Source organism: Podarcis muralis, chromosome 1 (genome assembly GCF_964188315.1).
Source record: "Podarcis muralis chromosome 1, rPodMur119.hap1.1, whole genome shotgun sequence".
Classification (NCBI taxonomy): Eukaryota; Metazoa; Chordata; class Lepidosauria; order Squamata; family Lacertidae; genus Podarcis; species Podarcis muralis.
Window position 1 is genome coordinate 69,577,060 of NC_135655.1, and position 144,179 is coordinate 69,721,238.

Below are 144,179 nucleotides of genomic sequence, written 5' to 3' on the forward strand. Positions count from 1 at the left end.
AACAATTCACTACTGTTACCACTACATGCTAAATTATGTGTCATTTGTTGCTTTCATAGGGCTATTTCCTTCACGGCTTTTTCGGGGGTTTTTTGTAACAGAAAGCATAGAGATTTTTCACAGTTGTCTGCTCTGATAAACAACTATTTTGAAATCCTCCCTTAGACCCTAAAGAAAAACAAATATTACTTGCAAACGCTTTCCAACCCAACCATGTCACCGAAGTTCATTGCAATTCAACTCTGACTCTGTACTTCGAGAAAGTTAAGCAAGGCAGGGTGGAGGGAGATGTGGGGAATAATCGGATGCAATAGGTAGGCAGAAAATAGCGCTTATTTATACTGGAGCACGTGTGTCAGCACTCTGCCCCCCCCCCCGTTCCCCCCTCTCTCTCACACACGCACGTATATGCACGCACGCACACACACACACCCACTTTAACTGTGCTTTTGTGTTTTGTCAGAATTAATGAGAAAAGTTCCCTTGCCCTAGGGGTAATTAGTGTCCTTGGAGTTAAATAAGCTAATACTTAGACACCTCTGGCACAGGCAATTATGTTTGTGTATTGAATAATTGATTCAAAGAGGGGGGGAAGGGGGGTTGCTAATCAGATCTGAGCATAATGAATTGATTTAATTAACAGGGGAATCTGAGGGTCCCTGGGAAATGTGTGCATTTATTCAGCAGCAGGAGAGAGTGCAGGCACATAAATTGAGAGAAAGGGCAGCAAGCAAGCGCATTTGCTTCAGCGATAGGCTCGCATCTTTCCAGCCTCTCCTCCGCCTCCCCCCCCCCCGGCCGCCGCTCCTCTTTTGAATATAATTTTAGATTTAGAGTGAAATCAAGAGAAAAGCACTTTAGAAGCTTGTCCGGCTCTGCAGTAGCAACAGCCAAAGAGGGTTTAGCGGAGGATCCCATGCGCTTGCATTAGGATCATTAGGGGGCTCTGGTTGTTATTATTGTTATTATTTCGACTGCGTGGAGGTTACGGGGAAAGGGACGAGCAGGAGAGAGAGAGAGAGAGAGAGAGAGAGAGAGAGAGAGAGAGAGCCCTCGATTCGTCTCCCTCCTTTTCTCGATGCGTGCCATTTCCAAACTGGCATTCGAGTTGCAGCCCCAGAAGGAGGGTGGGTGTCTCTGAGGTTGCTGCTGCCGCCGCCGCCGCCGCCTTGGGGAAAAGAGAGAGAAAGCTAGAGAGAGAGGGAAAGCGATCGAGCAAGAGCGAGCTGGCTCTTCGGGGGTTCGCCTCCTGTAATTCTAGCTGAGCGCGATCTGGGTTAAAAGTCGTGCAACTGTAGCCGGCTTGGCCGGGGTGTGCATGTGCAAAAGGGGGGTGGGGTGGGCGGCAGGGGGAGAGCGGAGGAAAGAAAAGGCGAGAGTGTGGGGCGGGGTGGGGGGGAGAGGGGGGAAAGAAGAAGAAGAAGAAGAAGAAGGGAGGACGCCGAGCCGGGCGCATTCCCCCTCCCGGGCGGCCCGCTTTGCAAACACTCCTCTCTCTCCCCCGCGTGCTCCTCTTCTGCCGGCGCCGCCTGCCCTTTTTCCAACGGAGCGGAGGAACAGCGAACCGGCGGCTTGGAGGGCGAGCCGGCCACGGAGACGGAGCGGCGGAGGCAGCCGATCCCCGCCACAATGGTGCTGGACAAGGAGGACGGTAGGTGGCGGGTGCGGCGGGGTGGGCGAGAAGAAGCAGCAGCAGCAGAAGCGGTGGCGAGCGGGGGGGGGGGAGCTGTGGCGAGGAGCGAGCGTGGCTCCCGCTTGCCCTTTCCACCCTCCGTGCCTTCCTCGCTGCTGCTGCTGTGCAGCTGGCAATAAGGCACCAGAGCCGTCCGAGCGGAGAGAGAGGCTGCCTCCGGGCGACGTGCGCGCGCGGGGCTGGCTGAGGGACATTTCTGCAAAGTGCACGGCCCGTCCCCTCGGCGCCTGTGCAAAGAAGCAGCCCGCGGCTTCTCTCTCTCTCTCTCGCTTTGCCCTCCCGCCTTCCGAGGATTTGCCCGGGTGCTGCTATCTTGTCTCTCTCCCCCCTCACAGGACCCCGAAATTGTCATGTTGCGAAGGGAAGCCAGTCCCGTCCTTCCCTCCCGCCTGCTGCGTCTGCTTCTGCCACTTTCTTCTCCCGTCCCCGGATTAGCTCGCCTGTCCTTTAAAAACCCATTAGTTCCTCTCGCGAAATAATGTCGCCACCTTGCCTCGCTCTCTCTCCCCCGCCTCCTCTTATTGAGGAGAGCCGGCTTGGCTAAACGGCCTCGCCAAAAGGCTCCCGGGTGTTTTCAACGGGGAAACGGGGCTACTTTTAAATGTTCGAGAGAGCGCTTCGGAGGCCGAGCTGAGGGGACAAGGTGTGCGTGGAGAGGCGAGGGAGGGAGGGGGGAGAGTGGTAACTGCGTGCAAGTTTCGAAGAAGCGTGTGGTTATTGTTAAGACTTGCCGGGAATTCAGGCAGGGCTCACTTGGGGGTAGCGAGGGAAGGCCGGAGTTTGAGGCGAGAGTTAAAAAGTCTATATAAGCTAATGAAAAGGGCAATTGCTGAGGAGGAGGAGGAGGAAGGGACGTCGCCTCTGAAGAGACGGAGGGAGCTCTCCCAAGGGGTAAATAGGCTCCTGGAAGTTGGCGTGTGTTGAGACTCAAGCGAGGATAAGTTCAGAACAGTGGCGTCTACTTAAGCAGTAATTTTAGCTGTCAGACCCGGCTGTCGCACTTTTTTGAGTTAACCATCTGAGGCGGCCTTTGTCCCAGCTGCACTTTAAAAACAACAACACAATAACGTCATGGAGCAAAGCTTGAGCTTTCGTTTCCCCCCTCTCCCGCAAGAATATGTTGCTTTTTCGTTTTACAACAAAACTATTTGTCAGCACAAACCTAATAAAGCTTCTCTTGCTCATTGCGCAAGGATTACTGTTGGGTTTGGTTGTTGTTGTTTGTGAGACAAATCTCTCTTCTTTTGCAGCTGGGAAAAAAGATTGCTGGTACTGTATAGTTCTCAAAATGCAGCATGCTTGGACATCACTGCATCTCGACATGTGTTGAGTTGCTGTTTTTTTGGGTTTTTTTAGGTGTGCACCTAAGGTTTCAAGGTGTACACCTAAAACATGTACAAGTGTAAACAAACAAACAGGTGTCCAAAAACCCATGTAGAGCACAGACACATGTGCCAGAGAACCAGATTGGATGTGGCTCCTGCCTGAGGGTGAAATTTAAGAAGAGTGCTGAATCAGGCCATTGGCCCACCTGGTCCAGCATCCTGTTCTCACAGTGGCCAAGCAGGAGAGTCCTCTCCCCTCCCATGGTTTCCTAGCCTAATATGTGAAACTGTTCTTTTAGTATGTCTGGCGCTGTACCATTTTTGCATGGCGCGTTCATGAGCAACCTTTTCGTCTTTGAGTTTTTATTCGAAGCATCAGGGCATAAATATTCCCTCACAGAGCTTAGCTAGGGAGCACTGATGCTTTCCCTTTGCAGCACCAGTGTTTCAACACAGAGTTGCGCTCTCTCATAATTTCTCCTTAGTTACTCAGTTATAGGGCTGGAAAGGCTTTTTTCGTTGGAGCTTACTTCCAGGTAAGAGGACATTGCATTGCATCCTTAAGCATCAAAAGATGCTCAGCGCCATGAAAGAGAAATGCTGTCCTTAGATGTAAAATGATGTTTTGGCCTTGATAAAGTTATGGGAGGACATGAAGTTTGGGACATGAAGTTGTCATCCCGCCCCCCCCCCGCCCCAATGAAAGTTCTGTTAAAGTAGCATCCCTTTGTGTTCTGCAAGAACATAATGGTAAGAGAAAAGTTTCATCCTCCTGCTTTGCACACACTTTCCATTTCCAAGGATGTATCTTCTGAATAAAGCTTAATAAAATGGAAGTGCTGCCTTCTCTAACTGATGTACCCAGTTATGAAAGCTGAGAACCAACAATATAAACTGGGGTGGGGGGGGGGAGCGGGAGCACAATCCTGCGCCTGTTTCATGACTCTGCCTTAATACCAGAGGGCAGAACTTTGCGCACTTACAGAGATTAACCCATCTATGGCTGTGCACTAATCAGGAGAGGAATCTGACTGTCATACATTGAAAAATGCATGATAGTTAAAATTTATATGCTATTTGTAAGGCCATAGAGCAAGGCTGTGGGGCAAAGTCAATCAATCAATCAATCAATCAATCAAGCCCTAGCTCCTGGTTGCTAAAAGCTCTTAAAAATTGTTATTAACAGGTAGGAATTAAATATCTTTTCATCTCTATGAGAGAAATGTGGCATATGTTTCTGTCCCCAGTACTGAGATCTCAAATATTTTCAGGGTAGTTATGCCTAGTTGTCTATATGCCCAAACTGGAACTTTTGTTGCTATCATGCCCCCCCCCCCACCCAGCAGATATCTGAAACTTAAACACTGTTGTCTCAATCTTGTTTTCTAGCAATTGAGGTTTTCCCTCCCAGTCATCAAAACTTAGGCCTCCGTCATAACAAATAATGGCCATATCTATGAACAAGTTCATTTAGGACTTGGGTCGAATCCCCATAGTAACTACATATGAATTTTAAAAAGCCTCCGCCTTGTCTATTCCCCTAAAGACAAAGATGTAAGAGGTTAACTAATGTCAGTATAATTAAGCAAGGTTAATTCATTGCTGTTTCGTTCCTGTGGGATTTTACTTGCATTTCCATCTGCTCTGGTTTTGATGGTGTGAACTGCACCAAATCATCCGAGTGATGTTGAAATGTTACAAATTTTGTTTTACTAGACAAAAAAAATGGGTCTTTTTTCCCCCTTGATCCTTTTAAATAATAAGCAGGGTGACATTCTGTCCTCCCTTAACTTTTTTTTCTTTTTTTTGCCAAAGGGAGCCTTCCAGCCTATATCTGTTTAAATCTGATTGACGGGTCAAACAGCATGATGCTGCCTCCACAGAGGTAGTAAGGGAAGCAGGTGAGCTACTAGGAAAGACTGAGATCTAAGGAGAGTTTCCTAATGGGGGTATTTGGGTTCTTTCAAGTATTGCAGACATACTCATTAAACATAAGGAGCTCAGGGGCTGGAATGATGGTGGTGTAAGGAAGTGAAACTAGAAACATTGATTATCCAGACAGTTCTCAACAGCCCTCCTTCCAGGAGCTCTCACAAATGGCTGTATAAAAGGAAATAATGGGGATGGTAGTGAAGGTAAAGAGGAAATTAGAATGGGATGCACTTAAAGAGAAGAAATGTTAAGGAACAAACCCCTGATGAGAGGGATGTGGAGATCAGAGTAACAAACTGAAGCGGCGCCTGGGAAATTTTTCAGAATTGTTTGCAAGGAAGTTATTCCAGCAGAGAAATTTACGTCTGTTGAAATGTGTCTCAGAAATTAAGGGCAGAAGCTGGGAAAAGAAACTTGAAGGTTTGCCCCCCCTCCCTTGGGGGTTTGCGTGCTGTTCTACACTAATATTTCTCTTTCTTCTTGATTGGGCTCCAGTTGTTGCTAATCTGCAAACATTAAAGGGAATGTCCTATTGCTACATTAAAAGTGAGAGAAGTGGAAGTTTTTATTGGCCTTTGGTATTCCTCTGTAAACTAAGGTGGAGAGATCGTGTTAATGATACTTTCAGGAAGTCTTGTTTATGGGCAGAAGGTCAAATTGTCACTTTACCTCTAACAGTCTTATCATTTCATCTCATAAAGTATCAGCAATTAAAAAAACCTAATACAGTCAAATTCTGAAATAAGAGTTGTTCTCTTCAAAGTGGGTGTTGGAGTGGCCATTAATATTATGGGCTGTCCTTTGACAAACTTTGGTTTTTGATATCTTCTAGGAAACTAGCAACGCTAATGGTTTAAAAGCTGTTCTCTAGCTAGGAGAAGACTGCAGTGCACTGATTTTTTCTGTATTACTAAGATCTCTGCAGATCTAGTTCTGGAGCACGAGAGGAGAACTGGCTTCATATTTATTTTATTTTTAAATTTTTGTCCCACCTTTGGAAGCATAGAGTTCACACAGTTGCTGTTCTTTCAAATCTGATATTTTTTGTCAGTGTTTTTGGCAAATGCTAATTTTTTGTATAAGTAACTTGTTAATTAACATTCAGGCAAAAGTCTATTTCTGTGGGATAGGACTCAGTAATATTCCAAATACGTGAAAGGACAAGAAGACAAAACTGTCATAGTCTTGATTTGATGTCTCCTGGCACCATGTCAAGTTGTGTCAGTGAGGTACCATCACGTCCTATAAGTCCAGAGTGATCTGATGTGATTAGATTGATGCAATAGAATGTGATATTGAGGTAGTGATGGGGAATCTTATTTTAGGACAGAAGCAAAGGTCAAAAATTAGGGCTGAAGGAGCAGGTTCTATGACCTGGAATGTATAGAACTCAAGTTATACTCATGTGGACTAGGTTACAACTGAATTTCATTTTCTTCATCTTTATTCCTTCTTGGGTGACTATGCCTGTTCAAACCAACTCAGTGCCAGGTGTAGATCCAAAGTTGGATCAATATGGACAGACTGCTTTTGAATTGCAAAGGATTCAAGTCCTACTCACTCAGTCAATTCGGTGCAGAATAATATGACCCATTCTAACCTTGGTTTAACTGAAGGTGCTTCGGTTAATAATTTGAGGCTACAGTTTGGCCGAAGTTAAGCACTTTTCACTCACACTGATTTCAGGAGGAGAGATTTTAAAGCAGGCTCTTCACTCTTCCATTGAGATCAAAGGGATTTTAAAAATGCTTAACTTTGGCTGGATCCTTTCCTTAGTATATTAGCATTTTAGAGAGCATGGGCGCTGGGGGTGAGGATGCCAAACAGTGGAGGAGGAGATGTTGAACTGGGTAAAATTAACAGATGGAATTGTGTTGGCGTACTGATTCTCATTGTAGTTTCAATTGAGGTTTAAAATAATGGGATGGGCTTAGGGGACATTTAAGTCTCCTGTTCCCATGAAATGTAATAACACTCTGTCTCTCTCTCTCTCTGTCTGGATATCTCTTAAAGGATACTACTGAAGGAAATCTGTGGTGGTATAAAGAGGGAAGCAGTGTTTCAAGAAACTTAAAATTTGATAGCTATTAAAGTTTAACAATGTGTTAGAGAAGTATTATATTTGCTTTTATGATTCATTTAAAAGAACCTCGAACAGGATGAAACCTGACAAAATAGATGCTGTGTATACTTTTTCAATTTGGCAAAAGTGATGCTTTCTGAGGGCATTTAAAGACCAGATCTAAAACTATGGATGCTTAGGATTGCTGGAAATGATAATGGCATGCCTTCTGAAAAGAAGTGCCTTTGGGATTGTGGCATTAAAATCCCACTGACAGTTGTGGCATTCATGCTATAACATAAAAAAAATTCTCGTTTGCAGATGGGCAGTGGCCAAATGAGAAGGGAAGTTTTAAGTATTGAATGAAATGATTCTCTATGCAAAATGATCTATTTAACATCAAATACGTTCAAGGACTGTTAGGATTAAGCATTCAAAATGAAGGGGAAAGGCAAAGCCATTTGAGTTGAGGATAAGGAATCTAATTAAAATAGGTATTAAGGGTATCTGGCTTGAGCTTGCTATCGTGCTTTTAAAAGATGACTCTTGTATCTGTTGTAAAGTAGAGGGAGAAGTATAGCAGAAACTGGAATGAAATGTTTTCTGGGATTAAAAAGGCAGTCGGAAACTTGTTCTTTAGCACTGAGTACTTAAGAACCTCATCCTGTAAGTGTAACCCTTATTTCTTGTGATAGAAAAATCTGAACGCTTCTTCTGAGAGTACGTTTTATGTGTGCAACTAAGGAGCGTTTCGGTTCAGATCTTGGTTTCAGCACCAGCAGTGTAAACTATCATAGTGAGACAGTGTGGAAAGAATGAATTGCAGGCGAGAACTAGCTAGTAAAGGATTCCCCATCTTCACCATATCTAGGTGTTACTAGTGAAAAAATCATGGGTAGAAGGTCTCCCAGTTCACTACCTTCCCCTGTACCCAAGAGTTCAAGTTTTAGATTAAAGCATATTGATGTGAATATTGTAGTTTGTGTTCAGTGTTGTGTCAAAATGTCAAAGTGGGGCGTGTTTTAGAAATAAACCAAGTGATTTTACAGAGGAAGCTGCCAGAACGGCTTGCAAACATAGAAATATAACACGATTGTAGGATTAGGGTGGAAGAGTCACATATATATTATTCAGATGATAAAGTCTTTTGCATAATGACTTACCACCTAATTTTTTTGTGGGAACCCATGCATGTGAAATAGCACCCATGCACACCCACACATGTAAGACTACAAAAAGTTATTTCACACTGTATATTAAAACAACAGCCCGAGGGTGTTTTACCATCTCAATAAAGTGGGAGGGGGAAATGGGGGGGGGGATCTGCCCTGAAACTCCTATTTACTACAGTGTACAGAACTGTGTTTCTGAATGATAGACTATGACCTGCTAGAAGCAACCAGTTATTTCAAAGTAAGCAGGAGAGAAAGAGAAGTGTGTTGCGGGGGGGGGGGGGGGATGTGTGTGTCTAAGTACGATTAATAATGCAGATGGTAGTTTACTGTACAGATATTAAGGATATTTTTTTCTCTCCTACTGAGCATCATATCAAAGGTGCACTCAATCAAATAAATGAACCAATGTAATGAAAATGGAGAGCATCAAAACGACAAAGTTAATAGAAACGCAACGTAGTTGGTGCTCTCTGGTTATAGCGCAAACGGTGCTGCAGGTGGTGCTGCTGAGCTGGAAAGCTTTAAATTCTCCATTAAAACCTGACAGAAGAATAAGCGGGTGTCCCTGGGAAATGAGTGCATTTATTCAGCAGCAAGGGTGCAAAGCTCACACAAATGGAGAAGCAGAGGCAGCAGTAGCTAGGCTCAGATATTTTTCTCCCCCTCCTCCCTCTCTTTGAGTGTAATTTTAGATTGAGATTCAGCTTAAATCCAAGGGGAAAACACTTTATAAGGCTGAAAGCTGTATAGTTGCAACAGCCAAGGTTATGGGCTATCAAATGCAATTACATTAAAACAGATTATACTGTGCAAATTGAGCCATTTAGAAGGTGAGAACCAAAGAAACAGCTCTGACGCCCCCTTTTTTTCTAAATTGCAGTTTTAGTTCCTTGCAATTCCAAGGTACGAAAGTAGGTGAGACTGCTTTTGTATCTGCAAAGTGCTTCATTTTTGAAGGTAATTCTAACTGAGTGCAATCTAGGTTAAAAGCTGGACAACTGGATAATTAGAGCTCTCTCACTGCTAGAGGACAATCAGCCGTACGTGGCAGCTCATCTTGGCTCCCACGTAGACTAGCTCTTTTCTGCCTTGAGTGGAGGCTATTGGAGACAGAGCATCTGCACCCCGACTTCCTCTGAACCCTGAGATGATGGTGCTGGACAAGGAGGACGGTAGGTGAGCTGAGATTTTGTGGGCATCACTCAGCATATTCACGTATGCTGCTTACATGCAGCGAATGAACCTTAAGCGTGCTTTAGTCTCCTGTCTCCCGTTCATTTTATGACCCTGTCTGATATAACAGCTTGCTCCCTCCTCTGCTCTGGCTGATCGGCAAAGGGGGGAAGCAACTCACGCTGCTTTACTTTTGGTTCTGGTGAAAGCTAACAAGTTAAAAACTGTTTAATTTTAAAATAATTGTGGGAGGGTCCCCCCCCTTTATTGCCACCCTGCTTGCTGAATTTATTTTTGTCATCTTAGTGTAGTTTCTCCCTCTCTCCCCCCCCCCTCTCGTTTGCTACTTGAGAGAGTATTCAGAACTCTTCATCTCTAAAATGCTTCTCTTTCTCTGTAGCTATAAGCTTAATAATTACAGTTGTGAATGCACCTACTAAACGGCTCGTGGAACAGACATTTTGGTAGGAAAGAGTTGATTTCTTTAAACATAAATGTGTGTATGTGTGTGTGTTTGGGAACTCCTCCTGTTTTAATTTCTGAGGCTAACTTATCCCTTGCAAAGAGTAAATGAATAGCATACAAGTACAGCAGAGGGTTCAAAGGCAGATGTGGCATAGTTGTGTGTGACTGTGAAGTGACCTGCGAGACGCACCTTAACACTGGTGGTTTCTAGGAAAAGTACGGTAAGTGAGAAAGACATGCTGTTTTACAAGCATTGTTTGTGTGTGTGATATATCTGCTTCAGCTAGTCTTGGGGTGCCTGTGCTACAGGTTATCGTTGGTCAAGTTTAAGGGTAGCGTATGAAATGTTGCGCTTGGAATGCGAAGGGGCAGCTAGTAAGTTAAAAGAAGTGTGAGAGTTCAGAATCCTCCCTCCCCTCTACTGTTCGTTTCATTTTCTCAAAAATGACACAAAGTGAACTAGAACATACTTCCAGGGAGAGGTTGTGTGTTAGGTTAAATATTAGTTCTGCATATGGTGGTTTCATTTATGCACGTTGTCTCCTGCATTTACCAAGTAACAGCAGACAGTTTCTGCTATCTGTTGCTGAATAGCATGTATTGGGGTATGTGTTAGGGTATCAATGGGGAGACAGTGAAAAAAAATATCCCACACTGGATATGGCCAGGTTTTCAGTGTGGAGATCAGCAGCAGCATTATTTTTCTTTTCCAGCCCACTTAGGATGATAAATAATGTTGCTGTTGAGGAAAGTGCTCAACATAACTTTTCATGCAGTTGGTGTATTATTTAAGGCAGCTCTGAATATTAAAACAAAGCAGTGTTGATTGCATAAGGTTGCTATTTACAACATTGGCTAGCTCAGTTTTTTTTAAAGGCAGCAGTCTTACACAAGCATCTGGGAATACGTCCCGTTGAACTTGCTGGAGCTTCTTTCTGACATGCATAGGATCGCACCATTCGTGTCTCTTTTATCAAAGGTAAGTTAACACGAGAGTGGGGTGGGACAGAGATAAAGCAACACGCTTGCATTTAAGAAAATTGTTAATGCACTGATGTGTTTCAGGATGACAGAAGTTCTTTGAAATTTTGTGTCTGCCCATAGATCATTTAGGTCTTTCTCCCTGGCATGTAGTGGGGTGTACCTAATTTGGATGCTGGGAGCCCCCCTGAAAAGTATTGCAGTATTTAATGCATACACTGCTTTGATCTGCTTTACATAAGTTTAGCAGTGCAATGCTTTACATCGGTGCAGTCCTATGCATATCTATTCAGAAGAGAGTTCCACAGAGTTCAGTGAGACGTACTCTCAGGAAAGTATGCAACCTTACTGTATTTTTAAAACTCCTTTGATGTTTATTTAAGTGTATTACAGTGTCTCTAAAATTCTTAGTTTGAGCTGTCAGCCATATGCACGAGTAAAAGCTGCCATCTAGAATTTTGTATTAACTGGACATGTGGGATGACAGAAGTTTTTCTACCAGTTCTGTTTGACTTTATGAAAATGCACTGGTGCTTAAAAAGTAAGTCGTCCAACATTTGTTCTAGTCTCTTTTCAATAATCAATAGATATGGCTTCAAATAACAGTGGTTTAAAATTATGAACAAAATAGTTATTTAGTATAGATTTGTATAGGTTAGAGATAGCAGCTTTGCAGAGAGAGTTGAAAGTGGTATCACTCATTTTCGTTAAGCACCCCAGAAACTCCACTTACTTCTTTTGTCGCGGTGTTGCTTTTGGTCAAAGAGGTGTTTCAGGTATTTGAAGCACTGCAAAACCTGCAAACCCTGTTTCCTGGAGCCAGTAAGGGATGAGTGCACACACCACAGGCAACAGCATCTCTATCAGACCACGCCTTTTCTTCCTGAAAAAACTGGCAGAATTAGCAAAGGTACTTCAAAGTGCTTGCTGATGTTAGACACTTGCTGAATGAACATTGTTGTTGTTGTTCTGTCCCAGCTTCTACCAACCTAGCAGTTCGAAAGCATACCAGTGCAAGTAGATAAATAGGTACTGCTGCAGTGGGAAGGTAAATGGTGTTTCCGTATGCTCTGGCTTCTGTTGCATCAGAAGCGGTTTAGTCAGGCTGGCCATATGACCCGGAAAGCTGTCTGTGGACAAATGCCAGCTCCCTTGGCCTGAAGCAAGATAAGTGCCGCATCCCATAGTCACCTTTGACTGGACTTAACCGTCCAGGGATCCTTTAACTTTTTACCTATTGTGGTTCATGGAACAGATGGCATAACGCAACAAATTTAGTTACATGAGAGTAAGCTCTGCATACATAAGGAAGCACATCATAAGAGTACTGAGGTTGCAATGCTATGCACACTTACTGAAGAGTTGAGCTCATTGAAAGCAGTGCATAAATTATGCTGTTGGCTTATAATTCTAAACGTTATTATTAGAAAGGAGGGTTCATTGTAGCCTATGTATTACTTCCAAGTACACATGATTAGGATCAGGCCCAAACCTCCATGTGAATAAGAAATATTTGGCAGGCTGACCTTATTTTTTTACTCGTCCACAATAACTGTACTGATTTCTTTGTTTCCCTTCAGAGTTTCAAGTGTTCAGAGGAAAGCAACATCTTCTATGGTTGGAGTTTCTTGTTGTTTCTTTTAGTTCACACTTAGTTGAAGGTGTTGCACCGTTGAGACGGAGTTTGGTATCAAAGCCAAAAACAAATATTTCATGACATGACGGTCTTTCTGAAATCAATAGGACTTGCATAACAGTGCCTGAGATCTCTGCTAGATTTTTTGGGTGGTGGGGTAATCTAACTAATACATGAAGGAAAACAAAATGAAGTTGTGTGCAGGAATTTAGAAACATTGTTTCATATGTAAAAGGGGTAAGTGAGGAGTGCAGTTCAGAAATAATAGAACTCCAACCCCACTCCAGCCGCCAAATTAAATATCCACATAACAAGTTAAACTCAAGTGCTTTGATAAATCTGTTTTAAAACCATTCCTTAATAAAGGAACTTTGACAGTTACTCTGCCTCTACTACCTAGTTTGATTTGCTGATAGCCGTGGACCACATTGTTTACATTTTTTTTTTTGAGGGGGGGGGGACTTTGCCAGAAGCTGGATGCTTGGAGTAATGAATATCAAATAATTTTTAGAGGAATGGGTAGGTTAACTGCGTTTGCAATCCTTTACAAAATACTTATTATACAAAATGGTGCAAACCTCTACACCCGTTAATACCAAGAAGAGAATGAAATAGCAGAAACCTGAACTGCAAATATCAAACCCTGAATCTGCCCAGTCCCTGTTTGTATATAAGGTCTGATGGGCAAGGGAAGTCAAATGAGTTGGTCATTCAAAAAGGTGGTCAACAGCTTAGATCAAATGGTCACCATGACAGTGAATATATTTGGAATTCATATAAATTTGGTATTTATATTTGAATTTTGCTCCTAAATGGAGTCTCCAGAACTTTAAATATAAATTTCAAATTTACCATATTGGCCTGAATATAAGCCTCACTCCCCCCCCCCCCAATTCTGACCATCGAAAAGTTAAAGTACGGCTTAAATTTGTGACCTCACAAAAATTAGCTTTTACAATATCGCTGCTGAAACAGACATATGGTAAAATGGAACGGGTTTGAGTGCCTGTGGAATTTTAAGGGAGCGGCTTATATTCGAGTATTCTCCCCCCCCCCCCCCGAATTTTAAAGGTGCGGCTTGTATTCAAGCCAATACGGTACATGAATTCCAAATATATTCACCTGTCATGAGACGTGAGCATATCCCCCAAAATCACTCCATTAACAGCATAAACTTCTGCAAAAGATAGCTCAGTTGGTAGAGCATGAAACCTTTAATTTCAGGCTCATAGGTTAGAGCTCCACGTTGGGCAAATGATTCCTGCATTGCAGGGGTTATACTAGAAAGCCCTAGTGGTCCCTTCCAACTCTACAATTCTATGATTCTGGGAAAAGCACTATTTATACCTAATCTCCAAATCCTGTATTTGAGTTTAAGATCCTAGTGTTGGAATCTTCAGTTTGAAAATTCAGCCTTTGCATGTAGATTTCAGTTTGATGCTTCTAATTCATTTCATTTTGGAATTGCAGAAGGCATAAATCGCTGGTGTTACTTAGGCGTACTGTTTAGTTAGCACTGTGTTTTTCTTGAATGATTTTTTTTTTAAAAAAGTAACAATATGTAAAGGAGAGTAGATACAGATGAAGGTTGTTAGCAGTTGGAAACATCGGCCAGTTATAGAGCAAGACATTGATCAGCATATTGTAGCATCCATAGCTCTTGAACAGAACAAAGGTCACAGTAGCAGGAAGCATCAAGATTAGTTAGAGAACTCCAGGCACTTGACGTTGGGGTAGATTTCTCTAATAATAGTGAAAGTCAAAGCTTGCAGATAAATTGATCAAGAAGGGACAATCCACTTGATGTAAGATACCATTAGCAGGACACTTACAGGCATTTAAGAAGGCACTTACAGAGTAAAAACAAACCTGAAGTGGGGTGTTGACGGTATTGAAATGTGGGAATGGGAGATATCTGGTGTATTGATAGTGAAGAAATGGATGAGGGGGGAAAGCAAGTGACTCACTCTAAAATGTCACCTTAAGCACCACTCTGACTGCTTTCTACTTTGAGAAAACGATATGCATGTGCAACATTATGGAGCCATTGAACAGGCACTTCTGTATATTGTGCGTCCCACCAGTCCTCCTATAATGATAAATCTCTTTGCTTTGGAATAGATGCATTTCCAGGAGATATCCTGGTAAAAGTTATCTGTAATTACCTGCGGCAAATTGCAAAAAGAATTAGAAATACATTGCTGCTGAGGGACTCTGTAATGTACATAGTTCAGAAAATTATGCAGTCTGCTAGGAAGAATGAAGATACTTTGTTCAAAATGAGTGTTAAGAGTATCAGTTTATTAATTGTATTTATCATTGGCAATGCCAGAAAAAAAAAGAGAAAAGAAAAGGTAGTTTTAGCAGCAGTAAAAGTAGAAATAGATAAGTTTGTCGTTCTGGTATAGCATAAAGGAACGCCACCAAAACATTTTGTTTATGTAGTGGTAGTAATATCACAACATCTTAGAAGAACACACAATTCAGTTTTATCACTAAATACTGGGGATTCTCATATGTCAAACTGGTAGTACTGGTTTAAAAGTAATTCTTGGTTTAGAAGTAAATGTCAACCTAACATGAGTGAACAAGGCTGATGGCACATGTCTGAATGTAATAAACTGAATGGTTGTATGTGATTAAAAGCATAGCTATTTTGGGGGCCCACACTAAGTACAGCGCTGGCTTTTTAGAACAACAGTCTTAGAACAGGCAGTTCAAATGTGTGAAGCATACAGTATGTCTGGACAGAAATTTATTCCTCAGGGTCTTGAGTCAGTGGTACTTTAACCAATCTATTTTCTCCACCCAAAAGGAAAATGAGGTGTTCTAAGAGCCATAACAATGAATACATGTGACAGCAGAGAGCCTGGATCATCCACTGGACAGAGAATTTGCTTTGTAAGACCTGGGTTCAAAGCACAACTTTGCCACAGGTTTCCTAGGTTACAGTGAGCAAGTAAATATTTTCTGTCTCGTACTCTAAACATTGGAATATTCAGAGAGTGGGTGTGAGGAAGAGTGAGCTGAAATTTGTCAAGCGCTTGGCATGCCATTGAAAAGATTGATTGGAATAGACTTTCCTTTATTTTAAGGTAACATCAAGGCTGTAATCCTGTGATTATGGGCTATGCTTAAGGTTCATTTGAATCAACGGCAATTGCATGCATGTTGCTGTGGTAGGATGTCAGCAATCATTTGACTGGCTATGCTTGCAAACCCAGTTCCTAGAACTTTTCTAGGGAACAAACACATAATAAATAAAACCTGAGGCTGGATCCCTCCTTCAAGTTGTGCTCTTAATTTCCAGATGTTGCTGTTGGGATCAGTTTGGATACTCTGTTTTAGCATTAATCACTGGAGAAGGGGGATGAATGTGTATGAAAAGTATGCACTTAAAGGTTTACTTTTAACTGTAGTATGGAAGAATCTTTGAAACGCAGGGATACAGACACTATCTTTCTATGGACTTGCAGTCAGTGTCCATGTTGCACTCACAAGAGATGATAAAATATCAATCTCTTTGCTGTAGCAGCTCTTATGAAACACTGGAACTACAGAATCTTCAAAAAATGTTCCTTTTAAGAGCAGTACATTATTAATAAAGTAGTCCATTAGGTCTGGTGATAAAGGGTCAGAGAGTCTGAAATATCTGTCTCTCAAATGGTTAAGGAATTTATCACGGTTGGAGGATTAATTGATTTCATTTGGGAAGCATTTTAGGTCTTCACATTTCAAGTTCAGAGGTAGCTGTGCTCTGTAAATGTGACTTTCCTACTGGAAGTTCTTGTTTAATCCACATCAGATCATAAATTTGACCCCCCCCACCTCCCAGTGCAAGTGCGCCTCTGACTTGGACTGAACATTTGTATATTCATTAATCTGTATCCTTCCAGCTATCTTCCAAGGAGATCAGCATGGTGTTTTAGTCCTGCAACCACCCTGTGGGGCAACTGAGTCTACGCGAATCCACCCAGAAAGTGCCGGGATCTTGAGGCTGGGTTCCCACATTCAAGAGTACTGTTCAATCTACTTGCACCAAACACTTGCGCAACACTTAAAAATAGTTAGATGATGGAAAGAGCATCATTATAACCTCCAGGTGAGATTTCAGTATGGAATTTGAAGTTAACAAGACCTATTTATACCGACGTTAGTAAAGTTGGCTGTGTGTACGTAAATTAATTTCAGCCACTTTTGGGCTTGCAAACAGCAACAAGAAACAGTTAGTGGCTGTGTTTGTACATAATGATAAGGATTCATTTATTGTGTTTGGAAAGAGTCACAATACCCCTGCGAGTCCCACCCTCTCTCTTCTCAGATGTGGCTACAAAGAGGAATTCTGAAGCTGTTGCGTTTAAAACAGTTTGTTGCACCTGAACCCAATCACCATAGGTAGCATTAACTATGGCTTGCTGAAATAAGTCGGCTTCAACCATGGTTATGAAGCTGGTTTCTTGAAACCCACAGTTGAAGCTGACTTGTTTCAACAGAAGATATGTAAGATCAACCACAGACGGGACATTGTAAACAGTGGTTAAATGAAATCAGAAATGAGAAGTTCCGACTGAAAGCTGCATTGGAGGAGGAGATGGGAGAAGAAGTGCATGGACTGAGGATCGCCTAGGCTCAGTCCTCTCACAATAATCCATAGTCGACCATAATGTCCAGACACAGCCAGTGTGTGTTGTGGGTGCAAGTGCTGTTATTCATTTCAGGTCTGCAAGTACCTGTCAGCATTGCTATTTCCCATATCTATTAGGTTAATATTATTGTCCTCCTTTCTTCTTCTTCCAAGACACATCCTGATATTATTTTTTATCCGCTTGGCTCAAGAAATTCTATCAGGAATAGCACTAGGCAGTACTGACGCATAATTGAATAGGTTTTAAAAAACAAAAACACTTGATTTATTCCTGGACAGTGTTGAAAGGTATGGCTCAAAGTCACTGAAAAGAAGGGGTTTGGTAGAGAAATTCTTTGTTCTGTACTTCCTTGAGCTGGATTTTCTCTTCTTAAAAAGATTGATACTTATATGCTCAAAGTGAAAGAGATTGGATGTGAAGTATGTGAGCGGCTACCTTCGTGTCTTCCGTGGAATGATCAAGAGCTGCGATCTCACGAGCTGTGTTCAGTTTGGACGGAAGAAACAGAAACATATTGCAGTGGACTTGATTTCTAATAAATAAAAGCAAGTATAATGAGTGTGTAACTGGGAAGGAAGATAAAGGCAGCCATGCTTTAAATTGTTAATGACGGTGCCAATGGCTGCAGCTTTACCACAGCTGTTTAAATTGATCAATTTTGTTTAGGCAGTAGCCCGGCGTGCAGCCCTTTCAGGGGAGCTCCAAGATATTTTTAAAGACAAATCTGGATCTTATTAAATGGGCTTTTTAAAGGTCTGGAGTGCCAATATTGCGGATTATTTTTAAGGGTGGATTTGCTTTCTATTGTCACAATTCCGACAGGAGCGCATTCTCTGTGTAACACCTCTAAGCCTCGGGCTCCTAATAAAACCACAGTTTTGAAACCACTTAACAATTAAAGTACCAGGATTGTTTGTGAGTGGATTCCGGACTGCAGCCTAAAGAGTTCCACTTGTTAATTTTTAACTAATGACACGTAATCAAAATGGTGGAATGGAACACCAGCACGAAATACGCCACTGCTTTGCCATGAGTTCTTGGCAGGCTTTTATCGACAGACTGATGGCCCTTTAATAATACTTAGCATTTATATAGCAGTTAAGAGTGTTCAAATCACTTTTCCTATATTGTAATATTTGCAGCAACCTTGTAAAGCCACTAGGACCCCCATATGCTACCTCCAGGTGTGAGGACCCCCTAACAAAATGCTACTGGGTTGGCCTCCCCAGGATCCTTTCTCCCCCACCACAGCAGGCTTACCCACAGTGAAAGGCAGAGGCGCCACAATTTGTGCCAAATGACTGTGAGCTGCCTGCTGTTCTAAATTTCACGCAGTTCCCTAGTGTCACTGCAGGGCACTGTGGGACATTTAAAATGGCAGGCAGCTTCCCAGATCCAGCTGCTGGCACAAGGTTAGCCCACAGCTGGGAGAACAGGCATGTAGGAAGGCTCAACCTCAGTGACAGTGCCCCCCCCCTATGGTCTGTGGGCCTCAGCACCTGCCTGAGGGTTCCAGATGCTGCACCTGGCTCTGAAGGTAAATGTTAGAGATGGAAAATGTGACAGAGTGGCTTGCTGAAGAATATCAAGTGAATTCATGGCAGAGATGGCTTTGAGGTTCTGCCGCTTAACCACTGTTCTATACTAGAGGTATTCTGGTAGGTGTTTACTAGCATTTGTTCCATACACCCATGCCCAGTAAGTGCCAGATTTGTGTGTTCAGCCACACTACCTATTTTTGAAAAGTTCATCTGCAGCGAGTACAAACAATTGTGGTAATCGGGACTTTTGTTGCTATTGGTCTGTATTCGTGGGTGGGGGACTACTGAACTCTAATATGCAATGGCACCTACTCAGCTCAATACTCTTTGGTTGAAGATTGAATAAGTGGTTGAAGGTTTTTGTAATGGCACCAAAGGCTGGCAAAACCTATCCAGTAGCTCAGAGGAAAATGAGCCTTGTTTGAGCACTAGTTATTCCTTGGCCCCTATAATGTGTTTATAGTTGCGTAAGCTTAAGCTGAATCTGATTTCTTTCTCTTTTTTTAAAAAAAATCATCCTTTGAAAGGAAAATGGTTTCTATAAATATTCTGCTATAGATATGAAGCCAACAGTGGGCAGCCGCCTTACACCTTTTGACCTGTCTGCAAAGAACAGAGCTCTTCTCTGCAAAGGACTCCTTGATGTCTGTTTTTACTCTGTGCCCTTCCATTCATTTGCCTATACAAAGCAATAAAGGGTAAAACTAAAGTAACATAAATTGGTCTGTCTTCCTGAATCCATGTCTCGCTAATGTACCCAGATTAACTCAACTGTAAATTGTCTCCTTTGGATGTCGTGTCTTGCTGAAAGTTTCCTATATGATTCATGATTTGAATTGCTTTTAACAGCTATTGGCTAAGCAATATGGTAAATGTACAAGGTGATGCAATTGGCATTAGTGAGAGAGAGAGAGAGAGAGAGGATGCACAGGAGCATGTAATGCAGTCAATACTACATTAACTACTGATGCCCAATTACAGAAACTGGAAGAGTGGCTTTTAGGAGCATTAGGACTTGCAGAAGAGCTGAGATCACCTGCCGCTCCTTGCCTAAAAGCTTCACCCTTTATGCGCTGGGATCAAAGCAAACATTTTGTTGCTATTTTGTCGTGCACAGCAACAAAGGGGAGTGTGGGGAGGGGGTGGTTCTTGTTCTTTTCCTTGCCTAAAAAGAAGTGTCACACAGATGCTTTTAATGCATGTAAATTCATGTCTTCGTTTTTCAAGATTTTGCTCTCCCATCTCCTGGGGGAGAGGCCCTATTTGAATAAAGACTTTAACCACCACTGCTCTAACTAGTTCTGTTGCTCTGTGCCTTTGTCACTGAAAGACGTACTCTACTTCTCCCCCCCCCCTCTTCTTTTTTTGTCTTTAGTGAATTAGACGGAGCAGAATTCATCCTCCCCACCCTGTATGGTTTCTGCACTTTCTCTAATCCCAACCTGATTGTTTGAGAGGCGAGGTGCCTTAAGTCGCTAGAAAGCATTCTAAATATAGAGAGATGATGGCTTCATTTCCACTGAGGTGGTAAACCTGAGATTCAACTGTACTGCTTCAAACAGCAGTTGTGGACTCGCACGATTGAAAGTGCTTCTACACACAAAATCAGTCAATAAAAATCCCAGCATGTCAGGGAGAAGGGTAGGTTAGATGCTTCCACCATGCCACTTTCCCTGGGGGGAGGGGTTTGGGGGGCCCTTCAGGTTGGTGTTTTATTGAGGATGCGTTCGGCAACATGTAATTGACAATACTAGGGCTAATACTACATTAGCAGTGGATTTAACCTATGTTATTAGTTATTCTGTGATGATTTACCAACGCTACCACAGGATTTATGTCAGGAGGGGTTGCAGCACAACAAAAGCAAGGATTTTAGCAGGAAATTACAGGATATCTGCCCCAACAGCATCATGAGTGTAACTCTTCATGAATGTGCCATATAGATGATAGATAGATAGATAGATAGATAGATAGATAGATAGATAGATAGATGATAGATGATAGATAGATGATAGATAGATAGATACAGTGGTACCTCTGGTTGCGGACGGGATCCATTCCGGAGCTCTGGTTGGGTCCTGAGGTTTTTGCAACTGGAGGTGTCTTGCGCATGTGTGCAGCTTGGTAGAGCGCTTATGTGCATATAGCATATGGAAGGCTAGGATGAAACAAGTTGTTTGGGATAGCTAGAGTTCAGCTGGTTGAGTAGAGCAGTGTTTCCCAACCTTTTTTGGGCAAAGGCACACTTGTTTCATGAAAAAAATCTCGAGGCACACCACCATGCCAGATGGGGAAAGGTCACTTTTTACTTATGTAAAAAAAATATAAAAAATAGTAACAGCATAGAAGGTAATGAAAGGATATGTTGATGGTTCAAAGGGGAGTCAAGAGAAAACTTGCTTCACCAGCAGATCAGTAAGCAATTAGGAAATAAACTTTGGTGCTCTGAGGTATACAAAAGTTAACCGTGGAAAAGAATGTATATGCTTGCTGCAAATAGTGAGATGATGCAACATTAGTTATGGGGGCGATCCGTCCAAATGTAACACTTTTAGGTCATTTTCAGTAGGAAAGATTTAAGAATGGGTTGCATCTCCCCCCCCCCCCCGGAATGGCTTAAAATAGTGATTCACTTGGGTTGCACACCCTGTTCTATGCATTTGTTGTTGAGAACTGGCGCATCTGGGACTCCTGGGCCAGGTGAGAGGGACGTTGGCTTTGCCTCTTGGCGGTTTGAGAAGCATCCCTGACCTTTGCAGGTGTCCACACACTTCCACGTCGCGCTCCTGGGATCGTGTGGGGACTAAGAGACGGCCGGAGGGGGATCTGGCGAGCCCCTGGGCACGATCACCCTCGATTACGGGGAGCAGGGGGCTCTTCTGAGGGGAAAGCGGAGCGCAAGGGGGGGGAGAGTGCGCTCCCCGCCAGAACCGAAAGGAAGAGCCGGTTCGGGGCGGGGGGGAGCCAGAGCAGCGGCTGCCCCCCTCCCGGCTCCCACGGGACCTTCCGCCTGAAGGAAACCCTTTTCCCGCCCCCGGAGAGCCTCGCGCGCGGGGTCCAGAGGGGGGAGGGGGAGAGAGGCAGAGAGCAGAGGGCGCGCACCCCCCCAGCCACGCATGCGCGCCTCAGCCGCGCCTGCTGGGCGGTCCTTTCCCCTGGGCTCCGCCCCTCGCGACACAGGGCCGCCCGTCGCAGCGTCGTCCCGCGGGGCTGGCGCCGGGCGCGGCCACGAATAGAGCGAGCGAGGAGCGAGAGCGCGCCCGCCCTCGGCTGGCTGACTGGCTGGGCCAGCGGCGAGAGGCTGCGCGCGGATCCGGCGGCGGCGTGCCCCCGCCGCCGGAGGAGAGCAGAGGCAGGAGGAGGAGGACGAAGGCGCTGCCGAGGAGGCGCGCCAACTTCAGCGCCCGCCCCGTCGCCGCAGGCTCCTCCCGGCCGAGAGCCGAGAGGATCGGCCGGCGGCGGAGCAGGAGGAGGAGGATCGGGTTTGGCGACGGCTGCTGCGTCCTCTCCAAGCGCGGGGCTGGCCTCCGCCGCGCCCGATCCTCTCGCCTCTCGCCGCCCGACTCGCCCGCCTCCCTCCCACGGCACACCAGGCAACGTCTCGCGGCACACTAGTGTGCCGCGGAACACCGGTTGGGAAACACTGGAGTAGAGTACAACAGATAAATACTTTAAGCTCTTGGGGCATCAAAGAAGGAGCAACTGAAGCCCATACTTTAAAGATACAAAGTTTTGACACCTAGAGTTCAAATTCCATGCTGTAACTCTCAAATATTATTTTTCACTGTTTTTAGTCTAAAAGTAATTTGCAATATTTAGCTCATCCTTGAGAAATACAATGTGATTCCAGTTTTACAGATGAGAGGAATGGAGATTGATGCTTGTCTAGGAGCTGTTCAGTGGAGTTAATGACTGAACTCTGATTTGAACTTCATGTTGATAGGACAGAGTGCAGTGCTATCTACTGGACCATTGTATGTGGCAATTTATAAGAAATAAGGAGAGGATGTAAGCCAGTGGTCAGTGTGCAATGTAGATTCTTAACTTCCACCTCTCTTGTTTCATGTCAAAAGGTAATGACATATGCGAATAATTTTATAATTAGGCACAAGTCAAGCACAAGGCATTATTAAAGCCACTGAGAGCTTGAAAGGGTCAAACTTTGAAATTGTAGCAGTGCAGAGTGAAAGGTTTGTATTGTAATGTTTAGTGAAATAAGTTTAGCGGAATGAAGAATGCCAAGACTGAGGGCTCATAGACATCATGACCACTACACAGAAGTCAGTGGAAATAGCCTCCATGTTGCTGTGATATGCAGGGCAGCTGGGTTCTCCTTGTCCGCCATGGTGTGGCAAATCGACCTGCATGTTAAAGCCACTGAGTAGATATCAAGTGGCCTCCATAGAGTGGTCTCTTTGGAACCCCCTCCTCTTTGGTATTAGACGGCACCACCTATGTTATGTTTTCGGTGCCTCCTGAAGGCCCTTGTCTTCCAACAAACCTGTTAAGTTGATATCTTTTCCAGTCTGCATTACTACTGGAATTGTTTATACAATGTTTTATTGTTTTACCACTTGCTTTCTGCCTTGGGCTCCTTTGGAAGCAAGGGAGGGATATAAATTTAGGATGGAGTTCAGCGTCATGTTGTGGAGAATGTGCCACCAGAACAAGCTTTGATACTTACCAAATGGAACAATCCTCGCCCCCCGCATGCTGTTCTGGGTGTTTTTCCAACCCTCCTGATCCAATTTTAGGGTTTGGGGAAAGCCCTCATGCAGAGCTTTTGTTGATGAGACTCAAAAGAAATAGTATTAAGAAATAATGGAGCAACCTTATCAGTGTCTTCAAAGAGCAATTCTGAGAGGAGGAGCCGAAACTATTGTTGTCTTAGTCCCAGTTCATACATTCAAAAATCAGGCATTCAAAGTGGATTTAATCACTGTAGCTGTATAGGAAAAATAACACAGGCGCTGGATCCTCTTTGTCAAAAAAGAATTTTTGGGAGCCCTCTGACATCCTTTGGAAAGAGAAAATGCATGAAGGACTTCTTGACAACCTCCTGGATCTCAGCTTCTATGTTACTTTTGTGGCAAAGAGGGAAGATTTAGGAAATATATGAATCTGACTATGACTTAGATTCCCACACTGAGACATTCCTTCTTTGTCCTGCTACTTTGCATGGAAGGGAGCAAGAGAAAGCAGTATGTTTTCATCGCCTTCCTATGAATATATCCACCCCCCTTTTTCATAGAGGGAGAAAACTCAAGTCAAATGCTAATAAATCCCAGAACAGGGGTGGCCAACATGGTGCTCTCTATATGTTGCCGGGCTACAACTCCCATCAGTCCCAGCCAACATGGCCAAGGGCAGTGGGAGTTGTAGTCCAGCAACATCTGGAAGGTACCACATTGTCTATCTCTGTCCTCAATATATAATTTCTCAAAAGAATTCATGGGTATCCTTACTGATGAATCAAGAGTGCATACTAGTGTTGTTCCTGTCTTGGCTAATACTTTTGCACGCCTGCATATGTTTTGTTCAGTCAAGTATTGGGCAGAATCAAAAATTGGGAGAGGATTGTTGCTGTTAGCGCTTCCTCATCAGTGCTCCTTTGCAGACCCAAAAGACACTCAGGAGAAGACCAGAAAGTCATCCCCTGGCCTTCAACCAGGGCAAAGAGTGTGTGATGTTCTGGAGTCATGGGTCTGCTTGGTTAAGATCTGGTGGTTTTCAGAAATCTTGTTAGAAACGGATGCCAGTGGTTCTATATGCAAAACACTTCCAACACATGCTAAGTTGTTTAAACAAGCAATAGCTTCCAACTGGTCAAACTCTTGTGATCAATGTTTAGTTTAATGAGCATTGTTGTCAATATTTCCCCTGTAACAGTTCAGGCCCACAACCCCCAAAGTTTAAGAAACCTAGGCCCCCTTTTGATTTTAATCCCACACCCTTGCACTCTGATACTTTCCTTGGTGGAGTTCTGGGCTCACATTCCTAGTTAAGATCACAGGCACACACACCCATATGACTCATTTGTTAGCCTTTTCTTTTTGGGAAAAAGTGCACTCTTTAAGTGGGCTGCTCAGCGAAATAGGTACATTCATAAAATAGCTGATTGAAAAGCAATATTTCAGATAAATACAAGCCAGTGATCTATCAGCAGCTGTAATAAAAGCTGGGCTTCAGGCTGTGATTTTATTTTGAAATAATAAGAATTGCTTTATTCTTTTTACTTGAGTTACCATGGTAATTCTGTCGTGTAGCAGTGTTATATTGATTTAGAAAGTGGACAGTAATATTTCTTTTGTGTTACTCTGTTTCTAGGGGTTGATTTCTAATTTCCACTTGGAGATTACTTTTATAAATTTCTTAAGTCCTTCCCCCTTTTTTCTCTAGCAGTGTAATTTCCCTCTCACACAGTGCTATTTTCTGAGCTTATTGGTTTGCTCTTATTTTAAATTAAACTTGCAGGCTTCAAATATTGAAATGACATCTTTGTCTGTGTCTGTACTTTGGTTTAGCAAAATATTACAGTCTGGTGTTTTATACTTAATAATTTAAGGGAAGCTTTATGGCTGCCATCAGTGGTTCTTGGGTAACGTATGACTAAACCAACAGAAAGCGTGGACCTCTAACATTTTAATACTGTGTAATGATGCCTCAACCTTGCATACCATTTCCTTTTTAAAGAAAAATGTACCTGGTATGCAAGAGCAGGTTTTAATAATTAAGATCTCAGGTTATTTATGTGAATTTATAATAGCTGGCTTGGTTTCTGCCTTCATAACTTCCAAGGTAGCTAAGAAAATAGCCAGTTCAGTGCATGAGGAGTTTGGCGCGATGGGGAGACAAAGCCTTCCATATATTTTCTTCTTTCAAAGTGTTCTTCCATGTCTCTGCAGGTGGTAGCCAGAGCAAAATTATTAAAAAGCAAACACCTAAAACGGCGACAGCTAAAATGCAACATGGTTGTTGTGCCCGTAGGACATCTACTCATAATTGCTTGGCATCATGTAGTGTTCTTAAACCTTGGGTCACCAAACATTGTTAAACTACAATCCCCATCATCCTTGACCATTGCCAGCTAGAGGTGATGGCAGTTATAGTAACTGGTCCAGAAGCTTCAGCTAGTACCAAATGCTGAGGTCTGGCAGCATGTAATTCCACTGCTGAGACAGCTGCACATTCAAGATTCTTTTGTCAATTCGCAAAGACCTCAACAACTTGGGCCCCAAGTATCTGATCTCTTGTACTCCATCTTGATCATTGAGATCCCCTGATGGGGCATTTTCTCGTGATTGCCCACACCCTTGAGGTATGGTCAGACTTCATAATGGGCTGAGCCTTTAGTGCAGGAGGGCCTGCCCTATCGAACTTCGTACCAGTAGAGGTTTGCCAGGAACCATCCCTGCCTTCTTTCAGACATCTTTGGAAACTGTAATATTTAGACACACCTTCACAATCTGAATTCCTCTTTTTAGCCAGCCAGTCTCTACCCATTTTGCATTGATGTTTTGAATTATGCTTAATAGATGTGGACTGGCTTTATTGTGTATGCTGTATGATTTACATTCTGAAAGTATGGGTTATTAAATTAATTAATTAATTAATTAATTAATTAATTAATAATAAAGTTTGACAACATCTGTGGCCCAAGGCCATCTAGGAACCCTGGTATAATAATAAGCCCTCTTCCTTTTTCTCGTCCTGACCTTAAACCATTTTTCTTTCCTCTTTTCCTTTCTACTGTTCCTTTTTCTTGTTCCCTACTGGTTGTCAATATGTTTGGGGGAAGACTAGTTCAGGCCCAGGTAGCAAAGTGCTGCACTCCAGATGTTGGACCACAACTCCCATCATCCTTGACCATTGGCCATGCTGCCTGGGGATGATGGGAGTTGTAGTCCAAGAACACCTGGAGGCCATCACTCTTTCATGTTCAAAAGGGTAGATTTAGGGAGGGATTGAATTGTCCTACTAGGTTTATAAAATATAAAATGTATACATTATTATTATTATTTTAAAAAACAAACTATGATCCAGTTTCAAACATTTAGGAGCTAAAACTGATCTGCCAACAACATTGCCGTACCTTTGGTGCTAGTTATCAACACTTTTGGTCTGGATACCCAACTGCCGAAGATCGTGTAGCTGTTATCTGTTACATTTAATTGCTTATCAGCAACTTCCTCTAAGCACATGAGAAATAATGCTCACATGATACTCTTCCTGGGAAGGGTTTGTCTTAGGAGTCTATCCTTGCATGTTTCTTTGATCAGTTCCCTCCACTGAAATCAATAGGGATCCCTGTGTCGTCTGTGTTCCACAGATCTACGAACACACTCACTGATCCTTAGGTGAGACTGATGTGCTTTTTATTTATAAAGTGACCTGTAAAGGTTGTCATCCAATTCCTGAAGGTGCTGATAGATTCATAGAATTGTAGAGTTGGAAGGGACCCCGAGGGCCATCTAGTCCAACCCCCTGCAATGCAGGACTCTCGCCCACAGCTAGTAAATATTTGACATCATTTTTAAATTGGGCATAATTTTACAGATTGAGAAAGGGATCCCACTTAGGATTCTGTCTATTTAGAGGATCAGGACCTAATTTTATTACTTAAGACAAAGGTAATTCTTCATTTGCTTTAAAACTTTGTACAGTGATACCTCGGGTTAAGTACTTAATTCGTTCCGGAGGTCTGTTCTTAACCTGAAACTGTTCTTAACCTGAAGCACCACTTTAGCTAATGGGGCTTCCTGCTGCCGCCGCGCCGCCGGAGCATGATTTCTGTTCTCATCCTAAAGCAAAGTTCTTAACCCGAGGTACTATTTCTGGGTTGGTGGAGTCTGGAACCTGAAGCATATGTAACCTGAAGCGTATGTAACCCGAGGTACCACTGTATTTGGGGGAAATGGTTCAAATGTGAGGGCCGATATGAAACAGTAGAGTTATTTTTAATCTGAGAACAAACTTTCAGCATGCTTTACAAATCACCCACCTTGATATCTTTGCACATAAAGCAGTTGAGAGTCCCTAGCCATCCTTTTGACGTCACTTGGCCACAGCTTAAATGCGAATGCATCAAATTAGGAAGCCTATCCCTCGTAGCCTTGGGCTTTTCTCTCAAACCTGCTATTCTAGAATGGCCTTATTGTTTGGATACAACCAATATTTTTAATCAAAATTCACTTGGCAGGGAAAACCCTGCACATTTCATTGCAGCCTGAAGATATGTTTATTTTATTATTCTGCTAGATGTTTCGCTTGATTTTTTTAAAAAAACCCATTACTTTCAAAATACAGGACAAGGTAAATCTTGGGTTCTAAAAGTAATGTTACCTAAGATGCTGGATTAGCTATGCAAGGCTGAAATGAATAGCCTTTCATAGAAGACAGCATATCCCAGGGTGAGGGAACTAGTGATCCCAAGTGCTGGATGTTGCGGATCTCCAGCTCACATCATCTCTCACCATTGTCCTTGCTGGCTGGGGCTGGTGGATGTTGGAAATCCAAGGACCACTGACGGAAGATCTTAGAATTGTAGAGTTGGAAGTGACCCAAGGGTCATCTAGCCCAATCGCCTGCAGTGCAGGAATCTCAACTAAAGCATCCATGACAGATGGCCATCCATCTGGATTATGATGTGTGTAACCTACAATGGGGTGTGTGGTCTATTCTCCAGTTTGCAGGTTAATTGTTGAAGAGGTTCCAAAGTAAAATACTGGTCATTGTAATAGTAAACCTTTTCCACAGGTGTAGCTGTGTTAGCGATGTGTTGCGGTATGTGTGTGTGTGTGTGTGTGTGAGAGAGAGAGGGGGGGGGCACGTCCACTTTTGTCCACTATGGCATGCAACCCTGGAGGGTTTCCTATAAGGCACTTGTGTCCCTTTGAAAAAATATTAGACACCCCTGATTTAGCAAGACATGAACAAGCTCAGCCTTTTCTGGGCTCTATCACTACCCCTTTCCTTGGCTTCCTTCCCTACAGCCAGGAGGAGTTTGGAAATGTTGACTTTTGCATTGGGTTTGCCATAGCTTCCCATGTTATCCAAACTGGTTTATATGGTTTTTGCTAACCATGGTTTAAACACACCAGCATTAGAAACAATGACTTGACGTTGGCTTGTTTTAAACTACTCTTAGTTAAGCCAAACCTGCTCCTCTTAGCAGCACAAGGAGGCAGGGAAAAGGACAGAGTGGGGTGGGACACAAGCCCAAGAGCAGGCTAGGCTTGTTCATGGTTCATTAAACCATGGTTCAGCATGATATCCAAACAGTGCTGAAACAGTGGCACTGTCCTTTTCTCATTCCTCATCCTCTCTCTCATTTCCCACTGTTGATAACTGACACGTTACCTTGTTTTTAAGACTGGGTTTTTCTGTGATTGTGGCAACAGATCTTTTTGTTAATCCTTGAATCCAGACTTGCTGATCCTCAACTTGAACGCTGGCCTCATTTCTAATGCTTAGGCGGTTAGGTGCAATGCCTTCTGTTGGACTGGAGACCATAATTCTTCCCTTGCAGGAGATATTGCTAAATAGGAAGGCTGGCAACCTGGATCTGAGTGAACTTCATAAGCAAAAGAAAGACCTTCCAGGTCATCCCCAAGTGATCATCCTGGATGCTTGATTCCTATATAACTCGTTGACATGGTAACAGCATCGCATAGTTTCACTACATCAGTTTTGCATGGTGATAGTATTTGAATGTATCGTCACACATAGCGAGTGCATAAATTGACTACTGTAGTCTTCACTAGGGTTGAACTAGGTTGAAACACTAGCCTTCCATAAATGCCAACTCTTGCCACATGCAGATGAAGTCAAATAGCTTCAAATTGATGACCTAGCCTGAAGAAAGGAGGACAATGGAGCACAATTAATGTTAAATGTTAACATGCAAAGTGAGCAACTGGGGGACTCCTGGACAGTGAAAAATAAGACATGAAATTCCAAGGCAAGCCAGATGCTTTTTTAGTTTTTATGCAAAGATCTGGATACGGTTTTTGAGTACTTTTAGTTGAAACCACTTTGAAACTTACCCAGTCATCAGGAACCCTAAAAAGTCAGGGTATCTGCTCATGAGTTTTCTAAGTCTGTCCAGTCAAACATGCTTAGAAACCCTTCTTCAGACCTTAGTGCTCAACACATAAAGATCTGAAGGACCATGCCCAGAGATGATGGCACACCCCTGTGCCTTCTCTAGTTTTTGCTGTGGCATATTGTGTGTTCAGATGAACACCAGAATATAGCTAAAGTTTTTGAAGGATGAGTAATCCAGGTTCAAATCTGTGTTCACCTGAAAAGTTCACTAGCTCTCTGTGGACAAGCCACTATTTCTCAGTCCACACATTCATGTCCCTTAGCTCTGAATAATTCCTTGCCTGTGTAACAAAAGCCATGAGAGCTCAAATGCTAACGAATAGGTATTTCGTGTTATCTGGAGCACAATAGTTTTCATTGCTGGCAGCTGTAGGCCGTCAAATGATAATCACCGAGATGCATATAAATGCGTAATCATTCTACCTTAAGTCTTCTTTAATAAGGCTGCAAATACAAAGGAAATCCATATGCATAAATATTTTCCTAATATGCATGGGGACAGGTGGAGAACGATAACTAAACATTCAGAGCTGATGGTGTTGGTGCTTGTTTCCATTTGTGGACACATAGAGCAATGAAAAGTTGAGCAGGGCAACAACGGATTTATAGTACATGAAGGCAAGACACCAGAGTCTAAGCAGAAGTAGCTAACCCCAGTTCAGGGGCCGAATCTGGCCTCCCACGGGAATTTTTTTCTACATCCCCTCCAAGACCCAGCCTAGATATAAAGCCCAGCACCCTGACGGCAGTGCAGATTGCCCCATCCCCAGTCATCAGATCAATCATTTGATGAGCAGAGGGAAGGGGCGATACCCCCCCCCATTTCTGCTGATTTGCATGTGCGGCTGGCTTTGAATGCATGGGAGAGTGTGAGGTGACCAGATCCACTGTTAGTCACACAGACTGCTGGCATAATGAGTCCATCCCCAGAGGCTTGCTGAAGGGTAAACGTGGCCCTTGGGAAAACATGTTATTCTCCCATTAGTCCCGAGCATTATTAGTCATCATATATGGCAGGTGATTGCAAAGGCCAGGGCCTTCTCAGTTGTGGCACCGATGTTGTGGAAACCTGTCTCCAGGGTAGTTTACCAGCACCCATCTTTATTTTCTTTTTGTGGCTTTGTCAAAACATGGCGTTTTAGCATGGTGACTAAATGCTTTTAGGATTTTCTTCTGCTTCTTTGATAGATGATTCTCCTTCATGGGTTTTTTAAAGTTATTACTGTTGTTGTGCTTTGATTGACTTTAAGAGGTGTGCATGTGTGTTTGTCAGAAACACATTTTAAAAATAAAACCAGTTAATACTGTTTGTTTGGTCTAAGATAAAGAGAAACAGGGAGAGATCACATGAGGGGAATCAACATCCTGACTTGCCCAGCTACTGTTAGTATCTTGGAGAGCCTTGCCTCAAGGCATGGCCTAAAAATACAAATAGATAAATAGATATGTCAGTGCGTTTATGGTCTGTATGTTGCTTGGACAAGATATTTGAGGCTCCCGCCATCTGCTTTAGACTGTAATTGCAATTTGTCTCTCCCTCTACAGTTCATTCGATTATGACTATAAAACACACCTTCTGGGATGGCATAATTGGGCAGCTCAGAAGTAATCTTGGTTTCCACAGGAGAGAAGTTTGCAAACTGATGTATGTGGTACCAGAACTCACTAAGAATCTGATTAGAGGCAGGAAGATCTTGCGCAAGGACTTTAAGCTCCCTGTTCATTTGAAAGGGTCAATAGATTGACACTGGCCTAACTACTGTGGATTAAGTTAGGTTTGATTCAAATACTACTTTGTTTGTAGTACTGATTGGGCTATTCTCCAAGAAGCCACTGTTAATATAGTATAAATACACATGGGCCTTCCATTTAGTGCTATGCTTACTGCTCAGCAGTTGTGGATACGCAGCAACACACATGGCAAGATGGCGCCAGTATAGCTTGTCTTTGTTTCTTTTCGCTTTCTCTTCTTCTCTTTCTTCTTTCTCACATATGCACCACCCCATCTCTTTCTATTTTTAAACAGCATTTGAAGATCCATCTTTAAGAAGAACTGCCATTGTAGCCTTCAGCTCTTCCTCTCCTTGTGTCTCCTTCCCCTTGCCTTATTGTCTGTCTCTGGTTGCTTCCATGTGAGTCCTCATTCCCAGGAATTGCCAGAGAAATTTACAGGGAGTTAGAGATGGAGGAGAATTTTGTTTGGTCTGCTTTTTCAAAGTGAGCTGACACAATTCATGCCTCACAGGCTAGTACACAGATCAGAATGTAATTATCCTTCAGGTTTTGCACTTCTTTGAATTTTGCATCACACTTTTTGTTTCAAAAATGTGTTTAAAATGTGTCTTTTATGGTAAAAGATGTTTAGAAATGCATCCACTGAGATGAAATAGCATACTGTATTTAAGTGCATGTTTATGATAAAATATTTATTTACATATGTATTAAAATAAGTACAACCTTTTGTATAGATACTTTTAAAAAAGAAAATGCAGATTGATTCAGAAATGAGACTAAATGGTCTTATGAATGAACACATGAAATAGACATAGATCTGAAGTATAGTGTCTCAGCCATCCGTACAGAGAATCCCTGCTAATTTGTTGGTAGCTAATTGAATTCCATTTTTTCCCTGAGTTATCTGTCCTTTTTTAAAAAAATGAATCTGAATTTTCCAAGTTGCTGTCCTTTTTTAAAAAAATGAATCTGAATTTTCCAAGTTGCTGTGGCGTTTAAGCACCCTACTTTAATGTATAAACTATTAAAGTGCTATTGATGCACTATAGTGTGGCTTATGAGTTAGGGTGACATACTTTGCAATGCTGTTGTGGAAGAAAAGTTAAGAGAGAGAAGCAGAAATCCCCCTCCTTCGAGCCAGTCAAATTCCTAGAGGAGCAAGGGCTGTTTTTGGTACCCTGCATGTTGGTAGAGGCAGTGAGAAAGTGCCCTCATTCATCCCTGGAACTCTCCATTCCCCTGTTCTGTGACATACACTTGCATGTTGCTGTGCAGCCTCAGATGGAGCATCTGCCTCTTGCTTCAGCTTCTGCACTTCAGAGACGATGGGGCCATAATGTCCTTGAGCACCAGCAGCTTTTTGGCATTTTGGACATCTATCTCAGTGGCCAGCTCTTCCCCCCAAGTGCTATGCCTGGACAGGATGGTACAATCTTGGGGTTGGGGAGCACCAGGGTCACCATTTGCTGCCATCCCCATATCCTCTGCAGCCATAAGCTAGCACAGCAGGTAATCTAGACCCTGTGCACCTTGCATTTTCCCTTCCCTGTAACTTTTAAATTTAACTCACAGCTGTTGGCATTTCTTTGGAAAAGGTGTATATTTTCACTGTTCAGATATATATACATATATATCTAACTTTTGAAAAGACAGCAATCCTTAGCGCATTATTTTTACAGTGAATAAGTACCATTGCATTCAGTGAGGCTTACCTCAGAGTAAAACGTTCTTAAGATCTCACAAGAAGGCTGCAATCATCCACTTTTGCCTTTGCTGTGGAGACGGGCATTGTGGGGCGTTAATATAGAGCTGTATTAAATGGTTTGTGGAACCACAATTATAATTGCACTTCCAGCTGATTGGGGGGAAAGCAGTGCTTCAGCAGCCCCACAGGATCCTAGTGTGGAAGCAACCTACATAATATTATAATAGAGAGAGAGAGAGAGCTTGTTTCCTTTTTTAACTGCTGCCCACAGCTTATAATTTAAGTCATATAGAACAATAAAGGTGATTGCTACACAGCATTTGCCAAACTAGTTCCTAATACTTGCCGTTTTCTTTCTGTGAGATGGTTTACACTTAATGCTGAAACCAGGTTTAGGAGTCAGGATCAGGTTGCGGGATCACCTGTGCCAGCCTTTGCCAACCCAGTGCCCTTGAGATGGGTGTTACAGTCCAAAGTATCTATGCCTTGCTATGAATGTAGCCAGGATCCCAAGCTTTCTGCATTGAGTGTTTTCTAACGTGAGATCCCATAGGCCACCCCTACTATTTAAAACAAGTGCAGCATTAAATCTCAACCAGTCCTAATAGATTTTTGCAAACAAAACAAAAAGCATTGATGGATATTCTATCTATACAGCACCATTAATATTGGGGTTTTTCATCAACCAGTCTAGGGAACTGGGATGACAGCAGAAAGGATGCATTTTGCATCCAACATATAAGCCAAAAGAATGCAACAAAGCTGACATTATTTTGGTTCATCCTTGTTGATTCAGTTTGTGACATGAATAATTAGGTGCTGATAGTCGTTGAGGAAGATGGCTTTGTCTCTCAGAACTGTGAGGAAGAATAAATTGGCTGTTATGCCGTTTCGTGAATTAAATGTCTCTTGTTTTCCTCCTTGCATTGTTTTGCTGTTTAGGGGAAGAGAGAAGAGGCTTTGTTTATGCCTTTGCTCCATCTTCTTCTCATTTGATGGAGATGCTGACAGTAGCTGAGTCAGAGCACCTGCAAATAAGAGTTATAATGTACTTTACGGTATATGGTTTACACATTTCTTTAAAACAGAAACAGTGTCCTAGAAATATACAAAACAATGATCAAGCGAGAATGCAATCTTGTAGCTCCATCAAGAAGCACTCTGAGCAAATATATGATTCCTTTGAGTTTTTGGATGAACAGAGGCCATAATTCAGGCCAGCGTAACTCAACCTTCTTGAGTCTGCTGCCTTTGGGTCTACACCCGACCCCTTATTGACTTGCTGGCCAGCAGAACTCCCCAGCTAAATTTCCTTCAGATTCTCTCATGTGTGCAAATGCCCAGGAACATAAGCAAGCAAAGTTCTTGGTGTAAGTAAAGTTGCTACTAAGTTTCACCTGCAGGCTGAGAATTAGTGACAGTTCTCAGGCAGATTTGGCACATCCCCAAACATAAGGAACTAGAGTGTTGGAACAGTTGTTAGTGGAGGAAGAAAGCATGGTAAAAGCCTGTCCATAACAACCACCACCACCCACATAGTACAATAGGGCAGGGCAGTCCAGGAGATGGAGTGTCTAGGAGAACTCCAAGTAAGCAGCTCGCTCCAGCAAGTCTTAGAGTGGACTGAAAGGTTTTATACTCTCACGGCAAGTTTACCACCCAGAGGTGATGCAACTCCTGGACTGCCCTGCAACTCCTAGGCATCTTTGAGGCTGTAAAGGGACAGGTCTCCGGCATGGAGCTCAGCCCAGACACTGTTCCATTCCAAAACATCCTTGCATTGATGAAATGACATGGGCGTGAAGAGATCACTTCCTGGGGAGGGGGGACAGCATCGGAGGGCAGAGCACTCCAGAGCTCTTGATCTGCTCTGACTCTGGCTCTGACTCAGGCCCAGAACCTGCTAGATGAGGCCAGTGGTCCAACTAGTCCAACATCCTGTGCTTACAGCGGCCAACCAGATGGCTATGGGAAGCCCACAAGCAAGACCTGAATGCGAGAGCATTCTTCCCTCCTGCAATTTCCAGCAACTGGTATTCAGAGGCATGCTGGCTCTGGCCCTGGACGTACAGCTTAGCCATCAGAGTTAGTAGCTATTGATGGTTGTGTTGCTGGTTCCTGAATTTCCCCCTTGAGTCACTGATCCGATGGATCTGCTCCATCTTTTAAGTCAGAGCTCGCTCTGCTCCTCTGAGCCGGGGTCCTTCACAGTGTCTGTTTTCCATGGGACGTTTCATGAAGTAAATGTATACATTGGTAAAACATGAATATTGCTTGTATCAAGAGACTCTTTTTAATAGATGGTACTACCACTTGCTTTGATGCAAAAAAAAGTTGTTGATTGTGAAATTGAATGTGGGATATAGAGTGAAAGCTGAAATGGAACATCTTCACATGTGAGGAAGAGTGGGATATAACAACAAGAACAGCAATAGTAACAAATGTATAACAAAATACCGCTTTCTTTTTCTTCTTTAAACTGATTTGATTTTAAACAATAAATAAATAAATACATGTCCATATAATCCTCCACCGTTCAGTTAACAAAGTAAACAAGTTCATATGTTGCTGTTCCTGACAATATGTATTCTACATTTGTACATTATAATTATGCACTTTATTGCTTAGCTATTTTACGTTTGCACGTATCTTTTCAAAATTGATGGAAGCATGTGACATTGTATCGTTGTTCATAGACCTGCAGTATTAGCTAGTTTAAACCCAACACACTGGTTATTTTCCAAAATTTAACGAAATGTTTCCATCCCCTCCCCTGATGTTCACACATTTCACTCTTCTCTCTTAAGGCAGGGGAAGCTAGCTTGCAGCCCTCTAGAATCTGTGTTCCTGTGCAACTACAACTCCTATCATCCCTAGTCAGTAGCCACACTGGCTGGAGCTGATGGGAATGTATTTCTGCAATGTCTGAAAAATAATAATAACAAACTGAACAATAAGATTAGAAAAATGAGAAATGGAGAGAAACCAAAGCTGACAGATTCACCCATTCCTACTCTAAGGTTAATCTATTCATCCTCTCAGCAGTTATTATTATTATTATTATTATTATTATTATTATTATTATTATTAAAAGCAGCAATGGGAGTCTGAAATCAGCAGCAGAAAACTGGCAGAGGGAGGGGCTTCTTAACCATTTGTTTTCCTGCTGTCTGCACAGAACCCTCCCCACTCCTTCCTGGGGCTGTGGGGGGGGGGGAATTCTTTGAACCCATATCTTTTTCTCTGTGTTGGGGAGGACAACTGAATGATGGACAATACCATGATTGCAATGAACAATAAGGAAATAGGGAAAGGGTTAAGCACCCGTCCCACCCTCCCACCACCTCATTCTCAGTTTCAACCCAAGCGATAGCTTTTATTTTAGAAAAGTGTCTGGGGGAAAATCACAAAAATTTAGCTTGGCCTTTAAAATAGAAAAAATATATACAGTATTTAAAAAACAAAAGAATTGCACAGACCGAGGGTGTATAGAAGCTCCTGCTGGTTTCTCTTTCCAGATATTTTTCTCCTAAGCCCAAGCAAGCAGTGGTCTTGACTGGGAGAAAAGAGATGCAGAGAAGTAACCACACCTTCCACCCACAAATCCCCATTGCTTTTAAAATTTGATCCCCTGCCATCACCTTTCCACCTGATAGTTGCAATTACTAAGTCCCCATGAACTTTAGGAATTTATTCTGTGTATACATGCATTTATTCTGTGTATACATGCATAGTTGGAGTCATGACTAGGGCTTATTTCTGAGTGGGCACACATAGGATGGCATGGCAAGTTAGTTGGCACTTGGTGCCCGCTGAAATCAGTGCGGCTTAAGCCTACTGTATTTAATAAGGGCTTTCTTGTGTGCACACATGGTTAGGGTCCAACCTGTGGAACTGCTGCCACTGTATCTCGTTTGGCCCTCAATTAAAATGAATGTGTTAAAACAGGATTTGACCCTGGATTTCCACCAGTGGGTGGATAGCTTCAGTCGCAAAACTTGAGGAACAGTTCGGGGTTTTTTAGTCCTCGTTGCAAACAGTAGTCTATTCTTTCCGCTGTGCTTTATCAAAGTTGCTCTATGAAAGTCCATAGTGGGAACACAGTTTTAATTGTTGGAATTTGGGGAGGTAGACGGAGAAGAGCAAAAGAAAGGCTCAAGAGAAACCCATCTGAAAGAAGTTGGTTGCATACAGAGTATTTCTGCCTCCCTCCAATGTTAAGTAATCTGTGTTAGAAATCCTTTATGTCACGTCCTTTACAGTTCTCAATAGGCTTTTTCAGTCAAACAGTATGGATGCTAGCAGGAGGTATATTTGGCAAATGACCTCTTCTCAATACATGTATGTTCAGAGGTTTGCTTTTCTCTATTCTTTTAATGCTGTGCTCTAAAAAAAAATACATTTTTCTTCCTTAAGAAAAGGGAGATTGAAAAGGCACATTGAATAAAATAATTCTGAAGGGAGGGAACTCTCTGTAATTTTTCTTCCATGTTAGCAGCACTTAAAAGTTTTCAATCCCTGATTCTGAAACTTGTTTTTAAATAATAACTTTTTGGTTCCACTTAAAAACTGGTGGTATTCAACTTTGTTATACTCAGAGTAGGCCCATTTAAATTAGCATGTCTAAGCTATGCCTATTAATTTCATTGGTTCCTCAGCAAAGCATAGTTAAATGATCCTCTTGGTTTTTTAGTTATGTTGAATACTTGGGAATCAAGATCCCAGCTTCCCAAGCAAATTAGTAATGAGGTCTACTTTAACTAAGTATTAATCTCTTTGTGTTGGTTTTGTGTATCTTTCTAAATACATGACTACTAACACAGCTGGTTAGTATGTAACACTTTGCATCCTTCGTGTTGCTTTAGGGAAACATCCATATTTTCTTGGCTGATATATCAGAGGCAAGGCCTCCTATGGGGTAGCTGCTATTGATAACACAATCTTATGCATGTTTACTCAGAGGTAGGTTTCACTGAGTTTAGTGGGTTCCATCTATTAAGTGTGCATAGGATTGAACCCATAGGTACATTATTTATTTATTTATATCGTGCCCAAGGCAACCCAAAGTGACTTAAATATAACATAACATATATATATTAATTTCATTGGTTCCTCAGCAAAGCATAGTTAAATGATCCTCTTGGTTTTTTAGTTATGTTGAATACTTGGGAATCAAGATTCCAGCTTCCCAAGCAAATTAGTAATGAGGAATATATATATATATATATATATATATATATATATGGACGCGGGTGGCGCTGTGGGTAAAAGCCTCAGTGCCTAGGACTTGCCGATCGAAAGGTCGGCGGTTCGAATCCCCGCGGCGGGGTGCGCTCCTGTCGTTCGGTCCCAGCGCCTGCCAACCTAGCAGTTCGAAAGCACCCCCGGGTGCAAGTAGATAAATAGGGACCGCTTACTGGCGGGAAGGTAAACGGCGTTTCCGTGTGCTGCGCTGGCTCGCCAGATGCAGCTTGTCACACTGGCCACGTGACCCGGAAGTGTCTCCGGACAGCGCTGGCCCCCGGCCTCTTGAGTGAGATGGGCGCACAACCCTAGAGTCTGGCAAGACTGGCCCGTACGGGCAGGGGTACCTTTACCTTTTTATATATAAATATAAATATAAATTAATCTCTTCAAAAATGTTTTAAGTTGGTAAGTGGTACTTGACAATACAGTGGTACCTCAAGTTACAAATGCCTCAGGTTACAATCGCTTCAGGTTACAAACTCCGCTAACCTGAAAGAGTTACCTCGAGTTGAGAACTTTTCCCCAGGATGAGAACGGAAATCATGCTGGCGGTGCAGCGGCAGCAAGAGGCCCCATTAGCAAAAGCACGGCTCAGGTTAAGACTTTTCTGCTAGGTTACTGAATGATTATTTAGTGCATGGCCTAATTTGTCTGGTCTCTTCCCTCACAGGGCTACTATTCCCAGGGTTCCCTGTCAAGAGGGTTTGATTGTCAAACCATTCTGGGAATGGTAGCTCTGTGAGGGAAATAGGAGGTCACCTAACAACTCTCAGCACCCTTAACAAACTAACCCTCCAAGAATTCTTCTGAGGAGGGGAGCCATGGCCATTTAAAGTAGCAACATAGTGTGAATGTAGCTTGAGTCTGCGGCAGGGCTAAATTGAAACAAATTTTGAAGCTGGAGTGGTTCCTGTGGTCCTGTGGACTTTTCCTAAGCTCTTCAGTATGGCTAAGAAATTAGCAGCATGACACTCGTCCTGAGCCATCAGTGTGTCTTCCTTGACACCTCCGATGTCACATCTCAGGAGATGGAGCGTTCCAACCTTCCACTCAAAAGTGCAAAAGTAGAAAGTTCCCTTCTCTCATTTTGCTCCTGCCTGTATAACACCAGTTCCACCCACTGTTAAGACATCAGAACCTTTTATCCAGACACTAAGTTTAATGTGTGCCACAAGGCAGCCTTTTACAACCGAAGTTCTGAAGCATTTAAGACAAAACTCCCAGGCTAGGCAGAAGTGTCACTCTTTTCGGCTCTTCTCTTTCCCTCCCTTGCAACTCCAACCCCAGAAGGGACAGTTTAATGGAGTCTGACGCTTTCAAACTTGGAAATGGTTTTAAACATCAATTAGTTGACCAGCTTCCTCGGGTAAAATTGAAAATGCTTGCCAAAAATCTTGTGGTATTTAAACCTTTTGTAAAGTCTCTTGTCAAATACAGAAATGATTGCCTCTTTTCCCACCCCTCTCTCTCCTCCCCAGCCACTCTCAGCCCTGCATCTGGTTTAATATAATGGGTGTTTGCATGAATGGCTTAGTTAGCCGGAGTGGTAATAAAACACTTTAAATTTATTGTGACATTTGGATTTAATTAAAAAGTACACACTTAGAAAAGTAAAACATAATGTGAAGAGAGAGTTAGGAAGGTTTTTCTCCTTTTCTTCCAAAAAACTAATTAGAGTTGTATTTTAAATTGTTTATGTGCTGCTAATCATTGTAATAAATCATTTATACTGAAAAAGACACACTCTAATGTGCCTGTGTAACTGTTTATGTTCTCAAGTTTCTATCATGAACAAATTGATCTGGAAGTGAATTTATTAACCACTAGGGAAGAAATCATTAGTGCTTTCTCTAAATATTTCCCAGGTGCATTTTTATTATAGTAGTTTACTGCTTTAACTAAACGCACCGCTATACAGACTTGCTTGTAATTATGATGCAAATTGACTTTCCATCACTTAAAAGTGAGGGAGCTGTCTTTTTTAGTTGCTCATATTTGTCTTTCTGGTATCAGAAAATGACATGTCTTTAACATTTTGCAGAGGCAAATTGAAATTTAGCCAATCTACTCTTCTCTTTGGCACTAAAAGGGGGGGGGGGGGAGTTTTCTCCTGCACTTTTGATTAAACTGGTATATTATTGTCATTTTTTTTGCTGCAATGTGGAAATCAGCAACCACTCATTGGCCCTTCTTAGCGTCTGGTTTCTAAACAGGCCATGTTTTTGCTCGAATCCTCTGCTGTTTTGCGATGTTTTCAAAACCTCTGAAAGCTGAAGGCACCCTTTCATTCTGAATCAAAGCTGGAGACATGTCTCATTCTTACACCCCCAAAATGTTTACTTTTTGAGCATGCAAATGTAGGATGCGTAACGGAGTCCAGCCTCCATATATCTTCTTGAATGACTATCCTGCATGTGGCTACTACCCTGTTGCATTTGTCTGCATTGGTAGTGATTAACTGATCTAGTTGCATCCAATCCATAGATCTATTTGCCCACTGCTAGAAGATTGGAAACAGGAAAGGTCAGAGTAGCACATTGCACTCAGTTATGACTTCCTGCAGGGCTCACCTTGATAGCTCTCACCATTTGACAGGACCGACTGCACTGTCTTCTTAGGAACATTGGAAACTCCCTTGTGACAGCTCAGGGCATTTGCCCATCTACCTGATGGACTGCTCTGTTGGGCAGCTATTCTCCAGAGTCTCTACCAGAAGCCTTACCAGTTACCTGCTATTTGACCCTTTTTAACCAGAGATGCCAGCTGGCTCCCAACTCTTTACTTCTGATGCTGTTGCGTATCCACATCTGTGCTAATAGAAAGCTACCTTAGAATATTCACGATATTCAGTGAAGCCCATTTCAATTATCATATTTGTGCTATTAACAGGCTTTCACTAACTGCTGGCGGTCTTTCCTTTTCTCCTGCTTCTTACCGTCAAATTGCTTCATAAAACATTGCTTCCCTAATCTCAGTTTCAGAACCAATCTAAAGCCAGTACAAAGTTTCTCTTTAAAGGTTTTATGAAATCTCATAGGCCAATTACTAATGGCCTGTAGACAATTTAGTGTTCTAAAGCATGAGTCGTCAATATATCAAGATCTGAGTTAATTTCAATCGGCAAAACAATTTCTGACCTGTAATGTGTGTTTTCATAAAGAGACTTCTTACCAAAAATTGTCCATTGGCAGGAAAGAAGCATTGTGGGAAAAAGTGGTTTGTTATACTGATCAGCTTTACTTGAACATTGGCTTTCCCTTATATTTTTCAGGATATTCTAGCCAACCCACATTCTGCTACGCCATAGTGCATCCTGCCTCTCCATCCTGCCCCTCCCATTTTTGCAGGTAGATGGTCCCTCCATCAGCGGCTGGCTGCCATTGCAACAGATGATGCCCATTCATCCTACTGTTTAGCTGGCAGTGGAAAGGGTACCACTGCAAGTGAAATCCAGCTAACATCCAGTCCTATTATATTTTATGTATATGTTAAAGAAGAGTATGTTAAAGCTGCTGCTTCTTTTTTTTTAAAAGTAGCTATTACGCTGTGTTCTACCACATTAGGTTTTCCTAATAATCCATAGGAGAATATGATCAAGATGTATTACTGCTTCCTGATATGGTAGACTGTGATCATCACTAAGTTTTATGAAAGTTCTGCAGTGGTTGAGATACTTTAATCTGCATTTTGATACATCATTGAAAAATAATATAGAAAATGGAGTGTCGTCTTTGGAACACTCTTTTCAAGAATGTGTCTGAAGTAAAATTAGTCTATACTGAGCCACAGCATAAATTTTAGTCTTTCGATCATTGTGTGGACTTTTTTTGTAACCAAAAAAGAGGCCTTTGCACATTAGCAATCCATCTAAGTTTGCTACTCAGAAATAACTTTAATTCCCTCCCTTCCCCCATCAAGATGCCATTAATTGAGAATAGTAAATGCTACTTTACTTGCTTGCTTTTAAAGGAAGGAGGCCTCTGCTTCTGTTTCTGAATGCGTTTGTTCCTTAAAGGCATAAAAAATTCAGCATATAAAACAGCGTTTCCTATCCCATTGCAGCTCATGCAATTTCAGCTCTACATAACCAGCACCTATCCATAAGGAATATATTTTACAAAGTGTAGTTTCCAAATCTGTTCCTTAAAACAAGTGTGGCATATGTGAGAAGTGGTGTCTGAAATGATAGCTCAAAACCAGTGGCCTTTATGGTGATATGTATGAGCAAGTATGTAAAAGCGTGATTTGAAGAGCACCAATACAAATGCAGACCAGTTCAGATCACATGTGTGTATCTTCTGTAGGGCCATCATAAAACCATGAATTTGTATCATGATTATGAAAAAGCAATAGTAAACGTATGATACCTGAAGCACCTTCCATTTTTTAAGTCAGGTCTTAGACTTTGAGATGAAGTGGCAGGCCTGTTACTGGGCTACCACTTTTTCTGGATACTCCCCCCCTTTCAAGTGCTAATAGAAAACCAAGATACCAGACTCTTTGGGAAAAGCCACAACTGGTGGCTTAAAGTGGTGTGATACAGCTTTGAATGTATAGTGCATATGGGGCCTGAGTTGCACTCCCTGTTTCTACAGTTCTCCTATAATGCTTAAAATGGATGCTTATTCATGTTCACACACTAGATACCCTAGATTTAGGCACAACTCAGGCTTACAGAGCCAATCCAAAGCTGCTCTCTACTGCAGACCAAGTAGTGGTGGGGGGATATGTGGGTTTTTGCCTGCCTTTACCAAATATCGCTCTGCAGATTTGAGGAAGCCGTTTGCTTGTACACACTCATGCACCCATTGAGAATGTTGGCGACCTTTGTTGCCACTGTCCTCTGCAGCCGTGCGAAAGCATCCTAAATGAATGTCTCATGCAAAACAAATGTTTTCCTAACGCATCTCTAATCCCTGTTCTCTGCCATGTTTGCGTGAGAACTGCTTTTTTTTTTTTTAATGTCCAGCTCTAGAGAACTGCAGCTAAATGGAATAAACTGGGTTGTCTGACTCTAGAAATGACTTTAATACACATACATCACAGCAGCATCTTAGGTTTTTAAAAAGTACAGCTGTGTTTAATATTTAGACTCAGATCTTCGCCAGTGACATTCTAATATGGTATTACACCTTATATATTATTAAATCTGCACTGTGTTTAGTCTCACTGATCTCATCAGTACACTGGAAGTGAAAACCATGCTTAAAATACCTTGGGGGCAGCTTCTCCGGGATAAAAATTTGTTATATGTTATGTGTGAAGATACCTACCGTATTTTTCGCCCCATAGGACACACTTTTCCCCCTCCAAAAATGAAGGGGAAATGTGTGCGCGTCCTATGGGGCGAATGCAGGCTTTCGCTGAAGCCTGGAGAGAGAGAGGGGTTGGTGCGCACCGATGCCTCTAGCTCTCCAGGCTTCAGGAAGCTATTCGCAAGCTTTGCAAGCCCAGCGGGAGTTCCCGTGGGCTCACAAGGCTTGCGGCCTGCAGCTCAAAGCAAGGGGCGCCCTCCGGAGGGCGCCCCCTGCTTCGGGCGGGTGTCCGCAAGCCTTGGGGCGGCAGCCTGCAGCCCGAAGCATGGGGAGCCCTCCGGAGGGCGCCCCGTGCTTCGGGCAGGTGTGCACAAGGCTTGGGGCTGCAGCCGCGGCTGCGGGGGGGGGAAATAAATTTTTTTTATTCATTTCCCCCCCCCCAAAAAAACGAAGTGCGTCCTATGGGCCGGTGCGCCCTATAGCACAAAAAAATACGGTATTTTCTGGTTCTGTACCCACAAACACACATATAATGAACATATAAGGTTAAAACGTGTGTCCAATAGTAGCAGTGCATTTACTCACTTCTCAAAATATTACATAAGAATTTTGAGTTGGGGGAAATGTAGATGTATCACTAAACACAGTTCTGCTTTTGTGGCACTGCTGTTGTTTAGTTGGATGTGTCGTAAATGGAGGGAGGCTGTATAATTTAATTGGCAGATTAATCAACTAAAAGTTAATAGTGCACTTATGTACATGTCTACACAAAAGTAAGTCCCATTGAGTTCAATAGGACTTGCACCTCGGTGAGTGGGTACAAGAGTGCAGCCCAACAGCGCAATCCTAGTTACCCATCTTCTGAATATACATTCCCTATTTAGGGAAGTTTTTAATGTCTGGTGTTTTATTGTATTTTTAATATTTTGTTGGAAGCCGCCCAGAGTGGCTGGAGAAACCCAGCCAGATGGGTGGGGTATATGTATATGTATATGTATATACAAAAATAGTGTAACCAATCATGGACATTTAAACTAACAGCAAAACCACTATGCAAAAGAATTACAGTAGCACCAAAAACAGCAGGACATAAATAAAATATGTCCCCAGACTACTGCAATAGTTTTGTCGGACACATTGCAAAAAAGGGGGATATAAATTTAGTCAAAAACATTTGAACTCTGGCTTCATGTTGGAAGAAGAAACTAGCCTCCTTGGCTCTTGGTACCTCATTGTCGCCGAACTGGAAAGGACTTTATTGAATGACCTCTTCAGCAGTGGATTCTGGGGTGTGTATTCTCTTCCCACGTTCCCATCAGGAAAAGTTGCCTGAGATTGCCCACTGCTGCTTTTATATGCCCCTGAATATTGGGGAAATAGGCAATTGGCAGATGTACTCAAACCTTTGTGAGGGTTCATATAGGCCAAGCAAATAGACCCTTGTGAGCCCCTATACAAAAGCGAGGACCTAAGTGATTGAGCGCTTTCCAGAAAGAGATCACTTCTTTTAAACAATGATCACCCAATATAATTGCATGGGTGACGGGGGGCAGAGAGAGATAACAAGGATCTTCTCAGAACTCTTTGCAGGTAAACCGAGGGCTCGAAATACACGGACCCACCAGGAATCTTGACACTACTTCTGCAACTGGGGCTTCAGGGAGAAGGCGCCCCACACTGGTAAGCACAGTAGGAGGAGGGCTCGCTAGGGAGAGGAAGGTCACTCTTCAAAGCAGAACTTCTATGCTTCCTCCATCCATGCCTTCAAGCACCTCCCTGCAAGAAAATTAATTAGTGTGCAGAGCGCTCAAAACAGCAATGGCCATAAGAACATCTCCTTCTTGCCCCCTTTTATAGTGAAGGATAAGGCACTTTACTAGTTTCATAAGTCAGGAATCTGAGTATACAAAAGAAAACAGCTTTTGCCCAATGTGGGGCTTGAACCCATATCTATAATTCGTATATATTCCACACGACACTCAGCCAGTCACTTTCGGGTACACCTCTTCAGTTGCTAGAGCTAATAAAAGATTAGAAACATGGGGTTTGTGTTTTGTTTGGGCACTTCCTTCAGTATTTCAAGCGTGTTTTGATGGAACCTCACTGGAGAAAGTAAGTCTAAGATGCATATTTACAAGAGGTGGGGAAACTTAAGAGAAACAAACGCCTAGCTTGAATACCCCACGAGTGAGAGAAAAGACTATGGTAACAGGTATAATCCCATATTTGTGTTTGTACAGCAATGTTTCCTTTTTACAGCAGTTTGTGCTTCCTCAGTATGAACTTGAACTGCCCTCCAAAAATGGAAAAAACGCACACGTTATGACTGGGTTTGGTAAAGGCTCTTGCTTCCTCTCTTGTTCTTAGTCCATTAAAAGCTTGTTCTCCCAGCACTGAGTTCACTTTAATAAAGTGGAGGGGGGAGGAGAGGGAGGAGTAAAAACCTAACACGATTCAAAAGTAATAAAATGGACTATGCAACATCCTCCTCCCCAGAGGAAGCAAGAGCCTTTCAAAGAGCTTTGTTCTTTCAAATCTGGTTTCCAGACACTTATGATCCATGAACTTTTCTCAAAATCTCTCTGAATATCTGTAGCTGATCTTTTTTTGTGTGGGCTAATATATTGCCTGATTAGTTCATGATGCCATTTGACATTTTGTGGATAATTCCTTTTTTTGTTCAGTAAAGAGCAAGGTCATTTCTCCGTGGTTCATTAGTTCTTAGCAAATGTTTGTGTAAAAAGGAAAACACTGACGATAATCTGGCTAGCCAAGGTGGGGTCTGTACTGTACTCTGCTCCAAACACTTTGGTGTTCTAGCACATGGTGTAGTTGCCAACAGGAATCGGACCTGATTGTCTAGCGCAGAAGTAACAAAATCTCAGGTAGTAATAAACCTACAACAGGGCTTAATTTTTCTTTTTATGTTCCTGACCGTTGAACATCTGCTATGGAAACTCTGTGTTGTAAATATAGATCAGAATCTTTCAATTTTGGTTTCTCTCGGTTTCTCATTTTTCCAGTCTTAAGCTCAGTTCTCCACATTCCCACATCAGTTTGCAATTGAAACAGTCCTCATGAAAATCCGTAAGCATTTTCGGGTGCACACATTTTTAATTCAGTTTTGCAAAATATACACAGCTTTGCAAAATCATTCTTTCTGATGCAGTAGGATGCATTTTTGTATGTTGTTTTCACTAATATATATGCATCTTCTGCACAACTTGTGCATTTCTGTACACTGCTTAGCTTGAGAACTGTACTGCAATATTCAGAGACATGCAGATGCCAAAGGGTGTCTGTGTTTGGTTTGCGTATTGTTTTGGAAACTGCAAATTTGATAGGGTGACCTTTAAATGCAAACTAGCATGTATTCATTCTCAACTCCTAGCTGTAGACTCAGTACTGTAGAAGATTCTGAGGAAATGTTTTTGGGCTCACAGTCAGTTCACACAGAGGTCAGGCCTCTTATGATTCCTGGTTGCCTCTGAGAGCTGAGATTGTGCCCTGTGCCTGCACATTTTAGGAGCAACTGGGATGCTTGTTCATCATTACTCATCATCTCATTGAGGAATACCAGCTAAGCTTCTAAAGAGCCCCAGCATTTCTCACAGCACAATTTGAAAGCCAGTGATGTACTGTACAAAGTGGTAGCTTCTAGAGGTAAATTGTGTTAGGACTCAGCTGGACTGGTAAAGAAAAAGCAATTTATATGTGTTGTATGTGCAATATAACATTATGCCACCAGATGGCAATGTTGAGTCCCTTTTTTCCTCTACCTGTTTTCCCTGTTTAAATTTACAATGCTTTAAACGGAAACGCTTCTTTGATGTGCCTAGATCCAGCCTAAGTCTGTTGTAGCCAAAACAGTAAAGGGTGTCATGGCTTAAAGACCCTTTTATTTCCTCAGTCCACCTTTGAAATGGAGGAAGTGTATGTGACAGGGGTGTGGCCCATGCCCACCCTCTCCCCCTCCAAAAAGGTCTTCTGCAGGGACTGTTTGCCACCAGTGCTGTCCATCTGTGTCCATCTTTTGCCACTGTGGAGATTGTGCACCAGAATATACCACACAGGAGGCTAGATTTGGCCCAAGGGCAGCAGAATCGTGCTTTTCCTGATTTCCCCTTTTATCCAGAACAAGGGTGCCTCTTTATTTGTGGTAGTAATAATAGACGCATAAACTGAGGGGTAGATAATAAAGGTTGATTCACCCAGTTTTGAGAGAAGATCCATTCATTTTTATATTGTATCTTGAAAGTCCATTCAAATAATTCCTTCACAACTCAAAGTCTTCTGAATGGTATGTTCCTCTTAATTGCCTCAATTTTGCTGCTTCTTAAAAAAAAAAAATCAAGTGCCCACAGAACTTTAAACCATTTTAATCTCTATCTAGTGACTTTTTCCATATTAGCAGAGGCGTTTAGTGCTTTAAAAGCTTTCTTGAGTCTTTCTAAATAACTTAATTTGAGCTTGACAGGTTTTAATTACAATCTCTTGAGATACTTAGTGCTAGTTCTGAATACAAAGCAAACCTGTGTCAAGTTGCTGAGCATTAGCCATCTTAATTGCTTTTGGGCTGACCTTTGACCTCAGTTCTCTCATCTATATGTCTTGCAAATTTTCTTGCCTCATCTGAAATAATTTGAGTGGGGTTTTTTTTTTTTTTTTTTGTATAATCACATGAATTAGTTTAAGGTTATTCAAGTGCTTTGGGGGAGGGTTGGCTTTGGTTTTGGCTTGTACTACCAACTTCTGTGATTTACTGTGTGCAAAGAAATGTACCTGCCATTTGAGGCTGACTTCATCCAGACTTTGCGTCTTCTAAATGAAGCTTATTTGAGTGGTGCCTGCAAAGGGGGTTAGATAACTGCAGGTTTTGCAATGTGCCTGCATGTTGTCCTGCAAAGACCCGTGGGAACTGAAGGTTGTCTTTAGTTTGTGTCCATGCTGGAAGCACAGCACAATGGTGTCTGTTCTTGCTGGACTCTGTGAATATCAGAAGTACGTAAACACAGCTCCCTTTCTCCGGGAGATGTGATGTTAAGTACGGGGTTGGCCATTGTGTGTTTGGTTTTTGTTTATTAAATAGCAGCTGTGGGGAGGGGGCTGATCTGAATTGGGACCACAGGGACAAAATCACCCCTTCCTGACACACCACATCCCTGTTGGAGATTCCCTAGGGCTGCTGTACCTTGAACAACAACAGCCTTGGCCCAGTATACCTGAAGGAACGTCTCCACCCTCGTGGTCCAGGCCACACACTGAGGTCTAGCTCCGAGGGCCTTCTGGCAGTTCCCTCACTGTGAGAAGTGAGGTTGTAGGGAACCAGGCAGAGGGCCTTCTCGGTAGTAGCGCCCACCCTGTGGAATGCCCTCCCATCAGATGTCAAGAGAATAACCAACACTCTGACTTTTAGAAGACATCTGAAGGCAGCCCTGTTTAGGGAATTTTTTAACGTTTGAAGTTTTATTCTGTTTTTAATGTTCTGTTGGGAGCCGCCCAGAGTGGCTGGGGAAACCCAGCCAGATGGGTGGAGTGTAAATAATAAAATTATTAAATTATTATTATTATAACAAGCCAAGTATCTGCTTCTCATGGCTCCTGTTTTTGTTCTTAGTTGCTGCATAGAAGAAGTGGCTGTGCAAGATAACCTGTTCCATGCCTATGTATAGTATGTATAGTATAGGGACGTGGGTGGCGCTGTGGTCTAAACCGCTGAGCCTCTTGGGCATGCCGATGGTAAGGTCGGCAGTTTGAATCCGCGCAATGGAGTGAGCTCCTGTTGCTCTGTCCCAGCTCCTGCCAACCTAGCATCTCAAAAACATACCAGCCTGAGTAGATAAATAAGTACTGCTGTGGCGGGAAAGTAAACAGCGTTTCCGTGTGCTCTGGCACTCGTCCCGGTGTCCCATTGCACCAGAAGCAGTATAGTCATGCCAGCCACATGACCCAGAAAGCAGTCTCCAGACAAATGCTGGCTCCCTTGACCTGAAAGTGGAAAAGAATGCTGCACCCCATAGTCAAATTTGACTGGACTTAACCATCCAGGGGTCCTTTACATTTACCTTTTTACCTATAGTACATCTGGAGACATTGCCTGATCTCAAGAGAGCTCCTGTGCTGAACCTAGAATTCCCATTCAGGCATTTTAAGACGTGGGATCACCTTTCAGGGTTGTTCTTGTTGGGATCACCCTTGGGGACAAGCACTGGAAGTGTGTGTGGTTTTTAAACATACTTATAGCCCCCTTTTCAAATCAGATGACTACACAAAGCTTACACGGACCCATAAATTAATACAACAGCAGGAGCTAAAGAAGGTTTAGATGTATTTATAAAATCTATGCAAGTGTCTCTGAACAGTGTGGCTTGAAACATAACACACTTTGCATTGTTGAAGTTTAGTTTCTTGCACCTATGGGTTTGTTTCATCTCCTGTTTGTTTCATCTCCTGTTGCATTTTCTGGGTACGCGCTTCATTATATACAGTACCATTTAAGTTTCTCTAGTCTTCTAGTAGTGAAACTGAGTAAGGTGCTAATCAAAGCGATAAAAGACATGGTAATATGAACGTTCAAATGGCGCAGGTTCTCCTAGGCTGCCTGAACTACTCTACGAGTCAGCCTGAAGCTTTCTAGAATTGTTGAGATCCAATCCCCCCCCCTCCCCACACACACACCTGATTTAGGCCTGCGAGCACCAAAAGGTTCCAAGTTGCTTCTTTTCTTTAGAAAACTTTTGAGTTGCACTGAAGCCTGTAGCAAATTAGCCTTGAAAATACCCACTTATTGCAAGTTCGTTTTCTGTGTTCTGGAGAGTGAGTGCATTTAAAAGTTTGAATCCAAAATTGATTTTGAAGTACCCTAATCTAAAATAACCCTGATGTTAGCAATGTGTCTCTAACTCCTGCTAGACTCTAGCTTTCTGGTTCAGTGCATTGGCACACAGTTACCTGAGGCAGTGAAATTGAGACTTGCCGAGAGAATCGGACTGTTCTAAAAAGATTGGAAGGTGCTTAGAATGCCTTATTTTATTAGTTTGGTAAGTCCAGTTCCCTTCAGCACTCAAAAATCCAACAAACACTAAAGGAACTTAACAGCCGTGGAATAAAGTGATGGGTCCTCTGAAGGATCTGTAATTGCCTTACTGCACAATTCTACTACAACATGTTGACTCAGAAGTAAGTCCCATTGAATTCACTGGAGCTTACTCCTAGGTAAATGGCTATAGAACTGCATATTTAAAGGCAGTAAGCGAGGCTAGGGATAAATGGACCTAAAAATTGCTTCATTTGGGCAGAGCAAAGGTCTTTCTGGTCTCCAGTTCTGTCTTTGGCCACATATCAGGAGTGTCCATTTCTGTGTCTGGCCTTATATAAGAAGTGAGGAACTGTGAGCCCTCCAGATGTTGCCGAACTACAGCTTCCATCATTCCTGATCATTGGACAAGCTGGCAGGGGCTGATGGCAGTTGAGTTCAAAACATCTGGAAGGCCACAGGTTCCTCATCCTTGCCTTATATTATGGAAAACTCTTTAGGAGTTTATGCCATGCTGTTTTGATAGTATGCCGCATTTCCATTGCATGTGAAATCCATTGAGGCCCCATTTGTCTCGTGGCTGATATCCAAATATCCACTGATATTCACTTAATTTATCACCCACCCACCCACCTTTCAATGGCTATCATCACATGTTATGATAATAACTTTTATAAACAAGTTATGTGTTGTATAAAAGGGGTTCGGGGGTGAGGTGTGCTGAATCTACACACAATCAGAAATTCCTTTTGCAACAAGAGAAAGTAAACAGTGGCACCCCCCTGACCAAAATATATTTACTTTTGGACCAGTTTGCCATTGAAACCCAATAGCACAGGATGGTAAAAAAAATAAATAATAATAATCACATGTGGATCTTAAATAACTGTAAAAGGAGCTGCATTCAAACTGGCCAGATAGAATTGTAAGGTGATGCACAAACAGGACCAAAAAAAAAAAAAAAGCTTTTTATGTATGCTGATTGGGTATGAATTGGTTGAAGCACCCGGGAAAGAGATTTTGGATTCATAGAGAGCTCACTAAACACACCAGCTCAGCGTAGAGCAGCAGCGAAAAGGGCAATTTAAAACTGGGAATACTTAGGAAAGGAGGTGAAAATAAAACAGCAAGTATCACTGCAGCCTCCGTATTCATTGCAGATTTGCATTTAAGGTCACATCGCATTTGGCCCAAAGTCAGATGATTTCTTCAAACAGGAAGAAAAGAGAATGGCGTGGATCATAAACACAAATCACTTCTCTTGGTGTGAGGGGGTCCCTAATCCCCCTCCAGCTGAACCACCAAGAATTACTCTGGGAGAGATGCAGGATTGTGCAATGGGAAGGGTGAGTCAGGAAAACTCCATTCAGAAAGCAGAACTCTGCTTGCATTTCACTGAATCCTATGCATTGAGCTTCTCAGAAGACAGTGGTGCTGGGGCCGAAGAAGATGGCTGCAGTTCAGTGGTAGAGCACATGTTTCACATGCAAAAGGACTCAGCTTCCATCCATTGTGTCTCCAGGTAGGACTAAGAATCTCTCCATGTCTTAAACCCCAGGGAGCGGCTCACAGTCAGTGTTAACAATAGTGAGCTACATGGACCAATGGCTTGACTCAGTAGAAGGCCGCTTCCTATACCCCTAAGGTGTTAAGCAGTGGGGAACACTCAGGAACTTTTTCTGCTCCTTTGAATATTGCCTGCATTTGCAAATAAATTGTTGCATGGATGCCACCTTGCGAAGCCTGGGCAGCCCAGTGGAATATCCAAAGTGCTGGATTCCGTCTTCCCATACTTAAAAATGCTCTTGTAAACACATCCCCCTGGTTTGAGGTGCATGTTAAAGTAACTGGAAGTTTGAAAGGCCTCTAAGTTAATGGGATTTCCAGAACCAAATGTGTCAAAATCTGCTCTAGTCATGATCTGTGTTTTAGTCTCTGACTTCAGGGTAGGCTGAATGAGGATGCTGAAAGGATTTTGCCTAAGGACTGTGTTTAAGTAGAAGGTGCCCTCGGGGCCAGCACTTTAGGTATTCACAACCACTTTCAGAACCAATTTTTCCTCCTTTCCTTATAGTGGAGGGTGAAAGGGATATCTGCTTCCGAGTGGATAAAATATTTGGGGAGTGGCTAAATTTGGAGCACTCATTATGGGATTTAGCAGGTCTGGGTGAAACAAGCATGCCTTATGTGGCAGCCTCTTACAGCAGTAGTCCAGTGTAGGGATATTTTTATATCTATGTTCAAGGATTTATGTTTCACCTTTCAAAACACAGTTTTCCTAAGGTGGTCTACTGTTAGTAAAAAAATATCACACTGAAATGTGAAATATTGGAACTGAAAGAGCAGCGTAAAAGAACAGCACCCCAAAATACAGCCAGCAATATCACCATTTTTAAAAACAATCTAAAGCAAAGGCCAGTAACCATTTTAAGTCTGACGCCCTTTAATCAAAGGCAAATTGAAATAAAAAGGTATTTAAGTCTGCCTACATGAAAACAGGAAGGGAGCCAAATGGTACCTCTTGTAGGAAGATGTTCCACAGATATGGACCCACCACCAAAAAGGCCTTGACTCTTGTGCCTGCCAATCTGATTGTTGGACCTGCAAGCAGGGGCTGAATTTAAGACCTGGGGAGGTTAACCTGGCACAGGCAGATATTCACTTAACATTATCCAGGACCATATAGGGCTTTAAGGATCAATGCTCAGCACTTTAAATTGGACTTGGCAATGATAGATGGAAAAGGAATGAGAATGGTGAAAAAAGGAGTGGGAAAGGCTACCTGTTGTGGAGGTATTTAGATCCCATAGTGGTGGTTGTGCATTGAGTCTGATCCTACATCAGAAACAATAGTTGAGAGAGAGGAAGTAAGCACTTATTATTTATTTTATTACCTTTATATCCTACACCTCTTCCATCATGGAAGATGTGGTTCCAAGGTGGTCACCCGTCCAAGCGTTGACCAGACCCAAACCTCTTTAGCTTTAAAATGGAAGTTGGCCTCATGCGCCTTTAGACCACTCCCTGTGGCGTATTGTTTCTATTGTTTTCCCCCTTTGACACTCTCTGATTGTTGTAGTCATACAGCAAAACAGAAGCTATGTTTGGAAATATTAACACTTCCTGCATATAAAGTGAAAGAGAATTGATCACTGTTTTTGTTTGCAAAACTTGACTTTAAAACAAAATGGTGACCCCTCTACATCAAGCTATCTTCATATGGAGCCTTGGAAGCTCTGCCACGACGGCACAATTTTCTTGCATAATGGAGAAATATACCACTTTTGATATTTAGACTGCTGAGTAGAAAATGACTTTACTCCCATAACCTTTGGGTTGTTCTCCCCTGCTTTCACTCGACAAAATTCTAGCCTGCTTTATTTTTGAGTCTGCAAACTGATTATATATTGTAAAAGATCAGTGTTTTCATGGGTGAATAGTAATTACCAAGTAATGGCTTAAAACATTTCCTGAAGGAACATAAAGCTGTTTTTTAAAAGTCAAGAGTACATTAAAAGGATTACCGTGTAGATTTGATTTTTAGATAACACTAAAATGGATCCCAAATGGACTTATGAAAAAGGATGTTATCTCTTTAATGGAAAGTGCATGGTCTGACAGCTCAGCATGCAAATGGTCTGTAGTTATTCCTGCAAAGAACTGGGTGGGGAGGGAGGCTGTTCTTCTTTCAGCTGGAGAGGAAAAGTTTTTTTAAAAAAAAATCTCTTCCAACTTTTAATAGAAAATGTTTTGGTTCTGCTGTTATTTGTAAAGGTATAAAGAGACTAAGTGTGGAAGGGAGCAGCATCTTTTTGAATCGTCGGAGGTCTGTATTTCATGACCTACATTTCATGATGCACGAATTGAATAAACTAGGAAGTCCATTAATACAGACTTCAAAGGGGTTGTCATTCACCTTTTCTGATACAGAGGAAGTGTAAATGACTCTACAACCATTAGATATTGTATGGGGCACATCTTGAAAAGCTGAATAATAAAAAAAAAGGTCAGATCCACATAAGTCTCTGGGCCTTTTCAGAAGTTGCAAGGTTTAAACTGTGTTTACCATGTGTGCTGGGCCACGGTGCTTCTATTCAGACACTGTTACCTTGAGTAGCAAAGTCTGGACACACTTGCAAACCTTCCTGTGGTCAAGAACTCTGATTCCAGAACATCCTCAATTTTCTTTTGGGGGGGGAGGGGTTTGTAAGCTAGTTCAATGTGAACGCACGTACAGGTCACCTGGGTGGAAGGGGCAGGACTGGTGCACACAGCCCCATGCTGCCAATCCAGTTATAATGTTGTAATTTCTGAATAGGATAACCAGATTTTAGACAAATAGATTTTAAGGCTTTCTTTTAGATCCTGAGGCTGTACGTGGAACAGTTCAGTAATAGTGTGAAATATCATGCAATTGACCAGATTTCTTCCAAACGGATTTGGCTTTTCTCCATTTTTCCGCCTCTTCCCAAACCTACATTGTTACCGGCAACAATGAAAGTGTTATACTGTTTTTTCATGAAAAGCACCAAAACCTGCAGGTCTTAGGGCAGTGATGTGCTGATGACCTGAAGATATGGGGGCATCTGTGGGAAGAGACTTCCTCTCACGCCCTCCCATTATTTTGGGCTCCAAAAGTCTTCAGAAATGTCTGTAGTCCTGTAAAAGCTTGAGGCTGGAGAGTTGTCATTTGACTGCATTAGTGCTCCTGTGACAGACTGGTTTAATCTTTGTACACAGAAGAGAACATCAGATGGCCATTTGGCAGTGAATGCTGAAATTCTATTAAGGTTGTTGGGAGGTAGAGCCTGATACACACTGTGTGTGAGTGTGTGTTTTGCAGGGTGGAAGGAGAAAAAATGTCTTCCTTGCAATGATAGACCTTTTTAACTTCAGAATAACTTTAAGTGTGTTAAAAAATTAAGAGAAACAAGATACCTGGAAAGCATGGGTGGATTTACAAACAATAACTGAAGAGTCAGCTGAAGAATATCATAAAGGTCTAATCCCAAAAGCTATAACTTCATGGAGATTTGGGGTGGGGGTGGGGATACCGTTAAGCAGTATTCTTGTATATGATACAGTGATTGCAATGGATTAAAATAATCAAAGTTTATAACCTCTTAAACAGTTAAACGAAGATGACTGTCATGAAATAACATTTTAAGTTCCAAATCAATGTCAGGCATGATGAACAATTTCCCCCCCTCTTTTGGAAGGATGCATACTAAAGGTAAAGGACCCCTGGCAGTTAAGTCCAGTCGTGAATGACTCTGGGGTTGCGGCGCTCATCTCGCTTTACTGGCCGAGGGAGCCGACGTTTGTCCGCAGACAGTTTTTCCAGGTCATGTGACCAGCATGACTAAGCCGCTTCTTGGCGAAACCAGAGCAGCGCACGGAAACGCCATTTACCTTCCCGCCAGAGCCTATTTATCTACTTGCACTTTGACGTGCTTTCGAACTGCTAGGTTGGCAGGAGCTGGGACCGAGCAATGGGAGCTCACCCCGTCGCGGGGATTTGAACCGCCGACCTTCTGATCGGCAAGCCCTAGGCTCTGTGGTTTAGACCACAGTGCCACCTGCGCCCAATGCCTATTTCAGCAATCACCTTATTCATTCGACTTCATGGGAATGATTGCCTATAATACACTGTCAGCTCTGGTGAAGAGTCCTAACTCTGGAAGCAAGCTTAGTTAAGATTGGACCACAGCTGGCTATCTTTTAATGGACTGGAACCAGACTTAGTCAAGCTTTTAGTAATGAATCTACTTTAATCTCAACAAAGGCCGCCTCTGCACCATGCATTTAAAGCACTGGGCTACCACTTTAACAGTCATGACTTCCCCCAAAGAATCCTGGGAACTGTAGTACCCAAGGATACTAGGAGTTGTTAGGAGGCCTTTGTTCCTGTCACAGAACTACAATTCCCAGAGTTCTTTGGTAAGAAGGATTGGTTGTGAAACCACTCTAGGAATTGTAACTCTGTGACAGGAATAGGGGTCGCCTGACAACTCTCAGCTCCCTTAACAGACTACAGTTTCCAGGATTCATTGGAAGAAACCATAACAGCTAGTGGAATAATAGTGCATTAAATGTGTAGTGCAGCTGTGGCCTATGTCTGGTTGAAGCCCAGTGTTAGGACTTCACTGTATTCCATTCTATCCATTGCATTATTTGCAATAACACACACACACACACACACACACACACACACACACACACACCTCTGCATACCAAAGACTATGTGACCTTAATTTTCTTTACACATGGGATCTATAATGATAATTTGGTTCTAATTCTGTTTCACCCCGATCCATGAGTGACCAGAGTAATGCCTTCCAGGATCTTCTAATAAGAACACACTCCATTTTCTTGTTTGGGAAGCAGATTCTGTAGGAAGAAAACAGTGCTAATGCCGTACATTATTGTCACATGAACCTGTCTTTATGTGGAACCAGAGCCCACCCATCTGTGGTCCAGTCTGCCATGGTGGGGGCTGTCCAAGGTATCCAGCAAGGGATTTTTTTTTCTAGCACTGCTACCTTGAAATCCTTTTAACTGGCAATGGCAAAGGGTAGAGCCTGGATCATTCAGTATGCATAGCATTTGCTGCATTGCTGAGCTATGGCCCATCTCATAAGGAAATGTTCACAAATATAACAACAAGAGATGTGGAAAAATCATAAGAAAGGACTGGATAGTACTGTGAACATCATAAGGTTAGATTTGTGGACATTAAAACAGCAGTAAGAAGCAAGAAGTTGATTGGATCCCTTCGGAACTTGAAATATGGGTACCCCCCAAAATTTTTTAAAATTCGGCTGTGTAATTTGAAATGTATGTAATTTGGTTTGATTTGATGTGATTGGTCGGTTAATAAAAAATTATTCTTAAAAAAAGGAAATGTTCACAAATAATGTTCTTCCATGAGTTTCTTTGAAATTCAGAGTGAATATGGTGCATACTTTTACGGAAATCCTTGCAGGACGCTGGCATTAAAAATTGAATCAGATTTGGATGTTTTGCTCCTTGATGATAAATGTGCTTTTGCAAATATATATATATATATATATATATATATATATATATATATATATATTCTGAGAGTCTGTCAACAATAAGACAATTTTGCTTAAAGACTGGACTATAGTGTAGCATTATTATAATTATTATAATAATTATTATTATTGTTGTTGTTGCCAGAAGATGAGCAGTTGCTTCTGTTTGTGCAGTGTGGCGAGTCCGACATTTTACAACCATTGGAGACAACTTTGAAATGCTGCTTCTTTATTGTGTTGACCAAAGTTAATGAGATTACTTTGCCATTCATTTAATTTTGCCAGACTCCTAGATGCCAGTCTTTTACTGGAATGAGGTGGCTCAGCTATAAATGCTGGAATTAAACCTTTTTAAAGCTTGTGCTCTCAAATGCCATGCTGCGTCTTCCCAGTCTCTGACCTCAAACCATAAATTGCTTTAAAGGTGCAGCCGTTACAGAGCCTGACTCCGTTCTTATACATGTTTCCTTGATTCACCCAGTACTTTTTAATTCACAGGAGCATAACTTGAGAAGAATGGGACTGAAGAGTGCTTCACATTCCAAAATGTCAACAATAATGAATGAGCAGTCAGGTTTTCTCAAGTGAAAGGTAGGGAGATTTCCTGGGAAACTAGGATTTCTCCCTGATAACTCCTCAAGCGTGCCGTAAAAAGATCTAAATTAACTAATAAACATTCACACTTTATAATGTGGGTGCCCTTTGCGGGATCACGCGTGGTGCTACAGTTCCCATGGAACTTTCTAGTAGAGGGGGGCTGGCTTGCCTCTCAGTGTTATTATTTGGAGGTTCACGCCCAGCCTCAGTAATCGAGTTTCTTGCTGGGAGGCGGGACCAGCCCCATTTATAAATAGGGGGTGGAGCTGATGATAACCAGGCAGTCGGCTCTGGAGATTCACCCTCCCTACCTGCCCTTTGTTTAATGTTTTCTTGCTTGCAGGTTAACTTTTTCTTCATGTTTCGCGGGCGCTGCTACGGTCTTTGATTGGTTGCTGTTAAAGGATCAGGACGAAATTTTCCTGCAATGGCAGGTTTTGTCTTCCCCACAGCAATTCATCACAAATTTGGCAGTAATGGCCTTGGGTGGAATCCTTTAGTCTTTTCTTCCCTTTAATGGGTGTGTGTGTGAAGTGGTGACTCACCGCCCTGCGGTGGCGATTCCAGGGTCCCCTCTTAAAGGGGTTATATAATGGGTGTCACCGGCCATACACTGAAAGGTTGTCAGTGAACTACCCTGCATGAGGGGATATGGACTGGGCTGCCTGCTATACTTACATCTCGCAGAGCACCCCCATATCCCATTTACCCTGATGTGTCCCAGTTTCCTCGACTGGGGGGGATACACGCCCAAGGCCTAAGCCAAGGGCTTCCTACATTTGGAAGTTTAATAAAGTTGTGGCCTAATTTTAATTCCATAACGTCATCGGTCTTTATTCCTTTCTTATGATCCCTGGGGGCTGCTGGGGCTGTTATGCCTGGTCACGCAATAAACCACTCACCACAGAAATTTGGGCATAGACCAGCTGGCTCTGCATAGGGCACTCTGCATGCACAGTTGTATGTATCCCCCTTCTCAGTATGGTGTTACACTTGCTCCTGATTCGAAAGCTCCAGCTAGTGCAAAATGCTGTGCCCAGGATATCTTAAGGACCACCTCATCTCTTGTATCCCTGAGCAGTCGCTGAGATCTTGGGGCAAGTCTCTGTTGGTGCTCTCCCATGTCTCAGGAGGCACGGCTTATAACTGTGCGTACCTGTGGAACTCTCTCCCACCTGAGATTTGACAGGCACTCCCCTTTGATGAACTTCAGGTTCATGACAAAGTCACTTTCTAGTGGGCATTTTAGGGTAGCGTCCTGGTTACTGTTTCATTTTATGGTGATTTTTTTTATCGTTTTACTCGCCATATGGTTTGTTTTTAGGCACACCACTTAAAAATGCCAACGATTCAGTGGTATGTAAATGCCTTTAAATAAATAAATACTTCAATAAAGAAACAAAACTCCCTGCATATTGCCTAGCAAGCTTTCTCCCGCAAGGGCTGATGAACTTCTGGGAAGCAGTTTCCAATGTGTATATGAGCAATTGGAATGGGGGGGGGGGAGGTAGGACAGGAGGAGGGCTAAGTACATATTGAAAGCACTTTCGCCACACATTACTAAAAAGTCTTTTTGATTGCCGGCCATAACTTCGGTTCTTAAGAAGTGCGAAGTTATTCTCTCTGAATAAGTAGAATGCCAGTGAGACGGTGGGTGTAATTGTGTTTCAAGACTGGGTTTTTATTTGTTTATTTTTTTAACTCCGGTACTTAGTGCGATCTTGGATGCTTCACAAAGAGTAGAAAACTGTGGTGTCTAAGCTGAGGGAATGCCTATGATATATTAATACTGCAGGGGGAGAGAGAGATGGTTAGCGCTTAGTGGAAGCACTTATTTCTGAGACATGCTCACTCACTGCCACTTCCGGGTCTCTTTGAATGAGTTCATAAAAATCTCCTCAGCACATGCACGGGCCATATCTGTGTGTGAACTGCTTAGGCTGAGTAGTGCAGCTGCTACAGAATCAGACAGCAAACCAGGGGGAGCGCTCCAGAAGAGCAGAGAATCATACCCAGAAAACCAGGGGGGCAGGGACTCCTGAGGTCCTTGCTTTGAAGACCAGAGCAACATGCCCGCAAGGCATTTTGGGCTCCCAATGAGAAGCTAAAATCTGAAAGCCATATTCACACATGGCCTTTGGTGGGGATCGTGGTTGCATTCCTCACATTGCACGTTGACATCTGCACATTGAAAGCCATGCTGTTTTGATTATGTAGCAATTAAGTTAAACCTTTAGTTTCCCAGTGATTAGCAATTAAAGGAGCAGGGAAGAATGTTTTCCCTGATATAAGGAAGGAAATGTTCGAGTGCGTCTCTGTACCTCAGTGCTAGAATTGCTGCACAGCTGTAAGGTTTGGTAGCAAAGCTTGACAGTGGATGGTTTTGTTCCGTTCCAGCCTATTCGCCGTTTCAGAAATATTTCCTCCCCACAAAGCCCAAATTTCATTCCAAAGCATGAATTCCAAAGCTTAGCATGGATTTTCTTTTCCTTTGCTAAATACAGCTTGCTCTTCAACGTTCCCACTTGCAACCTACAAAGGTCCACAGTGGAAATCCAGACTTGACACTTGAACCCTGGCCTGTGGTTAATCAAGGGAGTTTGTTTATAATGGGATTCAACCATTTCAAATGGGTAATAGTTGGGGGGAAATGGAAGTTATGTAACTCCCCTTTCCTCCCATTTCAGTGCTGTTGCTTATTGTCTACTATGCAATCATTTAAGTACCAGGAGTCTGTTTTTTTAGTCTTCGTTTTCTTCACAAGATCTTCTAAAGAATTACCTCACAAACCCACGCTTTTGTGCAATGAACTGTGTGATGAGATATGGGTGGTAAAGCATGCGAAAAGTGCTCTAGAAACGACAAGCAATAATTATTGTCTCTATCTTTGAAGCAACAATGAATGAAGCATTTGCTCCCTGATTTTAGGTGCGGGTGTAGTAGGGAGGGAATCTTGAGATACATTTGAGTAAAAAAAAGAGAGAAAAGAGTGGCTATTAGGATTCACATACAAGTCTTGGGGGTGGAAACCGCTCCAACTTGAGTTGCAGCCGGAAAGAGTTAAAGCCATCTGCCCGAAAGCATTGTGTAAAACACACACAATGTTGGGGAAATAAGCCAATTATGTGTGCTTCACAGGAGGTGGGGGACTGACCTTTGTGTATAATTAGTTCTTTTATTTAAAGCAAAGATTTTGAATAGAATAACTAATTAGCTGTCATAACTGGCAAATTGAAGATTTTGGCCGGATCCCCTTATGGGATGTGGGAGGCCGTCTTTTCCCACACAGAATATTCGCACGCTTCTTTAATTAGGCCTGCTTTTAGTTCTGCGCGGTGGTAATGAGGAAGCCAGTTTGCCGCACTCGACGGAGCCCCTTCTAACAAGGCATAAAATACAGGTGGAACTAAACTGCCTTCAGCTACTGTTGCTTTAATGTGAAGCATTTCCCTTCCCCAACCCCCCTTTTTTATTAAAAAAAAACCCACGTTGATTGTGAGGTGATTGAGAGCGACTGAGATTGTGGCGATCTCGACAGCGGGCTCAACTCTGGACTCGTTCCTATAAAGCACAAGAAGGCAGGGAAGCCTCGAGGCGTCTTTCATTAGCCAGCAGTCCCACATTACTCTTTCACAGACCAATTAACCTTTAGAGTTGCATTAAAGAAATGAGATGGTGAATTTCCATGCTTTTCAGATAGCAGCAGCAAACCTCTTCCAGAGCAGACGACACTGGGGTGTTTGCGCTTGACGTCTAGGGAATCTGTGTGGCTGTGCCGTGCAGGCAAGCAACCCTTCCTGCGTCTGCTCTAAGTCTCAGGCATGTTTTTGGCCTCGTGCGATAGAAGAGACATGCAAATGGTTTTACCTTTTCAAGGCCACCTCAAAAAGCCAATTTAAAACAAAGTTGGGTGCCAGTGGCGTGACTCAAACAGAACGCTCTTGCCATGGAAGGCCTAGTCTGATTAAAGCCAGTTTGTCATTCTTTGAACGGCGGTAAAGTCTAGCTTACCCAGTACAATAACAGCCTGTTTAGACACCCTCGTAAATTTCAGTATGACCAGAGGTGGTGTCCATAATTTTTTTAATGTACGCTGAAGCCGTGAGCGCTCCATCAGGTTTTATTTTTTTGTTTTTACCAGCAGCGAGTCTATTAAATTTAAAGGGCGGGGGGGGGGGGAGGGGACTGGTCACCAAAAATAGAAAAAGTTCATCCACTGATCTTAAGAAAAAGGTGCCCCAGCCTGCTGGCATTTGTGTTTGTGTGTGTATGAAACAGGAACCTGGAAACCAGCCTTCTTCCTCAATCAACATTTTCTGTGTAATATGTCTTGATCACATATTTAAACAAGCAAGTATCAGTTTGTTACTGCAAATACGTAGTTTCATTTCTAGTATTACCTTATTCTCTCCTTGTGGAATTGTACCTCTGGCAGGCTGTTTATTTCTTTTTGATAAAACACCACATAACACATAACAGCATGCAATAAACTTTCCCCTCACCTTCCTTTCCGGGCTTATGGCTTTGGATGACTGCTGAAGGTGGAAGGAATCGAAATCTTCCGATTCCAACCAAAGACGAGGCTTTTGAATGCGTATGTTATGGAGGACAATTATGTGCAGGGCAGATCTCAAGCTGGTTAAGCAGTCTTCCCTTGCCCTGGGGAATCTTGGCAGTGCAGCGCTTTCATTCCTAAAGAAAGAATGCGGGGAGACCACGTCTATGCCAAAACGCCATCTTCTGATCTGAAAACCCTTCACTCCTGAAGACTGGGGATTCTTTACCATTACCCACTGGTCAATGACATGCAGCCTACGTTTTATCCATTTATTTTTGAATCACTTCCTATGATGCATCTTGAAGTGATGTACAATGTAACACAAAACACTGAATATATTAAAAAAATTACATATATAAAAGCATGACTGGAGGTCAAAAAGTATTTTCCCTAGCTGCCTGAGATCATATAGTAGGCTTCTGCTGTTTTATGTTTGTGGCATTAAAGTCAGAAAGGAGTTGCTTTCAGGTGCTTTCCAGAATAGTAGTTTTATTTGCCCTTTGTACAGAAACAGAACAACAACAACAAACCATCAGCAATAGCCCATTCAAACCCTGCAGGACTCACTTCTGAGAAGGCCAGTGTGGAACTGGAAGTTCCAGTCTTGGGTAGCCATGATGCAAATTGAAACCAGTTGCTTTTCTTTCTGGATTAGTTAATCCAGATGAGTATCCCTCTGGAGCTGTCCAGTGCCAAGAGCTGGCCCCTAACAGATTACTGTAAGGAAATGTGTCTCTTCACAGAAAAAAGGTTGCCCAACCCTATTCAACCATGGCACAAATTAATTCCTGAGCACTCTATTTGCATATGGGTAGGGGTCTCTTACAGAATTGTCTGTACAAGTCTCAGAATAATAATTATCAGAATGATAATTAAATTGCTCTAAAATAAATACGATATAGGTGGGCCCTCACTGTGTCTAACTTGCAAGGACTGTGGTGATCACCAAGTTGCTGGAAATGGAGAGATGACTGCAACCATGCTGAATATTTCTGTTTCTTGCCAGGGGCTGCTTTAACTGCTAACAACATTCTGAACTTGAAAGCACTTCCATGCTGGAATGAGCATCCACCTTATTTCTATTGATACACCGCCCACGCATAAGGCAGTGCAAAACAGTATATACAAATAAAACATAAGATACCATAAAACAATATAAAATAATCATAAGGATGATTAGCTCACCCTGAATTTTTTTTAACAACCGAATAGGCCTATAGCATTTCTTTTAAGTATTCAGGAGATAGAATCATAGAATTGTAGTTGGAATAGCTCCAAAGGATCATTCTAGTCCAATCCTCTACAGTGTAGGAATCACAGCTAAATAATCCATGACAGATGACCACCCAACCTCTGTTTAAAAACCTCCAATGAAGGAAATGCTACCTTCTGAGTCAGTCTGTTCTACTGTCAAACAGTTGTTGCCATCAGAAAGTTAGAACCTTACACTTGTCCCTATTGAATTTCATTTTGTCAGCTTGGGCCCAGTTCTCCAATCTGCTAAGAACAACTTGAATTCTTCTGAGATATTAGCTTCCCCTCCCAGTTTGGTGTTATTTGCAAATTTGATGAGCATCCCCTCTGCTCCTTCATTCAAGACATTAATAAATATGTTGAACCGCAGGCCCATCACAGGACCCTGCAGCACTCCACTTGTCACTTTTTCCAGGACAATGAGTGAGCACTCACTGGTCAGTCAACCAGCAACAAATCTACCCAGCAGTAACATTGTCTAGCCCACATTTTACCAGATTTGTTCCACAAGAATATCATGGGGGACTTTGTCAAAATCCTTACTGAAATCAAGATACGTTGCATCTCACAGCATTCCCCTGATCCACCAAACTTGTAACTCTATCAAAAAAATCAGAAATAAGATGAGTCTGGCATCATTTGTTTTTGAGAAACCAATCCTGGCTTTTAATAATCATAGCATCCTTTTCCAAGTACTCACAGACTGTTTAATTATCTGTCTAGGATCTTTCCTGGTATAGATGTCAAACAGACTGGCCCATAGTTGTGTGGTCCTCATTCCCTACCTTTTCGAAGATTCCCTCTGTCTGAGCATTAGTGAGGATGACTGCTAAATCTCTGCTAGAAGAGTATGGGAACAGTGACACTGAATGTCCAACTTCTAGTGGAAGCAGGACAAATTTTTGAGCCATGTGTAGTGACAGATGCATTTTGCTATGTACAACATATACATGGCGAGAAGCTCCCATTAGCTGCAGCTTCTCACCTGTGGATACACAGCAACATGCACACGTGACTCATTATTGCACATGTAATGGCGCATATGCAGATTGCGGACAGACTCCTACGGAGAAGTCGTTTCCCTGTGGAAATTTTGTGGCGTTGGAGCAGCCCTCAAAAAGAATAAGCACAGTGATTTTACCTGCTCTGAGCCATGTCTCCAGAGGCGTAGGACTGGAAAGTTACAATGCCACAGAGACAATGTTCGCTTGTTATTTGCCACAGAAATCTGCAGTGATGAATGCCGGCAGTTTTGAAATTTGTTTCTCAGTGCCCTTCCCACATCAACCAGTTGCCAGCTAATTACAGTCCCAACTTTTCTACATCTCTATTTGTTCCATCTCCAGGTTGGTTCGGGTGTCAGGGAGAAAAGCATTCCAGACCAAAATGTAATTTCAAAAAACTGAACCCGACTGGCACGGGTTGACCTTGCTCGTTATTATCTGAGTGGGAATAGCGGCTTTGAACATCATATGATCTCTGAAACGGTTGCTTTTTTTCATTAGAAAACCCCCTGCTGAAAACTGACCAAATGTGTCTGTGTGTGTGTTTTATCTTGCAAAGATAACTGCAAAAAGAGAGAGAGAGAGATCTTTTTCACGAATAACTAGAAGGGAGAAGAAGAAAAATCAGAAAGTGTCCCTCTTTTACCTGTCTCATAAGCCTTTCTGAAGACCATTGTGTCTCTAAAATGGATAGTAAAGAATCCGAATTGTTTTTGTCTGCTAGGTATGTTGGAGGCAAGAAACCTGCCTATGACCAATTTCCACATTCTTAAAAGTATTTCCTCCTCTTGTTCTAATTCAGCTTTTTATCATTTGTTCTAAAAGGAGACTTATGGATTGGAGGGGGGAGGGGGGGAGAAAGTGAAGGTACATGCCAGTCACAATTTTATAGAAAAAGTCATGGTTAAGGTGTGACATCTCCCAAGGGTAAAACTACGGCTATTTTATGTCCACTCACATTTACGCATGTTGGAAATTCTCCGCTGTCTGACGTTAAGGCACTTGTGTGTGTAGGAAGGGAAACTAAACAACTGTAGTCACAGCCTTAACCTAGTTTAATGTCATCCATAACTTGTGTTTCTGGACTCACAGGGCCATGGGCTGAAAGCAGCCTTCTAACTTTCTCTAGCTGATCTCCTCCGCAGCCCCTCCACACCCTCCTTGAGGGTTTTTACCTGGCTTGAATTTGTCCATGAATTCTGTTCATGCCATTTGCTTCTCTGCATAGAGAAGAGAGAGAGAGAGAGTGTGTGTGTGTGTGTGTGTAGTGATGGTGCTTTGCTTCTCCCAGACCTTTATTTAATTAGCCAATTAATGGTCTTTTAAACTGGGGGGGGGGGGGTATTGTTTTTGCTTGTTACTATATTGTGCATTTTTGTGTTTTTATATTGTACACCACCCTGTGATCCTCAGATGAAGGGCAGTATATTATTATTATTATTTCTCAAGAAGTTACAGGCTACGAAAGGATTGTGGCTAACATTATCTGGTGGCACCATACTGAAGGTGGAGGGAATGGTAATGCATTCACAGCCTCAATGCCACCCACCTGCCCCCATCGAAAAATGAAAGGCTACTATGGATTCTTCCATTTTTATTTTTAAAGAGAGGAATGAAGCTCGATGAGACTTTTCTTATGCCTGAGTGCTGGTGAAGTCGTGCTGATGCCTTCTCTGTGGGCCTCCTTCTGTCAAATGCCTGCACCATTAATATATATTTATTTGTACTCCACATTTTTCCCTGACAGGACTCAAGGCAGCTTACAGATAAAAACAAGAATTGCTAAAAACACACAATTAAAACACAATTAAACTTTAATAAAATGAAAACTATATACATATATAAAAAATTACAATAAAAACAGTATGGCACCAGCCCTTTCATTAAAAGCAGTCAATTTCCAAAAGTGTGTCGGAACAAGAGGTTCTTCACTTGCTGGTGAAGGACAAGAAGGAGGGAGCAAGTCTAGCTTCTCCAGGGAGGGAGTTCCAGAGACTAGTAACAGGCCCTCAATAATATTATACCCAGACTAGGAAAGATCCCCTCATGCCCTTTGACATAACATTTCAGCCTATATGAACTTCCGTAGCAGCTCAACACAACACTGGTGGCAACTTGTATTGGGTGCATGACTGTCATCCCGGCAACTATTTTCTCTTTTCCTTTCCAAACCTAGCTAATGAAACCGAATATTTCCACTAAAGTTTCTGTTTTGAAAATGGATCTCGCTCCCTTGCATGCAATTTGTTGACATTTTGAAATGAGATTTTATTCCAGATTTGGAAGAAATTGCCAAAATGCTGATTCACTTGGCAGGAGTCGAGAAGCCCTCCCAAAACGTGTCTCAAACTGGATGAGGAGGGGGTGGGATGATTTGTATAATGAAGCATTTCAGGATGTTGAAATTAGACAGCCTGTTATCGCTCAAAGACTTGGCTCAAGCGCTTACTGCATTTCCCCCACCCCAAACGGAAAAGGTGTCAAAAATTTAGATTCGGGGGGGGGGGGGACAAATCTATTTTGGCAAAAGTAACAAAAGGTGAACAAAATTTGGAAGTGAAACCCAAGATCTTCTGTAGGTGAGCCACTTCTCTGGTAACAGAAAAGAGTTTTAATACCTTTGAGTAGGGTGCCCAGTACAAAAGGGGACCTTTAAAAAGTTGTGTTTGTTTGAAGAGAGATTTTCAGTAGGTATATCTTGTATTACAAAGCTACAGCTGTTGAAATCCTCTCTTCCAAACAACTGCCCTGCTGCAGGTGGGCTCCCAAGGAAGTGGGTTGTGATTGTGGTACCTCTTCGCATGGTAGCAGATATAGGTGCTGTAGTTGTGTTCAGGTGAGGCAGAGGTCAAGGCAAAAACCTGGACACTGGCTGGAAGGGAAAACATGGCTTCAAAAGTACTTTCTGCTGCCTTCTGAAGGCTGGTGGATCAGTACTGTTGGTGACCCTCTGCCCTTGAAATGTTGCTGCCTTGCTCTGCAGCCATGCGAATGGCAGGGGCTGCCCCAGAAATCTTTGGAAGCATCCAACAAAGCCATGTCTTCTGCTCAGGGAGAGGGAGGCATCATCAAGATCAGTGTGTGTGTTTGAGAAATGTAACAGTTGTGAGGGTGCTGCCCTGACCTTTCAAAACAGGTGGGATAAAAATCTAGCCCATAAATAAAAGTCACCACATGCTCCGGAGTCGTCATACTGAGTGCTTTCATACTCCTACCTCACAGATTTTGGTGCCACTGGGAGGCAATTGATCACTGCAAGATGCTGCCAAGACAAAATATGAACTGAATTACACCTCCCATTTGGGGTGTACAGCAACCCTGTTTTTGTTTGTTTCGTTTTGTAATGGATGGCTGCACTCTTAGCTTTGGAGAAATGCTAAGTATCTCACTCCACTCCGAACAAAAATCCCAATTCCTATATGGGTCTGTGCTTACTGAGTTTTATTTATTGAACTGGATTTCATTGTCATAAAGTCTGATACAAAGTGGCCCATGTTAGACATACCTTGGGTTCAACTGTGAGAAGTAAGAAAGCATTTGTTCCTTTACATGGACACTTCTTGGGTCCATAGTTTTGGAGTGTCTTGTGCCAGCCTCAGCATCCCTCAGCTGTCCATGTAGCGGTTCTGGTGGTAACGGATGCAACCAATAAGAGGCAGACAATTTTCTTTGTCCGGTCTCAAGTCCTGTCTCAGCATTTTCCACTTCACTATTGGTCTCATATGGAGGGAGTCTTAGAATTGGAAGACACCCAGTAGGCTGTCTAATTGAAGACCATACTCTGTGGGAAATGGGCTGTTGGTTTTATTAGCCAAACTAAAATTATTGAATATCACGGTAAATGCAGCAATGCAGCTGCAAATGGACTCCTGAGTCCTTTCCAAAGCAGATTTAATTGAAAATAACTCCTATTGATTTCAGTGGAACTTTTAAGCTAATTTACTTGGGATCATGCCTAAATATACATGGACAAAGTCATCCATAAGCAGACAATGGCTGTACAGTTAGAGGGTAGACTGATGAACTCAGTAAAGGGAAAGTTGGATTCAGCTCCCCATATAGCCTTGGAGTTGACCGGGTGGTCATGAGGCAATATGTTTCAGTACAACCTGTACATTCATTCCTAAGTGTGAGAGCCAGTGTGGTGTAGTGGTTAAGAGCGGTAGTCACGTAATCAGGGGAACCGGGTTCGCGTCTCCGCTCCTCCACATGCAGCTGCTGGGTGACCTTGGGCTAGTCACACTCAGCGGCGTAGCGTGGGTTATCAGCACCCGGGGCAAGGCAAGTAATTTGCGCCCCCTAACCCGGGGCAAGGCAAGTAATTTGCGCCCCCTAACCCGGGGCAAGGCAAGTACAGTAATTTACTCTCCCAAGCAGCAGCAGCGAGGCTTCTCTTTCCCCCGCGCTCTCCTGGAGCTGCCTCTTTTCTTTCCTTTTTCCCCTTTCTCCAAGGCTTTTCGCTTTCTCTCCTAAATTGATTCCTCCTCCACACCGCGGCGTTTCCTGGCTGCTCCCCCCCTCCCCCCTCTCTCCTCCTCGCTCTGCTTGCCTTTCCCTGCCCTGCCTGAGGGCGCCCTGAGGAGACTCCGCTCTCCTTTTTGACCAGGCGAGGTGGAAAAAAGGGGGGAAAGTCTCTTCCCACCCCCTCGCCAGACTCCCTGCTTGGCTCGGCTCACTACCCAGGCGGCCAGTGGAGAGAGTCTTGAGCCGCTTAATTCCCAGCAAGGAATTAGCAGGCTCGCTCCACCTCCTCCTCCTCCCGACTTTGCTGCTGCTGCTGCTGCGCGGCTTTTTTCCTCTACCGACGGCACGCTGTGCCTTGGAGAGGTTCCCGCTTCCTCGAGGGGGGCCGGCCAAACGCGCCCCCCAAAATGTTGCGCCCGGTGCGGCCGGCACCCCTGGCACCCCCCACGCTACGCCACTGGTCACACTTCTTTGAAGTCTCTCAGCCCCACTCACCTCACAGAGTGTTTGTTGTGGGGGAGGAAGGGAAAGGAGATTGTTAGCCGCTTTGAGACTCCTGAAGGGGAGTGAAAGGCGGGATATCAAATCCAAATCCAAACTCTTCTAAGTCTGTTCTGTCCCATTTGCACATTAATACGTACACGTGTAAGCTTTTAAAAAAGAACAGTCTGCATCAAAGTATGTATTTGTGAAGTATTGCCACAAAAGACACATTTCTAAACTTATTATTTACTCAAAACTATGTGTATTCAAACATATTTATCTGAAAATACGGACTTATAATAATTATTATTATAAAAGCTTTTCATTTACAAAAGAGAAATACCATTGATAAAACACAACAGCACTCAGTAAAAATAAATAATTGTCAGTATTGATCAAGCAAGTCAGGTAATGGCTGGGTAAATGCATTTTTTTTAGCACAAGAGCTACATCCAGGGGAGAGTGAAATCTGAAGGATAGCTACACTCTGACCCACACCTTACTTTGGAAGCTGTGGATCAGGTCAGTTCATCGGAAGAATTTGCAAAGGACAAATTCTCCAAACCTCTCTAGATCCTGTGTGCAACTCTGACCTCCTTAGCGGAAGAGTAGGATACACACAGTTGACAAATAAATAATAACAGGGAGCTACCCAGGGGAGATCTTGTGTAATGCCTATGCATGCATCCATATATTTCGAGTCACAGACATATTTTGAGTGGCACTATTGATTGTGTGCCGTCTTTTGAGAACATGGTTGTATTTTTCCTTAGTAATATGAGTTTGGTAGGCTTTTTTTTAAAAAAAGTCAAAAGTTGCTGGCATTAACACTGAAAGTGGATTTTTGTGACTCCAGCAGGCTCAGTGAAGAGGGCTCTTTTTAAGTCTCAAGGGTTTTTGAACATTACTTGACCTGTCTCCATAGTACTGAGGCCATTTTTGATAACGAATGGATCAATACCTCCCTGTTTGTCTTGAAGTGTCTTAAGTGCTGTTGTTGTCCGCTTGCAGTTCTGACAAAGCAATTATTACTGTAAGAGTGGCGGTTTTTATGTGTTGAGCATTTGCTACCCTCAGGTCACCCTTGCTTTTAAGGAAAGCATAAAATGTCACTTGCCATAGCGGGATTAACTAGAACCACTATGGTTAAGGGTCTGTTAATAATTCCATAATATATCCTGCTTTGGTCTGAATACTACTTCAACTTGGCAAGAGAGTTTTTCCTTTGACTATCCTACTAGCAACCATTTCCTTCTCTCCTCATCTCAGGCCAAATAAGTGCGTTGGGGTTGAGTTTGTGCAAAGAAACAAGCATTTTTAACAGGGATATTGATGGTTCCTAAATATTCAGGAGTAGGAGCAAAGACATTTGCTACCGGGGGCAAGAGAAGAAATTATTATTTTCTAAGAAACAAAACACAAACCCTGGAAATCCTCACACACAGTTGGCTAACTTATTAACTCTGCTATAATTGGGGTATAGTTATATATGGATCCACTGCAACCAGAATTTGACAGTGCTGTTTGCTTTCTTCTTTGTACCTCGTGTGTATGTAATGGGACCTTTTGGGTTCACCCCAAGAATAAAAGAATAGTATTCAGAATGGGTATCATTATTGTTATTACTATTATTTATTAAATTTGTATACTGTGGTACCTCGGGTTACATGCACTTCAGGTTACAGATGCTTCAGGTTACAGACTCCGCTAACCCAGAAATAGTACCTCGGGTTAAGAACTTTGCTTCAGGATGAGAACAGAAATCATGCTCCGGTGGCGCGGCAGCAGCAGGAGGCCCCATTAGCTAAAGTGGTACCTCAGGTTAAGAACAGTTTCAGGTTAAGAACGGACCTCAAGAACGAATTAAGTTCTTAACCCGAGGTACCACTGTACTGCCTTTAGTCCGAAGATCACCGGGTGGTTCACAGCATAAAAATACAAAAATGAGAACACAAAATGCATAAAACAAACAAACAGACAGACAGACAAACAAACAAACAAACCAAAGAGAAACACATTTAAAATGCCAAAAAATATTTAATCAGCCAAAGGCTTGGTTATAGAGAAACGATTTTGCCTGAGCATTCCACAGACGGGGAGCCACTGCAGAAAAGGCCCGTTCTTGTAGAATGCCCATGTGATACCTTTTCTCGTGACATGCTGAGAGGCATACTACTTTATCACTACATTCGGAAGCAGCTTCAGGTATTGACCAAGGTCCAGCAATTGACCTTGATGGTTGAAGCTCCAGGGAAGCATCTAGGATTAGCATGCCAGTCAATTGACCAAATATTGTCAGCTGGCCAACTGTTACTTGACTGTCCAGCTGCCCACTCCCCAATACTTGTGTTGACTCCAGCTACCTGGACAGGCTGTGCAACCCCAGCCACCCCAGCCTCGTCCAGGTAAGGTACAACAACACCGACATCATCCAGAAAGTGGCTCAGTGGCCCTGCCTCATCTCATAGGCCACTGTTGCTGCCTTTCAGCTTCTCACTGCAGCTTTTCCTTCTCTGGCCAATGAAGGGGACCAGGCTGATGTTCTCCTCACAATGATGTTTATCTTGAGAGGCAAAAGGTGCAACATCCCAGCAGCTCTTGGTTCCCTGATCAATGGGAGAGGCTACTTACCTCTTTTTCCTTGTTCTATTTTATTTTGCCGGTTTTTCAAAAAGTTGCAACAGGTTGAGCATGCCAATCAACAAAAATTAAAGTCTGTCGTGTCTGAAATGTATATTTTTTCCTTAATGAAGCTTTTTGATCATACTCACTGGAGTAGTTCTGGAAGTCAGGCAGAAGAATCAGTAGAGGTAGCAGAGAGGTTAACCTCAACTAGGTGGGCAACCTGTGGACATCTGGATGTCCTTGGACTCCAGGTCCCATCATCCATGACTGTTGGACGTGCTGGTTGAGACTGATGGGAGTTGGAGCTCAACAACATTTGGAAAGCCGCAAGTTGCCCACCCTTGACTTAAGCAAAATCCATGGTGTCACACCAGTTTGATTATGGGGACAAATTATGGCCATATCCCTGCAACTAATCATGCTGCTCAGAGCAAAAAACCGGGACTCAGATTGTCTGTTCACTTAGTGGACAACCGGCTAGAAAACACCAAGAGCCTGCCAACATTCTGTACTAGGGATTTCCTCAGAGAGCTAGCAGGAACCTGCTCAGTAATGTTACCTGTAACGTCCTCATGGGTGTGCTTTCTTGTTCATAGGTGTGCCAATGTTATCCGTCCAGCCGAAAGGGAAGCAAAAGGGCTGCGCTGGCTGCAACCGGAAGATTAAGGACCGATACCTTTTGAAGGCCTTGGATAAGTACTGGCATGAAGATTGTCTAAAGTGCGCCTGCTGCGACTGTCGCCTGGGAGAGGTTGGATCAACACTTTACACAAAGGCAAATCTCATTCTCTGCCGCAGAGATTACCTGAGGTAAGTTAGGTTTTATGCCACACCTGCTTATAAGCATCTCACTCGATAAACTGCTTTCTTTTTCTTCCTGCCAGTGGCGTTTAAGACGTAACTCTATTGTTTGTTTACTTTATTTCCTTTTGGAAAATCTGTGGCGTACCTGTACAAAGAAGACCAACCCCCACAAAACAAACCTATGTCAACTTTTCAGGAAGAATAACTTTGGTGGGGTGCTTTTTGTTGGAACCATAGTACAGGAGGAAAGGGTTATACTTGCCCCCCCCAAAAAGCCACAAACTGCTATTTAAATAACAAAAGACACATGAAATGCATTCACACCCTAAGTTTCTTAGTTAATTTTCTATTCTGATGCACCTTCAAAGGAAATTATGCTTAGATTTTTAGCAGTAAATAAAATAGAAAGCCTCTTGGACCTTATTTGTCTCTCATTTCTTTTGGCCAAAGTTGCCAAAAGTTGGGGAAATGAATTGGGATTGCAAACGTTCCCTCCTTTGCCCTTCTTTTGCCCCAAATTGCATAAGTACTGAGCAACCAAAGGGGAATCCCTCAGTTATTTGAATGCAGAATCTCCCATGATCCTGAGAAACCTTCAAAAGATGGTTTTTCTCGCCCGGGATAAGGAGGAGAATTCCCACACTCAAAAAACAATATGATCTCCCCCTTCACTGCTTACTTTTTCCTGCAGTGAGGGGAGTAAAAGTAAAAGAAGTGCATAAGTTTTACTCATAATTTAGTAACAATTGAGATACAATCAGTTTCCTGTGAAATTCAGCAACAAAAATACTATGGGGTTGATACTCAGATAATACAAATAGAAATAAAGAGCTAAATATATATATATACTCAAACAGGTATGGGGTGCCTGTGGTCCTTCAGATGTTGGATTTTGTGCACCAGGAACTTCAAACTTCATGGCCTGTGTTCTGAAATAAAGGGAGCTGTGGTCCAACAATATATGGGGGATCATGTCTTCCCAATCCCTGTGCTATAGGCAGGGCTTTTTTTCCAGCCAGAACTTGTCATAACTCAACTCCAGCACCTCTCAGGTGAGCACCATTGCCATTCTAAGAGAATGAGGGAGATGTTCATGGTGAGTTCCAGCTCCTCTTTTTCTAGAAAAATAGCACAGGCTGTACAAAACATTCATAGTATCATGAAATAAAGGAAAGGTATGCAGGCCTTACAATGGTTTTACCTTGCTTCCAGATACGGGCTGAATAATAACGTAGCTCTTGTAAACGGTCCTACCTGACACCGCTTTCCAAATTCCAAACTGCCACTTTCCACCTCAGCAGCGATCATGTGAATCAAGCCTATACAAAGTGTGTGGGTAAACTTTTGCTGAAGATGTTTTATATGCATTGAATCATTCTTAGCTCCGTTGTATGGATTAGGTGGGCTTGAATGGCTCCTTCAGCTTTCTTGCGGGGCTCAATAAATTTGTTAAAATGATGCTGTATCCATGTAGGATAACAGAGGTGGTTTTTTTTTAAAAAAGCATATGGCAGAAAAGCTTTCAAATACCATTTGAAAAGCATCCCCGGCACTCTTAGTGCACTGCAACAGGGCATCGGTCCCTGGCACAGAGGCCTGCCGTGCTGTAGCTGAAGAGGCATCATCCTGTGTAGGGCAAGTGGAACGGGACTGTCCCGCTCAGGCCCTCTTGCCATTTCAAATGCATTAGCACACCTACACACGCCATTCCCTTTACTCCTACAAAATGCCAGCATCGCTTTGTACCAGAGCTCTGGGATTTGGGACCTCTCTGTCCTTTCAGGTGGCACGCAAGGGACTGCAGGCGGAATCGGCTATTAGCTGTCATGCCAGCATAGGCGAAAGTGAGGGAAGGTGGCCTGGTTCCAGCTCCAGTTCAAAGGCATAAATGGGTAGCACTGAAGACTGTGGGCTTCTGCAGATGACTTGCTTATTGAGCATCCGTTCTGATTTGCTTGCACAAAGCTTACGCAGAGGTTAGACCACATCCAGTCTTTACTGAGCAGTTGTTCCCCTTTGTTTGCACAGTGATTATACACCTTTCTGTTGATCGTTAGTTCTGTTCACACTTTTCAGCGCATTTCCTGTCACTTTCCTAACCATAAAAAAATTGTTTCTTTGTTTCTTAAATAGATTTGTTGCTGTGTGGCGACAGAGTCCTTTAACCCACTTTAATTGAGCAAACTTGCCTTTCCGGTATGCACTGGAAGCCCTCCTGCAAAATACTGACAGTCTGGAGGTGTGACCCCCTGCTTGCTTGTATCTTTTGCATCATCATCTTGGCCCTCAGTTTCAAGACTAGGGCTGCAAATGTTCTTGACTCTTTCCAGAGAGAAATCATCACCACAGATTTGGAGAGGAAATGCAGCCTTGGCACACTAAAATGTCCACTCCCCCTCATTTTAAATCAGCCCTCAGAAAGGTCTCAAAATCTTACCTTTGGGTATAATTAGTATCATATCACTGTATGGAATTAAAATCTTGTTTGTTTGCTTGCTTGCTTGCTTGCTTGCTTGCTTGCTTTATTAGATTTCTTACCTGGCCTGTACCATAAGGTCCCAGAACGGATTACAGCAATAAAATATACATTTATAAAACAAATAAAACAGAGCATTAAAAATGTAAAAACAGTTCAATACATAAAAGAGTTTAAAACAGTGTCACATCTAATAACAATGCAAACATTTGAAAGCAATTCCATATATATAAAAACAGTTTAAAAATACTTCCAGTACAGATGCAATCTGGGAAAAGGACTCATCCATCAAAGGCTTGTTGAACACTCCACCCTGTGGAAGGCTACCGTCTTCTCAATAGACAAATGTAAACCGTTTCTGGTCCACAAATCAGTCCCTTGGTACCTGTACTACACTGGCTCTCATCTTCTGGCATCTTTTTTTGTTTTAATGTAACATTAGCATCCTACCTTTCCTCCAAGAAGCTTAAGAAGACATATATGCTTCTTCTTCTTCCCATTTCCTCCCTCGCAACAACCCTGTAAGCTGAGGAATGGGGACTTTCCTAAGGTCACCCAGTGAGCTTCATGGCTGGGCAGGGGCCTGAACACTGGTTTCCCAGGTCCCAGCCCATCACTCCTAACCACTACACCACACTGGATCGCAATGAAGAAGGCACTGGCATTTCAGGAAAGTAGAGGGCATCAACCGTGAGAGGGACTTGTGCCTCCACTTGCCCTGCTTCTTGTGTGAGGCAAGATCTAAAAGTCTCCTTTTTCCGCTGAGATGTGTGATCTCAACATGCATACTCCCCCTCCTTCCATTTTGAGTGTCATTTGCATCGCTCTTTTTAGCTATCAAATGGAATTATGGTTAGTTGATTATTAGCTATGGCCCCACAACCCAGAAAAAACTTGTCACAGTTGAGACTCACGGAAATAAATAGGATTTTAGTTCATCACAGCCAAGTCCCATTTCAGTAGTCACAACTAGCTTTTCCTGGATTCCGCCCAATGCCTTTTTGAATGCTATGAATAACTCCTCGCTCTTTCTTGCAGGAGCTATTGTAAATGAACCTCACAGACCTGCTATCTGAACATAGATTTATGCAAAGGTCCATTTTATTTGTTCAAATAAATACTTTGGAGAGGCTTCTTGTACTGAAGCATGTAAACAATCACCGTGAACCATGTCATGGCTGCGGGTCAGGCTGTACGATACGATTTCAGGGAGCTGATGTTCCTTTCCTGCCAGCCTTAGCCAATAATTCACCATAATTATTTTTTTGTATTTTGGCTTGTTGTAATTAAAGGGAAGGCAGGAATAGGAAGGGAAAGCAGGGGGATACACAACTCTGTATTCTGACAATGCCTCTACATGGCTGAGTGGCACATTATTGGAATGTCATATGCCTTGTAAAGCTTGTTCCATTCAGGACAGAAATAGAGGCTCCCAAAGAAAATTAGTAGTTGCATTCTCAAGGTTAACATTTAAATTTACATTAGCAGGAAAATACGCCGGTTGAGATGCAGTTTCAGAGCCTTTCCATAAAGATGCCATTATATCCAGAAACAAGGAGGCAAGTAAAACAGCTAGAAAGCACAAGGCACAGTTTCGTGAACAGTTTGTGATAGAGGGAGATCTAATGGTTGTGGCTTCTGGTGCCCGTGCTGCTAATATTCTGCAAACAAAGGCAGTGTCTGGTAGGGCAGCTAGGGAATAGGCAAATCTGTCAGTTTTGGTTTCCCATTTTCCCAGTCTTAAATTCAGTTCTCCACATTTCCACATTAGATTGTTATTTTTTTAAAATAAAATAAAATAAAACCTAATGGAAATTCATCAGCATTTTAAGTTCTTTTAACATCTATATATTCAAATAAATTAGTATTTCTTCATTTAACAAAAGTGTATGTGTGTATACACACACACATACACACACACACATCCCTCCATCTCATAAAATATTAGGGCAGTGTACAGTGATATATGTACAGTGGTACCTCAGGTTAAGTACTTAATTTGTTCCAGAGGTCTGTTCTTAACCTGAAACTGTTCTTAACCTGAAGCACCACTTTAGCTAATGGGGCCTCCTGCTGCCGCTGCGCCACTGGAGCACGATTTCTGTTCTCATCCTGAAGCAAAGTTCTTAACCTGAAGCACTATTTCTGAGTTAGTGCAGTCTGTAACCTGAAGCATACGTAACCTGAAGCGTATGTAACCCGAGGTACCACTGTATACGAAAAAACATAAAAACAGCACTAACACAGTATGAAACAATCATTAAATGACTGAGTAATCAAGAAGGTTTTAAATGACTGCGAGGGCCTGGTGGCCTAAAAAGGTCTTCAAGAAGCGCCCAAGTGTCAAAAGGTAAGGATTGTCTGTCAGATCTGTACCAGAAGAGCGTTCCATGGCATTGGACTAGCAGCACTCAGTGCCCAAGAACAAGTTGAGGCCAATCAGGGGTCTGTAACATCAGAGGCGGATCCGAGGGAACACAGATTTGGGGTCCTATTCAGCTGCATTGGGTGAGAAGCCTCGGAGGTGCTGCCAGTGGAGGGTGCTATATTTTGGCATCACACAGGGCACCACTGAATTTGAGACCTCAAGGGTGGAATCTACACACATATAAAAAACCCGCTGTGAAAATGCTTTTTAAAAAAACATATTGAAAAATATATTGAGCTCACCTTCGCCATCTAGTATCACATTTGTATATTGCACTTTACAGCACATTTAAAATGTTTTATTTGCAGCTTCAGTAGCAGACCTTGGACTCAGCTATACAGCTGTATAGCTGTATAGCTCAGTCCAAGGTCTGCTACTGGTAACATGGGGGGCAACTAACAGCATTCCTCTGGATGATCTCAGGGCTTGGCCACACTTTCCCCATGCCTAGAAAGCATGGGTCTGAGTAGTTTGCCTTTGCCCCACCACTTTCCCCTGAAAAACCCGCTCTTTGGTGCTAAACCAGAACAAATAGCCGATTGCCATTTGTTCTGATTCACTGCTAAACTATGGGTTTTCCTGGGGAAAGACAGTGGGGCAAATGGAGGCATGGATGAACCCTCAGTGACTGAGCTAGGATATAAGGGCTCAGGTGGAACGCCGGGTAACCTGAGGAAGGCAGTCCTTAAGGTATATACTAAAGAAATGATGGGCTGACTTTCTTTCTCTTTGTGATGAGGAGAGCCATCCTGGCCATTAGCTGCATGTCCTGAGAAGATACGTTTTATTGCTCAAGAACCATGACTGTAGCTCAACAGCAATACTCTGTGTTTCCTACCCTCAGCCAGTTGCATAGTGCAGCGGTCTGTATTTTAGTCTGTCCTCAGCAACCGTTCTGTGGACATCCTGTTTCAGTTTCCAAAGTGCTTCATAAGCACTGTGGGTGAAAGGTGTTTACAGAAGCTGCAGTGTCTCCTTTCATTACTGTCTGTGCAGAGTAAGACCTTGATTCTTGGAAGTGTGCCGTTTCTACCTGGAGAAGAGCTGCTCTCAGGAATACCTAGTTTTCATCAGGCTGCCATTTTGAGGCAAGGGCGGTGGAACAAAATTAAATGGCCAGACCACAGATCTGCACACAGACCCTGAATGTCGCATGTATGCATGCCAAACTTGTCAGACTCAAGTAACTGTCAAAGTGATGAATACAAGTGACTGCAGCTTCTGTGTTCAGGAACGGACTTTGGTAAAGCCAAGAATCGTTTTAAGGCAAATGGTGCTTCTTCCACAAATAGATGTCGTGTTTTGTGGCCACTGGCAACAAATACTACTGGACAGAAATAGTGAACTTTTAAATAGAAAGCACCAGTCTTTAGAATTTTGATGGAAACATCATTAATACATCTTCCCAAAAGAAGATGGCGATCAGTCTGTTCATATTTTTTAAGGTGTACATCTATGTAAGAGGGTAAAAACAAGAACCGTACATGAAGTGGGGGGGGGTCCATTAGGGCAAAATAGGTACTGCCCCACTAACCTCTGTGCGTCTCCAGCTAGCCCCCCCCCCCCCGCCTGCCTGCCTTCTTACTTACCAAGCAATTTAGGGGGTAGCAGTGGCTGCCAGCTGCATCCTCAGTCTCAGTGTTGCACTGAGCTCATCAGGGAGGAAGATGGGAACAAAGCTCAAAGTAGTTGACTCTGCTTGCCATTGGCACTAGCTCCCCCTACTGCTGGCCTCCTGCATTATGCCCTAGCAGTCCCAATGGATGTCACTGACACACAGCCACTAACAACACACGTAGGTAGGTGGAACCTTTTTTTTTTTTTTTTTTTTTTTTGCACAATACCTTCCATGGTTTGGTGTAGCAAGCGGCAGGAACTAAATGTCCCCATCCAGCTTTCTGGATAGAATTTCAGAGGAAGCAAAAGCAATGTGGTGTAGTGGTTAGAGTGGGATACCAGGGCTGAAATCCCTGCTTGGCCCTACTTGCTTCAGCCTAACACACACCACAGAGTTGTCGTGGGGATTAAATGGGGGGGGGGGGACAACGACCATGTATGCCACCTTGAGCTCCTAGGAGAAAAGGTGTGATATAAATGCAATTAATAAATCATAAGACGAGGTTCATTGTACTGACTTATTTTCCCTCCCGCCCCCAATATCTGGAGGTATCATTGATTAGGTCCCAAGAAATTTGAGTTCCCATAATGAGGCACCCTCAAAACAAGCTATTGGGGAAGTCCCACTCCTCTTACTTCTCAAAGTGTCATCCTTGCCCAGTTCCAAGGTGTGGAGTTAACACATGGCTGGCTGGATTCCAGCACCAAAAAAAGAGATAGACACTGCAGTTGTATGAGTTCTCCAGATAAGCAGCTACACACATGCACACACCACAAATGTGAGCAGGAATTTTGCATCACCTTTGTTATTTATCTCAAGCGAGTCTTCAACTTACTTGGGTGCTAAGCATGCTTCCCTATACAATGCTAGGGAAGCTATAGCACTTTTCATTCCTTTTTTGTGATACTGTCCTACAAGACTTACTACGTAATGTGGGTTTGCCACATCAGAATGGCAATGCCGGGAGAAGGAGTAAGGCGAGGACGCTGCTATAATAATGTGATCTCTATAAAAGGATTTCCCTATTCCTTTCATTTAACCTACATTTGGCTCGAAAGATCTGAGCAGAAATTTACAGCTGCCCATTTCTACCGTGCTCAGATGTAGCAGTCATCCCATTAGAGCATACTGGCTTTGGCGTAATGGGTCGCATAAAAGTTCTATTGCACTGTCTGCAACTTTGAAGCAAAGACCTTCCCCAAAGTATGATATCTTAACTGAGGCCGTCTAGTCGAAGTTCCACACTCTAAAGGCAAAAATAGATTGCACTTGGTTTGTTAGTTGACTTTTTTATTATTTCCTAAAGCCTTGTGATTAAGTGAAAAGCTTGCGTGGACTAAATCTTGCAGCCGTTTGATGTTCCAACCTGCCTCTGGCACTTTCAGACTTGCTGTTTTGCTACTGATAATTTTTAAACTCTCCAAAGAGACCTCTGCTCTGTTCATGTGTGTTTGCATAGCCTCTGTGAAACTCAAGTTGTGTGTTGATGCTCGTTGCAGCAGTTACACCCCAGGTGTCTCCCCCACGTAATACTAATACTGTGGCCGGCAAGCCAAAACCCTGTGGTTGAAATGAAGCACTCAAATTTGTACAAATTTACTGGATTCCTTTTGTAAAATGGTTACACGGTTTGCTCAAAAGAAACGGAGTCGGGCTCTAGCAAATTCTGGAGGACATGGAGAAGAAAGTGCCCGATAGTAAAATTCTTCCTTCTTCTGAGATGAGAAGCTTTATATTGAGATCACCACTGTTTTGAGTCTACTGCTTTGAAATGTAACGGCTTCTGTCTGAAATTAGTAATTGATTTCTTAAACTCTGGCATGAAGAGAGGAGGACTGATAGCTGAAAAGGCACAGTGGCTAGGGTGAATCTTACATAACGAGAGCCCTGCTATATCAGACCAAAGGCCCGTCACGTTCAGCATCCTGTTCCCCCAGTGATCAGCAAGGTGCCAATGGAAAGCCAGCAAGGTGAACCTGCATGCAGCCCTGCTACTTCGTCAGCTGCCTCCTCAGCTACCATGGAAATCTTGGACAGCTGAGTGGAGGCTGGCTCCTCGCCTGATGTGTCATTGGCATAAGAGCCAACTCCTAGGGGCCAAGGTCTCTTCACCCCCAATAAAATTGAGAGGGCCACCCCCACCCCAAATGATGGGCATTGACATTCAAATGGTGTGTCTTGTGATTGATTATGTGTGGCAGGAATTCCCTGGGGTCCCTCTCATATTTTACCCAAGTTGGCACTTGTCAGGCTTCAGGGAATCAGATTTCTCCCACTCCCCACCCCACCACCTTGGCAGTAGGTAAGCAGAACAAAGGAAAAGGAGTCTTCTTACCAGTTAGAAACTTTCATGATCACAGCGAGAGAACAAAGAATCCATTCCTAGGAATGAAGGTCTTCCCAATTAAGGGTCCCACCCACTTCCTCCCTAGTCACCCACGTCACTACCACGTCTTGTAACCACTGTGCTTTCTGTTCTGCCACCTTATCAGCTCTTCTTGTCCTTGGGCTGGGCGGAGGAATGCTTCCCAGAGACAGTGAATCTGTTAAGTCTCTCTCCCCCCCCCCCAGTGCTTCTTCTCCTAGCTGTTCCCCATCCAGTATTTCCCAGCTTCTGCCTTCTGAACTATGTCCCTCTGCAAACCACTGTTCAAAATCTATACTGTCCTCCTGCTCCTGGGAAGATTCAGGATCCTGATCAGGAGCAGGGGGACGCTCCCACCATTCCTCCTCAGTGCAGTCCTCCTCAGGACAGTCCCTGGCAGCACCCCTGGTATCTTCTGGTAATATTGTGACAGGACCCTTTCCCAAGTCACCACTTGAGCTCTGGCACCATGGGACCCACAGCAGGGTTGGTTTTTTTTGTCCCAATGTGCCTCACTTTACACTTGCATACATTGAATCACATCTGCTGCTTCAATCCCCATTCATCTATTAAGGATAGAGTCTTCCCCTTCTGGGTGGCTTGTATCAAAGGGTGATCACTATTCCATGCAGACCCCAGGGTTGTAACCATTAGCTATCCGTTCGCCAACAAAAACTGCTCTTTTATAAGATGTATACTATCCAGGTAAGCAAGGCACTGTTAAACAGCATACATGTGGAAGGGTTACAGCTCAGTAGCAGAGGACATGTTCTGCTTGCCAAAGATCTCAGGTTCAATTCCCAGTACAGTCATACCTTGGATCCCAAACGCGTTGCGAGTCGAACCTTTTGGCTCCTGAACACCGCAAACCCAGAGGTGAGTGTTACGGCTTGCGAACGTTCTTTGGAACCCCAATGTCCGATGTGACTTCCTTGGCTTCCGATTGGCTGCAGGAGCTTCCTGCAGCCGATTGGAAGCTGTGCCTTGGTTTCTGAACATTTTGGAAATTGAACAGACTTCCAGAACAGATTCCGTTCGACTTCTGGGGTACCACTGTATCTCTAGGTAGGGCAGGGAAAGACTCCTGTCTGAAACCCCAGAGAGCCACTGGAAGTAAATGTAGGTCGGGGTGTCTAATTAATAGCCCTGCAGATGTTGTTGGAGTCCCAGCCAGCATGGCCAGTGGTCAGGATGATGGGATTTGTAGTCCAGCCACAACTGGAAGGCCATAGGTTGGTCATACCTGCTGCAGGCAATCCTGAGCTAGATGGACAAGATACATGTGCCATTTAGCACAACTAAAAAGGTGCAATTTATTTTGTAGAAGGGAAGTAAGTGTTCTTCCTTATAGATCTTTACCATACATATGCCAAAGAATGAATCTGAAAAGGTAGCACATGTATCTTGTTCCATCTGTGCGTCTGTCTCTTCATCGGACTGGAAAAGTGTAAAAAGACTCTCAAACTAGGTCACCTTTTATCATATCACAGAAAAAGCTTGTAACAAGACACTGCACTTTCTTGATGCAACAATTCATTGGTTGCTGTCCTGTTAATTAAGTATGCAAATATTTATCCAAACAGCCCAAGGACCACTAGATCCTTTGGATAGGCAGAGCTTCATAAAAGCTGCTGTGGTGTTTCTATGGAGGATGCACAATGAATTCTGATAAACTGGAGCTTGAAAATACCATGGTTCAGCAAATGGGGATTCTGCTGAAAACTAGATTCAGCGGCTGAGTGCATCAATGACAGGCATGTCATCATTACAATAGCAAATCTGTGATATTTTTAAATATGTCTCTGACGAGGAAGTCGTCCCCCCCCCCCCATTGGAAGATTTTCCAGAAAGTCAAGTACATACAAAAATGTGCTTGTTAGGAGAAATTCACATTAAGATACTGAAGAATTTTCATAAGGAACTTGATAGAGAACATGTTTTTTTTAAGAAAGGAACTGGAAAATTGGCAGATTTGTCAATCCCTAGAGATATGCCATGTGAATATTGTTTTCTCATAAGCAGGCATATATTGAAGGGCAAATTTTGTCCCATTTCAGAGATGCTGTGTAATGTGATGTGTTGCCTTATGCAGTAATTCCAGTACAATTTCTATTCCTTATCTAGATCCACAATAGTGAAAGAGATGAGACATTATAAAAACCATTTGTACTTTCTGCCCAGACACAGAGGTCCAGTGCCAAGGGCCTTCTGGCGGTTCCCTCGCTGTGAGAAGCCAAGTTACAGGGGACCAGGCAGAGGGCCTTCTCGGTAGTGGCGCCCGCCCTGTGGAATGCTCTCCCACCAGATATCAAAGAGAAAAATAACTACCAAACTTTTAGAAGACATCTAAAGGCATCCCTGTTTAGGGAAGCTTTTAATGTTTAATAGGTTATTGTATTTTAGTGTTTTGTTGGAAGCCGCCCAGAGTGGCTGGGGAAACCCAGCCAGATGGGCGGGGTATAAATAAATTATTATTATTATTATTATTATTATTATTATTATTATTATTATTGAAGTTATGTAAGACTTATTATTACTATTCATATAGTAAGAGGGCCTTCTCGGTAGTGGCGCCCGTCCTGTGGAACGCCCTCCCATCAGATGTCAAAGCGATAAACAACTACCTGACATTCAGAAGACATCTGAAGGCAGCCCTGTTCAGGGAAGTTTTTAATATGTGACATTTTAGTGTATTTTTTATCTTTGTTGGAAGCCGCCCAGAGTGGCTGGGGAAACCCAGCCAGATGGGCGGGGTACAAATAATAAATTATTATTATTATTATTATTATTATTATTATTATTATTATTCATATTGAAATCTTTTCATATTGGGGCACTTTCATAAATTTCTTTTGATGTTGATGCTGTTGCTTATTTACTGAGACAATTCGATTACAGAAACACTTTCTGTGGTTAAATTATTATTATTGTTAGCAGTATCACATTTTATATTTTGGAATATCACTATGATAATTGCTCTGTTCATCTCAGGTACATAGAATCATAGAACTGTAGAGCTGAAATGGACCCCAAGGGTCATCTAGTCCAGCCCCCTGCTATGCAGAAATTTCAACTAAAGCATCCATGACAGATTGCTATCCAACCTCTGCTTAAAAACCTCCATGGAAGGAGAGTCCACCACCTTCTGAGGGAGTCCATCCCACTGTTGCATAGCTCTTACCACCAGAAAGTTATTCCTGGTGTTTTGTTGGAATATCCTTTCTTACAACTAGAAGCCATTGGTTTGGGTCCTACCCTCCACTGCAGGAGAAAACAAGTTTCCTCGATCTTCCATGTGTCAGCCCTTTAGATATTTGAAGATTGGCTATGCTATTTCCTCTCAGTCTCCTCTTTTCCAACCTAAACATTCCCAGTGCCCTCATAATGTTTGGTTTCCAGACCTTGATCATCGTGGTTGCCCTCCTCTGCACACATTCCAGCTTGTCAACATCTTAAATGGTGGTGCCCACAGTACTCTAGGTATGGTCTGACCAAGGTAGAAAAGAGCAGGACTATTACTTCCCTTGATCAGGACACTATATTCCTGTTGATGCAAGCTAGAATAACATTGGAGATATTTTTGCTGCTGCATCACACTGTGGACTCATGTTAAGCTTGTGGTCTACTAAGACCCCTAGATCCTCTTCACATGTACTACCGGCAAGCCAGCTGGCCCCCATTTTATATTTGTGCAGCTCCTGCGCATGTTGGCCAAGGCAGAGCACAATGGCAGAAGGAAGCCAATTTTGGAGGCATGCTGTGTGGAGAGCCATAATGAATGTTCCAGTTCTAGTGGAGAAATCGAGGCAGTGTCAGACATAGCGAGCATCCTGACAGAAGGCACAGAGGTGGGGCTGAGAGGGGGACAAAGAAGACACCCTTTGAGATGAGTTTGAAAGCAACACTGTCCTCATTAAGAAAGTGAATTGGCGCAAAGAAGCATTAAATCTAATGTGCTTTTCTAAAGAATCAATTACTATTCCTTGGAAGAAGCCAGCCTGCTAGCCATATTTATCATAGGACCTGCTCACTGTGCCATCATTTTGGACAAAGTACCAAACCTTAGGTAAATCTGCACACCCGCCATGGATTTGCGACATAGCTGCAGCCCCTGAAACATGCGCAAACTACTATACAAAAGATTGCTGCTCTGAACAGAGAAGTCTTTAAATAAAAAGCCGCCTTCAACAGTCACACGCCACTAAGCGTGCTTCCTTTTATTCCATTTTCTCCCATCAATTCATTCGTATTCACTGCCAGCCCTCTGTGCCAATTAGCTTTAATTTTTACTATACACAATGACATCAACAGCCAATGGGATTCTAGGCTCACAGGATTTTAGTGTGCCTATAAACTACAGAAAATTGTCCTTGGCTAAACTCCTGCTTTCAGATTGGCTGACGACAATAGGCATGGTTAAGTTCAGAGTAAGAGCCATTAAGCATAATTACTACCACAGGGTAAAAGTTTAATTGTGTTAAATTTTAAATCTGCATAGCCTAAGCTTATTTACAAGCTGGCTAGGCCCTTCCGTTACATAAGGGAAAATAAATCTGTACTTAAAAATTTGCTGCTTGCCAACTTTTATTTTACAAAAAGTTTTTTAAAAGCTGATAAAAGCTTCTCTTGTCTCTGACTCATTCCTTCCTGTTGGGATCACGCTGGCTAAGTATTGAGGATCTTATGATATACTGCACTAATATGTCTGAGCCTTCTATTGATATGAGTGACAAGATTGCGTTTTGTATGAAAGACCCGGGGGGGGGGGGTGTCACAGGGACTGAGGATCCTCTCCCTTGTTTTGATACATTTAAGTCATGAGGATTTTTATTGCTGGAAGAAATCCTGACGTCCCTCACTCCTAACCACCTCCAATATCCTGTTGTAGATTCTCTAGGGAAAGGAGCACAACTGGTCATGTTATCAAAAGAAAATGCATTTATTGGTGGGAAACATACCTTGCCTTCAGGGCTATATAAATCATGAGACATGCTCCCCTCCTTCACTTGAGAACACATATGGATGGCTTTTCTGATATTACCAGACTGTGGGTACATGGCAAACATCCGGACACTTTCACCCTTTTTGAAAATGGAGTTGCAAAAAAAAAAAATCTAAGGGGCAGATGAAGTCCTTAAGGGAAGAATGGGACATAAGAAAAGGGTTTTTTGTTGTTGTTGAGAAGGCCTTCCCCAACTTGGTGTCCTCCAGATGTTTGGCACTACAACTCATAATTTCTAACCATTGGCCATGCTGGCTCAGGCTAACAGGAGATGTGGTCCAAAACATCTGGAAGGCATCGGTTGTGGAAGGCTGGTTCAAATCAAAGTCTTTCTGTTCTAACATGCTGTTACCAGCTTTGGCCAGTTGCATGCCTATAGGAAGTTCACAAGGAGTGTGTGGTGTGGATCATTTCTTGTTTGCCCCCCCCCAACCTGCTACTAAAATAGCAAACCATTTAGCTGTCGCTACTAATTGAAGCTGATCCAGGAATGGAGAACCTGTGACCTTCCAGGTGTTGTTGGGACCCCCAACTCCCATCATCCCCAGACAGAATATCCCAATAGTTAGAGATGGTGGGAGTTGTACAACAGCACCTGAAGGCCCAATGGTTCCCCCACTCTAAGTCATCCAAGTTGGTGGTCATCACCTCACCTCATCTTGGGGGGAGGGGAGAAGAAAGGAAAAAAAGGTTTGGATCCTAAGCTAAGTTGACTTAAGGAAGTTCACCCATCTTCTCATCCCCAAAAATCCTCTGGAACCCCATTCCACATTGTTTAAGAGGGCTCCAGAGAGGCTTTATAGGTGTGGTGGCGGCTGCAATGGGGAGAAAGTCATGGAAACCTTCCCTTCTGTGAACTTATTTAAGGTAAGTCATTTTAGGGTGCAAGCCAATGCGTTGAAAAATCAAAGCTTGTTTTCTGCCCTCAAACTCTGCTTGTACATCCTTTTGAAAGTCATGACCAATTGTCTGGGAACATAACCTCTGCATGCCAAAGAGCTCGGTCTAGAATGCATAGCAGATGTATTCAGTTTATGTCCCTTAGTTCCTGTTGACAACCCCACTTAGATTACCTAACTGCTCGTTGAACATCCTAGGACATTTCTAAATGCAAGCAACTTTACCCTTCTGTGCCGTTCCCACAAAAGACAATTTGAACTTGGAAGTGCTAGAGTAAGTGAGATATATTCATATACTGAAGAGTGGGAAGAAATGTTCGAGGCCGAGAACGAGATTAGCACGCAGACTAGCTGGGAGCTATATTTGTTACAGACATTAAAAAGCAACATGATTTCAGCTGGACAGAACATAAGCCTTAAATCTTATGCAAACATTCAAAGCTGTTTAACACTGTCTTACCCCCAAAGCCCCTGGAAGGAGGCAGGTGAATCCAGTACCAAATACATTTTTCATATTCCTTAAGCTGACTGTTTAAATAGTTAAGTGAACATCTGTCCAAACTTCCCATCATTTCCATTTAGAGAAGCCGCTAATTCAAAGGGTGACAAAAAGTGCCTGTTTAACAATGCAGATGGTGCTGTCTGCCCCCCCTTTTTTTGTTTAATCTAGATTGAGCTCCACACAACTGTGATGCTAATGAATAATGGATTTTTTTATATTCGCACATGGAGTGGCATTGCGCTCTGAACAAATCTAGGATTAGCTTGCTTCTAATTTCCCCATTTGGATATAGGGCAGTGATTTGTTTATTTTATAATGGTAACCAATGTGGATATTTTAAAGATCAGAGGGGTAGCATTCTGATTTCAAAGATGAAAGCAACTTGTCAACTTTGTCATTTGGAAGAGTAACACAGATTAATATGAGTGCAGCAATAAAATGCTGAGAACCTCCATTTTTTTGCAATTTAAGTGAGCTGCATCCATCAGTGATACTTATATTTTATTGGCAAAATTGACACAAATTTGCAACTGTCTGATAAACACATTGTGTGTTACCTCCCAGTTTTCATAGAACTAGTGTCCCTTTAAAGATAAACAAGTATAGTCTCATTTCAAAGATAAAAGAAGTGGGGATACTTTCTAAAGCACAAACCAAATCAAGATGAGGCAATGTTATAGTTTCCTGAACTGATTTAGGCCATTTATATTCATAAAACCTACAGAGAGGTGATGAGTTAGTAGTCATTCAGTAGCAGCAGCAATAATAATAATAATTATTATTATTATTATTATTATTATTATTATTATTATTATTATTATCCCACCTTTCCTCCAAGGAGCTGGAAGTAGCATGCATGGTCCTCCCTATCCCCTTTTTACCTCACAACAACCCTGTAAGTAGGTTATGTTTAGAGAAATAATGAGTGGCCCAAGGTGAGCTTCATAGCTGAGTAAAGACTAGACTCCTTTACACCACACTGTTTGGGACAAAAAATCATATTCAGCTGACCCCAGAAAGCACATTGGTTGAACAAATTCATGTGAGATTCGAAATGTTCAAATATTTGTGGGGTTCCTTTTTCAGTGGGATGTCTTTTGAGGGATGTGAAATGCCCTGCATAGTCATTTCCTGGGTTTGTTTCCCTTTCGTTGCAAAATTCGTTTAATGCCTCTTTCTACTTGTTTGCTTAAAGCTATTGTTCACTATAGCGGCCATTAAGTTAGATAACAGCTTGAGCTAAAACAATGTAAAGTAACAATAGGATAAAATCCATTCAACGTAGTCATTACAACAAACTAATGCGAACAAAGACCTTTCATATCAATTGACTTAGGCTGGAATTCGAAACACACTTCCAAAGGCCTAAATCCAGCTAACACAGATGAATTTCTGAGTAAACATGCAATAGATTGATCTTCATATCTAACTTTTGAAGATAGTGATGGCTTCATTGCTGGGGCATCAGAAAAGGCTATCTCTCCAGTGTAGTGTCCTCCAGATGCTATTTTGTCCCGTTCATATGTGTGGGCCCCTTCCCCCAAGAAATACTACTGAAATGGAGGAGGCCTTTTCAAAGAGCTAAAGGTTGTGCCAACCAGCCCAGGGGCGGAGGAAGGGGATACAGTGGGCGCAAGCCGCCCCGGGTGTCACCACTGAGGGGAGTGACAAAATGTCAGGCAGCACTCACTGTGAGGCCTGCAGTGTGCCAAAGCCATGCGTATCTCCGAGGAGTGATGCATGGCTTGGGCGCCCACAGGCTCCGCGCTGCCCCAAACGGTCCACCCGCCACCTCATCCGTAGGGCAGCTTAGTGGGAGGAGGCAGGCAGACTCCTCAGAGGCCCCGTGGAGTATCCTGACCTGGCTCTCCCCGCCCCACGGGCAGCTGGCCCCGCCCCTGGGTGGAGAGTACACACGCCACTCCAGGCGCCCGATCAGCTTGCTCCACCGCTGAATCATTTTTGCTTGGTTCTATTTTAAAGTGCAAGCTGGAGGACTGACACTAAAACTCTGGATAAAGAGACTCTGGATCTTCAGAGTCGTGCACAAATACTCTTAACTTTGTTTGAGAAAGAGACAAAAGCTTCAAATACTCTCCCACTTCTCCAAGAACAGGCTGCACAGGAAACTCTGGTTTCACGCAGATCTAGACAATGCTTTTCCTCTGACCTTGTGGTAACTTTTCCCATCACCTCATGGTGAGACCATATAGAAGTAGGTCATCAGAAGGTTATGATGCATATTTTTACTCCGGCACCCAGTCGCTGATGGATCGGGATTCTCAAGGCTCTGTCGAGGTAGACTACAGCCTGAGCTCAGTTATAATGGAAGCAAGGATGCGTCACGGTTGATGAAAAGCTGAACTCAGATCTGGGTTTAAGTAGCATCCGTGTGACAGCTTTCTTGTGTGTGGCCTTCAACAAATCTCAGATTCAGCTCCCCATCTGTAAAATGAGAATAGTAATGAACCATCTTGCCAGTCTGTTGTGAGGATGAAAGCAGTGAAGATTGCAAATTTTCTCTTCAGGATTAAAAGCACAAATATTAGCAATAGCACTAGGCCCATATTAATATTTATATATACAGGCATTTCTATCTACTCATTTGGCCCTAAAGAGCCTTCCCCCTCAAGGTAGCTTACATCTATAAAAGACGTAAGCATCAATTACAGTTATTATTGTTACATTTCTATAGCAGCAAACATGAACAAGTTGAAACAATACAATTTGAAACAGAACCAATTTTAAAACCAACTAAAACATTTGAAAGCATATAGAACATCTAAAAACACAATGGCAAACTCTCACAGCTGCTAATTTCAAGGTTGCCACGGCCAGTATCTTTCAGTCATCAAAAGCCAGGGTGAACAAGAATGTTTTTCGATTCCCCCTGAAAGTCAACAATGAAGGAGGAGACGGATGCATCTCCCCAGGTTTTGAACACATAAGAGAGACCTTATCACAGAGTCATACTCACATACTAAATCAGCACACTGTGTATTTTGTAGTTTTTACTGAGTATTTTTTACTTAAAGTGTAGCTAGCAGTTGATTGGCACCATTGTCCTACAAACTTTGAAGTGGAGTCATTTGCAAACTACAGAGGTTTAGCTCTTGTGTGTTGGAAAAAGCAACAGAATGCTGTCTTCCACACCGCTGTAGTAATTACATAATAAATAAAAAATATCTGGAAGATGCTATATAGATGGTACCACACCCCTGTGAAACTGGCCAAAATGTATAGATTAAAGGACAAGAGATGCTGGAAATGTGGCGAGGTGGAGGGTGACCTATATCATTTATGGTGGACATGTAAAAAGGTGAAAGGCTTTTGGGAATCAATTTATAATGAACTTAAAAAAATATTTAAGTATACCTTTCCCAAGAGGCCTGAAGCCTTCTTGTTGGGAATGATGGATAAAGAAATTAAAAAGGAAGATAGGACGATATTCCTCTACGCCACCACAGCAGCGAGAATTATGTTGGCACAATATTGGAAAGTGGAAACTATCCCCAACATAAAGGACTGGCAGATTAGAATGGTAAACTGTGCTGAGCTTGACAAATTAACAGGTAAAATAAGAGATCAGGATGAACAGAAATTTCTGAAAAATTGGAGCAAATTTTGGAAATATATTGGAATAAATGTTTAAAGTGAACTGACGGGGTTAGAACAATACGACCAGCGAGTGAATTTAAGACTATAGATTGAAAATCAAATACGTAATGGAAGGAGATATTTGATACTTATCAAAAGGATGGAAGGAAGTTCAGATTGTGTGTTTTTCTTTTTTCGGATGAGTGTTTTTTCTTTTTTTTTCTTTTCTCTTTTCTTTGTAATTTTCTCTTTGTATTTTCTTATATGTCTGTTTTTGTGTATAACTTCAATAAAAATGCATTTTAAAAAAAAAGTAATTACATAATAAATCATATTGGATCTAGAGTAAGTTAGTTGTACTTAGGCCCCATTGAAATCTGCCTGAAAAAATGAGACATGAAAGAGTCGAATCCCATTGATTTTTAAAAGTTTAACCCACTCAATCAGGATCTAACCTATTGCCTTTCACATAAAGCTATTTATTGCCTACATTTATTGTTAAAAAGGAACTTAATCTGACCGGGTATGAAGTTGCTTTATATTGAGTCTGTCCAATGGTCCATCTAGTCCCACATTTTCTACTCTTGACTGGCCATAGCTCCCCAAGGTTGCAGGCCCTGCTACTTATGGTTCTTTCACCTGAAAATACAGGACCTTCTGAGTACAAAACTTGTGGTCTACGACTGAGATCCGGTGAACTTCCCATGTGTCGTACTTGTCAAGAGATTCCCGCCTCTTTTATAAGAGTTGTTGTAATGCATTCTTCATGTGCTGGTGATGCTGCAGTGATCTTCAAGGACTTGTAGGTGGGCCTGGAAGAGCAAACCGTACTTCTTGGAGTGTCATGCTCTGAAAGCAGCCAGTATCTGTGGAAGCAGATAACAAAGTTGGCAAAGCGTTTGTGTTGACACAAAAGCTATCTCCAAAGACCAGGGGTGGGGGTGGGGTGGAACCAATTGATGTAGAGGAAGAATTGCTTTCATTGAGAAATTGAAGAGAATGGAGTAAAAGGGAAGCAACGCTATTTTTTGCCAAAATTCATTTCCAGGTTGAGATTCCAATTAAGATTCTTAACATTTTAACTGTGGGAAGATGGGACTCTTCTCAGAGGGAGACTTTGGGCCCCGTAAACATGGTTTACATGGAGTCAACTTGACTCTTCCAGTGGATCTGGATGGGCTGAGTAGCTTTTGCGAATGCCCATGTATGTTCAGATCACAACTCCTCCACGTCCTAGAAAATCCTCCAGTGACGTGGTAGATAGTGATCTTGATCCACGTGGAAGCAGTCATGGGATCTGTTCTGCACTGGAAAGATCAACTTGCATTTCCAATTCAGCACTAAATGACTGAATGTGAAATAATTCAGATGAGTTTTTTGAGCCAAACCAAACTTGCATGGATTGATCTCACCCTGGGGTCCCATCAGCATAGGATCCTATTTCAGTGTTTAGTTCTAGAATGAAAATGCCCCCACTGACCCCCCCCCAAGTCTGAAAAAAATAAGTATCATGTAGAATAAACTTTGCTTTCTCTGCCTCCCAAGTATCTTAACTTCACCCAACTACTGCCTATAACAAAGGCAAATTGTGGCCCACAGGGAACATGTTTTCATCCAATGCTCCCAAAAAAACATACCCAGCACACACACACACACACACACACACACACACACACACACACACCGTATAGCTAACAAATCAGTAGGAATTGATGAAAGAATAGCAAATTAGAAAGTGGAAGGTCTGAAAGAGGGGCCTGTAAAGATGTTCTGCAAAGATGCTCTTAATTTGCATAGGGGGGGGCAATTAGATTGCTTTGACTAAGATGTTGGAAGCCCCAAAATAGTGCTCTGTGTGCAAAATGCATTTCTTCATTAGGCAGTCAATTAGCAGGAGGCTCAGCAGCCGAGCAAAGGAGCCCAGCTTTCTTCTCCTTCTCCCTTTTTCTTTTCTCCGTGCCATTTCAGCCCACATTCCCACACACTGGCTGGTCAGCGAAATAAGGGACAGCAACTTCTCTTTATTGGTGCAATACAGTATTTGATACTGCTAATTACACTTAATTAGTCCTTCCGCCATTTAATTAAAACGGCTTCTAATGATTGTGCTTCCTTGGCAGGCTCTTTGGGACCACGGGGAATTGTGCTGCCTGCAGTAAGCTGATCCCTGCCTTTGAGATGGTGATGAGGGCCAGAGATAATGTTTACCATTTGGACTGCTTTGCCTGCCAGCTTTGCAACCAGAGGTGAGGACATGAGGCTTTTATATGAACAGAACAGAAAGAAAGAAAGAATGCAAGTTATTCCCCAATCCCCCACCCACCCCTGATCCCAGTGGAACAAGAAAGTCTGGCTCACGGTTTGATATCCATCACCTTCTCCCAGGCCTTCAAATTGCCACTGCTGGGTGAGTCATTTTACCTGCTAATGGAACACTGGAGCCTTCCCCCCCGATAGGCCAACGTGTGGAATTGGTGGTAGGTTGGATTGTGGCAGGAGCAAACAAACAAACAAAAGTGAGTGCTGTGCTGCAGGCTAGCAGGTGGTGTTAAGCGGCACCCAGGCAACTGAATGAGCCGCTTCAAAGCCAAGCTTCTTGTCGGTCTGCTGCACATCCATTGATATGAGGATGGCTTGGCATAAATACTTTTTAAATCAAGGTTACTTAAGTTGGGCATCTGACAGGCTCGGAGGCCAGGCTGGGACGAGTCAAAGGAAATAGAGCTCTTCAGAATAATTCCTCGCAGAGCCCCATCAGCTCGCCGCACGGTCGGGAGGGTCTGTTCAGAGCGCAGCTTTAAGTGGGACATATCATGTGTGCCTAAAAGGCAAGCTATAATAGGAGAGGCTATATAATGAAGAGCGCGGTCGCTGTTCTGGCGTGCTTCGCATCACCATTGTACTGAAGTGTCCTGCAGCTTTTAAGGCACCGTGGTCGACTTGTATGTTGTGCATGGATATCAGGAGGGTATCCACTTAAGGTTTAATTTGCGGAGGGCTAGCTGGGGCCTGGAGCTTTTCTCTCAGATAACAACCATATTTCCCAGTGACACATAATCATCAAACCTAGGAGTCCTGTCACATTAAAATTCCAAACTCTACACAAGGCCAGCCTGGTCTCAGAGCCCTTTTGGGAAAGGTTCAGGTTTCAGTGAGTTTCCAAAGGCAGGAAAAGGAGGGAAATCTGTTAGTTATGAAGCAGCTACAAACAATGCTGCCCTGCTATATACGCCCTCATAGTACATATTGAGATTTGGCACGCTGATGATCTTTGCACTCAGGGTGGTGTTTGGTCTAGGCTTTAAGCTAGATCAAATTCAAGAGCAAGACAGCATGCAATTCAGGCAGGGCTGCTTGCAAAATTACAGAACCATCTATTCTAATTAAAAAGTATTTCAGTATCTCTAAAGAGAAGGCGGAAATGTTTCATGCAAATGAGGGTAGCCAGCCTGGTGCTCCACATACGTTTGGGACTACAACTCCTTTCAGCCTCAGCTAACATGGTCAGTGCTCAGGAATTATAGAAATTGTAGTCCACAACATTAGGAGGGCACCAGGTTGGTACAGATAACTGTGAGGAAACAGAATCTGACAATGTCCAATATCAAATGTAGCCGTACTGGAAATTCAGAATCAAGTTTCCATAAAAATGCTTTAAATAAAGAGGAACATCAGTGTGTTGGGAATTGGGAACCATGTTAAGTCTGCCATTTTTATGCCTACTTACCTGTGCTTAAGTCCCATTTAATTCAATGGGATTTATTTCTGAATAGATATGTATAAGATGGCACTCTTGGAATAGTTCCAGACACTACACCATGTAGAGGGGAAAGGAAGTACAATTTTTGTAAGCTTCCTGATCGCCACAGTTCTTCGTAACTTTTGCATCTTTCTCCTACAGAGTTGCAAGCAGGAGCATCACAGAGAAGTTGCGCATCCCAGTCTGGCTCCCAAATTTCAACACATTTATAAACACGCACATCTCATCACAGAGGGGAATGTCTAATTGAAACTTGAGACATTTAGAAGAAGCCTGAAGGACAGGAAGTGGGAGCACTTCCTGTTTCCTGCACACAGTTAAACCACTCAGCTGGCATCCTAGCATAAGCTTGCTTTCAAACAACAAATCCATGTGCATGCCTTACTTTAACCCAGATAAACCTTATTTCTACCTCTTAATGTACTTTTAAAAAAACCTCTGAGCCTTATATGTGCCAAACAGGTAATCTAAAAAGCTCAGCTCATCGGCAGCTTGACATGCTGCTGTTTCACCACACTAAGGAAGTTTGGAATTAGCAAGCCAAATCCGTTTTTGCTTGACAAAACATTCGGACAACAGACCTTCGTGCACAAAAAGGTCTCCACAGGATTACCAGTGAGTAGAGCTGCACTGCTGGCCCTCTGAATGTCCACATGTTGGCATAGACACCTGCACTGTCAAAGTAGCTCCTTTCATGTATGCTTCCATGTGTTCCAGAGCCCAAATCACATGGGCACCTGCGCATAAGCAACCAGTCACACATAGGCTTTGACAGTGCAGGTGTCCACACCAATCGGTGAACAGTCAGGGAGCAGAGACAGCAGCACAGCCCTGCTCCCTGGTAATCCCATGGAAACACCCTCGCCAGATTAATAAGTGAAGGGTGCTCACCTTTTGGCCACATCATATTAAAAGCAGTGACCAGTGGGCATGTGGATTGGCCATAAAGAACATCATTATCATGATGAATCCATTCACTTTTCTCAAAACCCCTTGGCTCCACATCCATGCAGGCTCCCTTGAGTGCAAACCCAGTGCATTTCTTCTCAACCATTTCTATGAAATAATTTAGCTTTTCGGTGAAGTCAGTGTAGTTTCCCCTGACGGAAAGGTGCAGGGAACAGAACATATCCGAAGTTAAGAGTATCAGGAATTCTGTCGTTTTGGGTGGCTGTTATTGAAAAGGCTGCATCAAGCACGAAGCTGGCATTATTTGTTTGGAGTAGACTGCCTTTCTGTATGAAAGAAGCAGGCTCAATAAATCAAGCTGTCCCATTTGATAGGCTATTCCACTGAGGTTCTAGTGACATCTAGTGGGTTCAGATAGATATCCCCATTTCTGTGTCCACCTTTGTTGAAAAATGCTAGAATGTTGTAGGATCTTACTGTCTGCCCCGACTTTAAATGTGTTTGTGGGGCCTTTACCAAAGTTATGTGAGGAAAATGTATTGACTGTTTTTTAGTACTATGATGGTAACAAAAATACTTTCTTTCATCGCAGCAGACCTTTTTAGTACACAGTGGAGTTTCTGAGGCTTGTTCACAAAGCTTTAGCAACCCTAATTAAAAATGAAGAGAAAAGTTGGCTGAGTTGATGGTCTGGACATTCTATGAAATAAGGCAAAGCTGAAGTTTTTCCGACTTTCCCAGACATAGACTCACAGTCACTGCAGCTTCAGCCTTAAGCATCACAATCCTCCATTTATTTATTTATTTGTAAAATTATATCGTCTCCTTCCAAGCATTCATGGAGCTATTCTATTTTATCCTCCTCGCAACCCTTCATTCAATGATTATGATATCCCCTATCTTCAAAGATGGTTCATCAGAGATTTGAGCAGAAGGAGCTTGCTGGTTAGGGTGGAGCCATGCTAGCGCCCCAGTCACCGTTGCTTAAATGGGGAGAGGGAGGGGCAGGTAGGTCAGGGGGGAGCAAATGCGCCAGCAGCACCAATCTAGTGTTCCTGCTGACCTGGCTGGGGAGGAGCCAGCCTGCAGTGTGCAGACCTGGCTCCTCCCCATCTTTCTTGCAGTAAGCAACAGTGGCCCACCTGCAGAGGATTTAGCATAGCTCTTCTGGATTTGAACCCAGCTCTCCCCAGTCCAAGACCAACACCCCAGCAACCATACTTTGTAGTTTCTCGGTGCTACTGAATGAAGAAAAGGCTAGGTTAATGTTTATTTCTGTATTTATTTGATTCCATTTCTTAATTGCATCTTGAAGTGAAAGAACCATATAAGCAATTCCATGTATGTAAAGCATTGAAAACAATTCTTTTTTTTAAAAAAAAAAAAACAATTACCGTATTTTTCTCTCTATTACACACAGATTTTTTCTCCTAAAAAGGAAGGGGAAATGTCTGTGCGTGTTATGGAGCGAATGTGGGGGGGGTCCCTGGAGCCGATTAGGGGAGCGCAGGAACAAAAATCAGCAAAAATCAAAGCGCGTTGTGTCGGAGAAGGGAAACCTGAAAAGAGGAAGTGGTTGCTTTCCTGCATTCTGCCTCAGGGTCTTACTGCCCACCCTCCTCTATTTCGTTGCTGTGTTTGCTCAAACGGAACAAAGAGCAGGCAAATCCCCTCCCCTCCAGGCAAGCAGAGGGGAAAGCAGAGGTCTTTCCTTTTAATTCCTCTCCGTGCTCCTCGCAGGCAGCCAGAAAACATGCAGGAGGAGAGAGAAAGCTGGCTTCGGTTTGTGGAAACTTTTGCCTTTTTTTCTCTCTCCCGTTAAATCCCTCTCCTGCTTTCTTAGCCAGCTGCTTCTCTGCACACCGCTCTCTTGTCCCTTCTGTGTTTTTCCTTCACTCCCCACTTAAAATGTAGTTACAAAGCATGGATCCACATGGATCCTCAGGATCTTTGCATTGGGCCACCCCAAATTCACCATCAGATCACATAGCAGCCTGCCCCCCTAAAATCACACACCCACTGTTGCCTGGGGCTGCAATGGTGCAAAAACGTGGTTAAAAAGCATGGATCCACATGGATCCTCAGGATCTTTGCATTGGGCCACCCCAAATTCACCATCAGATCACATGTCTGTGGCCACAGCATGAAGCACAAAAATGATACATCCACTGTTTCATTCAGAATTTTTTTTCCTTGTTTTCCTCCTCTAAAAACGATGTGCGTGTTATGGCCAGGTGCGTGTTATAGAGCGAAAAATACGGTAAAAACCAGTTCATAAGTAGATCCAAACCAGGATGTGGAGCATATTTTCCAAAGTTTGGAAGGGAAGGGGGAGATAAGCACATAATAATGAAGTTCCTAGGACTTGAAGGCATGGAAACAAAATCAGATACTTCCTTGTCAGTTGGATTTGAAATTGTTTTTATATGTGTTTTTATTGATGGTGTTGTTTTTAATTATCATTTTTTAAGATGCTTTGGTTGTTAATTTCCTCAAGTTTGTTTCATGGGAAGCGCTTCATAAATTAAATGAATGAATGTTACTTCTAGGGTGTTAAGTTAGAGGTGGGTGGCCCCTGGCCCTCCAGATATTGTTGGACTCAAACTTCCATCAGTCCCAGGCACACTGGCCAATGGTCAAGCAACATTTGGTGGGCCAGAGATCTCCCACCCCTCCCTTAAGTCATAGCCTTTACACACACACACACACACACACACACACACACACACACACCCGTGACACCCCCCCCCACAACTCCAGTGCTTGAGAAATGTCAAAAAGTGTGTCATGGAAGAGGTCCCCCCCTCCCGGTTTCCTAAAATATATGTCACCCAGATATATGATCAGAAGTTAGACTCATTTTAGATGACTTGTCTGTGCTGTTAGCACACTGTTTTTTTAAAACCACAAACTCAAAACTACTTCAGCACTCTATTTCCATTAATTATCTTCCACAGTGCACTGTTAGTGTTACTGTCAGTGTTAACTGTTACTTCTAAAATATTTCCTGGCAATAACTCTATTGCAATTTGTTAGATGAGAGCTGGGTTTGTTCGGTTTATTTGTTGGGTTTTTTTTTTTCTTTTTCTTAAAAATCCTTTTAAATCCTCAACCTCATTTCAAGAATTGTAGGCAGTGTTTAAAAGAATCCTGAAGGCAATTTACCTGCTGCTTTAAACAAATGTTATAAATTTAAACATTGGTTCCTAAAGTGACTGCGAATGGGACACCTCATTTTTATTTTTATTTTTAAAAAGCTCATGCCAGCAGAATGAAAATAAATGATTTCTACTGATTCTCCCTGCCTTCTGCGCTTTCTGAAAAGCTGCTCCAGAGAGCTAGAGGCCATTCTGGAACCGTGTATTTGCAGAATGGACAGTTAGGACCCAAGTCATTGATTCTGAGGTGATTAGGGCTGCACTTCTGCACCCACTTACATGGGAGTAAGCCCCACTGAACTCAGTGGGACTAACTTCTGAGTAAGCATATAAAGTGGATGGTTACTCGTTGCATCTGGTAATGGTTCATTTCACCAAGTCCTCAGGCACACCAGTTATCTCACATGATATGGATGCCCCAGGCTGCATGAAAATCTGTGCACTCTCTCCAAATGAACTCATTTAAGTGAATATCGTGGAAATCATAGATTTGTAGTGTTGGAAGGGATCCTGAGGATCATCTAGTCCAACGCCCTGTAATGCAGGGAAATGCAGCTGTCCCATACGGGGATCAAACCTGCAACCTTGGCGTTATCAACACTACGCTCCAACCAACTGAGTATCCAGAGTTATTACATGCCAAATAAACTCATTGGTGTGTGTTTACCAGCAATGTCCCCATATATAATGCATTTTTGTATATGATTTGGATTAAGACCTGCATTTTGGTGCATACTTTACCCCAATATACACTTTTTTGTATGCATTTTTGGGTTGGACAACTACATTGCAAAATTCAGAGTAATGTGAATGAGTTTGGAAGGTGAAAATTAGGTAGATACGCATAAAAATGCGAACTGATTGAATTTCTCTCCCTCCCCATGTCCAACCCACATCTGCTGCCATGTAATATATGACACAGCCCAGCTGACGGGGGGGGGGCTAGTTTGACCCCACTTTGAAATTCTAGTCGGGGAGATTCCAAAATGTCATTTCTAAAACATAACACATTTCTTCTCCATGCTTTTGCGAGGTCTTCCATCCCTGCTCCTCGAAACCTCCGCTGATTTGGCAAGAGGCAGCTGTCAAGCGCGCTGCACTTGTGCCGGTGGCAAGACTTTAATCTTCATTTTGCATTACTACTCCTTCAGTTTTTTGCTTCTTGGTTTAAGGCAAAAATATGTAGCGAGTCAGCAGCTGTCTGTTTTTCAGTCAGCAAGGGAAACCTTTCCAATTCAGCAAAACACTTGGAGAGGCCTGCACTTTTCACAACAGATTTTGAGGTGCGGGTTTTAGCTGGTGTGATAATTATTTTGTCTATATCTCCTTAATAGAAACCCAAAAATCATAGAGCTCTGTAGTACTGAAAGGAGTTTCGAAATTCTCATAAGGCTAATACATATAGGGCACCAAACTGAATCTTACCTGATCTATTAATTAACCCTTTCCCCATTGAACCCATAAGCTTCTTGCCTATTGTCATCAAATTAAGCTGCCAGCAAACCTGAGGGTCAGAAGAAAATTAGCTGTCACCAAGACCGCTGATACTTCATCGTGCTAAGTGGAACCGGTATTTCCCCAGTGTGCAAGTTTGCTGCGGGAGGGTTTAATTTCCTATTCTGTGAAGTCTATAATTTTTTTCTGCGGCAGCATGAAAACTGCTTTGCCACATTCTGGTTCCATCCTTCTCAAGCAACATCCAGATTGGGGATAGCCAACATGGTGGCCTGCAGAACTTGTTGGATTTCAATCCACATCGTCCTTGACCGTTGGCCATGCTGCTTGGGGGAATGGGAGTTGCAGTCCAACATCTGCAGACCACCATGTTGACTACTTCTGAACTAGGCATTATTTGAAACTGATGACAGGGGACAAGGGGAAGACATTCTTTTGCTGCTTCAGCTGCATATATGCTGATGTCCACACGTACATGCTGATCAGTCTCCCACATAAGCCAGATGAATGATCATTACCCTTTTCAGTAGGTGATATTCAATGAGAAGGAACCATGATTATTGCTTCCTGGATATGGTACCTCGATCTGTATTGCAATGGGACTGGACTATTGAGCAGGAGCTCTCAAACGTTTGAAGTCATGTGCACATTAGTAAAAAGGTAAAGGTACCCCTGCCCGTATGGGCCAGTCTTGACAGACTCTGGGGTTGTGCGCCCATCTCACTTAAGAGGCCGGGGGCCAGCGCTGTCCGAAGACACTTCTGGGTCACGTGGCCAGCGTGACAAGCTGCATCTGGCGAGCCAGCGCAGCACACAGAACGCCGTTTACCTTCCCGCTGGTAAGCGGTCCCTATTTATCTACTTGCACCCGAAGGTGCTTTCGAACTGCTAGGTTGGCAGGCGCTGGGACCGAACGACGGGAGCGCACCCCGCCGCGGGGATTCGAACCGCCAACCTTTCGATCGGCAAGTCCTAGGCGCTGAGGCTTTAACCCACAGCGCCACCCGCGTCCCTAATGTGCACATTAGGACTGAGAAAAATAAGCATGCATTCCACGAAGGTGTTTGATGGAATGACACCTCACTTTCCTTTAAAGTGCAGGATAATTCTAGCCCTCATCAACACATGTTTGATGATAAATGTGTGAATCTTCCTTGAGCCCAAAGTTTAAGTAGGTCCCAGTGAAACTAAAATTGCAATCCGAAGTCCATTTCCTCAGGAGTAAACCACACTGAACACAGTGTGACTTACTTCTGAGTACTGCAAATTCATTTTCCAAAACTTAGCAGCATGACTCTCTGGTGATATAAACAAGTTTCTTGCTGCCAGAGAACAAGTTACCTTGCAGTGTGTTTAGCGGGTTCCTGGTCCCTCAGTTGAGAGAAAATGCATTAAGTATCCACCAAAGTGCAAAGGCTGACACCTCCACTCCAGTCATACACTTGGCGTGCATGAAGTATTCTCTAGCCTTGCCTTTCAAATTATGCCTCTTGCACAGCCCTGAATACAATCAAGTGTTGCATCCCAGCAAAGTAGGAAGTAGGAAGACAGTTTGCCTTGGTGCCCATAGTTCAGCTGCTAGTCTTTGTTATAGGCCTGGCAAAGTTATTTCAGCCTTACCTAAATGATCTCACAAGTGGCCAATGCTACGTGTGCATAGCCCTGTTTTTAATGTGAAGACACTAGGGATAAGGTACACCTATAGGGACAAGATTAGCTGCCATGATCCAGCTCTCCCTTCAGCATGTCTGCTTAATGTGTGGGTGGGAGAATTGTGCTTTGGGAGACTGCATTTCTTACTCATCATTCATCAAAAGTAACATGAATGTCAAAGGAAATACATGCATACATCATTTAATTTGTATGTTGCCCTTCCATAGTTGGAACCATGCTCAGGGGGAATTGCAACACGTAAAAAAATGCATAATCACATACATAACAAAAGTACTAAACAATAAATAAAACATCAAAAAGTACACAACCAAACAGAACAATTTCCACATAAATCATAAGATCAAAAATAAAGATACAAAAAACTTAATTTCAATAACGGCAACAACCCCCACGCAGCAAAACCTCATAAACAGCACCCCCCCAGCCCAAGAGCCTGGTCAGCAGCCTCAGCTTCTGCAGCTGAAGTGAGTCTTCCAGGACTCACAGCCAATAAATAGCACATGGCTCGTATTATGTTGGTGCAATATTCCATATACAATGTGAAAAAAATTACCTAGACATAGATTTCCGTGCGCTGCTCTGGTTTCACCAGAAGCAGCTTAGTCATGGTGGCCACATGACCCTGAAAAACTGTCTGCGGACAAATGTCGGCTCCCTCAGCCAGTAAAGCGAGATGAGCGCCGCAACCCCAGAGTCATGCGCGACTGGACTTAACTGTCAGGGGTCCTTTACCTTTACCTTTTAGATATGGATTAAGTTTTAAGATGGGAAGAGGCTAAGAGAAGAGACAGTTCCATTGCAAGTTCTCATTTGGTAACTTAAGCATAGGCCATGGCTCTTTCAAACTACTGTTTCTGTCAACTAGACTACATATCAGGTGAATGTAATAGTGAAGATCCTTGTTTTTAAGGTTTAGCAAATTCAATTAGGTTCAATACCAACAGGGGCTTGCAGATTTATGGCAGACTTGGAATGAAGGTGTGAGTGTTTGCGAGGGGTTACACTTTTAGAGATCGTAAGTCAGACCCTTTATAATTTGATGGGTGATACAAAGAATGGGGACGTGTGTGTGTGTGTAGAGAACCCAGTTGCATTTAAAGACAGAAGGCACCACCTACATCCAGTACCAGGTTGAGACCTTAGGTGAGCACTGGAAGTGTTCAGCAGGTGTATAAGCAAAGGGCCAGGACCACGGACAGCTCACTGCAGAACATGATAGTCAGGCTGGACATAAAGCACCAGAACACAAGTTAAGATGCTTCCACACAGCCATTTACTGTGGACCCTGTGCTGCAAGCTTTTCTCACCCGCCACATAATGTCATCCTTATCGAAATGCCCTCCCATTCCCCACTTCCCTAATTTAGTCTGCATTTACTATTTGCAATTCTTTTATTTTTTTTTACTTATCAGATTTCCCACAGAAATGGAAAATCCAGATTAAACTGTAAAAACGATATGGAACATCATTTTTTTATGAGATCACTGTCATATGGATGCTGTGCAAAAGTTGCATGCAGGAGCAGCCCTGAGTCCACAATAAATTACCGTATGGAAGCGCCCTATCTGACCTGAATCTGTACTGGGCCTGAATTCCATCCTGCTCCACAATGAGCTGTCCATGGTCCTGGCTCCCCCACCTGCCCACTACCTGGGCAAATCTCCCAGTTCTCACCTGCAGGTCTCAGCCTGGTACTGGACCTCTCATAGGTCACTGAGAGACTGTGTGTAACTAAACATAAAGGGGCTGATTTATTAAAGGATTGCCAGAAGCGTCTGATGCATTGCAAACTCAGGGCCAAACAAGTTGAATAAGCCTGGTTTGTGGTCCCTGAGATCACCAGGTTAATTTTACCTTTCCAATTAACAGTTATAATTGAAGGCCTCTGGACCTTTTTGATGCTAGAGGCAGAAAATCTTAATGACATTCTTCTCTCCTACCCCTCACTTTGGTGTTTAAAAATATGATCATAAGCCAAATTAGTGATCATTTTATGCCCTTTAAAACTTGCCATTTGAACCAAATCATCTAACTTGGCCTAATGTTAGGGCCAATCCCCCTTCTTGGGTTTCTTAATCAGCTCATAGCAGCTCAAAAAGAGTGATCTGAATCTCTCTTTGTGGAGCATTTTTATCTATACAAGCTTACCCTGCCATACGACCCAGTTTTGTGTTCTTCTGATTCCCACTGCCCCTTTTTTAAAAAAAGCTTTTTGCTTTTGTGTTGATTATATGTTCATCTCTTTGAGAAGTGTTTTTCATTCCTGATGTGGTGGTAATAGAAAAGTATTTGTAAATAAATTAAATATTTTCAGGTGGGGAGGAAAAAGACGCACAACATAACCACTTCTGTTTTTCTCAAAAGCCAATGGAAGATAAAACATAAAGACCTTAAAAATGATGCATTACTTGCCTACTTAATGTCAGGAAAAAGAGATTCTTATTTTTTTCTTTCCTTAGGTAAATGATCTCTTCTTTTTCTTCTGTGTTCTAGATTTTGCGTGGGAGACAAATTTTTCCTGAAGAACAACATGATCTTGTGTCAGATGGACTATGAGGAGGGGCAGCTGAACGGGAGCTTTGAGCCCCAAGTTCAATAACAAACCCTGCTTTGCTGAAACACTGTGGGATGGACGTTCAGCCGCACTAGCAGTGAAGGACGTCTGTCAGCTTGCCTGCAATATTTTTTTAATTCTCGGTCCACAAAGGACTCTATACATTGTAGTATTTTCCCCCCTCCCCACAACACAAAGCAGTTACAATTTTAGATGTACAGTTGTGCCTGCTTAGCTGAGCACTGCATTGCCTGTATGTTCGTGAGTTTTTGGGGGGGATATTTGGGGGAGGGCTCTGTACAGTCTGTTTTTTCTGTATATAAACTGGAACATTTATTTTATGAAAAATGTAATGCAATTTTATTACAGGTGTGAATTAAAAAAAAATATGAATGTTTCCTGGCCATCTTTAAGCGATTATTTGCTCTGGCGGTATTCATATAGGAAAAAGCCATGTCACTCAGTGCACACCAGTTTCTCCATGTGGAAGTTCTCAGAGTGGTCTGAGATTGTAGAAGAGAAGTTCTGTCCTGTGGCTCGTCAGTATTCTAAGAATCAGGTTTAAGAAAAGAGGAGGACAATAGTTCATCCTAGCCTTCTCTATGACATACCTTTTATTTCTGCGTTCAGGGAGCTTCTCTTCGATACTGAATACGTAATATTTAAACCAGCCAGCAGGAATATAGGAAGCTACCTATTGGTCCATCTGGCTCAATATTGTCTACCCTGACAGACAACATGCTGAAAATTGAATCTGGGACCTTCTACGTGAAAAGCAGGTATTCTACCAGTGAGCTACGATCCTTCCCACCGAGCCACAGCAACCTGGAGTGACATATGCCAGGAAATCAGGGGTCGCCAATCTGACCCCCCAGAGTTCCAGTCCCCCCCTGCTCCATTGAAAAGAGACTTGGAAGATGCATTCTGTTGTAGTCAATCTAATAGCTTGTGTTGCGTGCTTGGCTGCCGTGTGTGTGTGATGCCCACGATGGTTTCATCTGCTTGCAAACCACAGTCCTGGGTTTGGACATAATGAGAAACCAAACCTGATTGTGGGTTTATGGTATGTTTTGCTTGTGTGAGGGGAAGAGTCAAGAGGGAGCAATCAGGCAGCATACACCAACATCCTGCTCAGTCATGGTAAACCACAATAGGCCAGAAACTATGGTTTATCCTGATGTGCAAATGTGACTGCTCAAACAAGCCATGGTCTCTTTCATCTAAGGTGGGTTAGTTGCCCCACTACCTCCTTTGTGAGAAGCCCTTTGCATCACCCATTATCACACCATTAGAGAAACAAGGCAGGTTATAGAGATAATTTGGCTTTCATCATAACCCTGAGCAAAAAAAGAGGGGAGGGAGAAACCAGTCCTAAAGCACCACTCCCTCCCCTATCTTCAATCTTCACAAAACCTTTGCAGCCCTCTTTGATAACCCTTACCTCTCAAAAAGTCCTCCCCACTGTAACCACTTTTTCAATAGGAATAGTCCCACCACCCCAGTACTAAACTTTCGGTGGCAGCAGAAGAAACAAGTGCTTGAAATGACTTGGGCCCTTGGAATATAAAAGGTGATGGGTGGGTTTTTTTGCAGAACAAGGGCTTTTCATGGGAAGCAAGGGGAGGAGTGCTGGTCGTGGCTGAGAAGAGGAGCACAGAAGAAAGCTTGTGGCAGGACTGCTGTGCTTGGTAGCACTTCAGAGAGAGGAGATGGGACAGAAACATGTAAGAGCAGATTACAGTTCCATTTCTAGGAATTCCTGGGGCTTGTGGAAAGGGAGGTGATGAAACAGCGCAAAAGACTATGATGAAGGACATCCAACAGCAGGAAAGAAGGATGTCAGCATTAAACAAAATGCTCCCCAAAAGCAACAAAGAGATGTGAGCCTCAGTAAGGTGCCCCAAGAAGAACATGTTCAGATAGCTGAATTGCAGAACATGTTTGGGGAAATGTCATGACTTGATGTTTTTTTTTAGGTACTAACTAAGGGAAAGGACAGTTGCAACTTGGCGTCAACCTCAGTGAGACATGAAACGCATGTATGACTGCATTTACCATTTAGGATTTAACTTCCCTGCCTGCACAGACACATGCCGTGGTCCCAATGCAAAGTGGCAACTTTCCTCCCAAAACCAATACAAACTTTCTCCTCCCCAGGCACCATCCCACTGACATTGAGATAGATGTTGTATCTCTCTTCACACAAGTGCCCATTAATGAAGCCTTGACAGCCATTCAAAACAAATACAATCCCCCCGAATACATCTTGGACCTGACCAACCACTGCCTAACCAACACGTACTTCATCCACAATGGACAAAGATACAAACAGATAGAAGGAGCACCTATGGGATCACCCCTCTCACCGGTCATCGCAAACCTGTACATGGAACACTTTGAAACCAATGCTTTAGACAAGTCAGAACACAAACCCAAACTTTGGCTCAGATATGTTGACGACACCTTTGTAATTTGGCCACACGGGAAGGAAAAACTGGACAGCTTCCTCACACATCTCAACAGCCTACACCCCAAAATACAATTCACTATGGAAATAGAAGCCAACAACCAACTTCCCTTCCTTGACGTCCTAATCTACAAAAAACCTGATGGCTCCCTAGGACACACTATCTACCGGAAAAAAACACACACCAACCGCTACTTACATGCACAATCACACCACCACCCTGCACAAATAAACTCCGTAGCCAAGACTCTCATCTCCAGAACCAAACGCCTGGCTGACAAAGACCACTTGACAACTGAGTTACAGAATCTCTCAAATGTGTTAATTGCCAATGGATACCAGCAAAACAGGGTTACGAAGCTAATCCAAAAAGAAACACCCCCCAAAAACCAAGACACAGAAGAAAACAATGGCATGGCCCTCCTTCCGTATATCAAGGGCACTACAGATAAAATTAGCAAAATCCTCCATAAACACAATATCAAAACAGCCTTTTGCGCCAACCAAAAAATAGCCAATATCCTCAGAAACCCCAAGGATAAAATCCAGTTGGAAAACCAAGGGGTCTATGAAATACCCTGCAAAGTCTGCCCAGCCACGTACATTGGACAAACAAACAGACGAATAAATGCACGTATCGCAGAACACAAGAATGCCGTCAAAAAAGAAGAAAAAACTTCCTCTCTTTTCCAACACATGAAAGAAACAGGACACGAAATTAATTTTGCAGATTCCAAATTGCTCTCTAACATGGAACATCACCACAAGAGAATAATCATGGAAGCCATCGAGATAGAGAAACACCCTCACAACATGAACAAGCGTGACGACACATCCTGCTTGCCAGACATCTGGAAATTAGCCCTCCCCACAAAAACTGACACCAGATCCAGAGGCACACAGAACGCCATCACCAATCAACCACACCAGACCCAAACCCAGACCCTCTCCACAGATAAATTACAGACACCATCCAGTAGCCAAACCATGGTGGCACCTCCGGATGCTGCACCCCCCTGCAATCCCTACACAGATCTGGCTGGCACAGGCCACAAAACCACAGCTCGCCCCTATACACGAAGCCAAGCCAGAGCACAACCAAGTGCAGTACACCCATCTTCTCAGAAAAACTCTTCACAAAGTTCAAGAGGTCAAGACACAAAGGCTTTAGCAACTAATCCACACCTAATGACCCACCTAAGTGGTACTCAGGATATCACTCAAGAAATCACTCAAGATATCCCTCAAGCAATTAAGGAACAAAAGAAGAAAAGGCACACTAGCCTGGGAACTTCCTCTCTGCCCAGAACATTGGAGGCTATACACCACACCTCCTCAACAGTATTTATAGGAACTCAAACACTGAGATCCTGCTCTGTTCCAGTAACAAGAAGCCGAAAGCACCAGCCTGAAGATGACGAGTGAGACCTCGTCGAAACGTCGCCTAGACACCCCAACTTTTACACGGGAAGACACCCGAGGACACCAAAACCTGCATATATATATATATATATATATATATATATATATATATATATAACACAAGGTGTACATAATGCATTCACACATACACTCCCAACCACAATCCATTCCGGAGGCCCGTCTGGAAGTTGAAATGGGTCTCTGGGAGAGGTGCCGCTGTGCGCAGGCGTGGGTGGCAATTGCCCGCTCCTGTGCATGCGCGAATGGCGATCGCTGCTCCTGCACATGCGCGAATGGCGGCAAACCCGCCGGTTACTTCCGGGTTTGCCATGGACGTTGGGCAAAATGGACGCCAGCGGAAGTGGATGGAAGAAGAGGTTTGACTATTGTATTTTCCAGATCATCACCCGTTTATCAAAAGGTGTTCCCCAGTAATCATTTAGCATGATCCACTCCAATTTACTTGAAAATAAACCACATTGACCTTAGGTATTTACTCTCAAGGAAGGTACCCAGCAGTGCAGCTTGAGCTGACCTCTTGGTTCACCTTCCTTTGATGCTTTTTGCTTCCACGGAATCCAAGATCTGAGAAATGAAGTTGCTAGTGATTTCAAGTAGTTGTCATATTTTTAATGGGAATGTCTTTCTTAGACAGGTTAGATGTGTGAATGTGGAAGCTGTTATTCATGTGCTCAAAATGGTATCCTCAACAGTCACCAGTCTTGCAAGTAATTCTTCTTATGGTCATAATGGTTTCCTAGAGCTTGCCTTCCACCAGGGTAAAACATGGCTCACTTCAGAGATGTTGCACGTCAGGGAGAAGTTTGGACTGGAATACAGCCAGCATCTCTTCTCACAGTGGCCAACCAGATTCCCATGGGTAGCAAACAATCAGGACCTGTGCGCATCAAATAATCTCCCTTCCCATGGTTTCCAGCAGCAGGTATTCAGCCTCTAGAAGTGGAGGTGGAACATAGTCATCAGGGTTTAGTGGCCACCTCAGTTCTACAGATGCCAAATGCCTGCTATCTCTCTTCCCTCCTCCCTCCGTCCCCTGCCTTTCTGAGAGTGCAAGCATCATGTCGATCATACTGTCATGTGATCTGGGCACCTGTATCGTGTGTGGTGCTGTACTTGCTCCTCCACCATGCAAAAATTCGCTAGCTGGTAAAGATCTGAACTGGAACCATCACAGCTCATTCTGCTGTAATGCAGATGCAGGCCATGCTGAGTTAACTTGAGAATGGCTGTGCAAGCAGCTCTGGTGCCAGGTCCATGCCAGAGATACCCACAATTGAAACGCCCCAAACCTAAGCCCCAGGGCAACAGGTCCACTTTTCTCTTGTCAATCTGCCAGCTGCAGTTCTTGTTGTTTTCCCCAAAACTTTAGTATAAAAGAGGGAGATTTGGAATGCACACATGAATCGCTAGAAAGTTAGTTGCACTTCAGGGCCATAGCACAGCTCGCTGAGGCTCCGGGAATCTCATTTGTTTAGCATCTTCGCCACATGGACTCCCATGCAAATCCTGTTTGCATTTCCCTGCCTTTCATCTCGTTGCATTCAGAACAGCTCAATGCTCGTGTGCCCATGCAAATGGCTTTTTGAATTATTTCCACGATGTAAGTTTGGCAAGCGAAAAAAAAACATTTGTAAAAAAAAGAAATAAATCGCAAGGAATTATTGATCGGCTTTCACAGAAGCTGCAACAAAACAGCCAGAATTTCACATAAAACCTGGGAGAGAGATTGTACAGAATCTATATAACGGTGTACATAAATATATATGTGTGTGTTGAATAAGGCCCTCCTGCCGTGACCCACATTCTTAGGTGCAAAGGAATGATTTCCTTTTTTAAAAAAAGTGGAATAAAAATGCAATCATGAATTTTGTGTGAACACTGCAAATTTGCTTAATAGAAACAAGTATTGAAGACCAGACCTGCCGCTGAATAATCGTTGCAGCTCTGAAGAACGGAAACGGGGGGAGGAACCTTTTGATGGTGCTGTACTCATCACTTGGCATAAATATTCATTCACGAAATCAGAGCCGGGTAAATGGCACTTAGTATTAGCAGATAGCCTTTTTGCTGATAAAGATAACCACCTCTTAATCAGTTTAGTGACCACTGGCCTATAGTGAGGCATTTAAGCTTTTGAATCAGACCCTGCATTGAGAACAAGTTAATCCCTGCCCCTGGTGCTTGAACCTTAATGAATCTTACTTTTGAGTCCATTTATAGATGCTGCTGGATGCAGCAAAAAGAAAAAAAGTGCATGCTGCTCAACTTCTGAGGCCTGGTTCACGTGGCCATGTGGTTCTAGAAACAAACCATGCAGAGGCAGAGAGAGAGAGAGATGTAACTAGAGGTCTAGAAAGGCAAAACAGGAGTTACTTATCAGGCATAGGTACCACAAAATTCGGATTGGTCTGGTAAATAGGAAATCAGATGGCACATACCGTCAGGTGTTCAGATGGGAGTCTTTCTCAGCCCTACCTAAAGATGCTGGAGATTTTACTGAACCTGGAATTTTTTGAACTCAAAGTATTACTCTGTCACTGAACAATGGCCTTTCTACTTGCAGGGATTTTAACCTTTCCCCTGCACCCTAAAAATCTGTTCTGGACTGCTGAAGCCTTAGCTGTTAATAGATCATGACAATCCACTCTTGCTTTGTAAATTTAGAAACCACAGGAATTCTAGGACTGACCAACAGTTCAGTGATGCAGGAAGAAGTCCCTGCCTGACCGGATTCCGGTAAAAACAAAAAAGAAGATCCCGTAAAAGTAGAGTTTGTCTGCACCCGAAACTGAACAATGATCAACTGTGATCATTGTATTGGAAAGTGTTTGGTCTTGTTTTAATTCAGGCTTACACCATGTTGGAATAACCAAAGCTGTCTTCTCCCACCGAATCCGTAATGCTGTGGTGATTGTTCTGCCAATGCTGACTTCATTTCCATTCTACCTCTTTCACTTCCCAGTACATCTGTATTTCAGAGAGCCGCTGCTGCTGCCGCCGCCGCCACAACCACCTTTTCCCTCGACTGCATTCCTTTCATTGGCCAGGCCAGCTCCAGGCAATCTTAACTCTCGCGAATTCATATCTTTCCAAAGAAGTTAATCTAATATTAACAGCAATTTGTTACCGTGCTATTAGCTTAATTTGAATTACAAAAAGCTGCTGCATTTGCAGCTCAACTCTGAGCCGTTCATTTGTAAGCTTTATCCAGCCTCTGTGCTGTTAACGATCACTCACTTTGCTGAGAGCGATACGCCAAAAAAAAGAAAAAAGAAGAAGAAGAAGAGGGGAAGGAGGAGTGGGGGGTAGAAGAAGAATCTCTTTGCCACGGCTGGCTGTAGCAAGTTACATATGGCAGACAGGGGGAAGCATAATGAGAAGTGTTCACTAATTGGCTGGGTGGTGAAAGATAGTCTGAAGAACTCTTTCAGCGATAAGGGCTACAGAATGAAGATCTGTGCATGTCCTGGAAATGGGAGAGTCCGCCGAATACAAATACAATACTGCTCTTCCAGTAATACCGCTAAAGAGTAGACAGCAGTTTTCCCTTGTGGCAAATGTATACAGTAAATGTCTTTAGTATGGAAATAAGCAGACATATGGGCACAACAGCAGACATTTCTAATACCAACAGATTCCTGACGCATTTAGATGCTGCTTCCACGCTCTTCGTCAACGTGTGCATTAGGGTTTTCCGAGATTTATCTACTGCCAAAGTAAGTATCTGTCTTTTTGCCGGCAAATTCTTGTAAGAGTAGGGAGGGGAAAGGAAGAGGAATGCTGATGAACGCAATGAGGAAAGCTTTGCCCCCTCCTCGGCACTTACACACACACCTTCCCAGCTTCGCTACGCTTAGCTCAGATCTCCAACGGAGGAGGGCTGGGATGTAATTGGATGGAGGTCCTCCAAACGAAAGCTCGGCAGCAGATAAAATGCTGACAGCAGCTCAGTCCCTTCGGCAGTATGCCGCAGTCTGCCACTCTATAAAAGGGAATGGCCCTGGTAATTCTGGGCTAATTGTTGGCCATGATGGGCATTGACCTGATCAGATTTGAGGCTGAATTTGCTGAGTCACTTTTTAATAGGGAGAGGATGTTCCAAATGTCTGTTCACTGTTCTCATCCACTACCGAATACCATCTTTTCTTGGGAGACTTTCAGCGTGGTCCACAAACTGAGCTTATCTTCACCCTGTTGGAGTGGCGGGCCAGTTCAGATGGGAAAGTGTTTAAGATGAAATCTGTGTCAAGGTCATTGGTTGAAGATGTAAATCAAGTTTAATATATGTTTGGCTCGCAACATGCTTTGGAAAGAAATGTGCTAAAATGTGTGAGGTGTTTTAAATATATATTATATTAAACCCACGAAAATGGCATTGCAGCTCCTTCAGAGTTCTGAAGGGTGCAACTAGTGTGTTTTTTAAAAAAAAATCTTTAGGGGTACTTTCATTTTGACTCAAGAAAATCACCATTTTACAGTTCAAATCGGGGGAAATAAATACAGTAAATGGACAAAAGTACAAAGATTCACAAAATGTTTAGGGGTATGCGTACCCCTGCATACCCCCAGAAAAAAGCACTGGGTTCAACTGAATAGAACTTCCTCACTGTGTGTACCACATGTTAAAACCTGAGGCATCGAGTGGTGAGGGACCTCCATGTGTTCTTTAGCCCTCAAAGGCTCATCAATAGAATAGTCGTATCTCCAGGTGTCAATTCAAGCATAATAGCGTTCAAAGGAAACATGTCCCAGCTTTTGTCCAGCACAGAAGCTCTTACATTTAAATAAGGAAGAGAGATTTATTCTGGCAAATAACAGCACTGGCTCAGCAGCAGACACAGAGTTCAGGAATCATGATTCTGGAGTTTAGGAATCAGGCAAAAAGTTTAGAACTAGTTAGAAGCAGCAAAGATGTCCCAACCCTTTCCATATGGTTCCACAGCTCCCCCCAGCCTCCACCAGGGCTCTCTATTTAACTGGAAGGTCAGGCAGAGGAGAAGACACCCCTTCTCCTGCTTCCAAAATGGCTGAAGTTGGGACACAATGGGGACTCTCCTTACCAACCCCAGTTCCCACCATTTAGGCCCCTTCTCTGTTTCCTTCTCCTCCTCTTCCTCCTCCTCCTCCACCAGGGCCCGGCAATCCAAACTCAATCTCGACTATACTGTCAGGCCCATGACAAAGACAATACAATTGTCCATGGGGTCATCTCATGTGTGAACCAATCCATGGAATCAGAGGTACAAAAAAGTCATTTAATCCAATCCTCTACCTTCAATATAGGGCTATCCATCAGTTCACCACAGATCACACAGTCCTGGGCTCAGTGTTCTAGAAGCTCGCCTGAGTAGCCCGTTCTTGATAGAATAGCCTGACTTGCCTGAGAAAGACGCAAGCTATTGTGCTATTGTGGGCTCAGTAATGATGAGCCCTGTTAGAAAATGTTGTCTGTCTTCCACTTCTCCCTAAGTCTTAACATGCCTATTGCAGTATTTCCTCTCTGACCTAGAACGTTTTCCAGAAGATACCGTGAAGTGCTGAATTGATTTTGTGGGCATTACACCGGTATGAAATTATGAATGGGGTCCAAGAAGGTCCACTATGATAGCTTCATTAGATTCTGTTTAATGAACTCTTACCTTCTACTTGACATAGTCTTTCTGGTATGTATGTCGACATTATTCCTCTATCAATGCTACATTGACTTTGGTTTTGAACTCATACCCAACTTCACACTCTGCTATAATGCTGTCAACTCACATTTTGTCACATTAAATACAGTAAAACCATTCAGATCAAATGTTGGGGGGTTTTTTGGAAGCTAGTTGACATTTGTCATTTCTCCATTTTTCACAACTGCCAAGTTTTCCTTTCAGTGCCACTGACTTTTAATTTTTTCCGTCTATAACTTTTCCTTTGTTCTCAGTTTAATTTACCACAGACATGCTTTTCTTTTCTTTCAACATTTATTTCTTCAACATGAATTGTTTTCCTAGTTCTCCTATAATTTCTGACTAGATTATCGTCATGTTATAAGCCATGAGTTTCTTGGTTGTTTTTGCTGTTAAGAGGCTGCCTCTCCAGAGTTTTTGTCTTTCTTAATGAGCACCCAAGAGGTCTTTGAAACATCTGTTAGATTTCTGTCAGTATCTCTTATCATGGCTGTGCTAGCTGGAGCTGATAAGATATCTGCTGCAAAACAGCCGACGGGCACCAGGTTGGCAAACACTGCCTTATCAGGGACCCTTATTTCCTTTAAAAGTAATTAGCATGCATTTCTCAGATATAGAACATAACTCTATTGGATCTACCTTGGGAGATAGTACTGAGGGTGTTTATATTCCCCTATGAATATTGGCATGGAGAAGTCCCAGGTTAATCTGTTACCTACTTCTGGCTTTAATATTAACAAATCTTTTAAATAATATATTGGAACAATTTGATTTGATTATTTGATTGTCTTATTTACACGAATCTAATGCACACTCAATTTTCAAAACCTTGAAACCAAAAACAATTTGCTATATCAGTGGTGTTTATCAAGTTTACAATCAAACCTAATGCGCCACCAAATCTAATGCACACCGTAATCTTCACAACGTAATTTGGCCAAAAAAAAGGTGTGTTTGAGTAAATACAGTATTTAATTTCTATACCACTTAGTATAGGAAAAATATCTTTTCACCTGGAACACATAGGCCATTCATCTTAAAAGGCTGATCCTAAAGGTGCAATAGAAATCCTGGAGGGTAGTCTTATGTGTATTACAGACCACTTATAAAACCAGGCCATAATATGAGGACACATGAATCAGCCACCTTTTTGCTAGTAAGCAAGTCTCAATCAAGTCAGTGCCTATATAGGAGATCCCCTGGGAATACCATCTTCATTTCTCTAGTAAAATAAAGGTGGGCTACGTATGTTGTAAATAAACCAGGGTTTGCCATGGGCACCAGTCACAAAATGGTTGCTCTGGGGCCTTGTAAGAGAGGCTGCACTACTGCAAACAGGAACTGAGGAGGAACAGCAAAGAGCTTCTAAACTAGTGCATTGTGGATAGACAGATAAACTTTATTCGCATTAGCCAACGGCCATAGCAACATAAAACAAGCAATATATACAATTAAAAAGACAACAATGGGTAAAAAGGGCAATCAAACGACCAAGATTATCGTTCAGATAGTGGCCCTTAATCTCATTGCACCCTCGATAAACCTAGCAACCTTTGCTGTTGTCTGATCATTTTGATCTGATAAAAGAAAGGACAATGTGGCCGCAGATGGGCGGCCTGGGATGGTAAGTAAGAGTGGGGTAATGATCTCATTCCTCAGAACTTTATAAAGGGGGCAGGACAGGAGAACATGCACCACTGTATCCAGATTGCCATCTTCACGGGGGCAGAGTCGTTTCTCAGTTGGAATCTTTTGGTATCTGCCCTCAAGTATGGCAGAGGGCATCAACTGGCCAGATTGGATGTGCATTGTGGATTATTGAGGGAATCTTGACTGAAACCTCACAAATAATAAACCTTGCTAAAGTGATACCTCGATATCAAGGAACAGATTGCCTTCAGGTGCAAGGAGGAGCTCACATGAGTTAATGATCCACTATTCCAACATAAAGGGACGTGGGTGGCGATGTGGGTTAAACCACAGAGCCTAGGACTTGCTGATCAGAAGGTCGGCGGTTTGAATCCCCGTGATGGCGTGAGCTCCCGTTACTCAGTCCCTGCTCCTGCCAACCTAGCAGTTCAAAAGCATGTCAAAGTGCAAGTAAATAAATAGGTACCGCTCCAGCGGGAAGGTAAACGGCGTTTCCGTGCACTGCTCTGGTTCGCTGGCCACATCACCTGGAAGATGTACACCGGCTCCCTTGGCCAATAAAGCGAGATGAGCGCCGCAACCCCAGAGTCGGTCACGACTGGACCGAATGGTCAGGGGTCCCTTTACCTTTACTATTCCAACATAAACCGTTGCACATAGAAAACAAGATGTGAACGGGAGCAATTCTAGTCTAGCTTTCCCCAGAATGTGCTAGTTTTCTGTCTTGGGGAAAAACATTATATGGAATATAGCAGCATGCAATCAAGAATGCCCCCACCAGTAGTGTTAAGTGGTGTGGTCCAGGCTCACCTCAGTGAGAAGCAATCCATCATTTTCTGACAGGGTATAATAGCTCAATGGGTATAGCATTGAGCAGATGCAGCAACAGATGCAGCAGCAAATGCAGGATTTCTCCTTGGCTCACAGCGATTGCAGTTACAGGTCAGGAGTTGGCAAAACACATGTTCACCAGAAGGTTCGGCTAATGCTCATTGTCCCCCTCAAAGGTGATAGTGGAAATTCAGCATATAACTTGTTCTGAAATACAGACGAGGTTGGGGGCCTTAATTCTTAAAGGTAAATGGAAGTCAGACTAACTAAATATTTTAAAGACAAATACCATCAACCCATTTTTCAAGCAATTAACAGATTTTACCTTCATTTAAAGATGAAAGTTAATGAGGAGATGACCCACTTTAACAGGCTGCAGCAGCAGAGCAGAGCAAACTAGATAAGGTGGTCCAAACCAAACAGAATCGGCACACACAGCAAAGCATTAAATATTTAAACACCATTTTGGTGAGCGGAGGCGACTCCAGTCCACTTGCCTGCTTTCTTCTTCAGCTGCTTTCGCTAGGCCTATGATGATGCTCTTATTAATCTTAAAAAGTTCCTTGAGCAAATAGTTCCTTTTCCCCCAATCTGCAGGGTAATAGCAGTAGATGGATTCTCCCTCCCAGACAGCATGAATCATTTCATTATGGCTGGACACCCAGAAAAACTGAATTTTGGAAGATTCAGAATGGATTTTTTAAAAGCACTTCTTCATGCAGCACTATGGAACTTTCTCCCCTGGGAAGCAGTGATGGCCACCAACTTGGAGGGCTTTAAGAGAGGATTTGACATTTTCCTTTCTTTTGAATAACCTAAAAATGTTATTTATTTAAGCTGCAGCTGCTACTGGTAGCCCCAAAATGGAAAACGAGTGAGGTCCCAACGAAAGAAGAATGGCAACTCAAACTGATGCGCAGCTTGCAGACCTAACATATAGAATAAGAGAACAAGAAGATTGGGAAATGTTTATAGAATATATGGGGGGGGCATGATAGTATACACTTGAAAACGTCGGCAGCATTAAGATAAATTCAACAGTGTAAATAAGTTTTGATGGATGTAAAAATGGAATACTGAATGGTTTAGTTTATGTAAAATATGTTATGCAAAATGAACCATGGAAAAGAGAAGAAGGGAAGTCGTTGATATCTTAAGGTGGTTTAAATGAATGTTCTAAATTGTAAAACAGAAAATTTAATAAAAATTAGAGAGGGGCGGGGAGAGAAGGAGAGGGGGGCGGTTTGACAAATTCATGGAGGAGAAGACTATCAATGGCTCCTAGTCACGATGACTTTGCTCTGCTTCCATGGCTTGACTACCAGTTGCTGGAAACCCCAGGAGGAATGAGCGCTCTCATGCTCAAGTCCTGCTTGCAGGTTTCCCACAAGCATCTGGTTGGGCCCTTTGAGGTTGCTGGACTAGATGAGCCAATGGCTTGATCCAGCAGGCTCTTCTTACAGTCTTATGTTCTAACTCATGGCTGAACGTAAGAAGGATGACCATTCCCATCTAAATTAGGCTGGAGCAAGCTAACCAGGAGTGGTCTTCTTTGTGAAAGCACAGTGAGCTCAGATTAGCTGTGGTGCTGAAGAGCAATCCCTAGACTGCTCTGAAGCAGCCCGTTCTTTAATTCTAACTGCACGTCCTTTGCACCTGACTCTAGCTGGTAGATGTTGAGGTTCTAATAAAAAACAAAATAGACCTGACAAGTCCAAAGTTCGCCCAGCCCTGCTTCAGAAGAATGCCACTTTTGGTGCAATGTTTTTTGGTTTTTCTCCTGAGCCTGATCTCACAGAGCAATTGGAAAGAAAACATTTTCCAGGTGTGAACAGTGCTGCAGCATTGCTTATGTACCGAGAATACTGTGGCATTCAAGTGCATGTGCTGGGGTGGTCCAGACCTGGGTTTGAGTCTGACGTTGCTGCTTGTGATCAGCTGGGTTCATCGTCTGCTTTTCAAAGTGGCCAGGGAAGACAGGCATTTGAACATGTCACTCCTGATGAAATACTGCATAGACCAGGTGTGGGAAACCTTTGGTCCTCTGGATGTTGCTGAACTGGAACTCCCATCCTCCCTGGCCATTGGTCATGCTTGCTAGGGCTAATGGGAGCTGTAGTTCAGAACATCTGGAGGGTCAAAGGTTCACTTCCCCTGGCATAGACTATGTTTGTGAATGGCATTTGAAATTCTTATGGGGGGGGGAGAGAAATCACCAGTTGAGCAATTAATCCTGAATGAGTGTGCCAGACGTCGATATATGCTTCATTGAAAACAGAACTTTGTGTCATACAAAGTAGGGGCTTGTGCACTAGGGACTAGCATAAAACCCCAGTTGAAAAGTAAAACAGGAGCTCCGTGGGACTTACTCCCAGGCCGTTGTGTATAGGATGGCAGATGGAAATTATCAGACATTTGTAGAGTTGCGATATTTAAATGGAGGATGGGAACAAAACTAGACCCCTTTGGCCCTGCCTATATGACCTCTTTGTCCACAAAGCAGCCCCACCAGGCCTAGGGATCACGAGCCATCTTAGTACCTTGCAGGTAGAGGGCTAAATTTGTGCGCTAGTGCAGTGTTTCCCAACCTTGGGCCTCCAGCTGTTTTTGGACTACAACTCCCAGCATCCCTAGCTAGCAAGACCAGTGGTCAGGGATGATGGGAATTGTAGTTCAAAAACAGCTGGAGGCCCAAGGTTGGGAAACACTGCACTAGTGCCAGGATTAGCCCTGGTGCAAGGGAATTCCTGCCACCCACGCAAGACATATTCCCAGATCTGCTCTGGAGGGTTGTGGTGAAATTCAGGACAGATTTTGGGGAGTGGGCTCAGGGGGAGAAGAATGGGAGCCGCCTGCCAGTGTGTTGGCTGATTGAAGAGAAATGGACTGGGGGGGGGGGGGCGTGTCTTGGTTTAATGCTGGGGTCTGTAAGGACAACCTCTTGAAGCAGGACTGATCATCTGGGTTTCCTGTTGCCAATAAATAGTTTAGACGATTGATGTCATATTCAATCAGAGATTAGAATACATAGATAACAAGTTGTGTTGGTAAAGGGGTTTGCAAGCTTCCCAAGCCCTGCAGGTGCTATTACTTTTCAGTGTAATAGCTGAAGCCCATCTAAAATTCGCGATCTTCATGCTAGGAAGCCAAATGGGCTTCAGGTGTTACAGTGGCAATGAATTTAAAAGGTGGTAAAATTGACGCACATCACATTTATAATCAAACGGAAGGTGTTTTTTTATTTAGACAGTTCCGTATTCAGCACAAACTGATCTATCGCTACATGTGATTACACAAGAAACAGCATATAAAACATTACTAAAAGCATGCTGTAAAAAAACAAAAAAACAAAACCCCGCATACATTGGGAGATTTGTCCTTGAAATGATCTATGACTGATCAGCTCTTTTACCATCCTATGAAACTGCATTCAGCACAGGAACCCCACTGCGTATCTAAATATTCTCATTTGCAGCCTTCAGTGCCATAGGACCAGCCCATGCAGTTCATCCAACATATATGTCATTGTATATATTTGAATGGATGGGTGGCTGGATGGGATGCTTGGTAAACAGGGTTAATGAATCTACTTTGCTGTACAAAAGCCTCCAGGCATTACAAGATTTGGGCTGCAATCCAAAAAAACCCCAATGCTGGGCTGGTGTCTTTGTATGGATTGGGTAGAAGGACCCTCTGCCCAGCCCTGATGGTCTCTGCCCATCTCTGGCAGCTTCTGCCCATTGAATGGGTAGGATACAGGGCTGCTGCAGCATCCCCACTGACAGCAACCAGCAGAGGCACCCTACAATGGGACATTCCGGGATGGGCTAGGGCTGATCTGCTCTGTGGTCTACAGTTTTCCAAGCATGCACGCACAACTATAATGTTGGAATGATACTTATAGGGACAGGAGCCGTGAGTTCATGGTAGAGTGCATGTGTTGCTCCCAAGTTAGCATCTTCAGTTTAAAGGAACGTGGGGCAGGGAGAGGCCTCTGCTCCTAGAGAGTTGTTGCCAGGGCCAGATGGACCAGATGGACTAATATTCTGACCTGTTTATAAGACAGCGCTCTATGCCCTAACCAGATACAGTGGGGCGCAATACCATGTGCATCCTAGGAATGTACCTTCTCATTTGTTTTACAATGAAGTTGGAAATCTGCAACCCCGTCTATGCCATGTAGTTCACGTGCGGCCTGCATCACTTCTGTATGCCAATGTGGCTGCACACTGCGTGCAGCTTTTGTTGACCTGGATGAAGTATTTTATGAGTCTATCTCATTCTTTAAAGATTTATATCATAAATAAAGGGAACAAAGCTTAACACTTTTTAGGTTCACAAACCCAATCATTAAATAATTCCTCTATCGTCTGCAAGAATTAACTGTGTATATAAGAAACCTTCGTCTACAAAATAACCACTGGCATCATATGGCAATCTTAAAACTCAGAACAGCAAGGTTACCAATCTCACTGCTATGTCCGCCCCTCTCCTTGTTTAGGGAGATTCTTTAGCTTCAATAAAAACCAGCATCAATCTCTGCTGTCCAAAAGCTTTCTCTCTCTCCCAGTCTGGCCTCCTCCTTTAATTTGCATTGGTAAAGCATGAAACAAAAATAAGAGTGTCAGTAAACCACTCATTTCAATATAGCAATGCTCTTCTACAAGTGAAGTTTAACCTACCATATTTTTCTGTGTATAACACGCCCCTATGTATAAGACGACCCCATTTCAACAAAAAAATTTGGGGGGAGATTGCCCAGACTTGTTGAGCTTATTTGGGGGGGGGGGGTCACCACCACCAAGCACTCTACAGCCTTCCCGCAAACAGAAGTCGCATGCATTGCCGCAGCCACAAATCATCTGCACGCCCGCCCACCCCTGCTAGCTGTGTATAAGACAACCCGCAATTTTTGCCTATTGTTTCTAATGAAAAAATATCATCTTATACACGGAAAAATATGGTATTGTCAGGGCTGCCTCAGGTCCCAGCTCACAAGAGACCAACGCCAAGTCCAGTTTATATACAAAAATGTTTATTGAAGTTCATTGTACGCTCCACAGCCGAGGCGCGCAACCCCACGTCTGTTACGCTTAGACCGCTGAAGTCCCCTCTGAGTCAGTCCCTCCTCTGCACCAGTTTAAGAGGGCTGTGCTGCTCCACCTCTTCCTTTCCTTCCTTTTCCGCAGGGTCTTCCTGCCCCCTGGGGTTTCGCCCCTCCTGGATTCCCCTGACGCGGAATCCCCAGACAGCTCTTCCCCCCTCCTGCGTGCTTTGGGACCTGGCTCCTCCTCCGGGCTTCCTGTTCTTCCGTGCGCCTCCACATTTGAACTTGGCGCGCGTTCGCAACCGCTAACCTTCCTCTTGACAGTTACACTGCTCCCTGCACTACTCCCTTCCCCTTCCGGGAGGATGTCTTGTTCCGATCTCCCCTCCCTCTCTGCTTTCGGACCTGCTTCTCCTGTCACTCTGGAATCTCCACCCCCTTCACTGCGCTCTGGCGGAGAAGCCGGTCCCAACTCCCAGCTCCCACTTTGGGTTCCCCCACTGGTCCCCTGCTCCTGACGAGTCCCCCCTGTGACTCCCCTTGGCCTGACCACAGGCGCCCCCTTCTGGGAATCCTCCGATTCACTTGAAAGACTCACGGAATCCCTCAAGTCATCGTCATCCTCTTCCTCGCTGCCATGGGATTCTTCCCCCTCACTCTCTGTCTCCTCCCTCACCTGTGCCTCTGTCCCTGAACCCCTGACAGGTATATTGTCTTTCTAGATTTTTATATTATTATTAACATTGTTATCTTCCAGATTCAACAGTTTTTTTAAAAAAACAATGTTTTTGTTCCATACTGGGGGCAATTGACCAAGATGATTTTAAAAATTGAAAAGAATTTCAGGGAAGAAGCAGCTCTAGCATGCCTGACAGAGCCCAGTCCAAGACAAAGTGGAACAGAATTTGGCTCTGGGAAGCATGCAGAAACACTGAATGAACCATCTGCACATTTGCGCTAAGGGCATTACGGAGGAAATGTGTGGCCCGGTTTTGCCATTCCATATGCTTTCCAGCAAACCATTCATGTGGATTTATTGCTGCAGCTGACTCAGGGAGCTTTGCCTTCTCTCCTTGGGCGCTCATGGCTGCATCCTGAGGATATATTCTAGTGCTCATGGAATGGGTGTCCAGGAAGGACTTGATTTAGGAAGAGAGGCATGTTGGAGATACCAGTGCACAGAAGCAAAGGGCTAGTCCATGAAAGAGGACCCAAGAATGCAAGGAGCAGAGCTACAAAGTCTTTTAAAACATATTATAATTTTCTGCCTTTATACGTTCTTAACTGGCCAAAGACAAGTTAAAATTGGTAGCCACTGTGGAATGCCCTCCCATCAGACGTCAAGGAAATAAACAGCTATCTGACTTTTAGAAGACATCTGAAGGCAGCCCTGTTTAGGGAAGTTTTTAATGTTTGATGTTTTATTGCATTTTTAACATTTTGTTGGGAGCCGCCCAGAGTGGCTGGGGAAACCCAGCCAGATGGGTGGGGTATAAATAAATAAATTGTTGTTGTTGTTGTTGTTGTTGTTGTTGATACCAATTAAAGTAATATTCAATAATCTGTTAGAATACAACAGAGCACAATAAAATTAACTCTCAAAATAATTAAACAGAAATTCACTCTTAGCAAGCACAATAAATAATTACTAAACTGCATAAAATACCACAATACATACAAAACTATGTAAAAGGATCAAACTGAGAAACAAAGACACACAACTTATAAAAGTATTATTATTATTATTATTATTATTATTATTATTATTATTATTATTATTATTTTAAAAAACCCAAACTCCTATTCTCCCTTCCCAGCTGCTTCTGCTCTTCTCAAAGTCCTGACCTGGGAGAGGCTATTGCTCAGCTGGACTTGACTGAGGGTGGGGGAGGTGAAGCTCTTTCCCCTTCTTTGCACTTCCCTGCTGAGGAAGCTGGCAAGATGCTGAGAAAGTGGTAGATGTTCAAGGGGTTCTTTCCCTGCGCCTCATCCCTCTTTCTGCTGCCTGTTCACTCGTCAGGTCAGTCTGGCTGAAGCCTCAACATAATGCCTGTGGCAGCAGCTCCATTCTGAAGGTTCCTTAGGCCAGAGGTAGGGCAGGGCGAGTGAAACCAACCACCCCAACCCTCACAATTCTTCCTCTGGAAACAGGCCCCCATGAGGGCTCTTAGGACTGGAGGGTGGGACAAAGCAGGGGGAGAAAGCCATTGCCTGGTGGCCAGCACAAAGTCTCTCACAGCTGCTACGTGATGTGTTCATCCATATAACCAGTGCGTTTTTCTTGGGGGGCGTGGGGATACGCATACCCCTAAACATTTTGTGAATCTTTGTACTTTTGTCCATTCACTGTATGTATTTTTCCCGATTTGAACTATAAAATGGTGAGAGTACCCCTAAACATTTTTTTTTGGGGGGGAGCACTGCATATAACAGCCAGGAAGGTGGGCTGCGCTTGACATCCAATGCCCTTTTAAAATGTTTTGGGGAGGGGGATTATTGGGTTGTCCTTGTTTTGATTTTTATTACGTATTTTGTGTTTTTATATTGTGATTTTATGTTGTGAACGACCTTGAGACCTGCAGGTATAGGGTGGCGTAAATTTTTTAATAATAATAATAATAATAGTGTTTTTTTCTTTAAAACAAAAATTGTTTAGGGGTACTTTCATTTTGATTCAAGAAAACCATCGTTTTATAGTTCAAACTGGGGAAAATAAATAAAGTAAATGGACAAAAGTACAAAGATTCACAAAATGTTTAGGGGTATGCGTACCCCTCCGCCTCCCCGAAAAAAGCACTGAATAATAATAATAATAATAATAATAATAATAAATTACTAAAAAGGCATCATTGCCTATAATGTGTAATCATCTTGCCAATAGCAGTCAGTTCCCAATGTGGCAACTTACTGTTCATGTGCAGACATTTACATGCGCAAGGCACAAGTTATATCTTCTGCCATGTAACTACCAGAGAAATGGAGGAAAGACTGAAACCTAACAGACTAGAGCTCTAGCTATGCTCCTCAATGTCATTGTGAAAGGGCATCCCTTAAAAGCAAAGTTAGAGGGAGGGGAGAGAAAGAGAGAAAGATTTACCAGGATGTGGTACAGGAATACTGAGATTGTTCCTTGCAATTAGGAATGGCTTGTTCATATGGGGAGAGAGCAAAGCACAGACTTTTTTGGGTTTACTTTGGTTTGCGTTATTTCCCCCCATTATACCCCCAGCAAGGAAAATAGCACACAAGCCAATCTTTTTACTCATCCCTGCAAAGTGATGCAGGACTAGCCATGAAAGTTGTGTTTCGACCACACAGTAGCTCCCCAACAAAACTCTGCACTGCAGGTGTCATGAGAGGGTTCCAATATGTTGGAGGGGAATATAAAATCTTCTACAGACCCAAATAAACTGCCCCACACCTGAGCTGCTGACACCATCCAACATGTTCTCCCACAAACCATGTGTCATTGACTGTGCCTAATGGCTCTGTAACAAACAGAAGCATCCTGTTTAGTGCTGACAATGCTGAGGGTGGCAGTTTATGAAATATAATCTGGAAAGGATCCTGATTTACACATCTGCGCCTTCTGCATCAAATTGGACTAGGTCGGTCAGTGCAGTTGCATCTGGTCTTTGTAATGCAGGTTGCAGACAATCACATTCTCTAAAACAATTAATCTTCTCTCCCCTCCACCACCACTTCCAATGTAGAAATACAAAAAAATCTGTCTCTTGGCAGCTTACCTGGCCAACACAGTAAGCATATGACAGATACAGCGTGCCTCATGCCAAGGTGCTTTGTACTGGAATTGAATTTTTCCCCTGCAGTTTATCTTTTTACACAGCATAGTATGTGCAGACAAAGAGGGTTGCGAGGCACAATCGGAGCATTTATGCCATGTAGCAGATCATAGAGTTGTGGGAGAGAAAGGACGTTCTACATCAGGGATGGCCCCCAGTTAGTATTATCAGGCCCTGAAGATCCCATCAAATTTCATCAAGCTGTTGTAAAATGCTTCCTCCAGTTCACTCAGAAGGAATAGAAAACTGTTCTCGAGATGTAAGAATAGGTAACATGAACTGAGTTACAGTGAGTTCCAGCTGGGGGGGGAGCCCTGTATGTAGCTATATATATTTATATGTAGCATTATGCCGGAGCATAATTATAGAGTCCATAATTGAGAAGTTCTTCCTCCTAGCTAGTGTTGGTGTGGAAAATTTGCAGGCACTCCAGTAGCCTGCAAACATTCAGGGCCCTTGATCCATTTTACAGCAAGACCAAGAGGGACTGGGTGTGCTGGGAAGTTCCCAGTCCCACCAGCATGGATTCACTAGACAACATTAGAACAATAATGACCATAATTTAAACACATTAGAATCAAGAGGCTGGCTAGGGAGGTGGCTGGACCTTGGGAAAACAAATGACTTGAAAGTGTGCTAAAAGCTGAAAATGAGATTGCAGAGAAACTGCATAAATTATTTGCATCTGTTTTCATAGCAGAATACATGTACGCGTGAACTAACTTTCACAGAAAGAGCATTTAGAGAACTGCTGCCAATGGTAGTGACAAGAGACAAAGTCCTAGAACTTATTGACAAATTTGGAAAATGACAACTCACTTTAGCCACCATTGGCATGTCGGCCCTGGAAGGTTCTCCATGAGAGGATGCAGCTCAGAGGCTAAAAAAAAGGTTCTGCACACCTGTATAAGACAGATTCTTAAAGTCCCTTCATTGTCTTCTCATCCTATTGTGCATCATACATCACCACCCGTTTGCCATTCAGCATTGTTGCAGACATATAACATTATATATTACGACTATCACTGAATGATCTATCTTAAGTAATGCAATAAATTACTTAGAGTCAGGCAAATGAGGTGAACACTGTTAAATGGCAATGCACAAGTTACCAATTTCCCATCTTGTGTACATAATAACAGAGGTTTATTTGAATGTACACTTCTGCATCTGCACCTTCCTGGTGATGGCCTTTTCACTCCAGCTCCCCCGAATTAAGTTAAGTATGCAAGACTGGTGGTCAGATTTCCAAAAGTCATAATCAACTAGCAGCTCCTGTTCTTAAATATCTTTGCACATACTTAAGTGCTCCAACTGGAAATCCACGGGGCTGAACCTCTTTGAGAGTCTGGTCCAAACATTCCTTGTAAAACCTATTCAGTTGGAAGGCAGAAAAATATGCATTAAATGGAACATTACCAAAGAAAATCTCATTGTGAAAGTTAAAATGAGGGTAGGGAAAGGAGTCACTTGCAGTATCTTACAATTATGAATTCCCTCTGCGATTTTATTATAGGTATCTGTTAAAATATATTATGAGGCAAATTACCAAAGGCAGTGTAGTGTGTTACAATTACATTACAATGTGTGCTACAGAGGGAAGCCATTTCAGTACCTGTAGTAGTGTGAAACCAAACCAATTTTATGACAAATGAAGTTGTAGTGTTGTCAGAAATAATGAGAGAAACAAAGGAAATTTAAACACAAAAACCCGCCTCTAACATCAATTAAATTTCAATGTCTTGTGGATTTATGTCAGACCCCGAACGCTAATTTGAAGGGATTCTTTTGGTTAAATAATAGACTTGTTGAAAAGAAATGAAGGAAATCTGGTTATAATAGGACAAGTGTTAGTCTGCCACTACTGTATTTATTTATGGATTGTAAAAAAAAAACCTACCGTAATCAAGTTTTAAACCCACATCTCAGGTAACTGGAGATGATGCCTCAGTCACACAACAACTAATAGAGCTGTCAACAGCTTTGTCTTCATAGTATTAATGCTACAAACCTATTCCTGGCTGCACAATCACACCGTTCTCTGCACAGTCTTTGGCTTTGTCAGCCATCTTAGACCAATGGTTCCCATAGGAGGACTTGGGCCATGGAGGAGACCCAGCAGGTGCGAGTTGAATTGTGACCATTCTCAGTTTGCTGTTGGGACCAGGAAGTAGAAGATCAATTTATCTACTCGATGCAATCAGCACATAAGAAGAGCTCTGCTGGATCAAGCCAAAGTCCCATGTCACCTGGCATTCTGTACTCACAGTGATTAATCAGTTGTCCATTGGAAGCTCACAAGTGGGGCCTGAGTGTAGCAGCACTCTTTGCTCACAATGCCCAGCAACTCATCACTAGGGGCAGGGCCGTCTTAAGCATATGCAGCGCCGTGGTGCAAAAATCCGTCCGGCGTCCGCCCCCCCCCCCCCGGTTCCCCAGAGTTGTCGACCTTTTCCCAAGCCTCTGTGGGGCTCGTTCTCCTTTCACGGAGGCTTGGGAAGGAAGCTGCATGCCCTCCAGCCATATAGTTGGCGGGGCACAGCTGGCGGGCATGCAGGGAAAGGGGAGGCCACCGGCAAAGGTGCGCAGCTCCCCCACTCGCTGGGGCACCCCTGAGAGGCCAGCGCCCTGGCGCAACACGCCAGTAAGCCCAATAGGAAAGACGGCTCTGGCTAGGGGCATACTGTCTGCAACAAGAGAGGTATACCATAGCCCTGATGGCTAGTGACCATCTTACCTTCCATGAATTTGTCTCATCCTCTTTTAAAGCCATCTTCAGGCTATAGTTGAACTATGGAGTCTGTGAAGTACTATCTGTTGTCTGTCCTGAATCTTGCAGCATTTGTCTTCATTGGACGTCCCCAAGTTCTAGTATCATGGAAGAGGGAGAAGATCTCCTCTCTATGCACCGTCTCCCCACCATGATAGACACCTCTATCTTGCCTCCTCTTGCTCACCTTTCCTCTAGCTAAAAAGCCCTGAGTGCTGTAAACTTTCCTTATAGGGGAGCTGCTCCAACTTCTTGATCGTTTTGTTTTCGCTTTTCTGAACTCTTTCCAGCTCTACAATATCCTTTCTAATTCAACTTTTGCAGTGGAGCAGTATCTTGCACTGCCACTGGGGGCAGCAGGCTAGATTAGTGGGTGCAGGGCAGGTAGCACTGGCCCTTCAACTCTATCCTCCAGCAGAGGTGAATGGCTACAAGGCTCAGGGGGAATATCTGGAGGGTCTATCACAACTGCCCCCACATGTACCCACTACCTGAGACACTACCTCACTCTGTTAATGAAAGATTGTCATGTCAGATTGCCCATGCTAGGGCTCCAGGCTGTTTGAATCTTACAGTCATACCTTGGTTGTCCAATGCCTTGGTACTCGGACATTTTGGTTGTCAAATGCCACAAACCAAGAATGTTCCAGTTTGCAAACTTTTTTGGAAGCCAGACGTCTGATGTGGCTTCCGCAGCTTCCAGTTGAGTGCAGGAAGCTCCTGCAGCCAATCGGAAACCGCACCTTGGTTTTTGAACCATTTCAGGAGTCGAACGGACTCCAAGAATGGATTAAGTTTGACAACCAAGGTACGACTGTATTTGTTTTCTGAAAGGTGGGGTGTGATATCACATGCTGTGTCAGCAATGGTACTTTCTCAACCCTCTGGAGCAGATTTGGAAAAGGCAGGAGCTACACTCAGGAGAAGAGGGAAAGCAAATCCCATTGTGCTGGTGGAAGTTCATTCCAACAGCAGATAGACACCATTGGATATCACCAAAAATCTTCACATACTCCCCACTCATGACCAAAGTTCAGGAGGAACAGAGCAGTCTAAAATACCACTCTATCAGAAGAGTAGCCATTCTAGGCCTCTCAAGGGCCTTCAGTGAACCTCTCACACGAAAGGATTCATGAAATGTGGTGAAAAGAAACATCTTCTCCACAAAGCATCTTGTGAGCCGCCATGTGTTCTCTCTCTTTTTCTTTGTCTTTTATTCACAAGTTTCTCTTTCTGCTTCTCCTCTTCACAACAATGCACCATAATTTGGCACGGTTGTTTTACATGCTTCAGGAACAGCCTGGCAATATGAGTAGCACGGACGCCGGAGATCAGAATTTAGTCCCACTGGCAGCACTCTGTGGAAAAGGTTCCCTGCCACCTGCCTGTACCATGTCCCCCTCAGTCTCATCAACATGAATATCCTCCACATTAAAAAAAGAAAGAAAAGAAATTAATGGCATAAAAGCAATACAACTTCCACCTATGAAGGACATTTTTTTTGCTATCAGTACAGACAAAGAACCAAAATTTGGAAGCTTTTGAAGGGAATTGGGTCTGAACTTCTGAGTAAATGAGAAAGTATTGAAAAGCCCTGTGTTTGTGAGCTCCTCTGAGGTAACTTTCCGCTTTGAGAGAATATTTCACAAGACATTTTATTCTTTCGAAGATGCCAAAAAATGCAAGACTTGGCACTTTAACAAAACAGAAAAACGAAAATACATAATCTTCTTAACTAGTCAGTCTTTGAGCCCAGCATCACATTGTTGCCATATAATAAAAAGGATTGCTTTGCAGTAATTTGGGCAGTTAAGAATTCTGTGCATGCTCAAAATCATGACATTTCAAGGACAATAAAGTTGGCTGGCTGTTAGCCATTGGCTGTACAGAGTGGGGGGAAAAACCTGTTTTGTCAGCTGGTTATTCAGACTGCATTATAAAACAAGTTTCCAAACAGACAGCCACTCTTTTTATTTCCCTAGTACGTTACTCCAAAAAATATGTACATATATTTTTAATTCAGCATCTTTATGGGGGCTTATTTAACAAATGTCAAACCCATACGCAAAATTTCTCAGCACAATATGGTGTTCAACTGTTCTTCTTTGTGTATGTTCAACAGAAACAATGGATGCAGAACAGATATACTTTCAGAAGCAAAAAACTATACCTGGTTAAAGTGAAATTTTAATAAGCACGGATCAAGTTTATAAAAAAATAATAATAATAAAGTGATGTGATTAGAGCTGTTTCCAAGCCAGCAAACACAACACAAGTATCCACGAAAGAGTTCTGTTTTGTAAGTCCTGTTTCCGCACAACCTTCAATTGTGTGGTACCACCAGCTGCTCTGGCATGGCTTCTTCTGCACTGACCAATAATCTCAGAAGCCCAGACTCACACAGCAGGAGACACCATGCTGTGGTTAAGGATCTGAAATTGCCTCCACAATTACTTTGGGAAGACACCGCAGAATGAACTCCTTCCATGTGATCATCATGGGTATCCATGTTCAAGCTGCATGGGAAGGAATCAACCTACAGTGGCTCCATCAGGCTGAATGGGACCCAAGTTTATCTTCAAGGTAAGTTAACCCAGATAAGTTAATAGCCTTCAACCATTCTATTCCGTTTACAGTTTGGTAAGATGGTAGTTTTTCTCTACCCTGTCCTATATCAGTGCATGTATATAGATGAAATGGAGTGTTCAAGAGGAACTCTGTGCAGATAGCATCCCCAACTCCATATGTTCAAAATCCAGCTCTCAACAGACTTATGCATATACTGTCAGTCTGAAGCATACATGTAAGCTACACTGCAAAAAATGAAACATGTGGATCACATACAGGGAATACGTCATTCATGTGTTTGCATGTGGGTCCCTGTGTAAATGGGAAGATCAGATTAGGTCCAGCAGGTGCAATCCCAATCCTTTCCTCTACTCATTCATTTTGCACACTCAGTGCCAGTCTGCATGGGAACCGAGATGAGGTATTCCAGACTGATTACTGCAAAGTTTAAGAGTGTGGTTTTGTATACCTGTCAGTCACATTGAGAACAAGATGCTGGACCTGATTCAGGAGGCTCACCTTATATGGCACATTTTCCCTCTCCATCTGAAGCCTTGCTTGTTGCATGTGGAGCCCTGCAGCCTTTGCCATCTCATAGAATCATAGAATCATAGAGTTGGAATAGACCACAAGGGCCATCGAGTCCAACCCCCTGCCAAGCAGGAAACACCATCAGAGCACTCCTGACATATGGTTGTCAAGCCTCTGCTTAAAGACCTCCAAAGAAGGAGACTCCACCACACTCCTTGGCAGCAAATTCCACTGTCGAACAGCTCTTACTGTCTTAGCCAATTAGGAGATCTGCTTCTGGAGAAGCCCGAAACCTTCCTTTGCATCTTTGTCTATAGTTCTGTAATGGTTTGGAGACATGTCTTGATGAGGCTGTCCTTCTGGAGGATGGTATATTCAGGGGCAATGTGTGCCTAGCTCCAGGATGGGGAACCTGCGATCCTCTGGAAGTTGAGAATAACCAAGTGGCCGCCAAGACCATATAACACTGGTCCTGAAAGACCTGCATTGGCTCCCAGTACGTTTCCAAGCACAATTCAAAGTGTTGGTGCTGACCTTTAAAGCTCTAAATGGCCTTGACTCAGTATACCTGAAGGAGCATCTCCACCCTCATCGTTCAGCCTGAACACTGAGGTCCAGCTCCAAGGGCCTTCTGGCTGTTCCCTCACTGCGAGAAGCCAAGTTACAGGGAACCAGGCAGAGGGCCTTCTCAGTAGTGGCACCCACCCTGTGGAACACCCTCCCATCAGATGTCAAGGAAATAAATAACTATCTGACTTTTAGAAGACATCTGAAGGCAGCCCTGTTTAGGGAAGTTTTTAATGTTTGATGTTTTATCGTTGTTGTTGTTGTTGTTGTTGTTGTTGTTGTTGTTGTTGTTGTTGTTAATAATTCTGTTTGGAGCCACCCAGAGTGGCTGGGGAAACCCAGCGAGATGGGCAGAGTATAATTATTACTACTACTACTACTACTACTACTACTACTACTACCACTTGAAGGCTGTTGCCCCCACCATCTTCTGTCCACGTGCACCCAGCAGCGTAGCGTGGGTTGTCAGCACCTGGGGCAAGGCAAGTAATTTGCGCCCCTAACACTTGGATTGCACCCCCTAACCGCACGCCTGGCACCCCCACACACAGTGGGTGGTGACCCGGCGGCTCGGATCGGATTCGCACAGCCAGCACTGCAGTGAGAGAGAGTGAGCCAGGTAGGGGCAGAGAGCTGCGAGTGCGCCCCCCCCAGATGTTGTGCCCGGTGCAGCCAGCCCCCCCTGCACCCCCCACGCTACGCCACTGTGTGCACCCAGGCCTAGCATTTGAAGGAAAGAAAGGAGGCTGGATCAGAATGGTGTTTTATTACCTCTCAGTCCCCTGAGGGGTGTGGGAGGGGGTGCTATTTTTGAACTAGGGCATGCAGTCTTTTTCTTAATTAAATTTCAGAGTGCCTGAATGAATAGCAGAGACCGGATTAAATAATAGACACTCGTTATCCTGTTTCACAATGCGGCCTTCTTTGAAGTCAACAGGGTCTCATCGACACAATGGCTAATTGCACTCTTGCCTCTTTTTACATGTGGGCAGCGTTGGCCGGGGTGGGGGGTGGGGGCTGTGTTTTGCCAGACAGTAAGTGCGGCTGCAAAGCAAATAAATACAGGTGAGCAAATTTTGTCCGAAAGAGTTTGGCCTTTCTCGAGCTTGAAGGTTAATAGATTACAAAATGATTGCAGCAAAAATTGAAGCCTGTCTATTGGGAGGCTTGTTTTTTTGTCTTTCCCTACAAGCAGTCAACTGACAGTCATGCCTTCACTTCTCATTTCAAGGAGGCAACCGACTTCATTGACTTGATTTTCCACATAACCGTCGATCCCTTATGGTTCTTGTTGACTAGGTTTTATAAAAATGAAAGTTATCAGCAGTAAACTTGACCCTGCTGATCCTTGAAATTTATTTATTTATTTGTGGAAGGGGCAGACAGTCAAGGGAAATTAAACTGAAGCAGCTGATGTTTCGTCTAATAATACAGCACCAATATTAAAAAAAAGAAAGAGAGAGAGAGAGAAGAAAATCTGAAGGGCAGTCTAACAGCACACTTTCAAACTGTAAAGAAGGCCTCCTGCCTTTTAATAGGAAAGACTTTGGGTTGCCAGGGCAAAGAAAGTTTTCCCAGCCATTTGGAGGAAGAAAAGAGGAAGAAGCAACTTGAAACAAAGACATCTTATTTCCTGGTCTAACCATGCAATCTTTTACATGCCTACTCAGAAGTAAATCCCACTGAGCTGTAATGAGATTCATTCCCGCCTAAGAAAGTGCTGGATTGCAGCCTAAACTATATATAATTCATAGTTATTTTGCCTGTATTTTACTTGCTTTAAATTTAGTGTCCCAAATCTGGATTTATTTTGGACATGGCAGACCCTCCAAGTGTCCCTCTTTTCCAGGGACGTCCCTGATTTAGAGAAGCTGTCCTGGTTTCTGATTTGATCCCAGAAAGTCCCACTTTTCCTTAGGATGTCCCTATTTTCACTGGAGGAATGTTGGACTGTATGGAGTTATCCGACCCCCGAGCCATCTGAAGGCAATCCTGTATAGGGAAGGTTTTTAAAATGTTTAATGTTTTATTGTGTTTTTATATATGTTGGAAGCTGCCCAGAGTGGCTGGGGCAACCAAGTAAGATGTAAATAGTAAAGTTATCATTATGGAATGGGACGTCCCTATTTTCATTGGAGAAATGTTGGAGGGCATGACATGGAAGTAAACTGGAGCTTTGCCACAAGAATTGCTTGGGTCCGGGATATGACTGTGTACATGATTCATTACAAAGATATTCAGAAGCAAAAATGATGGAACCAGCTTTCATTTCATTACAGGTTTAGGGGGCTGCTGTAAGGACAATAGGAGACACCTATCAGTGATGCACGTTTTGCATCTGATTGTTCCAATTACAGATAGGTAGCCGTGTTGGTCTGCCATAGTCAAAACAAAAAAAAATCCTTCCAGTAGCACCTTAAAGACCAACTGAGTTAGTTCTTGATATGAGCTTTCGTGTGCATGCACACTTCTTCAGATACACTGAAACAGAAGTTGCCAGATCCTTCTATATAGTGAGAAGGTGGGGAGGGGTATTACTCAGAAGGGTGGTGGGAATGGGTGATTGGCAGATAGCTGTGATGAGCCTGTTGACGACTCTTAACGACTGCAATAGGTCTTACAGGAAAAAACAAGGGGTGAGAAGGTGAAAAATGGCTTTGTCATGTATAATGAGATAAGAATCCAATGTCTTTGTTCAGACCAGGTCTCTCCATGGTTTTAAGTTTGGTAATGAGTTGCAATTCAGCAGCTTCTCTTTCCAGTCTATTTCTGAAATTCCTTTGTAGTAAAACAGCTACTTTGAGATCTTGTATAGAATGTCCTGGGAGATTGAAGTGTTCTCCTACTGGTTTCTCTGTCTTGTGATTCTTGATGTCAGATTTATGTCCGTTTATTCTTTGGCGTAAGGTTTGGCCTGTTTGTCCAATATAGAGAGCTGAAGGACACTGTTGGCATTTGATGGCATACACAATGTTAGACGATGAGCAATTAAATAGTCCCGAGATGGTATGTGTGATGTTGTTGGGGCCAGTAATGGTGTTGTCCGGGTGTATGTGGCAGCAAAGTTGGCATCTGGGTTTATTGCAGGCTCTGGTGCCAGTGTCCGTGTTAAGTCTGGTTGTAGTATTATTGTGGGTTAGGAGTTGATTGGACCCTGATGGAACTATAATGTTCAACAAAGAAAGCTGCTGTATTTACCGAGTCCATCTAGCTCAATAATGTCTACACGGACTTGCAGTAGATCTCCAAGATCTCTAATAGGAGTGAGTGGTTCCTTTTTCATCTCTACCAGAGACGCCAGGGAATAAACCTTGGATCTTCTTCATGGAAAACATATGTAGAGTCACTGAGCAGGGACCTTACATGTATGATGGAATATAACCATCTCTCATCTCAACAAGGAGATGAAATTATTCTTGTGGGCAAGACAGGTTGTAGCAAAAAAATAATAATGGAAGGGTGTCAGGCATCAGGGAATCTGATCCCAACGCGGCAGGCTGCCAGGGACAGATGGACAAGAAAAGCTCTTACCAAAGTCTTTTATTCAGTATTCACAGAGAGAGGCTTACAAAGGCAGCCTCTTGGAGTAATGACATTGTTCTGAGTAATCTCCACCCCCTTTCCCTTCTCAATCGTCAACAGCACCACCTCTCTTACGGTGGCTGGTTAAGGCCAATTGCCTCTTAGCACTTTGCTCTCCTACTTTCACTGCTCGCCGGGTTCTGGGAGAAGGAGGGTCTGGAATGCTTTCTAGTGATAATGTGTCAGCCAGCTGCTCTGGCTCTGCTTCTCCCCTCCCCTCCCCTTCTCCCATTATTTCCCAGCTTTGCCCCTCATCTATCTCTGAGCCGTGACCTTCTGCAAACCACTGTTGCAAATCTATACTGCCTTCCTCTTCTGTGTGAGGTTCGGGGGGGGGGCAGTCTCCAGCACACCTCCTCAGTCCAGTCCCTGACATTGGGGCAGCTTTGTTTAAAAGTGTTATTGCCTTACAACATTCAGCAACATCAACAGGCAAAACACAAAAACCAGACACACATGGACTTGGATTTCTACTACTCTCTTTCCACTGACCCGCCAGACATTTCCTCTTCAAGAAATCACCTTTTCAGAATTCCTAGCAGTGACCATGAGAGGTGAGTCCAGAAACCTAGACACTGAGAAAGGCCTATGCCCAGTCTAGTTTGGGCTTATGTGCTTCAGACTCAGAATGCATACACACCATACATTTAAAGCACATTTAAAGCATGTGCCTTTGTCCAATGAATCCTGGGAACTGTAGCTCTGTGAAGGGGTCTCCTAACAACCCATAGGATTTTTAATGAGTCAGTGTTCCCAGGATTCTTTGGGGGAAGTCATGTGCTTTATATGTGCTTTTAAATTTATCTAGCCAGAAGGATAGGGAGCATCTATCGTCTTCATGTACATGCTCCATCAAATAAACTGACATCTCTGGGAGATAAGGAAACTGTCATTTAGGAAAGAAATCAGGGGGGCAGGATTGGAAAAAGTAGGAAAGGTATAGCAGCAGGCCTCTTTAAAGCCCATCACATGCTTTGAGGACACCCCTTAGGGGACACCTAAAAATGGAATGTAAAGTTATTAACTGTTGCTCATGCACAAATAGAGAAGCGGTCAATGACGCCATTTGAGCAGAGCTTTGCTCTGTGTGCTGCACTGTCTTCAGACCTGCACCCATCCCACAAATGCAACTATAGGCCTAGTATGAAGATGGGCAGTTGCAGTCACGATTTCATGAGAGAAATGTGTGGAGGATCTACCAACAAAAGCTAGCTTCCCTACTTCCCTATTTATCTTGTGGCTTAGAATTTCAACCTGCGTGCAATTATGCATTAGTTCTTAATTGCTCATTGACCCTCAGTTACTACAAACTTCCTGTAAATTAATTACATTAGAAGATCCCATGGTGGGAGGGGAGCTGCCACTGCAGAATGATTCGATAATGATTTGTACGGCTTATGATCCCATTACACAAGCACGAGTGTCGAACTATTCTCTTCATTCAAGAGCAACATCAGCATATGAGGATCGCTGAGGCAAGCAGGGATGAGGGGCAGAAGCAAAAGCCCACCTGCAACCAAAGGAAGCTTCCTAAAATCTGGAAGCACAGAGTTACAATGGCTCGCTCCCATCTTACTAGCAAATTCCAGAAGGTACTGCTGTCTACTGCTCATATACAGTGGTACCTCAGGTTAAGTACTTAATTCGTTCCGGAGGTCCGTATGTAACCTGAAACTGTTCTTAACCTGAAGCACCACTTTAGCTAATGGGGCCTCCTGCTGCCGCCACGATGCCAGAGCACGATTTCTGTTCTCATCCTGAAGCAAAGTTCTTAACCTGAAGCACTATTTCTGAGTTAGCAGAGTCTGTAACCTGAAGCGTATGTAACCTGAAGCGTATGTAACCCGAGGTACCACTGTATTTATATATTTATTTATATATTTATTTATTTTATTAGATTTATATACCACCCCCACATCATAAGATCCCGGGGCAGTTCACAGAATAAAATGCAGGATAAAAACAAGCAAATAAATGAAACGAAATAGCATGTCTTTCTACATGTCCATTACTATAATACATGTCCTTCATGCTATTTTACATCTAATGAAACTACTGGGAATGGTCACTCAGGGGTTTGGGATGTGTTCGTTGGGGTAGCCAGCATGGTGTCCTCCAAATGTCACTGGTTACTGGTCAGGGATGATGGGAGGTGTAGTCCTTCAATATTTGAAGGGCTTTCCTTGATGTAGATGATACCCGGTGCCTTTTTTCTGGGGGGGACACAGGGGTACTCATACCCCTAAACATTTTGTGCATCTAAGTTTGGCCTCATTGAGGGGTAGTATTTCAGTATGAGTAGGAAAATGAGAGCACCCCTAAACATTTTTTTAGGGGGGGAAAGCACTGATGATACCCAGCTCTTCTTTTAACCTACCGGTAACCTAGCTGTAGCTGTGAATACCTTCTGAAGAGTTTGGAGGCAGTCATGGGCTACATAGTAGGCTTATAATCTGATGCTTAGGACAATATGGAAGCTGGGAATCCATCTCAGCTTGTATGTGGGGTTTGGCCTGTATTTGATGGGAATTGCTTTCCCTCTTAAAAGACCAGTGGCACACTCTGGGCACTCAAATTTCAGGCGTGCCTTATGCGATACTACCCCTCCCCCACGCTTTGTTCTACAGCATTGTTTTGGTGCCCCCGGCAGGGCAGCGTCCAGGGTGACCACACCAGTTGTGCTACCCTAAAACCGCCTCTTCTGGTGGCTAGGGGCACAGTTGCATGAAGTGTATTTCATTACTTTGGCTTGTTGCGCAGATGCTCGCCTTCCAGAAGAAGATTATATTGCCTCATTTATCCACGTTTTCATATCATCTGCGCTTAATTGTTGCGATGCATTACACTGAGGACGGAAACTGTCTGGAAACTTCAGCTGGTTCAGAATACAGCCACTCAGCTGTTAAACTGGCAGTCACAGTGAAGAACGTTATTTCTCTTAAAAAAAAACTTTTGTTTCTGGGTTTATTTCAAAGTGACCTGCCAGGGAATGGGAATATGTAAAGTAAAACTCAACTCAACTTATTTCCTCTGTCGTAATAGCAGAAATATGTTGTTAAGTAGTGGTTCATCTCCAGCAATGACTTCACTATAAACCTCTGGAATGTAATGCATTTGTAGGGGGGGGGGGGTGAGAGAGAGAGAGAGAGCTGGGGGGGGGGTGAGGAGAAAAAGAGATAGGGTAATAAGAAAGGTTTAGGAGTTTTGTGCAGTATTGTACAGTTCATAAATCCACACCTTGAACAGTCAGAAAAGACGGAAGTATCACAGCTCTTGTAAATCACTCTGCTCAAGAGTTCAATAGATTAACTCTCCAGTCATCCCAGGTCTTTTAAAGGGCTTTTTTCTCTTTTTATTATCCAATTAGCTCTACATGTTAATAAGAAATTTTCTTTCTTATAAAACTGTGCAAATTTCTTTCCGTGCCTGGGGTGATATAAATAGACCTTTTCACATATAATTTCAGTGCCCCGGGACTGATTTGTGGGTATATATTGCTGCTTGGGAACATTATAATTTACAGGTGATTGTTTGGAGGAGTTCAAATTACCAGCACTCATATATATGGATATATAAATAAAAAAATGAAGCTCCTCAAGAGATTCTGCACAAACAGTTTTCTTGGACAGGAAAAGAGTTCTCAATAAAAACGTGTATATATATGTATACGTATACACACACACACCTCTGCATAAAGTATTGATAGATTATTTCAGTCCTTCATTTCTATTTCAGCATTTCTGAACCATTTCCTCTAACATTTTATCTCCTCCCCCCGCTCCCATCATCGTATAAATCCTCATATATCTCAGTCCCTATGGAATCAGGCCATTCCACAGTTTGAAAAGGGGAAACCGAATCTAGGCTAGAGAATCCGGGTTTGTCAGTGGGATTTGATTACTTACTGCAAAACTGACTGTAAGAAGAAAAGATCGGTGTGCGGGTCAATCCAAAACCCTGATCTTCCTTGCTGGATAGAGAAAATGTGTCCCTCCGCTCAGCCCTGCCCAGTTCCACCAGCAGGAACTGCATCAGCACCAGCAGGAAAGCCGTGTCAGAGAACCCCAATGTACCCAGGCAAATAGCGGATCAAAGCAATCACCAGCAGTATTATTGACGTTTCATATAAAGGTAAAGAGACCCCTGACCATTAGGCCCAGTCGTGACCAACTCTGGGGTTGTGGCGCTCATCTCGCTTTACTGGCCGAGGGAGCCAACATTTGTCCACAGACAGTTTTTCCAGGTCATGTGGTCAGCATGACTAAGCCGCTTCTGGCGAAACCAGAGCAGCGCACGGAAACACCGTTTACCTTCCCGCCGGAGTGGTACCTATTTATCTACTTGCACTTTGAGGTGCTTTCAAACTGCTAGATTGGCAGGAGCAGGGACCAAGCAACGGGAGCTCACCCCGTTGAAGGGTTTCGAACCGCCAACCTTCTGATCAGCAAGTCCTAGGCTCAGTGGTTTAACCCACAGCGCCACCCGCGTCCCTGACGTTGCATACTTTGGAAATTTAATTTATGTTTTCAATATTGCATATTGTTGTAAGCAGCTTTGAGACCTACATGGTGGGGGGAAAGGAGGAATACGTGTTCAAATAAATAAACGGTAAATAAGTATCCTCGCTGGCAATAGTGGGAATCCCACCAAGTGGGGCATCTGAGGAGCCTGGAGGGATCATGGCCAGCACTGATTTGTGGGAGCCATGATGGCTATGCTCTGCCTTCACACTGGGAGGCAGCAATGCTTCTGAATGCCAGTTGCCAGCAGCAGGAGGAGGGGAAAGGGCTGTTGTGCTCAGGTCCTGTTTGCAAGTTTCCCACAGGCATCTGGTTGGTCACTGTGAGAACAGAATGTTGGACAAGATGGGTCTTTGGCCTGATCCAATGTGCCCCTTCTTATGTTCTTGTGCAGGGGTCAGCAACCTTTTTCAGCAGGGGACTGGTCCACTGTGCCTCAGACCTTGGGGTGGGGGGAGAGACTATATTTTGAAGGGGGGAAATGAACGAATTCCTGTGCCCCACAAATAACCCAGAGATGCATTTTAAATAAAAGCATACATTCTACTCATGGAAAAACACCAGGCAGGCCCCACAAATAACCCAGAGATGCATTTTAAATAAAAGGACACATTCTACTCATGTAAAAACACGCTGATTCCCGGACTGTCCTCGGGCCGGATTGAGAAGGCGATTGGGCCGGATTGGGCCGGATCGGGCCCCCAGGCCTTAGTTTGCCTACCCATGTTCTTCTGGATGTTGAGTTAGCCCTGCTGTTTTCAGGTGATTACAAGGGGCCTGATCCAAGCCTCTTTGCTGTACCAGCCTTGGTGGCGACACAGTAAAGAGGCAGTTTTTCCTTCCCCGTCTTTCCTCCCTAGCAGTGAGGCTGTAGATGCGGAGCTGCCAGCAAGGGCTGTAGCTTAAGGATCTGGGGATAACTAATCGAATGACGCCTTCCAAAGGAATTAGTTTCACTGGGTGTCAAAAGAAAAAGGAGACAACTCCGTAGGAACCTGATATTTCAGAAAGGACTGAGAGCACCAACTCGAACAAGTCAGTAGGGCTACACCAGCCAGTATCTGCTTACCCCTTCTGCCTCCTTCCTTGTCCTTGAGAAATGAATTCAAAAGTTTTAAAACTGAAATAACTCGGGGAAATTAAGCAGCTTATTCAAATCTCAGCAGCTTATTTTGATAGCTCCATTTGGGGTATTTGACTGCAACATTTGTTGTGTTTTAGTACAGAAAGCTACACACGTTCACACACCTGCCAGATGTAACTGATTTGTGTCAGTGTAGCACTACACTACTATGGTTTATAATCCTGCTAGCTGTTATGCTTCCTGATATGGCAATTTTAAGATTATTGGAATTCGTACTTTAATTGTAGCTTTCAAACTGTGCAATTTGTGTTAACCAACTTTTAACAGGCTACTAAAAAAAAAAGGTGAGATCTATTTTTACATACAGAGAGACAGACACCCAGGTTTTGAGGTTGAACGAGATGGCTTTTTATTATTATTATTTCTTTCTTTAAAATTAACACAATCTATATGCCAGAGAAAGAGTTATCTATTTGAAAGGAATATTTCTGAAGTGAGATTACCTGATCCATGAACCATTAATAAAGCTCAATTCAATATATGCATTCCCTGGGAGTCAGAGGTAGATTTATTGCTTTTATTGCCTGCACAATCTCTTGTGACAGACAGAAAGAAATTCTGAGATTGCTGAGCCTGTTTTACCTAGGAGTGGTGAGCAGAGAGGAAACTGCATGGGCTCTTGTATATCATTGATCTCCTGGTCACCAAATAATGATTCAGATTCACAGAGAGATCCGTAAAAGTCTGTGGTTTATTACTGTCTTGTATCTCTATATTAACCACCTCATTATCATCCCAAATGGAATATAAATCTAGCAGTATCCAGTTGCTTTAATCTGCACGCTAGCTCCTCCGCCATCTTTATCCTGTAAATCTTAGCCCTACATAAAGTGAACAAGTGTACAATTACCAGGTTCTTGAATAGAAGACAATTACAGGAGATATATTTCTTTTGCTCGGGGGGACAAGGTACACACAGTTTCATATTTCTTAATAATACTTCCTTGCTTGTACAATGTTCCTCAGTCCTATTGACACAATTGATCAGGAGAGGCTGCTAGATTGCGGAAGGGGTTCAGAGTTAAACCACACTAATAATCTTCCTTCATTCCTGTTTTACAGAGAGGGCCAGGACTCTCTTATCCAAACCCATCTGCGGAATAGCACTCACTATGCAAACCTCTGTCAGATATAGCAGCTTGTTATCCAAATTCTCTACCCCACCAAATGATCCTTAAACTGGAATGGGGACCCTGTGATCCTCCAGATCTTGGACTATCGCTTCCATTATCCCTGACCTGTTAATGTGCAGGCTGGGACTGATGGGAGCTGGAGTCTAACAGCATCTGAATGGCCCAAGGTACCCCAAGCTGTGTGTATAACGTGTCCTGTTTGCATTATGATCTATCCCAGAGTAAAAAGACAGAAAGAGCCCTGCTGATCTGACTTACAGTCCATCAAACACAGCATCCTCTTTCCGAGGTCAGCTGGGAGGTTTGCAAGCAGGAGGTGAAGGCAACAGCCCTCCTCTGTCATAGAGATACAGCATCTGATATTGAAGCATATACTACCTCTGAGGTGTATAAGGTGTTAGGGGAGCGGTAGTACCTCTGCTGAGGGACACATCATGCTCATTCTGGGATAGCTTGCCCACCTTTGGTCCCCACCCTGCATTCATTTCTCACCTG

The 144,179-nt window shown here is 43.1% G+C and overlaps 1 protein-coding gene across 3 annotated transcripts; it reads left to right on the forward strand.

Moving 5' to 3' along the window:
* Positions 1–1,393: 1,393 nt before the first annotated feature.
* On the forward strand, positions 1,394–106,353 carry LMO1 (LIM domain only 1). Of its 3 annotated transcripts, none has more exons than XM_028732150.2 (4): positions 1,394–1,651; positions 73,352–73,565; positions 94,567–94,692; positions 96,348–102,375. In XM_028732150.2, the coding sequence occupies exons 1-4, from the start codon at positions 1,630–1,632 to the stop codon at positions 96,454–96,456; spliced, it is 471 nt and encodes a 156-aa protein (XP_028587983.2). In that variant the 5' UTR covers positions 1,394–1,629; the 3' UTR covers positions 96,457–102,375. The 3 variants fall into 3 exon arrangements, with proteins under 3 accessions (XP_028587983.2, XP_028587965.2, XP_028587973.1); XM_028732132.2 differs by lacking the exon at positions 1,394–1,651 and adding an exon at positions 8,782–9,359; XM_028732140.2 differs by lacking the exons at positions 1,394–1,651; positions 96,348–102,375 and adding exons at positions 8,799–9,359; positions 105,896–106,353.
* The last annotated feature ends 37,826 nt before the right edge of the window (positions 106,354–144,179 follow it).

Excerpts from the sequence above, each read along its gene's own strand:
- LMO1 (XM_028732132.2), top strand. The coding sequence starts at position 9,335 with ATGATGGTGCTGGACAAGGAGGACG. Across the intron at positions 9,360-73,351 it reads GGTGCTGGACAAGGAGGACG|GTGTGCCAATGTTATCCGTC; the intron begins GTAGGTGAGCTG and ends TCTTGTTCATAG. Across the intron at positions 94,693-96,347 it reads TGCCAGCTTTGCAACCAGAG|AGTTGCAAGCAGGAGCATCA; the intron begins GTGAGGACATGA and ends TTTCTCCTACAG.